Source organism: Euleptes europaea, chromosome 1, assembly GCF_029931775.1.
Source record: "Euleptes europaea isolate rEulEur1 chromosome 1, rEulEur1.hap1, whole genome shotgun sequence".
Taxonomy (NCBI): Eukaryota; Metazoa; Chordata; class Lepidosauria; order Squamata; family Sphaerodactylidae; genus Euleptes; species Euleptes europaea.
The window spans coordinates 172,537,093-172,680,285 of NC_079312.1; the positions used below are offsets into that span (position 1 = coordinate 172,537,093).

Consider the following 143,193-nt stretch of genomic DNA (forward strand, 5'->3'; position numbering starts at 1 on the left):
GGAAATACCTGGAGATTTGGAGGGTGGGATTTGAGGAGGGGAGGGACTTCAGTGGGGTATAATGCCACCTTTCAAAGTGGCCATTTTCTCCAGGTGAACTGATTTCAGTCACCTGGAGGTTGGCAACCCTAGGTGTGAGTTCACTATTACTTAATAGTGTAATAGTGGGAGATCTCCAGCCAGCACTTTGAATCCTTACCCTGAGTGGGAGGAGGTTTGCTCTGTACCCTTTGAGGGACAATTGAAGTTACCTACATTATGTTAATGGAATATGTAGAAAGTTATGCAGGAGATTGAATGAAGGACTGAAGAAGAATTGCCTTATAAGCTAAGAATTTGAAACGGACGTATCCTCCACAAACTGTTGATCTCTAGCTTACCACCTGATATTTGCCTTCAATAAGAAGACTTTGTACTCACAATTGAGACAACTTTGTTAAATTTCTGTACATATGTATATATGGAATTTTGTGGGTTTTGTTGTACATTTTGTCTTGTATTGTTTTGAACTATATGTAGTAGCTTATAAAGAATTTTGCACTTTGTTTAAATTGGCTTCGCTCCTGTACTGATTTCCAAATCCCTTGATACTTGTACAGTGGTGTCTATTTTGTTCTCTCAGCACCTGGAGGTTGGCAACTCTAGGTGTGAGTTCAGATCTGCTACTTAACTTTCTGGGTGGTCTTGCTGCAATCAATCTCTCTCAGCTGTATCTACCTCACAAGGCTGATGTGAAAATAAAATGGAGGGGGGACCAACCACATACGGCAACCTGGGCTCCTTCAAGGAAGGGGTGGATTTAAAATGTGTTTGATTCCGTTTCTGCTAGTGAAAAAAGACAAACGCATCAGGAGCTCTGAATGGCTGCATCTAAGAAGCAAGTGTTCTATGGAGCATTTTATTGCACTGAGAGATCCTTCCATTTCTTTCTGTAGTATTTATTGTCGGCATGGATCAGTATTGGCTTGCCAGGGAATTAGCCCAAATGTCTCCCTTTCAGAGATTTAGAGATTGACGTTTTAATTGATGGTTTAGCGACTTGAACATTGTTCAAATCTAATTGCTCGCTTTGCTGCCCAGAGGTCGTTTGGTCCAGGCAGTTATGATGGAGCATAAGATCAGACTGTAATGCAATTTCGTTTCTTTTTGCACTGGATTTGGCATTGCGAGAAGTCTTGCCAGCTTTGATTAAGTTGGCACCAGAAACTAAATATTTAAACTGAAAACTAAAATTGCGCATTTAGTACTAAAGGGAATCATGCATGGAGTGTGTCTCTAGATATGAAAATGGATGCCAACCCTAGTCTAGAACCATTTTTGTCAAGGATGGTACACCATAAATGGCATGATAAGGCCCAAGGACTTGTAGCTGCCTTCTCCAATTGTGGCACAAATTCACATTTGCACATATCACAGTACTATAGCTATTGGGGGCACATGGGAGCAATGCTCATCCAGAAATCTGTCGTGCCCCTCCTCTGAATTCCCAGCTTGCTTGCTTTTTTTCTTTTTTAAAGTCTCTAGCCCTTTTTGTTGTGGAGACACAAGGGGGAAAGTGCAGTTTTTGTTTCCCTGTGAAGGGAAGCAGATAAAACAGCTGGAGCTTAGCCAGTTTACCCTCTCTTTCCTGACCACATTAATTCTCTTCTGTTCCCTCACCTTTTTTTTTCCTTTTTTTCTTTTTGCTCCTGGGCCCTTTCTTGTTGGTTTCTGTCCTCTGTATTGCCGGTGCTGATTAGTGAGAACACTGAGCAGAAAACTGGAGAGAGATGCATACTGTTCTGGGGTTGGCTTCTCTATTTGCATTGGGAAATTTGCCTCTGGAGCACGTGAGACCATGGTATCAGCCAAAAAATGAACACAGTTTCACACGGCCTAGTATCTGGCTTTAATCACCAACTGCAAGTCATCTTGCTGCAATTTACCTGTGTAAAAGGATGCATGCTTCTGAGCAGGTGCTGAATGCTTTTACTCATCAAGGAATAGGTACAGTTTACTTTCCAACGCAGCCATATTCTCCAGGTGAATTGCTCTCTTTTGCCTGGAGATCAGTTGTAATAGTGGGAGGCCTAGGGTTGCCAGGTCCCTCTTCGCTACCGGTGGGAGGTTTTGGGGGCAGAGCCTTAGGAGGGTGGGGTTTAGGGAGGGAAGGAATTCAATGCCATAGAATGAAATCGCCAAGGCGGCCACTTTCTCCAGGTGAACTGCTCTCTATCGGCTGGAGATCATTTGTAATAGCAGGAGATCTCCAGCTAGTGCCTGGAGGTTGGCAACCCTACTGATCACGGCGTACGCTGCCTCTAGCAATCTGTTGTAAACCATGCACACACACACCTCTCCAAGAGACTGGTCCTCATGTTTTTAATTCTCACGATGCCACCCAGCGCGTTTTCCACAAGTACCCGGGGGTTTTAATAATCAGGCCGGCGACTAAATGCATTTCATTCCTCTCGAATGATGACGTTTCTCAAGGAAATCTCGGCCTCCATTCTGGAGGGGCTTGGATGTCCGCCTTTTCTTTTCAACAAGCAGCCGTCGTCTCTGATGCAATGTTTTCCATTTGAAGGCGGCAGGTGCAGTGGGCCAAGTGGAAACTTATAAGGAGAGGCGCTAATTGGCTTAGCGGAAAGCAAAAACAGCCAGGGTTTCAGCGCTGGGCCCCATCATTCTTATCAATTTGCCAGAGCTGACAGCAAAGGATGATTTGAGGCACGGACGGCTATTAATCACGACTCAGGCTGCTTTCAACAAACCCAGCAAGGGTCTGCGGAAAGGATCCGCGGGAAGCTGAGAAACATGATGACTTACTTAGCTGGAAATGAAGGAAGAAACCTCCTTGCCCAAATTCCGGGGAAGGGGGAGAGGGGAATTAAGGGTAGGGTTGCCAACCTCCAGGTAGTAGCTGGAGATCTCCTGCTACTACAACTGATCTCCAGCCAATAGAGATCAGTTCCCCTGGAGAAAATGGCCGCTTTGGCAATTGGACTCTATGGCATTGAAGTCCCTCCCCTCCTCCCTTAGGCTCTGCCCCAAAAACCTCCCACCAGTGGCGAAGAGGCACCTGGCAACCCTAATTATAGGGCCAGATTAGGGTGGCCAATCTCCAAGGGTTGCCTGCTCCAGGTTGGGAAACACCTAGAGATTTTGGGGGTGGAGCCTGGTGAGTTGGATTGACAGGTCCCTCTTTGCCACTGGCGGGAGATTTTTTGGGGCAGAGCCTGATGAGGGCAGGGTTTGGGGAGGGACTTCAATGCCATAGAATCCAATGGCCCAAGCGGCCATTTTCTCCAAGTGAACTGATCTCTATTGGCTGGAGATCAGTTGTAATAGCAGATCTCCAGCTAGTACCTGGAGGTCGGCAACCCTACTGGTGAGCTCAGGGTTTGGGGAGGGGAGGGACTTCAATGGGGTATAATTAGAGTTGCCAACCTCCCAGTGGTGGTTGGAGATCTCCCCCTATTACAACTGATCTCCAGGTGGTAGAAATCAGTTCCCCTGGAGAAAATGGCCGCTTTGGCAATTGAATTCTATGGCATTGAAGTCCCTCCCTTCTCCAAACCCTACCCTCCTCAGACTCCACCCCCAAAATTTCCAGGGATTTCCCAACCCGGCAACCCTAGGTATAATGTCACAGAGTCCACTTTCCAAAGCAGACATTTTCTCCAGCGGAAGTGATCTCCATCGCAAGGAGATCAGCTGTATTAGTGGGAGATCTCCAGCCAGCACTTTGAATCCTTACCCTGAGTGGGAGGAGGTTTGCTCTATACCCTTTGAGGGACAATTGAAGTTATCTACGTTATGTTAATGGAATATGTAGAAAGTTATGCAGGAGATTGAATGAAGGACTGAAGAAGAATTGCCTTATAAGCTAAGAATTTGAAACGGAGGTTATGAACGAAAACAACAACACCAGGCAAAAGAATAGAACAATATATATAATGAAATAGACAAGACACTACAATGTATAGCAATCTATATAGTGTCTAAGCATACATGTAGACAAACAGAGTCCAACCTCACATGGGGGTATATAAGAGAGAAATCCAATAAGACAGGAAGAATATTGATGGTCAGGTAAGTGTGGATGCTGAACAATGATCCAAAATGAATCAAAAGGGTCCAAAAGAGATCAAAGAAGGAGGCGGTCGTTCCGGATACAAATTAGGACTCCGTTTCTGCCAAAGGCTTCATCAGTCATTCGATCTCAGAAGAGTCTGTGCATAGTATTCAATTCTTTCATTGGACATTCAAGCCTCTTGCCATATTAGATTCAAATCATCGTGTTTGGCTAAGTTCTCCACTTGGAGGTTGGCAAGCCTGCCAGCAGGTCAAAGACTGCAAAGCAAATTCTCACAGCTGAAATGTTCGATCCTGTCTTTCCATTTATACAAATGCCAAGGTTCTAGATAAAAGGACGAGGGTTTTTTTTCTTTTTCTTTCGGGGAGCAGAGGCCGCTACAGAAGCCTGGCAAAATGGTGGCTAGATCCTGCCAAGCTAGGGGTGCCAGGTCCCTCTTCACCACCAGCGGGAGGTTTTGGGGGCGGATCCTGAGGAGGACGGGGTTTGGGGAGGGGAGGGACTTGCCATAGAGTCCAGAGAGCCACTTAGGACCCTCGAAAGAAGTTGGAAAATGAAAACGCCGTTCACGCATTGAAAAAGACGAGCCGGCCCCTCTGCTCGAAAAATAGCCTTAAATCAACAAAATCCACCTGTAGTGTTTGCACAATTCATTTTGCTTTGGCAGGCTTCTAAATACGTTTGTTCAGCATTCATTATCCCCTCTCTATTTCCAATCCTATTACTAATGGATTTTTTTCCCCATCCGTTTGCGTGTGTGGAAATCGACGTTTACTGATCAAAAATCTAATTATCAAACATGACAGCTTAGCTTTATGCCAGGGAAGGTGTTGAATTAATTGGATAAAGCCCTTTACTTTCTTGGAGGATCTTTGCAGCAGTAAGGGAGACGTAGTACACGGAAGGGACTACTTGAACAACATGGACATCTCCTGCTGTTACATCTCCAGGCGACAGAGATCAGCTTACCTGGGCAAAATGGCCGCTTTGGCAATTGGACTCTATGGCATTGAAGTCCCAGCACGGTGTAGTGGTTAAGAGCAGCGGTTTGGAGCAGTGGGCGCCGATCTGGAGAACCGGGTTCGATTCCCCGCTCCTCCACATGAGCGGCGAGGCTAATCTGGTGAGCTGGGAGGCTTATCGCACCCAGTCCAGGGAACGTTTCTGAACCCTTTATAACATGGAGCATTCCTTCCCCCCCACACCACATTTTCCCATATTGATCATGAAACCGTTTTGGAGGCATATAATGCCCACAGTATCCCAAAACAGTTTAATGACGATTTAAAAACTTCCCCGTTCCCATAACGTTCTCTCCTTGGGTGCGATAACTCCCTAGGTTGGTTTCCCCGCTCCTACACATAAGGCCAGCTGGGTGACCTTGGGCAAGTCACCATTCTATTAAGAGTTCTCAGCCCCACCTACCTCCCAGGGTGTCTGTTGTGGGGAGGGGAAGGGAAGGTGATTGTAAGCCAGTTTGGGTCTGCCTTAAGTGGAAGAGAAAGTCGGCATATAAAAACCAACTCCTCCTCCTCCTCCTCCTCCTCCTCCACCTCCTCCTCCTTTTTCTTCTTCTTCTTCTTCTTCTTCTTCTTCTTCTTCTTCTTCTTCTTCTTCTTCTCCTCCTCCTCCTCCTCCTCCTCCCCACCCTCCTCAGGATCTATCCCCAAAATCTCCAGGTATTTCCCAACCCAGAGCTGGCAACCCTATCTATGGCATTATACTACACCAAGGTTCCTGTCCTTTACAAACCCTGCCTTCCCCAGTCTCCAGGAATTTTCCAGCCTGCAGTTGGCAACCCTACAAGGGTGATGAAGTGGAATGCTTTTGGGACATGAAATATTGAATACGGGGCAGAGCAGTTTTAGGAACAAAAACAACTCTTTGTCATTCTTATCAATGGCTGGTTGTCTTCAGGATGAAAAGTTTTAGAAAAAGCTGGTCCCTCAGCAATGGGATGAACTTGCCTCCTCCCAGCTTCACAACTGAAATGATAGATGTGCATACAAATAAACCGGCTCATCCATCAGTCTTGCCTTTCCCCTACGCTTTAGGGAGGCTGGTCATTTTTAAAATGACTGCATATTCATTTATCATCCATTTCTTCACGGTTGTGCTGACTTTTTTCAAGCAGGAAACTTTTTTTTCTGAGCACCAAATTGCTTCTTGGATGTGAGGGAGGGAGATCTGTCGGTACTATCCCGGGCACAAGCCAATCAGCCCTGTGCGCAACCAGATTTGGACTGAACATACCCAAATAGGGTTGCCAACCTCCTGGTACTAGCTGAAGATCTCCAGTTCACCTAGAGAAAATGGCCATTGGTGGCAAAGAGGGACCTGGCAACCGATTTGGCATGGTGTAGTGGTTAAGAGCAGCAGACTCTAATCTGGAGAAACAGGTTCAATTCCCCACCCCAACACATGAAGCCAGCTGGGTGACCTTGGACCAGTCACAGTTCTCTCAGAACTCTCTCAGCCATACCTACCTCACAAGGTGTCTGTTTAGGGTTGCCAACCTCCAGGTGGCGGCTGGAAATCTCCCGCTATTACAAATGATCTCCAGGCGACAGAGATCAGTTCCCCTGGAGAAAATAGTCGCTTTGGCAAATGGCACTGAAGTCCCTCCCCTCCCCAAACCCCTCCCTCCTCAGGCTCCACCCCCAAAATCTACAGGTATTTCCCAACCTGGGACTGGCAATCCTATGTCTGTTGTGGGGAGAGGAAGGGAAAGTGATTATAAACTGGCTTGAGGCTCCTTAAAGGTAGAGAAAATTGGGGTATAGAAACTAACTCTTCTTCCTCTTCTTCATTTTAGGTTGGGTAAATGTTGCCAGGAGGGGGTATAAGTACCCTCTCACTATGCACATGTCTGCAAGCAGAATGGCCCAAGAATTGTGTAATATGTAGTTGGGCCTTCACTCAAGTGGCTCGGGAGTGTCATCCAGCCCTTGCCGACCCCCAGACAGCATGTTGGGGAGAGAATCTCCTCGAATAGCATCTCATCTAAGCCTTTCCAACTGTAGACTTGATTCTCCTGGTAATTAAAACACCCACGCTCACCTGCTCACTCATAATTCATCCGCACAGCTGTCAAGTGGCTGCCGCGTGCATGGCACGAATGAAACCGGGGCACCTTTGAGTCAGCTGGCACCAGCCTGCTGGCTTTTGAAGTAGACATGGGAGAAGGTTAGCCTGAAGGGTTTAGAAATGAGCAGTCTAAGCAGGGGTGATCCCAGGAAAGAAGAAGAAGAAGAGTTGGTTTTTATATGCCGACTTTCTCTACCACTTAAGGGAGAATCAAACTGGCTTACAATCACCTTCCCTTCCCCTCCCCACATCAGACACCCTGGGAGGTAGGTGGGGCTGAGAGAGCACTTAATAGAATGGCAACTTGCCCAAGGTCACCAAGTTTGGGTTGCCACAGCAACCCCAAACGCCAACTGATATGGCACATGTTCGCTCCCACAATATATGCTTGTTAACATCAGTTATGACAGTTATTTCCTTCATGTGTGCAGATGTCATGAAAAGAAATAGCGTTCAGAAATCATTTAGGGTCAAGAACTTAAGAAAAGCCCTGCTGGATCAGACCCAGGCCCATCAAGTCCAGCAGTCTGTCCACACAGTGGCCAACCAGGTGCCTCTAGGAAGCCCCCAAACAAGACGACTGCAGCAGCACCGTCCTGCCTGTGTTCCACAGCACCTTAAATAATAGTCATGCTCCTCTGATCCTGGAGAGAACAGGGCCGTAGCAGCTCGAAATGGCAGCTGATGTTGAGTCAGTGGTGGTGGCAACCAGCACCATGAGGAAGAGGAAGTGAAAGGAAGTGAGTAATGGAGTAGGATGTACTGGGGGGGGTGCAGGAGCAGGGAGGCAGCCGGGGGAGAAAGAAAACCATCCGCAGGAGAAAAGGGGGGCTGGTCGAGGGAAGAGAGTCTCCCTTTCAGCAGAAGTTCTTGTGGGGGCCCACTTTTCGTTTCCTAATATTGTACAGTCAGTCAGGATTCGAGGGCTGGGTGTGATCCCAGGGAGAGGAAGTGCTTCGGAGAGTTCCCCTCTCTACTCAGCAGAGAGCCAACGTGGTGTAGTGGTTAAGAGCGGTGGTCTATAATCTGGAGAACCAGGTTTGATTCCCCACTCCTCCGCATGAAGCCAGCTGGGTAGGGTGGCCAGGTCCCTCTTTGCCACCAGCAGGAGGTTTTTGGGGCGGAGCCAGAGGAAGGCGGGGTTTGGGGAGGGGAAGGACTTCAGTGCCATAGAGTCCAATTGCCAAAGTGGCCATTTTCTCCAGGAGAACTGATCTCTATCGGCTGGAGATCGGTTGTAATAGCAGGAGAACTCCACCTAGTACCTGGAGGTTGGCAACCCTACTCTAATCTGGAGAGCCGGGTTTGATTCCCCACTCCTCCACACGAGCAGCGGATGCTAATCTGGTGAACCGGGTTGGTTTCTCCACTCCTCCACATGAAGCCAGCTGGGTGACCTTGGGCTAGACACAGTTCTCTCTGAAGTCTCTGAGTCCCACCTCCCTCACAAGGTGTCTCTTGTGGGGAGAGGAAGGGAAGGCAATTGTAAGCCGGTTTGATTCTCCTTAAAAGGTAGAGAAAGTCGGCATATAAAAATCAACTCTCCTTTTCCTCCTCCTTCTACGTCTTGACTGTTCCCTCGAATCCTAGTGCATTCTTACTCTCCTTCTCCACTTGTACATTGGCAAAGAAACTGGGGGTCTTTCAATGCCGCACATGGCCTCTTGAGAGGGACGGAGCGCTGAATAATCCAATATGCTGTATTAGTTTTTCAACACACAGTTTGGGAGTCAGTATCTTAACTGAATAACAAGTTTGTATTGTGGTAGGAAATGTGATTTGCTTCTAAATGAGAAAAAAACAACCATTTCAACACAGGAAGACGTCTTACGCCATCACACCATGGCTTCATCTAGCCAAGTATCGCCTACTCTGGTTGCGGCTTTAAAGGGGTTTCCAAGAAAAGACTTTACCCACGATCCTTTCACATGAGAGGCCCAGGATTGAAAATCCCAATGTTGCCAACCTCCAGGTGGGATTGCCAACCTCCAGGTGGGGGCTGGAGATCTCCCAAAATTACAACTGATCTCTAGACTATGGAGATCAGTTCCCCTGGAGAAAGCAGCTGCTTTGAAGGGTGGACTTAAGGGCATTATACCCTGCTGAGGTCCCTACCCAAACCCTGCCCTCCACATGCTCCACTCCCAAAATCTCTAGGAATTTTCCATCCTGGAGGTGGCAACCCTAACCACAGTCTTGCACCTTGGCTTGGACAAAGAAACAGACTCGCGTTTCCCATGCATTTTCAGGGTGCTGTGTTACCCCGAGTTTAAAGCCTGCCTCGATCCCAAACTGAAAGCCGGTCTTGTGCATGCTTGTCGCTTCGGGTTTTTCTCCCCATGCCCATTCTCGCGTCTCCCTTCCTTGTGTCTGTCCCCCTCATCCAGCCCCTCCCCTCGAAACCGTTTGTGAGTGCACTACCGAGAAAATAATGCTGGGATACCATGAGGCTGCTTATTTGGTCAGTTTCACAGTGAACGTGGGTCAGTTTCAGATCGAACAGTTGAGAGGATGCTGAAATAATCACAAACAACCTATGTGGTGCCTTTTTTGGGTCAGTTTCACAGCAAGTGTGGGTCAGTTTCAGTTCTTGGCAGGATGGAACAGAGCCAGGCTGATTTGCCACCCTCCCCTTATACGTGTCCTCTTATAGGCATGAAAGCCTTTTGTTTGTTTGTGAGTGCGAGACTACCGATGGAACTATGAATGTCACAAATGTATTTTTATGTTCTTATGACCCCTGCATTAAGTTACACAGAAACAAATTGGTTGGGGGGGGGGGCGTTTACAGTTTTGGCTGTAAAATGGCCACTCGGTTCAGATCACATGAAATAATCCTGCTTCTGAGCTGGCAGGGGATGGTGACATATTAAAAAAAAAAAAAACACCACAGCCAATTACAAAGCAGCATTTTCAGTGGGGAGGGACTCACACATGGTTCAGAAGCTCCACATTTTTGCTGGGGGTGTATAGTTGATCACAAGGTACTCCTGGTATTTATTCAAGCCCCAACAAAGAGCGACCAATGATTTGTATCCTCTAGATTCGCTGACCTTAGCAAGCAAAATAGAGAGAAACACCCCAGGAGAATAATGTCCGAGTCTGTGCAGGAGAGAAAAGGGACAGCCAGAGACACTGCTGCGCCCGGTAGGAAAAAGAGAAGTATATAAATAAAACAAACTATCTGCCCCTGCTAGTGAGAAAAGCAATATGATCCCACAGACACAACATATTAGCGGCACGTCTATTCCCACTGCTGATGTAGCCTCTGCCCTGATCAATGTGCTGAATGAAATGCAGCATTGGTCAGTAAAACGTACTTGACGGGGGGGGTCTGTCGGAGGGAAGGAGGGAGGCGGAGGTGGAGAAGGTGACCTTGAATCTCTATTGCAGAGATGCGACTTGTGCATAGTTCAGGAGAGCCAGCATGGTGTAGTGGTTAAGAGCGGTGGTTTGGAGCGGTGGACTCTGATCTGGAGAACCGGGTTTGATTCCCCACTCCTCCACATGAGCGGCGGAGGCTAATCTGGTGAACTGGATTTGTTTCCCCACTCCTACACACCAAGCCTTGGGCTAGTCACACTCTTTTAGTCCCACCTACCTCGCAGGGTGTCTGTTGTGGGGAGGGGAAGGGAAGGTGATTGTAAGCCACTCTGATTCTTCCTTAAGTGGTAGAGAAAGTCGGCATATAAAAACCAACTCTTCTTCTTCGTGCCAGCCTAATCGATTGGTTACCATTCCAAACTGCAAGGGAGAAGTCAGTTTGGGGGGGGGGTTGTTTTTTGGTATATTCCCTTCCCCCCAACACAAATATTCATAATAGTTCTTTATTCAGGGCAGTTCCTTCTTGCTGAACAGCCAGGAGGCATATGGCCCACTCCCATTTCTATTTACTCAGAAGTAAGCGCCCCTAATTTCTATGCAATGTATCCAAAAGTAAATTATGCTGAGGATTGCAGGCTAAACGGCTGTTCTTCTAGCTCAGCTGTTGCCAAACGGCACACTGGGGCACACTAATGCACCATCAGGGAACTGTTAGTGTGCCATTAGCAATAAATTGGCTAATTAAAGGCTCCTGTGAGCCCCAGTCATTTAGAGGAGGCTGCCTGCTGTGTCTCAGTATGATTTACTGCTATGATCTAACCTCTTTCCCATCAGGCTCAACAAATAGCCGCTGCCACAATCGTAGCTCCTTGTTAAGTGTGAAATTCATTTCTTGCATTTACACTTTACTGTTTGCACACACATTGGATAAATCCTGGCCCTGTGCTTTTAAAATACAAGCTACTACCACTCTTATTGGTTGGCAACGATGGCTAAGTCGCGCTTGGAATTCCCCTCTATCTACAAAACTGCAATAATGGCCTGCTTCTTAAAGTTGTTGGGTGGAGATTTGAATCTGGAAAGGAATCTGGAAAGGAATGCAATATCTGTGAGAGACTGAATTCCCCACCACACCCCACCTCTGCCTGGCATTACATTTTGCCTCTGGGTGAAGCTACATGGGCAGGATTTCCAGTACTTAAGTAATACTTTCCCTCTTGGTCAAAACTCGGACGCCCACTTCACTTAGAGTTTAACTACATCTGAAGTAGGATTGCTAGACTCCAGGTGGTGGCTGGAGATCTCCCACTATTACAACTGATCTCCAGATAACAGAGATCAGTTCCCCTGGAGAAAATGGCCGCTTTGGAGGGTGGACTCTAGGGCCATTTTCTCCTCATTCTCGCTTCTCCCTCCCATGTGGGGAATTGATTTCTCCAGGAGAGCCGTTGTCATAGCGGGAGATCTCCAGCCACCACCTGGAGGTGGTGCAATTTTAAAATACAGGAAGGACTGAAGAAGGATTCTACACTATTGTGAATTTGAAACGGACGTATCCTATTGAAGATTGTGGCTTCTTATTCATCTGAAAATTGAACTTGAACTTATACATACTTGGTACTCTGCTGAGACCTTTGAAAGATTTTTTGCTCCTTTATTGTATATTTTGTACATACTATGTGTTGGTTATAGTGTGGTTACTTGTATTTGTACATTGTATGTTTATAGGAATCTCAGCAGCTTAGATAAAAATTGCACCTTGTTTGTCAATGTTTTTCGCTCCTATACGGTTTTCCTAACCTTTGGTATTAGTATAGAGGTGCCTGTTTCTCCCCCACCACCTGGAGGTTGACAACCCTACATTATACCCCATGGAAGTCCCCGAACCCTGCCCTCCCCAGGCTCCCAGAGCTGGCGACCCTACCTTAATGGCTGACAAAGTATTTGAACCCGAGTCTCTCCAGGACTAGACCAAGAGCCTCGAACCCATTCGTCAGCCTCCCTCTCAACAGGAGGGTTCCTCCAAACAAATCGGAGTGGATTGAAAAAATGATGGAATTAGTAGAAATGGCAAAACGTATGGCGTCGGTAAATCAAAAGGATGATAATGAATTTGCAAAAGAATGGGAGGCATGGATTAATTATTGTAGAGATGAACTTAAATGTGATATTAACAAATGTATTTTGATCTAATTCAGAACGGATGCATTGGGTATTGACGGTTTTGTTATAATTGAATTAGAAAAACAATACAAAGAGGGGAAAAAAGTTAATTAAAGGATCAGAGGAGGGGGGAGGGGAAGTCAAAGAATTAGTTTTTTTACAATGTGTAATGAAATGTATAATGATTGTATGGGAAAATAAACAATTATTAAAAAACAAAACAAAACAGGAGGGTTCCTCCATCCACCTTCCGACCTCGCCACCTGCCCCAACAGCACCCCGTTTGAAGAGGACTTCATGACTGCAGCTCTTTTCTGTCTCCTTTGCTTCCTGCTGCTGTTTCCTCCTAGAAGCATCAGCGGATGAGGTCAGGGGGTTGCTTAGCAACCATTATGTGCTCATCTCTCTGCCTCGCAAGTGGTCCATCAGGCAGGGAAGGCCTTGGCAACCGTAACCGGGGAGAGATGAAGAGTCTTTCTCAAGTCCTCTCCCTCTAAGGCCGGGTTGCCAGAGCCCTCTTTGCCTCTGGTGGGAGGTTTGTGGGGTGGGGCCTGAGGAGGGCGGCGTTATAGCAAAATTTAAGAGCTGGATTTTAGAGTTCAAGACCCAAAGACCCCAGAGCACTTTTCTCGGGAAAAACAAGATTTATTTAGCAATTGCTAGTCCCAGATTTACTCTTGTGAGTAATAAAAAGAAAGCTCGGCCCTGAACAAAGGTGTGCAAGACCTTTTATAATTTTTGGTTAGTTCATTATACATTCTTTAAAACATGTCACCTGTACATTATACTACTGATTGGTTTACAACTTTTCTGTTAACTTGTTGGTTGATTAATATGTAATCCATTTGTTAATTGGCTTATCCAGACAGACATTTCATTGGTAAATCATAAGACAGAAATTACTTGGTCAGATTTACTTGTGTATAGAGTCCATTGTTTTAACACACTGGTTCCCAACTGGGGGTCCATGGACCCCCAGGGGTCCGCGAGAACTAAATTAAGGTCCGCAAAACAAAGTTATAAACCCATAATAAATTAATATTTTCAATTAAAAGTTCTCTATTATAAAAATATATATTCAAATATTATTCTAAGTTTAATGTTTAACAGTTATGATTAAAGTTTATTTTCAGTTGTAATAGCGGGAGATCTCCAGCCACCGCCTGGAGGCTGGCCACCCGAGACAAGGAGTACAGCCCCGTAATTAGTATGTCTTTATCAAATATTACAAATATTGTTGATGTTATTAAAATATAAAATTATTTGGCGTTATCTGAAACGAGATGGGTGAGTTTTACCTTGGGAGGAGGGAGGAAGCATCAAATTGCTTTGCAAGGAGGTTCCCCAAAATGAAGCAGTCAGAGTTCGAGCGGGCTTACAATACCAACATCCCTGCCACTGGCTTGTCCTTCCCTGCACCCTTCTCCTCCCTTCTCCCTGGGCCTTGCACAATTTGTAGGTAGGGTTGCCAACCTCCAGGTACCAGCTGGAGATCTCCCGCTATTACAACTGATCTCCAGCCGATAGAGATCAGTTCACCTGGAGAAAAGGGCCGCTTTGGCCATTGGACTCTCTGGCACTGAGGTCCCTCCCCTCCCCAAACCCCACCCCTCCTCAGGCTCCACCCCCAAAACCTCCCACCAGTAGCGAAGAGGGACCTGGCAACCCTTTTTATAGGGCAGGTGGATCCTGCCACAGGTCCACCTTGGGAAATTCCTAGCGATTTAACGCTGGTGCCTACAGAGGGCAGAATTTGGGGAGGGAAGGGAGCTCAGCGGAGATGTGATGCCACTCTAGGAATTTTTTCTCCCGTAGCCTCTATGGTTTATCACAGAGTCCACATTCCAAAACTGCTATTTCCTCCAGGGGAAATGATCTCTGTAGCCTGGAGTTGAGTTGTAATTCCTGGAGAACTCCAGGAACAAGAGCTTGCTCCCCACCACCGCCACCATTGCTATCAGAGCAGAGATTTGAATGCAGATCTCCTGGCCAGTGCTAAATACAAAAATGCATTCCCTGGAGGCACGAATGTGGCTTTTGTGTTTGGCTCCTGGTTTATTCTTCTGAGTCCCATGCCCTCCCGCCTCTCTCCAGCACTCCCACCCCTCCCTCTGTAAACAGCAGCTGCTGCCTCCCTCCGTGAAGAAGGTTTTCTGAGCCAGGGTGAAGAAAACGGGGGGGGGGAGCAGATAAAAAATAATTAGGAGCCAAGCTCATTACAAATGAGCCGGGCGGTCCGCCGTCCAGCTGGCTGATCGAGGCACACACCTTAATGAACCACACAGGGAAAAGCCAGCTTGGTAAATTAGACCCGGCTGATGATCCAATTAAGATTGTGTTGGCTGAACCCACCAGCAGTCCCTGCAGGGGCAGAGGTCCAAACTAAGGTAAGGCTAAGAACGAGCATCTTTGTGCTTTGTATTCAGCAGAAGAACAAGGTGCCGGTCTACCTTCAGTTGCAGAGGTCTGCGAAAGCATTATTTTGCTTTCCAGACATGATGTGCACAGTCCATCTTGGACAATTTCTACTCTGCCATGCATCATAAGAACATAAGAAAAGCCCTGCTGGATCAGACCAAGGCCCATCAAGTCCAGCAGTCTGTTCACACAGTGGCCAAACAGGTGCCTCTAGGAATCCCCAAACAAGACGACTACAGCAGCATTATCCTGCCTGTGTCCACAGCATCTAATATAATAGGCGTGCTCCTCTGATCCTGGAGAGAATAGGTATGCATCATGGATAGTAGTCATCTTGACTAATAGCCATGGATAGCCCTCTTCTCCATGAACATGTCCACTCCCCTCTTCAAGCCTTCCAAGTTGGCGGCCATCACCATATCCTGGGGCAGCGAGTTCCACAATTTAACTCTGTGTTGTGTGAAGAACTACTTCCTTTTATCTGTTTTGAATCTCTCACCCTCCAGCTTCAGCAGATGACCCCATGTTCTGGTATTATGAGAGAGGGAGAATTCCCTCAATCCCCTGGGTGGTATTTGGAGTGGGGCTTGGACCTGAAGCCGGGCTTCTGTTCATGCTACACCCTTTTCTGTTGCAAAAATTGCCGGGTAATGCATTCCTCTGGTGCTACATACTCCCTTGCATGCATGAGCAGCACTTTTCAAGTGGATTGAAAGCAGGAGGACATGTTGCACAGTTAGGGACCACCATCACAATGGACCAAAAAGGATACAAACAGAAAAAAACAACTTAGGATCCAAGCCAGAGGGGTTTTGGCTCAGTGCTTTTCGTATAGAAAAGTTCCTGGCATTTCCAGTGATGAGAGAAGGTGATGTGTTAATCCCGTTTGAGTCCCTGCTCATCAGTGCAGACAATATTGACCTTAATGGACCAATGATTCTCCCTTCTCACTGTAGACCCCCCCCCTTTCTTCACCCCCACACTATTCCTATGTACCTCTATGTCTTGCTTTCACTGGATACTACTGAGCTCCTTTTCTCCAAAGCAGGGGTCAATATTGGAGTGATTCTTGGTGGTGGGAAGTTCCGTCAAGTCACAGCTGGCTTATGGCGTCCCTGTAGGGTTTTCATATGAACACATGAAGCTGCCTTACACTGAATCAGACCCTCAGTCCATCAAAGTCAGTGTTGTCTACTCAGACAGGCTGCGGCTCTCCAGGGTCTCAGGCGGAGGTCTTTCACATCACCTACTTGCCTGCTCCCTTTAACAGGAGATGCCGGGGATTGAACCTGGGACCTTCTGCATGCCAAGCAGATGCTCGACCATTGAGCCACAGCCCCTCTCAAGGCCCTTTCAAGGCAAGTGACATCCAGAGGTGGCTTGCCATTGCCTGCCTCTGCATGGCCTGAGAGAGTTCTGAGAGAACTCTCCAACCTTATATATCTCGTCTCTTATTCATATTAAAGAATCCATATCCAAGAATCCTTCATAAGGTTCCTTCCCAGGATACCAACAACTTTATTTCTTAACAGTCTTCCAACAGGTTCCTTCTCAGGCTGAATAAGAGATGAGATATATAAGGTTGGTGAAGTGGAACTGATGGAGAACTGAAACGGCCGTCTTCCTCTTCACTTTTGATCCCCTGCTTTGGGACTGAGGAACACTTACCTGGAATCCACGCCTGAAAGAAGAAAACCTTGAATTGGTACCTGTTGGACTTTTTGTCTGTCTTTAGGATAGTGAGTTTTGGAAACCTTGGAATATTGTGACTTTGTGTCTTTATGCTTAAGATATAGGACTTTTTGTATGGGCTTGTCAATGTTATTGTATAATACAGTCTGTTGTTTAGCTATACTTTGTAGGGTTGATCTGTGTTAGATTTGGAGTAGCCACCTGGAGGTTGGCAACCCTATTTCTGACTCAGGGCGGCCCTGTGAATTAATAACCTCCCAAACATTCCATCATTAACAGCCTTGCTCAGGTCGGCCGTGGTTTCTTTTATTGAGTCAATCCATCTGACGCTGGGCCTTCGTCTTTTCCTACTGCCTGCAACTTTCCCTAGCGTTACTCCCAGCTGGCTAGGCGAAATGTCAACGCTGTGGCAGGATGAAATGTGAATACGCAGATATAATAGGTGGTTCCTGGGGTAACCAACTCTAGGTTTAGCTGAAGTGATTAATTTAGGTAAGGGATGGGGTATGTAAGATATTGGCACCTATAGCGAATGAGGAAGCCTGGGGAGGGAGGACGACGTCTTAAATTGGTTGATGAATCTAATGCCGCAATTTCAAATGCAGTTCCTCATTGAAGTTTCTTTGCAACTTTTAGACCAGCAACAGAATGTGCTTGAAGATTAAAATGGTCCCCCGCTGGTTTCGGAACGCGGCATTTTTAATGTCAGATTTATATCCATTTATTCTTTTACATAAGGGCTGACCTTTTGCTCTAAGACTCCTGGTGAATCAGCTCCAGCAGCCAGGAATTAGTATCACTCGAGTGTTGTTAGAAAAAGCCAATGGGTAAGTTAGCTTTGGCATGGGACTTTCCAGGTGTCCAGGAATTGATAAACGCAAATGGGGCAGGGGGAAACAAATACCTTGCTATCAAGGCAGAGATAGGGTTATCAACTGCTTGAAGGAAAATGTCCTATCCCTTTAATAGAAGCTCAGTGGGTTGTTATAGAAGCTCAGCGTGGTGTAGTGGTTAGGAGCGGTGGACTCTAATCTGGAGAACCGGGTTTGATTCCCCAGTTCTACACATGAAGCCAGCTGGATGACCTTGGGCTAGTTACCCTTCTCTGTGAACTCTCTCAGCCTCACCTACCTTACAAGGTGTCTGTTGGGGGGAGTGGAAGGGAAGGAGATTGTAAGTCGGTTTGATTCTCCATAAAAGGTAGAGAAAGTTGGCATATAAAAACCTACTCTTCTTCATTCATAAGTCCTGCCACATCCTGGAGGAAGAGAAACTCTTACAATCCTTGGCCCAATTAGAAAAAAACAGCCCTTCTATTATGTTAATTATAGTGCCCCTATCTTTTCCCCTATTCTCCTTCTACCCTTTTACCTGTTTTTTCATGTAAACATCTGGGAACTTCCCAGAGTCCCAAAGGAAGAGTACATTTGGCACAGCATTTTCACACTCGAAATTGGAATCCTCACTGCACCATGCATAGGGTTGCCAGGTGCGAATTGGGAAATTCCTAAAGACTTTGGGGGTTGGAACCTGAGAGGGATGGGGTATGGGGAGGGGAGGGACTTCAATGCCATAGAATCCAATTGCCAAAGCAGCCATTTTCTCCAGGTGAACTGAGCTCTATCGGCTCGAGATCAGTTGTAATAGAGGGAGATCTCCAGCCACCACCTGGAGGATAGCAACCCTACGCAGGCCAGAGTTGTCTCGTCCAGCTCATGGAGGGCTAGATGGACCTATATTGTCAGCTTCTTCACTGTTCTGGGAAGAAGAGGAAGAGGAAGGAGGAGGAGGAGGTTTTTATATGCCGGCTTTCTCTACCACTTAAGGCAGAATCAAACCAGTTCACAATCACCTTCCCTTCCCCTGCCCACAACAGACACCCTGAGAGGTAGGTGGGGCTGACAGAGCTCTATCAGAGCTGTGACTAGCTCAAGGTCACCCAGCTAGCTTCATGTGTAGGAGTGGGGAAACCAACCCGGTTCACCAGATTAGCATCCACCGCTCATGTGGAGGAGTGGGGAATCAAACCCGGTTCTCCAGCTCAGAGTCCACCACTCCAAATCACCGCTCTTCACCACTACACCACGCTGGTCCCCGTACCGAGGAAGCTCTTCCATTCCCAGCACATCCCAGACTCTTTTAATCGCCCTTCTCGACATCGACTTCCAGCATCCCCAACTGAAGCACGGATACTGTGCGTTGAAGCGAAACCGTCTCGCAGCGAAGATGCCGTGTTTTCAGATTTTTCCTGGCCTGTTGGCAGTCTCTGAAAAGCTTCCTGGGAGCTTTGGAGGGAAGAAAGGCAGGCGAGGGGAGCGGAGCGCCTGCACTGTGGTGTACAAAGCTGTTTGCACGGACGCTGCAGAGGTTGACTCAACCTGGTGTTTATCCCCTCGGGAGTCCCATTAGCTTGCAACAGCGATATTCCACCTGCTGCGATGACTCAGGCCCTGGGACCTCCCTGCGGTGTCTGGCAAGCCGGCGTCCTCCCCCAGGAGGATGCGGCGGGGATGAAAGAGCTTTGTTTTATTATGATGCCCTGCAATTACTTCCTGCGACCGTAGCATGGCTCGGAGGATGGATGGTCCCCTGCTTGCTGCGATATAGCCCTCCTCTAGGAAACAACCGCTTGGCTATCGAGAAGGCAAACAGCAGGCAAACAGGAGGGCTGTCAATCTCGGGTTGGGAAATTCCTGGAGATTTGAGGCTGCAGCCAGTGGAGGGTGGGATTTGGGTAGGTTTGCCAGCTCCAGGTTGGGAAATAAGGGGAGATTGCGTAGGGTTGCCAACCTTTAGGTACTACACCACAAGAAATAAAGGCTCAGTGCTTTGGAGCAACCCAAGACATAATTGGAGCAACCCAAGACAGCACTATAACAATATAATGCAAATAAGTGAATTTTATAAAGTGCTAAAGTGAATAAATATATACAACATGTACAAATAGGAGTACAACCAGATACAAAATTTTACAAAAAGCAATCCAATAAATTTGACTGTCCAAAGGATATCACGGATCCTAATTCAACAGGTAAGTCCAAGTGTATGACCAATTAGGATATAATTTGATGGAAAAGTCTTTGATTCTTTCAAATTATTTTTAGGTTTCAGTTATTGGAGCAAAGCCCCAGGAAAAAGATGTCAGACGTATCGTCCAGATCGGGACCACGTTTCGCATATGGCTTCTTCGGTGACCTGTATCAATAATAAATATATATATATGTGCCTCAGTAGGTGTCGTCTCATAGGGACCACAAAGGTTTGTATCAAGGTCTCCAAAAGCTAGGTACTAGCTGGAGATCTCCTGCTATTAAAACTGATCTCCAGCTGATAGAGATGAGTTCCCCTGGAGAAAATGGCTGCTTTGGCAATTGGACTCTATGGCATTGAAGTCCCTCCCCTCCCCAAACCTCCACCCAAAAAACCTCCCACCGGTGGCAAAGAGGGACCTGCCTCCCAGGGTGTCTGTTGTGTCTGTTTCTCTACCACTTAAGGGAGGCTCAAACCGGCTACAGTCATCTTCCCTTCCTCTCCCTACAACAGACACCCTGTGAAGTAGGTGGGGCTGAAAGAGTGTGACTTGCCCAAGGTCATCCAGCTGGCTTCGTGTGTAGGAGTGGGGAAACAAATCCAGTTCACCACATTAGCCTCCGCTGCTCATGTGGGGGAGTGGGGAATCAAACCCTGTTCTCCAGATCAGACTCCACCGCTCCAAACCACTGCTCTTAACCACTATACCACACTGGCTCTAGCATACTAAAATTGCTACTATACATACAGCGACACTCGCATGCTTGACTAATTACCTAACCACCACCATCTGTGCGATCTTTGATAAATCCAGGTTGCAACCTTACATATATTTTTTGAAGAGACAGCACGCTAAATATATAATCCTTTACATTTCTATATTTAACTCTTTCTATATTTAACTCTTTCCAACCCATTATATTCAGTGTCTCACTGGTAATTGTGATAGCAGTTTTGGAAACAGGCCTAATCTGAAACAACACTCGCCAGAGAGTCTTAAAACAATGCTTTAGGCCTTGTCGGTTCTGATAAATTTGTACTCCCAGCAGAACAGCAAAGAACTGAAGCAGGGCTCTTTGAATGGAAGCACAGCTGTCCGCCATGACCTTTTACATACACTAAGGCCTGTGTGACTTCACTTCCTCTTGGCTGATCCTTGGGTCACTTCCTGAAGTCATAGACAAGCTACGGGGGGCCACTGAAGAGCAGAGATCACAGGCCAGTGCCGGATCTCAGAAATCCCTGAATTTTAGTTGTTGACAGCAAGAGTAACGCTTTCTGACCCCATCACAACTCCAGCCTTCACTTCTCCGAATGGATCATTTACACGATTTCTTCTAGTTTTTAGCCAAGCCCTTGGGGAACAGACTGTCGCATCCTTAGAGATCAATCGTTGGATGCAGCTGGTCATATGCCTCTGAAATGGGGGGAAACCTCTCTTGATAAATAAAGAGCCAGACTTTGGCTCACATATGCACATCATGTGAGTTTAGGTTCCAGAAATGTGGACTAGGGTTGTGTAGATCGATAAACCCAAACTGAAAATAAACCCAAAATTAGCTGTTTCGGTAAATTTCAGGCTTTGGGGTTATTGAATGCAAAAACCTGGGGATAAAGCTGAAGCCGAATAGCCCATTTCCAAAAAAAAGCCGAATAGTTATTCGGCTTTTCGGGTTCAGCTGTTCGCCTTTGCTCAGAGGCATGGCTCTGTGCTTTCTCCCCTTTTTCTTTCTTTTTTTAACTGGTTTTGTTAGGGCCCCTTAAAAAAAAAAAACTTGCATGGAGAAACAAATGAAACTGTGCAATGGTGAACACAGATGCATTTCCTGCCCTCCCCCTTACCTCAGCAACTCTTTGCGACTTTCAAAAAGCTGGTGCTGGGACATTGTAGATGAAAGGCCCTGCGACCCAGAAACAAAGGCAGCCCCCAGACTTTGAGGCGCCAGCCTGGAATCGACTCTTTCTGCCAGTTCTCAGCAACGCTGAACTTTTGAACCTAAACTGATGGACAGCTTGGCTCGCAAATGCCTGGAGGATGGGGGACACCATCCATAAAATTGGACCCCCCATCCCAAAGTTCACCAAACTTTGGTGACCATCGAAGGAGAGTCCCTTGGAGCCACGCTGCAAATTTGGGGACTCTACTGCCACAAATGCCCCCCCCCCAGGAGCTTCAAAAAATTCCCATTGGCTATAATAGGCCTGAATTTTTCAGAAAACCCAAAAATAAGTTGAATACTGAAATTCACCAGTATAGGTATTCGGCTCATTTTAGGTATACTGGAAAAAACTGGGCCAAAAAACCCTGAAATTTACCCAAACGTTTTTTTGCACAACCCTAATGTGGACACTGGGACTTACTGGTACAACTAGAACCATACTAACCATACAGCTAGAACCATTCTAGTACAGCTAGGAGGAGGAGGGGGAGGAAGAGGAAGAAGACAAAGACGAAGAAGAAGAAGGATTTTCCCTCAGCAGGATTTGTTTCTTTATTTGCTTAATAATTCTATATTTCTACAAATTTACCTGGAATGCATGTTAGGCTAATCAGCCTGTAATTTCAATGATATAGAAAAAGACTTCCAACATACAATTGGCTGTCTGCGTTTTCACATTTTAACAAACCATTTCTGTAGGTTTCTATTCATCAAGCTTACGGATAAAAACTAAAAAGATACGGATATATTCTACATATTGGGAATTCAATTAGAGTTAGTTAGGATTTATCGTAGTCTAAGAATATTACTTCCAGGGCTGTGTCCATATTCAATTGCAAAATCCAAACGGGAAAACCTGAACATGCAAAAATCAATGAAGTCTGACAAAGATAGTGTGCAGCATGTACAAAATATCATGTGGTAATTTATGCATGGCTGTTTCACTTGTGGTCACCCCGCTACTACTTCGGGGCTTTGCTTTGATTATGCTTGCATTTTCCTACCGTCAGAGGTCACCTTACCCTCCCTGCGAGTTTCCGTGCATTTTGCCCATGTTTTCTGGATTTGTGTTTAGCCAGAATCCAGAAAACTTGGGGAAATCACGCGAGAACACGCAGGGAGAACGAGGTGACCTCTGACGGTCAGAAAATGCAAGCATAATCAAAGCAAATCCCCGAAAGCAGTTTGTGGGGTGACCATAAGGAAACAGTTGAGCCATGCATAAATGGCCTATGTATGTTAAGTGTTGACAAGTCGCATCCAACTTATGGCAACCCTCTTGTGCAGGGGTGTCGAACTCATTTTTTACGAAGACGGATATGACATAAATGTCACTTGGTGAGGGCCGAGCCATGCCTCACCAGCCCAGATTGAGAGTGGAGGGGGTGGATGTCTTGGTTGGCTTGTGGGCTGGATAAGAGCTCTCAAGCAGCCAGATACAGCCCTTGGGCCTTATGTTTGACTCCCCTGCTCTAGGGTTTTCAAGGAAAGAGACGAATAGAAGTGGTTTGCCAATGCCTTCTTCTGCATAGCAACCATGGGCTTTCTTGGTGGTCTCCCATCCAAGTATCCAGGTGCCCCTTGAAGCACTTTGCAGCCCTTGTCCTGCTGATACATGCACATGTGAAAGTCATTCATTATAATTTATTGCGGTCCTTGACCAGTATTACAAAGTTAAAACATCATTAAAACAACAATAGTTCAGTACAACAACAACAACAAAATAGCTGCATGAACATTTGAGCTCGTCAAATGGGTTTAAAATTCTGCATCAGCTTTAATATCGTTTCCCCGTGTCTTATATATCCCTAGACAGAATTTGGCTACTTGTCTGGATACCCAGTGGTTTCTATCAGACAACAGATATTCCAGTTTAGCCACACCAGATTCATCAAGAAGCCCAACTAACAATGGCTGGAGATATTTTGATCTGGCCTCCTTGTAATATGGACATCTCAGAAGCAGGTGCTCTGTAGTTTCCACCTCCCCCCACTGAGGATAAACATAATATTTTGGAGTAAGGGATCTTTTTGAATCTCCCTACCAGCATGGCAGAAAGACATGCCGTGCACCTTTCCCAGGTAAATGCTCTTCTGCTGTTGTTAAATTCTAGTTTAGTTAAATAGGCTGCTGGGGCAACCACATATTGTGAAAGTCAATTTCTAAATGTTCCCCAACCAGATTACCAAATCAATTCAGGGCCCTGTGGGTAGGTTAGTGGACAGTCTTAACTTCCCCGAGCTTTGCAATATATGTGGGATTCCAGTTGCAGCTACGAAATAAGAACTGTTTAGCTGCTTGTGACGGTTTCTAAAAAGCACGGGAGGCTCCATCGAGCCATTCAGCCTTGCCGTTGGCTGGACTGAGATGTCTCCCGATACTTCGGCAGCCCCGATCGCTCAACCAGAGGAGAGTCCATTAACCTAGTTTGAAAAATGGCTGAATCAGGAGCAACTGCACACCCTAACCGAGCAAACCTCGAATCAGACTCACAAGGACGTTGGGTTGCCAGGTCCTTCTTTGCAACCAGCGGGAGGTTTTAGGGCCGGAGCCTGAGGCTGGAAATCCTACAAAGATGGGAGTGGTCAAGGGCTGTTCCATGGCAATAGCTATTTATTTTGTAATGGTGTTGTTATGGAGAAGGGGAATTCTTTTCCCCAAATTCATTTTTTTTCAATAGATAGAGACATTTATTTATCTTATTCTCTTTCCCCCTCCTCTTTCAAAAGAGGAATTTCTCTTTCATTTCTCTTTGTAGAGAAACCAATGAACCTTTTTGTAACTTCAGCCGTTGATGCCGTTTATGAAAATTGGGCAAAAACCTACAAAATGAATTTCAACAGAGATGATGAAGAAGAAGAGTTGGTTTTCATACTCCACGTTTCTCTACCTTTTAAGGAGTCTCAAAGCGGCTCACAATCATCTTCCCTTCCTCCCCCCACAACAGACACCTCGTGAGATAGGTGGAGCCGAGAGACTTCAGAGAGAGCTGAGACTAGCCCAAGTTCACACAGCTGGCTTCATGTGGAGGAGTGGGGAGTCAAACATGGTTCTCCAGATGAGAGTCCACTGCTCTTAACCACTATGCCACGCTGGCTCTCTGGAGTTACTGGAAGAGACTGGAAAAGACAATAATGCTAGGAAAAGCTGAAGGCAGCAGGAAAAGAAGACCCAACATGAGATAGATTGACTATAAAGGAAGCCATGACCCTCAGTTTGCAAGACCTGAGCAAAGATGTTAAAGGTAAGATGTTTTGGAGCATATTAATTCATAGGGTCGCCATGAGTCGAAAGCGACTTCACAGCATTTAACACACACACACACACACACACACACACACACACACACCATATTTTAATTTCTTCTATTCATGCAGCCCCTTAGAGGCCTGTTGTCAGACAGAAACGCTGACCACGGATACATCAAATAAATGAGTAAACAGAACACAACTGCTGTAGTGATGGCTACCATCGCCATCTTCTAGATGCTCAATGTGTTCTCTAGATTTCCCACTTTGCAGATAAAGACTTTCACCTAATTTCACCTAAATGTCTCAGTTTCCTCATTTAATAGGCACTGAATCAATATCATCAACATCATCATCATTGTTATATTATTATTATTATCATGATAGTTGTTGTTATTGCTAGTTTTATTAAAAACGTTTCAGTTCTGCCCATCCAATATGCCTCCCCCCTGGCACTTCATGTTTAATCAATATGGGTAAAAGGTAAAGGTCCCCAGTGCAAGCACTGGGTCATTCCTGACCCATGGGGTGACGTCACATCCCGGCGTTCCCAAGGCAGACTTTGTTTACGGGGTTGTTTGCCAGTGCCTTCCCCAGTCATCTTTCCTTTACCCCCAGGAAGCTGGGTCCTCATTTTACCGACCTCGGAAGGATGGAAGGTTGAGTCAACATTGAGCTGACTACCTGAAACCAACTTCCGTCGGGATCAAACTCTGGTCGTGAGCAGAGCTTGGACTGCAGTACTGCAGCTTACCAAGCTGCGCCACGGGGCCCTTTTAAGCAATATGGGAGGGGGCTACATTTAGCTAAGACTGACCAGGGCAAGGTACAAAAAGGAAGGGAGAAGTAAATGTGAAGGTACGGGGTTGGATCCTATGGATCTGTTGTACAATTGGTGGCCCCTTCCTTTGAGAGAAGGAAGCTTGTAATGCAAAATTAATGTTGTTTTTTATTTGTATCCTGCCCTCCCCCTAGGGTTGCCAACCTCCAGGTAGTAGCTGAAGATCTCCTGCTATTACCTCTGGTCTCCAGCCAGTAGAGATCAGTTCACCTAGAGAAAAAGGCCACTTTGGCAATTGGACTCTATGGCATTGAACTCCCTCCCCAATCCCCGCCCTCCTCCGGCTCTGCCCCAAAAACCTCCCGCAGGTGAAGGGGGACCTGGCAACCCTACCTCCCCTGGAAGAACCAGGCTCAGAGCAGCTATCATAATTAAAATGCATACAGCTAATAATACAGTCAATAAAATACAATTAAAACAATGATAAATTATACCCTTTTATGAAGATGGCGCCATAACCCTGCATCACTACAGGAAGAGATTGTTCTGCCGGCAGCCATGGTATGCGTGCACGTGTGTGTGTGTGTGTGTGTGTGTGTGTGTGTGTGTGTGTGTAAAGTGCCGTCAAGTCGCAGCTGACTTATGGCTTAGTCACCTAAAATTCAAGAGCTCAAGAGGAGAACATAAGAACATATGTTCTTATATGAAGAGAAGCTAACAGAGCAGAAGAGTAATGCAAAATTAATGTTGTTTTTTATTTGTATCCTGCCCTCCCCCTAGGGTTGCCAACCTCCAGGTAGTAGCTGGAGATCTCCTGCTATTACCTCTGGTCTCCAGCCGGTAGAGATCAGTTCACCTAGAGAAAAAGGCCGCTTTGGCAATTGGAAGAGATTGTTCTGCCGACAGCCATGGTGTGCGCACAGGTGTGTGTGTGTGTGTGTGTGTGTGTAGTGCCATCAAGTTGCAGCTGACTTATGGCTTAGTCACCTAAAATTCAAGAGCTCAAGAGGAGAACATAAGAACATATGTTCTTATGTGAAGAGAAGCTAACAGAACAGAAGAGCCTCTTGAAGAAAGAGAAGGCACTGCCCTCCAGCCACTCATTAGAAGTGGGCAAAAGCTTTGGTTCTTACTCTTCATAGATGCCAAAAAGCACAGAGACACATGCACCTGGTATTCAGATTCCAGACGTCTCACTGGGTCATCCTTAGGTTGCCAGCTCCGGGTTGGGAAACTCCTGGAGATTTTGAGGGTGGAGGGGTTTGGAGAGGGGAGAGAGGGAGGGGAGAGAGCCAGCGGGATGCAGTGGTTAAGAGCAGTGGTGTGGAGCAGTGGACTCTGATCTGGAGAACCGGGGTTGATTCCCCACTCCTGGATTTGTTTCCCCCACTCGAAGCCAGCTGGGTGACCTTGGGCAAGTTGCAGTTCTGTTAGAACTCTCTCAGCCCCACCTACCTCACAGGGTGTCTGTTGTGGGGAGGGGAAGGGAAGATGATTGTAAGCCGGGTTGAGTCTCCCTTAAGTGGTAGAGAAAGTCTGCATAAACCACAGCATACTTTTTCTTCCCCGGATTTAAAACTGGAAGCATGCTTTTCTCTTACAACCCCAAAGTATTACAAGTCAAGCTGTATTAAGGTAAAAATAAGAATGATCTCCTATAGAGCCCCTGCTTACCTTTCTGCACAAGGTACAGGCCTCTTCTGACTCATGCAGAGGCACAACAGCCGGCCTCCTCAGACGGTGAGAAATTCCACGGCGTCTCTGCCTCGGGAACGATTGATCTGATCACACCTGATGCACAATTACCCACTCTCGTTGTAGCTGATTTGAAAGAAACAAGGCCACAAGCGATGACTCATGCAGAGGCACAGCAGGCAGCATCTGCTATTTGGCACTTCGAGTTTCATTATTTAAAAGTATACCAATGGCTCTTCCCCGGCCTACAGCTTGGAATTTACTGCCTCAGGCTGCGTCCTGACCTATTTGTGGGGAAGAAACAATGCAAAATTGTACGATTTCTGTAAAGCTATTCTTTCCTTTAGTTAAAGGTGGCTCTCCAGGAGTTCGCTTGACTTAGGAGCACATTTTTCATCTATGTTTAATTATTTCTCGTCCAGCTAGCTACTTCCAATTTGTTTCTTTTAGCCTAGTGAATACGCAGGTTGTATGAATGGCTTTAATATGGAACTGGAATGCTGACTTGGGTGATTCTAAGGTACACATGAAGCTGCCTGATACTTAATCTGATCCTTGGTCCATCAAAGTCAGGATTGTCTACTCATACCGGCAGCAGCTCTCCAGGGTCTCAGGCAGAGGTCCTTCACATCACCTCCTTGCCCAGTCCCTTTAACTGGAGATGCCGGGGATTTAACCTTGGACCTTCTGCATGCCGAGTAGATGCTCTGCCACTGAGCCACAGCCCAGCTAACTCCCGATTGGGAAATACCTGGAAATTTTAGGGGCGGAGCCTGAGGAAGTTGGGGATTGGGGAGGGACCTCAGTGCCATAGAGTCCAATTGCTAAAGCGGCCCTTTTCTCCAGGTGAACTGATCTCTATCGGCTGGAGATCAGTTGTAATAGCAGGAGATTTCCTGCTACTACCTGGAGGTTTGGAAATCAAACAAAAACGGCTAGTGCCCCAAAAATGGGAATTACAACAACAAACAGGCACTTATGGCAAAGAAGCACGAAAGTACTGCAGCTTAATGCAAGAAAACCGTTTTTCTCCGGAACATATGTTCTAAGGAACTGTGATTTGTCATCGTGGGATTGCAAGAATCAAAAAACCTTCTGCGAAATAGGACACCCTACTGGAAACCTATCTTCCTTGCTTTGGCATTCTTGGACTCTATTGACCGACACGGTCTTTTCATATATAATTGGAGTCACCTACTCGGGACTGTATACATGTATCTTGCCTTTTATTCTTGTTATTTATAACAATACAAGGTTTTCTTGCATTAAGCTGCAGTACTTTCGTGCTTCTTTGCCATAAGTGCCTGTTTGTTGTTGTAACTACCTGGAGGTTGGCAACCCTATTCTAAGAATATCTGTATACAGGGCTTCAGATCATCTCCTCCGAGGGTTGTCAGCTCTGGGATGGGAAATACCTGGGGATTTGGGAGGTCGAGCCTGGGGAGGGCAGTTTAGGAAGTGAAGGTAACTCAGCAGGGTATAATACCATTGAGTTCACCCTCCAAGGCTACCATTTTCTCCAGAGGAACAGATCACCGTCACCTGGAGATCAATTGGAATACAAGGCGATCTCCAGGTAGGGTTGCCAACCTCCAGGTACTGTAGCAATTAATAGTACTCGGCTCTCAAAAATTATGCAAAGGTGTAACATATATTATATACAAAATGCAAATAGCCAACAGTAACACAATTACAATATATACATACAAATGACAAGAATAGAACAGAAAGTGTAGCTAACATGCTACCACTAGAGATGGTAAGTTTCAATAAGGTATAAATTCAAAAGGTAGGTACAATGTCCTTATTTTTTATGTCCTTTAGGGATCAACGGATGAAGCGTGAACTGGATAGAAGAGAGATGGAAGCGCCTTCTGGATGATTTGATGCTTTCACTGTCAGCTTCTTCAGCCAACGGCTTCATATATGTTGCTTTTCCTATGAGTCATAATAAAATTATACTTAAACCCATCTATCAAAATCTTATTCTAATTGTTCATATAACTAAACAGGAACAGCTTCCTGCCTAAGTAGGGTTGCCATCTCTGGGTTGGGAAATACCTGGAGATTTTTGGGGCAGAGCTTGAGGAGAGGGGAGGGACTTCAGTGCCATAGAGTCCAATTGCCAAAGCAGCCATTTTCTCCAGGTGAATTGAACTATATCGGCTGGAGATCAGTTGTAATAGCAGGAGTTCTCCAGCTAGTACCTGGAGGTTGGTAACCCGACCTCTAAGTGACAGCCCTTCACATACTTAAAGAGAGCAATCATGTCCCCTCTCAACGTCCTCTTCTCCAGACTGAACATTCCCAACTCCCTCAGCCTTTCTTCATAGGGCTTGGCCTCCAGATTTATGGAGGAAAGATCCATCAAAGGCTACCAGCCAAGATGACTGAAGGTAACCACATCCACAGATAATTCACCTCTGAATACCAGTGCTAGGAGGCAACATCAGGGAACTCCTTGGCCTCTATGCCATTGGCCATCCCTCCAGGGTGACTGTTTGGCCACTGTGTGAAACAGGATGATGGACAGGGTTGCCAGGTCCCTCTCTGCCACCGGTGGGAGGTTTTGGGGTGGAGCCTGAGGAGGGCGGAGTTTGGGTGGGGAGGGACTTCAATGCCTAGAGTCCAGTGGCCAAAGTGGCCATTTTCTCCGGGGAACTGATCTCTATCAGCAGGAGATCAGTTGTAACAGCAGGAGATCTCCCGCTACTACCTGGAGGTTGGCCACCTAATGCTGGAGTACATGGACCATTGGTCAGACCCAGCAGGCTCTTCTGAGGTTCTTATGCCACTGCTCAAGAAAACCAGCCTGCGAAGATAGGAAAAGGACGAGAAGTAGGGTTGCCAACCTCCAGGTACTATTTCGCAGCAGCTTCTTCAATAAAGGCAAATCTATGATAATATTTCATGGAACATTTGTTCCACACTCAGGTGTATAACCTCCTATATCAGTGGATGGCTTGCTGAGTCACCTCAAGCCATCCACTGATATAGGAGGTTATACACCAGTGGAACAAATGTTCCATGAAATATCATAGATTTGCCTTTATTGAAGAAGCTGCTGCGAAATGGGACAACTTACCGGATACCCATAATATTGGCAACTATGGACTATGCATTGATTTGATATCAAAAAGAAACAGAAATATATGATGTACTTAATTGACATCAACATGATATGAACTTTACCTGTTGTTAAAGAACTTGCACCTTGCACTTTTGTAACTACTGCTGGAATGCTTTGTGGTTATAAGTATTGTATATTTTTGTGATAATTGTTGTCACAATTCTTGGAATATAGTCACTTACCATAACATTTATGTGCCCTTTTTCTTGCCAGTAGTGCTTCTTTGATTGTCTTAACTACTTACTTAGCACTCAACTTTTGTTTGATTGCTTAACCTCCAGGTACTAGCTGGAGCTCTCCCGCTATTACAACTGATCTCCAGCCGATAGAGATCAGTTCCCCTGGAGAAAATGGCCGCAAGGGCCATTGGACTCTATGGCATTGAAGTCCCTTCTCAAACCCTGCCCTCCTCAGGCTCAGCCCCAAAAACCTCCTTTTAGGGACGTGGCAACCCTATCTTCAGGCCCCACCTGGGGGTTGGCAACCCTACCTCCTCCCCTCCGGAATCAAATGCTCTGAAGCCAGAATTGCATTTGGCCATCTGAAACCTCCCCGTTGGGGCTGCCAATTTCTTCACTGGCCTCTGGTCTTGAGCTTCTAAGGGCAGCTGGTCATGCAGACGCAAGAAAGCGACTGTGCTTGTTTCCATGCTGCGAAAAGCTTCCCCTACTGATTTCTGGAAATCAAACTTCCCTTGAAGGAATGACACCAAGCCAGCTTTTTCTACTCAGTTCCCAGCTGTTTTCTATATAGGCTTGTGTGGTTTCCCTGTCGCTGATGTGGCTGCTGATAAGAGTACAACAGAGAAGGGGCTTCTGTGTTTTCCCTGCTCGTCTTCTGTGGCAGCTTTTCCCCCCTTGATGCCAAAGAGTGTCTTTCTTTTCTTCCCTGTTTTTAAAGAAGCCACTGGCATACTGTGTATTATAACCATCTCTCTATCAGGTTCTCTGAATTCCCAGCTTTCATTTCTTTAAAAAAGTATCTAGCCTCTTTCTTTGTGGAGCAATACCTTTCCCCTTATATCTCCACAACACAAAAGCTAGATATTTTTTTAAAAAAAAGAATTCAGAGAATGAAATACTTGGTTGTGAAGTTGTAACATTAATGATATGTTAACTGCTGATTTAAAACACACACAAATGCCTTCTGATGATGGGTGGGAAATGGCTGCCACGGGGGACAGGAAAATGGGGCCAGTCGTTCCCATCCATATTGGTGCTGCCCTGGCTTTGCTGCGATCCTTGCCAGAACACTGCACCATAGCTGGTTTGGGAAAGATAGCAAGACAGTTGTGGAAAACCCTGGAGGTGTGCAGAAACACTATAATGTTATGAGAAAGGAAGGAAGGTGGTGGTGGAACGCTAGATGAAGATGTCAACCCAGTGTGTGGCTGCTGTGAGAAAGGCAAATTCCTTGCTGGCCATAATTAGACGAGGAATAAAGAATAAAACTGCTGCTATCATATTGCCCTTGTACAAATCTATGGTGAGACCACACTTGGAATACTGTGTCCAGTTCTGGTCACCACACCTAAAGAAGGATATTGCAGAGCTTGAGAAGGTGCAGAAAAGAGCAACCAAAATGATCAGGGGGGCTAGAGCAACTGCCCTATAAGGAGCGGTTAAAATGCTCAGGGCTGTTTAGCTTGGAAAGAAGGCGGTTAAGCGGAGACATGATAGAGGTCAATAAAAGTATGCATGGTATGGAGAGAGTGGACAGGGAGAAGCTTTTCTCCCTCTCTCATAATACTAGAATGTGGGGACATCTGCTGCAGCTAGAGGATGAGAGATTCAAAACAGATAAAAGGAAGTATTTCTTCACCCAACGCATAGTTAAATTGTGGAACTCCCTGCCCCGGGCTGTGGTGATGGCTGCCAACTTGGAAGGCTTGAAGAGGGGAGTGGGCATGTTCATGGAGGAGAGGGGTATCCATGGCTACTAGTCAAAATGAGTACTAGTCATGATGCATACCTATTCTCTCCAGGATCAGAGGAAAATGCCTATTATATTAGGTGCTGTCGAACATGGGCAGAATAATGCTGCTGCGGTCATCTTGTTTGGGGGCTTCCTAGAGGCACCTGGTGGGCCACTTTGTGAACAGACTGCTGGACTTGATGGACCTCGGTCTGGTCCAGCATGACTTTTCTTATGTTCTGAAATCTCATATCCCAATAGCGTCCAAGTCAGGGCAAACAACCCAGATGTAAGTGGCCTAAGAAAATTAGCTGTAATGTCCAAGAGCTGCACCTACAGCATCCATGTATACAATGCCCCAGCTCCCATGGTTCACTCCACATTCCTCCTCCCAAAGCCTGAACGGAATTGGAAATATTTCATTACATCTGAAGCACGATACCAGGTGTTTGTTGGGGGCATCTCATTCCCCTTACTTGAACATACCAGTCTCTTGGAGTATGAGCTTTTAAACATGGGGCGAAGGATGATGGAAGTCCCAACAGTAATCAATCAATCTTAATTCCGTGGCTGGAGGTTGCCCTCCTTTAACAACTCCCAGCTGGCAGCCCGATTTCCAGCCTCGATCGGCGCGGATTCAGTGACATGTGATGGATAACCCTTTGGATGGAAATGGCCTAGAAAATAATTGCGCAGGAAGCTATACGGCTTCCCCGCTCTGCGATTCTGCTTGAAACGCAGAAATTGTCCCGCTGGTCCATTCCTCTCGATGTCTGCCAGATGATGAAATGCGAAATTGCCCTCTGTTAATTTCACATACATCCCTGACTTTGTACACCCGGGCACCCACCAATAAGGTTGAATAGACCAGGAGGGCAACATAGACGCCATAATTCCAGTGGAGCATACAGCGAGGTGTAGTAGGAGCAGGATTTGCTTTCTTACAAACTTCAGTTTTCATTCAAAAAGCGAAAAAGTTTCAGCCTTTGTGGTTCCAATACCTGCTGAAATACCTGCTAGAACAGGGGCGGGGAACCTTTTCTCCGCCAAGGGCCATTTGGACATTTATAACATCATTCACGGGCCATACAAAATTATCAACTTAAAAATTAGCCGACCAAGCCCCAAGCAGGCAGGCATCCAACCGGTGGCGCACTCACTCACCTGGTGGCACAGGATGGTCTATTGCACCAACTGGGCGTAGCCGTCCAGCCGTATGCCGGAGTTGCTCCTGCTCCGCGTGGTCAGGGCCGGATTCTATAGCCGGCTCCTGCTACCTCCGCCTGCAGGGATGAAATGAGGACACACTGGCTAAGAACTCCCCCCCCTGCACATTCTGGCCCTGCCCCCTTTAACCCCTCCATTGTTGCCACTTCCGCCCCCAGCCCTCTTGTAGTACAGAGGGAATATGTTTCTCCACAGCCCGGGTGGGAAAGGGTTAACACAGTTTCTTGGGCGGTCCTAACAGCTCCATAGCTAACGACTCTTCTGCAAGGGGGAAAAAAGGTTCCTTTTCTCGGCAAAACAAACTCACATCCTCCTTGAACAGAGGCTATTCCTGTCCACAGGAGGGGGTGGATTGCCAGTCTTAGATCCTTCTGAGCTAGAGATCTGCCCACGAAGGGCCAGACCAAATGATTTTGCAGGCCTTAAACGGCCCCCGGGCCTGACGTTCCCCACCCCTGTCCTAGAACATGGAGTGATGGATGAATTCAGACTTTCAACCAATGATGTCATTCCCATAAGTGGCCAACCCAGAATAAACTATGTAGAATTGAAGAATACATTGTGCAACATAGGAGACTATGCAAATTTGGTCCACTTGTACCGGGGAGGGGGGGCAGTGGCGCTGTGGCTTAGTGGAAGAGCCTCTGCTTGGCATACAGATGGTCCCAGGTTCAATTCCCAGAAACTCCAGTTGAGCACATCTTGCGGTCTGATGGAAAGTGCCATCAAGTTGCTGCTGACTTATGGTTTGACATTGCCTGCCTCTGTGTCCCGGCCCTGGACTTCCTTAGAGGTTTCCCATCCAAATACTAGCCAGGGCTTAGCTTCCAAGATCTGACGAGACTGGGCTAGCCAGGGCACTTTGCAGGAGGAAAAGTGAAAGACCACTGCCTGAGTCCCTGGGGAGACAACACTAACCTTACTGGAGGAGGAGGAAGAGGAAGAAGAGGAGGAGGAAGAAGGAGAAGAAGAATGGAGGAGGAGGATGAAGAAGAAGAGTTGGTTTTTATATGCCCATTTTCTCTACCTTTTAAGAAGAATCAAACTGGCTTACAGTCTCCTTCCCTTCCTCTCCCCACAACAGACACCTTGTGAGGTAGGCAGGGCTGAGAGAGTTCTGAGAGAGCTGTGACTAGCCCAAGGTCACCCAGCAGGCTTCATGTGGAGGAGTGGGGAATTGAACCCAGTTCACCAGATTAGAGTCCGCTGTTCAAGTGGAGGAGTGGGGAATCAAACCTGGTTCTCCAGATTAGAGTCCAATGCTCTTAACCACCGCTCTTAACCACTACACCACGCTGGCTCTCCCTAATAGACAATACTAATCTTAATGGACCAATGGTCTGATTCAGTATAGAGAGCAAGCGTGGTGTAGTGGTTAAGAGCGGTGGATGCCAATCTGGAGAACCGGGATGGTTTCCCCACTCCTACACATGAAGCCAACTGGGTAATCTTGGGCTAGTCACAGCTCTCTTAGAGCTCTCTCAGCCCCACCTGCCTCACAGTTGTGCAGAGGGGAAAGGAAGGTGATTGTTAGCCGGTTTGATTCTTCCTTAAGTGGTAGAGAAAGTCAGCATATAAAAACCAACTCTTCTTCTATAGGGTAGTTTTGTGTGTGTTTGTTTAGGCAGGTCTTGGTTGCAATATAACCGTGTGTGTGTGTCAAATAGTTTATCAGGGCTGTGCAAATTTCTTCCTAAACCACCTTTTCAGCTTGCATGGCTGATACAATCCTCTGTAAGCCTGCTGCTTCTGCCACCACCGGGACTAGATATGCCTTTGAAGTGACATTAAAAACACGAGATCCACAGATTCCTGAATCCTGTACCAGCAGTCCAAATTCAAGGGGAACGGGGAATTGGATTCATGACATCGTATTCCCTATTACTATGTATGGGTGTGAAAGCCGGATCATGAAGAAAGCTGATAGGAAGAAAGAAGATGTGGTGTGGGAGGAGAGTGTTACAGATACCGTGAACTGCCAAAAAAAAAAAAAAATCAGTGGGTTACAGATCAAATCAAGCCTGAACTGACCCTAGACGCTAAAATGACTGAACATAGGCTATCGTACTTTGGTCACATTATGAGAACAAGAGTCACTGGAAAAGTTAATCATGCTACGAAAAGTTGACAGCAGCAGGAAAAGAGGAAGACCCAACAAGAGATGGATCATCTCTATAAAGGAAGCCACAGCCCTCAGTTTGCAAGACCTGAGCAAGGCTGTTAAGGATAGGACATTTTGGAGGGCATTGACTCATAGGGTCACCATGAATAGGAAGCGACTTGACGGCACTTAACACACACACACAGAGGAAATTGAACAAGATAAATTAGTCCCCAACGGCTTTCTCTTTCCCACATACCAGTTCCTTGTGACTAGCAAAAGGCATTGAAAATGATATTGTAGAAAGCTTGATTTCATTCTGGAGTTTTCAAATGAATGCCTAATTGGATCTCTGTTAGGGACTTCAATATTTTTTTAGCAACACGGGAGTCTGGACTAGCTGCCCGCAGACCTGAAAGCCAGGAACATTCCCTTCTGTTCCGTGAAGCATGACCTGTGGAGAAGCGAGACAGAAGTTTCCCAAGGGACCTTCAAGAAGCTGACTGCGCCGGGAAGAAATAGCAGAAGCACTCTAAAATGGAAGAAAAGGGGGGGGGGAACCCAAAGCCTTTGTCTGTCCTGCAGCTAAAATTAGTCCCGATTCCCACTCCAAAGGCTGCAGCTGACTGCAGCCTCAGCACGGCATGGCATACGGACAGCCGAAAACCCCGTGGGTAGGTATGTCAACCTCCAGGTGGTTGCTGGAGATCTCCTGCTATTTCAACTGATCTCCAGGCAACAGAGAGCCGTTCCCACAGCACCTAAGATAATAGGCATGCTCCTCTGATCCTGGAGAGAATACTTATGCATCATGACTAGTATCCATTTTGACTAGTAGCCATGAGTAGCCCTCTCCTCCACGAACATGTCCACTCCCCTCTTCAAGCCTTCCAAGTTGGCAGCCATCACCGCATCCCAGGGCAGGGAGTTCCACAATTTAACTATGTGTTGGGTGAAGAACTATTTCCTTTTATCTGTTTTGAATCTCTCACCCTTCAGCTTCAGCAGATGACCCAGCGTTCTAGTATTATGAGAGGGAGAAAAGCTTCTCCCTGTCCGCTCTCTCCATACCATGCATAATTTTATAGACCTCTGTCTTGTCTCCCCTTAACCGCCTTCTTTCAAGCTGGCTGTTTTTCAGTAGTGGTGGACAGTAAATTCCTACTGTAAGGTGTGAGTGTGGTCTGCCAAGATGAATGGGCTTTCCGTTGGATTCATTCATTCATTCATTCATTCATTCATTCATTCTTAGAGGCACCTGGTTGGCCACTGTGTGAACAAACATCTGGACTTGATGGACCTTGGTCTGATCCAGTATGGCCTTTCTTATATTCTTATGCCTCTACTTAATGAGACCGTGTTTCTATTTCCCTCTTCCCTCTTTTCCTCCTTTTTCGCCTCGCCCCGCACAGTTATTCGCGATAATTTCCCTTTTTCCCGGGTTTCCCCTGCGTGTCCCTCTGTAGCCGGATTTATATGAAAAAATAAAGTGATCAGTGTGTTGCCATGGAGACATCCTTCCACCCAACGCGCCTGCCTCTTCTATCCCCAGCACGCTTGGCCCATGGGAGATTGTACTGTGGCGAACACCAGCCGTGGCCCCTTTACTATGGAAGACCAATCCCTTGGATAGTTCAATTTCTGCTCTTCAAATGCCTCCTGCTCCCGAAAACAATACCAGAGAGCCAGTTTGAGGCAGGGAATAGAGAAATGGATGCAAGAGCCCTAGACGGAAGTATGCCCTCAAACTCATTGCACACCCTCCGGCAGGCTCTTGTAGAACAGGAGGATCATTTTTAGGTCACCTACAACACGATTCCCTAACATTAGGGGTCACCAGGTCCCTCTTTGCCACCGGTGGGAGGTTTCTGGGGCTGAGCCTGAGGAGAGAGGGGTTTGGATAGGGGAGGGACTTCAATGCCACAGAGTCCAATTGCCAAAGCGGCCATTTACTCGAGGCGAACTGATCTCTATCGGCTGGCGATCGGTTGTAATAGCTGGAGATCTCCAGCTAGTACCTTTACAATACAAGAATCTTTGTCGCCGTCGGGAATGGAACCTTTTCATTGTCCCATTAATCACCCCTGAAGAAGAATCTCGAAACCGGCAAGCTTTCCTGTTGGCTGAGAGAGCTATCAGCATACAGCAACCAAAATAATGCTAGATTTGAGTCCAGCAGCACCTTAAGAAGAAGAGTTGGGTTTTATATATTCAGATGGAAAGTGCCACCCTTTTGTGAGTTTCACAGACACTTGTTGATTGGAGAGTGGCAGTTGTGGATTCACTGGGAAGATTTCTTCGGTCTGTTACGGCACCAGACGGGCAGCTTTTCCAGCCTCGCAAGTGACTGTTTTAATCGCGACAACGGACTTTCCTCCTTTCTTTGGGAGATCTCACGGGACGACATTGATACGTTGTTCTCATCAAATGTATTTCTGTTTCATAGTTAATACCATAGAGTTGCATTTGTAGATTTTGTAGATACTAGGTCATGTATAGATTGATTTGTTGTAATACATTATAATTATTTGGTCTATCGTGTTGTGTGTTTGGGATTCGGTACCGGAAGATTGGCAACCCTAGCTAACAGGGTGCCCGACGGTGGTGCCTGCTGAGCTTTTCAGAAAGTGGGTGGGGCCACTGTAAAGTAGGCCTTGTTATTGGGTGTGTGTGTGTGTTAAGTGCCGTCAAGTCGCTTCCGACTCATGGCGACCCTATGAATGAAAGTCCTCCAAAATGCCCTATCTTTGACAGCCCTGCTCAGATCCTGCAAATTGAAGGCCGTGGCTTCCTTTATTGAGTCCATCCATCTCTTGTTGGGTCTTCCTCTTTTGCTATTGGCTGCCCTTATTCAAAGATAAGGGTTTCCCACGGGACTGGAATGCCAGTAGGCTTTCCTTAGGCAGTGTGTGGTTCCGTTTCCCTTTCAGGCTTTCCTTCTCCCCCGGAGGTGTGAGGAGGGAAGTATCCATTTGGCTCCGCCTCCTGTGGGAGCCATTTTGGGGGCGGAGCTCGCCACCCCCTTTCAAAAATCCAAATGTGCCTGCCGGCTCAAGAAGGTTGGGGACCCCTGACCTACGGAGTCTTGCGCGCGGTTTCTGGAGGCCTCGCTTCCAAAAGGATGCGGCAGATAAGTAACCGTGCCTTGGGCTTCATAAACCTGCCAGAGAGTAAGAGGGAGTTGCCAGGTATCTAGGGGGCCAAGGACGCAGGTGGGTTTCATACCGTTCTGCAGTGCAGGGCTGACGTACAAACACGGAGAAGAGCAAAACCGGAAGGTGCCGCTCTGGTATACCCCCAAAGGACATTGCGTTCTGCTGATAACAACCAGTCGCCAGTCCCCGGCCCTAGGAACGTGCGGCTGTCATAAGAACATAAGAAAGGCCCTGCTGGATCAGACCCATGCCCATCAAGTCCAGCAGTCTGTCCACACAGTGGCCAACCAGGTGCCTCTAGGAAGCCCACAAGCAAGACGGCTGCAGCAGCACCATCCTGCCTGTGTACCACAGCATCTCAGATAATATAATAGGCATGCGCCTCTGATCCGGGAGAGAATCCTGGAGAGACACGATTGCTCTCTTTGAGTATTTGAAGGGCTGTCACTTAGAGGAGGGCAGGGAGCTGTTCCTGTTGGCAGCAGAGGATAGGACTCGCAATAATAGGTTTAAATTGCAGGCGGAAAGGTACCGGCTGGATATTAGAAAAAAAAATGTTTACAGTAAGAGTTGATTCACAGCTTTATTTAATAACTGATCTACTGGTGTTGCATCACTGAAGAAATATCCACGGCATATGGAAGAACGAACTCAAAGGATCGCAACAGGACTCTTGAGTCTATGCCAATAGAATTATTGTGGATTGTAACCTTGGAGATATTTTAGTCGGTATTTATAGGAAGTCATAATGTTTGTACATGATAAATTATATTTATGAGTATATGTCCCTCGGCCACATACTTTTGTATTTTGAGGTTTAATTACAGTGGTGGTGTAGCATAGCTACTATTTTCTCTAGTTTTTTATTAATATTATTATTATTACCATTGTGGCTTTCCTTATGAAGCTTCTTAGGAATATGACTTTTAAGCTGTTCCTATCCTCCCTTTCTTTTAGTAAAGAGCAATCATCCCAGAAACACCCCTACTGTTTCCCCTGATCTTTTCTTTCCTTCTCTCAAACCCACTTGGCATGGAGGTACACAACCATTTCCTTAATATACTTGGAACATTTGCCTGCAAGACATACAGCAACCAAAATAATGCTAGATTTGAGTCCAGCAGCATCTTAAGAAGAAGAGTTGGGTTTTATATGTCGACATTCTCTACCACTTAAGGCAGAATCAAACTGGCTTACAATCACCTTCCCTTCCCTTCCCCTTAACAGACACCCTGTGAGGTAGGTGAGACTGAGAGCGTGACTTGCCCAAGGTGACCCAGCTGGCTTCATGTGTAGGAGTGGAGGAAACAAATCCAGTTCACCAGATTAGCCTCAGCCGCTCATGTGGAGGAGTGGGGGAATCAAGCCCAGTTCTCCAGATCAGACTCCACCGCTCCAAACCACTTAACCACTACACCACGCTGGCTCTCTTAAGAGACCAAGATTTTGCGGGGTATAAGCTTTTGAGAGTCAACGCTCCCTTCATCAGATTTCGATAAAATCAATTTGCCAAGGCAAACTTGCTGAGCCTAGTTTTGGCTGAGGAAGGCAGGCTAGAAAGTAATAAAATAAAACTTCATCCATCCCTTAAACGTAGCCCCTTCCATGGCTACAGGAGGCATATGAGCCTCTCCTACAAACTGCAGATTAATTTTTTTGTTGAAGGGAGAAGGGACATGTAAAATTGATTCCTGTTCCAGGGAGTTCATGATCAAAAAGAATGATGCATAAATTGCAAATGTTAAATCTCATCGAATTCAAGCTGCTTGAAAAATCTGAAATTAGCCTTCGAGGCCTGATTCGCCTCCTGTATTTGGGGTCTCTGGTGACAGGCATCTGTCCGCTGGATGATGGGAACGGGGAGGCGGGGGGTGAAGTGTCACTGAGGCACAGACCTGGATTTGATAACTTCCTGATTTTATATACCACCAACAATCCCAAGTGTTGTACCCTTTGCTTCTCCTGCTTAGTTTCCCGCACCTGCCTGCACAACTTCTCACTCGCCAAGGCGAATGCAGATAAGTAACCGTGCCTTGGGCTTCATAAACCTGCCAGAGAGTAAGAGGAGGGTTGCCAGGTATCTAGGTTGCCAGGTATCTAGGGGGCCAAGGTGGGCTTCATGCCGTTCTGCGGTGCAGGGCTAACATACAAACACGGAGAAGAGCAAAACCGGAAGGTGACGCTCTGGTATACCCCCAAAGGACATTGCGTTCTGCTGATAACAACCTGTCGCCAGTCCCCGGCCCTAGGAACGTGCGGCTGTCATAAGAACATAAGAAAGGCCCTGCTGGATCAGACCAAGGCCCATCAAGTCCAGCAGTCTGTTCGCACAGTGGCCAACCAGGAGCCTCTAGGAAGCCCACAAAGATGACTGCAGCAGCATTATCCTGCCTGCGTTCCCCAGCACCTAATATAATAGGCATGCTCCTTTGATCCTGGAGAGAATAGGTATGCCGCATGACTAGTATCCATTTTAACTAATAGTCATGAATACCCCTTTCCTCCATGAATATATCCACTCCCCTCTTAGTCTTCCAAGTTGGCAGCCATCACCACATCCTGGGGCAGGGAGTTCCACAATTTAACTAATCGTTGTGTGAAAAAAATACTTCCTTTTATCTGTTTTGAATCTCTCACCCTCCAGCTTCAACAGATGACCCCGTGTTCTAGTATTATGGGAGAGGGAGAAAAATTTCTCCCTGTCCACTCTCTCCATACCATGCATAATTTTATAGACCTCTATCATGTCTCCCCTTAGCCACCTTCTTTCCAAGCTAAACAGCCTAAGCGTCTTAACTGCTCCCCATAGGACAGTTGCTCTAGTCCCCTAATCATTTTGGTTGCTCTTTTCTACACCTTCTCAAGCTCTGTAATATCCTTTTTTTGGGGGGGGGGGGTTACCAGAACTGGACACAGTATTCCAAGTGTGGTCTCACCATAGATTTGTACAAGGGCAGTATGATATCAGCAGCTTTCTCTATTCCTCATCTAATTATGGCCAGCATGGAATTTGCAGAGGCAGGGCCTTTTTGGCCCTGGCCCCGGTGGAATGCTCTGCTTAGTTCCGCAGGGCTTGTAACACAGAGCTATTCCGTCAGGCCTACAATTGAGGACAGTCACAGGCAATATCAGTGCTGGCCTCTTTATTCCCCACCGCCACTTTTACCACTGATGCTATGGGGGGTGGGCTGCCGACTTGGTTTCGACATTTTTTACTGCAGCAGGCACTATATTAAATGGCGACCATGTGTTTTAATAATTCAGGAGACTGTATTTATGGTTTTAGATGTGTTATTATTATGGATATTTGTGGTTTTAATGTTGTTACCTGCCCTGCACCCATCCTTGGCCGGGAAGGGCAGGTTAGAAATTTGACAAAATAAAAATAAAATAAAATCGGCAACTGCTCGTGCACATGCGTTCTATGCGGCGGCTCCCACTATGGAAAACAGTGTTGCGCTTACCTGTTAACTGTTCTTCATCGAGAGGCCCTCCGTGCAGGCATACATGGGAACTGTGCATGCACAGGCCAGCCATGGACTCCTACTGGAAAGCTTCTTGATGAATCTAGCCTAGCGGCTACAAATGCTTCCCCCTCCCCCCTGTCGCGCACCAAGACGGAGGAGTGGGGGAGCATCCTTCCCTCAGTTCTGGTGCAGTGGTTAAGAGCAGTGGTTTGGAGGAGTGGAGAACTGGGTTTGATTCCCCACTCCTCCATGAGCAGCGGATGCTAATTTAGTGAACTGGGTTGGTTTCCCCACTCCTACACATGAAGCCAGCTGGTAGAGAAAGTGGTAAAGTCAACATATAAAAACAAACTCTTCTTCTCTTTCTGACGCCACGGTTAGGGGACACTGGTCAGCTTCATGTGTTCTCTGGTGTTTTTGTGAGTCTCTTCTGCCTGGGGCCATTAGGAAGACGACCACGCTTCTATCCTTTCACCAAATGGAGGGCATTCTTGTGGAGCTGGGGTGTAATGGATCAACTTGCGAGAAGATCTATTATGGATCCTGTGTTTTTTTCTCCTTCCAGTCCTTCAACTCCAGCCCCGCTGAATTGTAGTTTTACTAGGAATCATTGTAATTAGACTCCAATTAATCATTTTTGTAATCCGCTTGAATAACCGAATAGCTTTATTTGACTAAACATCTTTGTGGTTAGATTCAATTATTGTTATCGTTCAAACGTTCTCATATTTTGTAACTGGTTTATTAACTGACTGAATGCTTCTATCGTACCCGTAATCCACCTTGTGTCCCACTGAGAAAGGTGGACTACAAATGAAAATAAATAAGAAGAGTTGGGTTGTTGTTTTTATATGCTGACTTTCTCTACCACTTAAGGAAGAATCAAACCGGCTTACAATCACCTTCCCCTCCCCACAACAGATACCCTGTGAGGGCTGAGAGAGCTCGAAGAGAGCTGTGACTAGCCCAAGGTCACCCAGCTGGCTTCATGTGGAGGAGTAGGGAATCGAACCCAGTTCTCCAGATCAGAATCCACCGCTCCAAACCACCGCTCTTAACCGCTACACCATGCTGGCTCTTATTTATACCCAAGGAGTTCCATTTTGCCTTGGAGGCCAAATAATACATAAAAGAGCAACATATGTACAGTCTTGCAGTAAGTCAGAATGGGGAACATAAGGAAAGCCCTGCTGAATCAGACCAAGGCCCATCAAGTCTGTTCACACAGTGCCAACCAGGTGCCTCTAGGAAGCCCACAAACAAGCCACAAATCAATCTCATAACACTGGTGATGTTTAATTGGCGAGGGTTTTTATTTGTCTTGCATAAGAGAACTGGAACACTCTCTCTATACATATATATACACAAAGCTTGCTTGCAGACCAAAGAGAAGAACTTGGTGGGGAATCTTATTGATTTTACTAAACAGAAAGCAATGCAGCGTAACTGGAAAACAAAAAAAACCAGTGACTTTACAATGCTTTTCTTTTTTCAAACCACGCATGGATCATGACCTGCCTCTTCTTCAAAAACAAAAAAAAACCAAACAAACCTACAGCTAACAGCCGTCCCTCAGGAGGGCGCTTGAACAACAAGAACCACGCACAGGAATGGTTAAATGCACAATTCATCCTAAGGTAATTTTTACAGTGGTAAAAATTTCGTTATACCCTTGGGGGGGCGGAGGGGAGGAACCTGCACGAGAGAGGATACAGACGGTTGCCTCTTTCGCTCATCTTCAAAAGGCATTGACGGATTCCTAGTCGACGAAAAGCCAACGCCTGGCAGATGAAAGAAAAAAAACTCCGTTTGGACGCACTCTGGCGCACATACCGGAATCCTGCGCATGCAGGCTTCCCCATTCAATGGAGGGGCAGCCCCCCCCCCCCCGCTGGTATCCCTCACCTGTACAAATGGGAAAGCCTTTGTGGGCAGCCAGTTCTCTATGTACAGAGCCATGGCTCCATTGGGGTTCAGAAAAAAAAAATTAGGTACTTATTCTGAAGGGAATTCGCTGGAATTCGCTGGGCTGCGCTGCAGAAGAATTGCTCTTGTTAAAGCATCCAAGAGCGATTTATCAACGATCAGCCAGTTGGAAAAGCAAATGCGGCTGAATCCCCGGGGAGGTGAGCAAGTTGTGGGGGGCTTTATTACTTTTTTAAAAACCAAAACGAGGAGGGGGAGCTGGAGGGAGGCGATTTTCATTCTGTCTAAAACACCAAGAGCTAACTTTTGCCACTATCAGTGGAGCCCCGCAATAAATAACTCTATTGTAAGCTGGATGCGGGGGCGAAAGCATTGAAGTATGACCTGGTAGCACAGACGTCTCTCCTGAATGGGAAGAACCGTCAATATCAAACTCAAGCGGCCGTGGATTTATTTTTTCCTTAAAAACATCTTCCTCACTGGGCCTGTGGAAGATGCTACCATCTCTTCGTTTTGATTGTGTGTTTTTTGTCCTCAGCTAACCATGCATCTCTACGGGGGAGGGGGGGGACATTGCATTGAGGTGCAAAGGAAGGTATTGACATACGGGGGAGGGGGAGCTAGATATGAAGTTTGTTCGGGGGATAGAGAGCGCGTAGAGGGTTGGAACCAAGGTTCTCTTGCTCTGGTATTTTTTCCCCACCACCCTTTCTTTTCCAAGCGGGTCGCCAAGGCACTTTCACTCCGTACGTAGGATGATATGGATCCCTGAATCTGTGAATACTGGTCCGCTCATCTCGCCGGTCCTCAGTGCGAACGAGGCGTCTTCAAAAGGTTTTTGCATCTGACCTGCCAGACGAAAGAAAGACAGCCGTTAAGCACAGTGGTGTGGCAAAGAACAGCGCGTTCTGGGCTCCCTGGTTCCCTTGAGACGCCCAGTGAGGATTATGGAGGCAGGGGACACAGCGAGCTATGGAAGTGCTCGTCGGAAAGCTGGTTGGACACTAGAACAAGTAGCCAAGAGTTTGCGTGACACATGTGTGTATAAAGTGCCGTTGGGTCACAGCCGACTTACGGTGACCCCAGCAAGGGCCTTTCAAGGCAAGCGAGAAGCAGGGGTGGTTTGCCATTGCCTTCCTCTGCAGAGTCTCCCTCGGTGGCCTCCCTTCCGAGTACCAACCCTGCTTAGCTTCCGAGATCTGACGAGACTGGGCTATACCATGCTGCCTTCCCTCCCATTGTGCGACACAGGGGTTGTGAAGCTGTTCTTTTTGTGTGTGGTCATCCTGATGCAAAGTTCAAAGTATTCCCAAGGGTGTGACTATCCATGAAAACCAGCTGGGTGACCTGGGAGAACAGCCAATTATTCATTCTCTCTCAGCACTGGGCAAACATTCTATTGGTACCCCCATACAACATTTTCTGATCAACCGCTAACACATTAAAATTTTTCTAAAGAATGTTCAGATCACTGGGGACTGGGAGGACGGCCTGTTTTGCAGAGAGCACGCCCACCCTATGTTTCCCTGCCTGAAATACCCTCCAGTACTTGGGGGGACAGGGATGATGACGTGGTAACAAACATTCCCATCTAAGCACAAACATTTGTGAGACACCAAACTATTGGTAAAGCCCGGACAGGGTGAGTGTTTTAGCACCCAGGCTTCTAAATCCCACGTTCTTTAATTCTATGGGATCACAGATAAGAACATAAGAAAAGCCATGCTGGATCAGACCAAGGCCCATAAAGTCCAGCAGTCTGTTCACACAGTGGCCAACCAGGTGTCTCTAGAAAGGCCACAAACAAGACGACTGCAGCAGCATTGTCCGGCCTGTGTTCCACAGCACCTCATATAACAGGCATACTCCTCTGATACTAGAGAGAACAGGTATGCATCATGACTAGTATATATTTTGATTAGTAGCCATGGATAGTCCTATCCTCCATGGACATGTCCACTCCCCCCTTCAAACCTTCCACGTTGGCAGCCATCACCACATCCTGGGGCGGGGAGTTCCACATTTAACTATGCCCGAATAACTCTCCCACCAGCTAACTTGTGCCTTCTCTTTGCCGCAAAACTCGTCTGCGTAATCCAATGGGTAAACTGGGTCTAATACAGGGGTGTCAAACATACGGCCCGTGGACCGGCCCCGGCCCCTTGAGCACTCTTATCTGGCCCGCGAGCCAGCCACCCCCTCCAATTCCAATCTGAGCTGGCAAGGCATGGCCCGGCCTAATCAAATGACATGTCATATCCGGCCCTTGTAACAATGGAGTTCGACACCCCTGGTCCAATACATCGCAGCACAACGAGCAGGTGGAATAAGATGCACCCCTCCGAACTGCATGTAGTTTCTACTTTGGGATGCTCTACTTTGGAATATCCCTACGAGCAAAAAGCCAGTACATCCAGGACGGCAGTTCCAACCCAGCCGTCCACCCACTGTGCTAGCTTTCTACCTTCGGGAAGCCCTTTTACATAAGCATTCAAAAAGGTAACCTTGACGCCACTCTACCACCTCTACGTGCAGCACAGTGAATGTGCAGTTCTTGTCCTCTCCATGCAGCTGCTTGCTCTGCCGAACATTGCCAAAAAATCGCCCAGGCAGAGGAAATGCCATTTCAGTGCTAGCTCACGACAGTAAACCGCAGTAGTGATCGACAACTTCAGGATGGGCTCCCCCGTTGGATAAGAGGGGCTTTTGACCCTGGATGGGGAAACCACGGCGACCGGCTCCCCCGGGCAGACAAACAACTCCGTCTTTAATGTTTTTTCTTATTCTTCTTCTTACGCTGAATCAGACCCCCTCGGTTCATCAAAGTCAGTGTCGCCCATTCAGACTGGCGGCAGCTTGCCAGGGTCTCAGGTGGAGGTCTTTCACATCACCTACGACTGGATCCACTTAACTGGAGAGGCCGGGGATTGAACCTGGGACCTTCTGCATGCCAAGTGGCTGCTCTACCATTTAGCCATGGCCCTTCCCCAAATTAGTATCTAATCAGTACTTTAAGAATGTAAGAAAAGCCATGCTGGATTAGACCAAGGCCCATCAAGTCCAGAAGTCTGTTCACTCAGTGGCCAACCAGGTACCTTAAGGAGGAGGAGGAGCAGCAGCAGCAGGAGAAGAAGACTTGGTTTTTATATGCCGACTTTCTCTACCACTTAAGGGAGAATCAAACCGGCTTACAATCACCTTCCCTTCCCCACCTTCCCTTTTCTTCTCCTACTCCTGTGAGGTAGGTGGGGCTGAGAGTGCTCTTAATAGAACTGTGACTAGCCCAAGGTCACCCAGCTGGCTTCGTGTGTGGGAGTGAGGAAACCAAACCGATTCACCAGATTAGCATCCACCGCTCATGTAGAGGACTGGGGAGTCGAACCTGGTTCTCCAGATCAGAGTCCACCGCTTCAAACGGCTGCTCTTAACCACACCACCATGCTGGCTCTCAACTACACAAACGAGATGACTGCAGCAGCATTATCCTGCCTGTGTTCCTCAGCACCTAATGTTATAAGCATGCTCCTCTGATCCTGGAGATAATAGGTATGCATCATGACTAGTATTCATTTTGACTAGCAGCCATGAATACTCTCTCTTCCACGAACATGTCCACTCCCCTTTCCAAGTTGGCAGTCATCACCACATCCTGTGGCAGGGAGTTCCACAACTGATCTATGTATTGTGTGAAGAAATACTTCCTTTTATCTGTTTTGATTCTCTCACTCTCCAGCTTAAGCAGATGACCCCACGTTCTGGTGTTATGAAGAAGAAAAGCTTCTCTCTGTCCACTCTCTCTATACCATGCATAATTTTAGACCTCTATCACGTTTCCCTTTAACCACCTTCTTTCTAAGCTAAACAGCCCCTGGGCGTTTCAACCGCTCCTCATAGGGCAGTTGCTCTAGTCCCCTGATCATTTTGGTTGCTCTTTTCTACACCTTCTCAAGCTCTGTAATATCCTTTTTTGGGGGGGTTACCAGAACTGGACACAGTATTCCAAGTGTGGTCCTTGTGTATCTATTAAAGGGCAATTGTTCTACCAGGATAATATATGTTTCTGTAATATATTTTCTTTAAAAAAAAAAAAATCTATTACAGAAATCAGAAGGAGATTGAGACTCGGAAGGGCAGCCATGAAGGAGCTAGAAAATATTCCTAAGAGTAAGGATGTGTCACTGGCAACCAAGATCAAGTTTATTCTTGCCATCGTATTCCCTATTACTATGTATGGGTGTGAAAGCTGGACCATGAAAAAAGCTGATAGCTAGAAAGTAGATTCCTTTGAAATGTGGTGTTGGTGGAGAGTGTTACAGATACCGTGGACTGCCAAAAACAACAACAGTGGGTTATAAATCAAATCAAGCCTGAACTGACCCTATTAGCTAAAATGACTAAACTGAGGCTGTTGTACTTTGGTCACATTACGAGAAGACAAGAGTCACTGGAAAAGACAACCATGCTAGGAAATGGCGAAGGGGGCAGGAAAAGAGGAAGAGCCAACAAGAGATGCATTGACTCTATAAAGGAAGCCACGACCCTCAGTTTGCAAGACCTGAGCAAGGCTGTTAAGGATAGGACGTTTTGGAGGACAATGATTCATAGGGTCGCCATGATTTGGAAGCGACTTGATGGCACTTAACACACACAATAGATTTTAGTCGTTCCTCTACCATTTTCCTTCTGAAATTCTCTTGCATGCTCCAGTAACCAACGTAAATCTGCAATATGATCTCTAGTGCCTCTTCCTTTTCTGAATCCAGCTTGAACATCAGGCATTTCTCGTTCCATATATGGTAACATGACAGCACATAACACACACTACCATTTCTGGTTTACTGCCAGAGACAACTCTCATTCCCAAGTACCTCCCTGCCTTTGACAGTTTGCTTTTTCTTGCCTTCTTCCAAACTACAGACTTGCTCTAGAGTCATCCATGCTTAAGCCTATTCCCACACCTCTTTTCTGGACCCAGCTTCAGACAACAGATCAAGGCCCTGCTCCGTAGAGGCCGCAGACGGCCGCCGAGAACACAGACCGAAAGCTGGGGGCACGGAAACTCCCGAGCAAAGAACAAATGGTGCTTGCTTTCAAACGAGAGAGATTTCAAGAGCCTGCAGCTCCCAGCTCGAAATAATGAGGCTCTTGACTATGGCGGAAGGGGATCCTCTCCCGCGGGAGCCTCAAGCGCCAAGAGCCGAAAGGACTCAAGAGGAACAGAACCAACAGGGAGGGCAGTTAGGCCTCCAGAACTCAGCACCGGCTGTCTCTGCAAGCCCCAGGCGGCCTGAAAGTGCAGCATGGATCAGGTGCAGAAGACCCAAGTAAATCTCGTGTAAGTTTATGACCCTTGTCTGAGAATGGCGAGCCACCGCTGTAAGGGGACGAGAACAGAAAGCTCGGAAATAGGAACAGAAACTCGCAAACTGCGTGACGGATGAATCTCTGGCAGGATTTTTTTCCCCCTCCCTTTTAAAAAGGAGGATGTTTGGGTGATATACTCATCTTTTTGAGGGCTCTGCACGAACCCTGCACCGCAGATGTATCACGAGCCTGAGAAGGCCGGGCAGAATTTATGCGTTTTACTGGCGGCTTTAAATCCATCCGTGCCTCTTCCCCTGGCTGCGGCTCCAAACTTCCTCTTCCAAGATTAGTCACTGTGGCTTTGGCCTCCCCCCTCCCTCCCCGACAAGCCTTATTCGCAAGAGGACTTGAGAGAAAGGGACATTCATCCTAAGGCTTTAAAAATCTCAAGAATATGGTTGCTCAGGTGACTAAAAACTGCACCCAAGAATAAGATTCCTGCTTGGGCTTAGAGGAAAGTCAGCACCCGCATACGTGAAATGGTTTCTTCAGAAAATGATACCGGTATTTTTTTATTTACAGTCTGCCTTTCTGACAGGGACTCAAGGCCAATTACACATAGCGAGTCAGCACTACCAGCAAAATGGGACATTCGATGAACCATTCAAAACAGAGGAAAGGAAGTATTTCTTCACACAACGCATAGTTAAATTGCGGAACTCCCTGCCCCAAGATGTGGTCATGGCTGCCAACTTGGAAGGCTTGAAGAGGGGAGTGGGCATGTTCATGGAGGAGAGGGGTATTCGTGGCTATTAGTTAAAATGGATACTAGTCATGCTGCATACCTATTCTCTCTAGTATCAGAGGAGCATGCCTATTATATTAGGTGCTGTGGAACACAGGCAGGATGGTGCTGCTGCAGTCGTCTTGTTTGTGGCTTCCTAGAGGCACCTGGTTAGCCACTGTGTGAACAGACTGCTGGATTTGATGGACCTTGGTCTGATCCAGCACGGCCATTCTTGCGTTCTTATATAATGTATTAGGGTTATAGAGCGGTTCCTCAGTGGAACAGGCATCCTCAGGAGGTGGGAAGTGCTCCTTCCCTGGAGGTTCTTAAGCAGAGGCTCGATGGCCATCTGTCAGAAATGCCGATTCTATGAACTTAGGCAGTTTATGAGAGGGAGGGCATCTTGGCCATATTCTGGGCACTGGGGGTGGGTGGGTGGGAGGTAGTTGTGATTTTCCTGCATTGTGCAGGGGGTTGGACTAGATGACCCCAGTGGTCCCTTCCAACTCTATGATTCTAAGTCTGGAACCACCTGAAAGAACTGAAGTATAGCATAAGTGTTCACATGACACATCAAGTGGTACAGAAATTACATAACAGGATCCTACTTGCAATAAGCTATACGCAGCAGTATAGACCCCAGTCCTTAATCCTCTATCCAAGCGAGTTTGTGAACTATTTTGTACTGTCCAGCCTTATTACCTGTGCAGAAAAGCCCTCTTTGCAGAAGGCCAGGAGAGTGGGGACTTTGGGTCCCCACTGGATGAAAGGTGGGGTACAAACGATTTTTAAACTATAAATGAAGTGTAAGGTCCTTGAGTTGGAGACAAAACAGGACAAGGAAAGGGGGCAGTGGAACTGGAAAGGAGGAGGAGGAAGAAGAAGAGGAAGAGGAGGAGAAAGAGGAAGAAGAGTTGGTTTTTATATGCTGACTTTCTCTACCACTTAAGGAAGAATCAAACCAGCTTACAATTACCTTACCTTCCCCACAAAAGATAGGTTGTCCCCACAACAGGTAGGTGGGGATGAGTGTGACTATCCCAAGGTCACCCAGCTGGCTTCAGGTGTAGGAGTAGGGAAACAAATCCAGTTCACCAGATCAGCGTCCTCTGCTCATGTGGAAGAGTGGGGAATCAAACCCAGTTCTCCAGATCAGAGTCCACCACTCCAAACCACCGCTCTTAACCACTACACCACGTTGACTAGGAGACATAGCATTCCTGTAGGAGTTGAGCAGGGTGAAACCAAAGGGTAAAGGATGCGAGTTCTAGCAGGCTACCTCTTACCAGATATTTAGGGTGGTATGCACAGAGATGCATGTCAAATGGCGATTTGAGACACCCTACCTCGATCTCGAGAACATGTCCCTCCGGCCCCTCTCGCTTTTTCTAAATTGGTTCTCTCTTTTTCAAAAGTCAGTTTTTAACGCTCAAACCAAGATATCTTTATTCCAGGCTGACAGAAAAACAACTTTTGTCTCCCCTGCCTGGACTTCAAAAAAGCCAGAAAAAGGAAACGTCAACTTCCTGCAAATTTCTGAAAAAGATAAATTGGAACGCTCGAGCCATTTCACCTCTTAAAGTAACCGGGATCCATAGTTATTAATGGTTTGCAGATACCCCCCCCCCAAAAAAAAACCCAGAGAAGGGACATAAAGACGGAGACTGAAGCCAGCCTCTTTGAACAGTGAAGCGGCTGCTGTGCTGCTAGTGCCACCTAGTTGCAAGAGGGACTCCAGCGGCTCAAACAGAGCCGACAGATTGTAAATGAGACCAAACTACCAGGCCCTGGCTGTGCAGGATTAATGGCCGTTTCATTACTTCCCGATCCATAAAGTGCCAATACTAGCAACCATCCTTTTTCTTTTCTTTTTTTTTTCTTTTTCAAGGAAATATCTGACTGACCGAGGACGGAACGGATGACAAGACAGAGCGATGCGTAGAAATAACGGCAAATTAAAAACAAAAACAAAAAAAAACAGCACCTCTGCGCAAATCGAGATCTGAATTCTTCAGGGCCAAAAGTTGGAATTAAATAAAGTTAGCGGTGCCTTGGCAAAGTGGGCTGCGCACGGCCGTCACCACTCGGGGGAAGCAACAGTTTCAATTTCTTCAAGCCAGGCTCGTGGCGTGGGGAGATGCTGACAAGCTATCTATGAACACACACACATGAAGGTGCCTTCTACTGAATCAGACCCTTGGCCCATCAAAGTCAGTACTGTCTACTCAGACTGGCAGCAGCTCTCCAGGGTCTCAGGCTGAAGTCTTTCACATCACCTACTTGCCTAGTCCCTTTAACTGGAGATGCCAGGGACTGAACCTGGGACCTTCTGCATGCCAAGCAGATGCTCTACCACTGAGCCACGGCCCCTCCTGATTGGGCCCGAAGAGCAGTAGGCTCTGAACTTATGAATTTCTAACCAGCAGAAATAGTCTGGCAAGGAGAAAGTTCTGGTGAAGGATATCTGGAAGAAGCAAGGTTTTTTTAAACAACTTTAACATGGCAGCGTCCTCATGGCGGCCAAGAGGGCGTCATCACTTCTTGTCGAGTCCTAACTCGAAGTTTGCAAAACTTTCGGTGTCGAAATAATCTCTCTTCAGATTACTTTGACATACATTCCTGCAGGACACCACTTGACATGCATCTCTGTGCATACCACCCTAAATATCTGGCAAAGGGTAGCTCACGTGTGAGACGGCAGCGTGAAGTTGCTGTCCCCTACGAACAGGAGTTATGTATTCGAGCGCTGGTCCACAATTCATTCCCAAAAAAACAAAAACAAAGAAACACCAGCCCTGCAGGAATGTATGTTGAAGTAAGCTGAAGAGAGATTATTTCGACACGAAAAGTTTTGCAAACTTCGAGTTAGGGCTCGATGAGAAGCGGTGACGTCCTCTTGGCCGCCACAAGGACACTGCCATTTTAAAGTCGTTTTAAAAACATCGCTTCTTCCAGATACCCTTTAACAGAACTTCCTCCTTGCCAGACTATTTCTGATGGTTAGAAATTCGTAAGTTCAGATGAGCTTTCTTATTGGCGAGATTTAACGCCCTAGACTCAGCCAAGACGCAAGGGCCACACAATAAAATTATTGCAGAAGAACGAAAATGCCCATTTTGTCCGGATAAAATGGACTCCCTAGCCCACACTGTTTTAGCATGTCCACAAAATAATATTGCACAAAATAAATATATCACCCCTTGGGTAAAACTGCTAAAGACATTTTCTGAGAAGCAGATACCGTGTTACCTGCTGTCAAATAGCTCAGTCAATTGCATGAGAGATGTGGCAACTTTTCTCTTTATAGAGTCAAGACAAAAATTAATTTCATTTCCCCTTTTTAAAGTGTGAAGTGGTTGATGGATAACCAGTGGCAGTTAAATCTAGGGAAAGGAAGGAAAAATGCCGCAAAGGCCTGATCACGATCAGGGCCATAGCATGGTGCCCTTGTCCCCCCCCCCCCAGCTTTTCAAGTGCCGAAACAGCCCCATGATGGCAGGGTGGGGGGTGACTGTTTTGGCACGTGATAAGGCGCGGGAGAGGGGCAATAGAACCTCAGCCCACTGCTCTGCAGGCCCAATCAGGATCAGGCCCTTGCTGCCTTTTAAATGGTGGCAGTCTCCTGGTGGTAGCCACGAAGACGTCACCACGTCGATGACTTTGCCCCATGGATGGAACTGCTGCTGAGCAAAGGTTTAAATCCCCAACTGCAAGGTCACCGAGGCTCATTTAGCAGGCTGGTTTGGCAAAAGAAAAGGGCCTGTTTATGTGTGAAGCTTAGGAGGATTAAATGTTGAAATGAACCCTTTTGGTTATTGTAGAGATAATGAAGCCGTTCGACACTTAGATGCCACCCATAGCAACTTGTACTCTGACATTTTTCGGGACAGATAACATCAATCGTTTGAAGACCATTTTGTGACCACATCATAAGCTAGAGCAGGGGTGTCAAGCATTAAGGCTTGCGGGCCAGATCTGGCCCCATGAGAGCTCTCATCCGGCCCGCGAGCCAGCCGAGGCAGCCACCCCACACACACACACTCTTGATCCGGGCGAGGCATGGCCCAGCCCAACCAAGTGACATTTATGTCATATCCGACCCTCGTAACAATTGAGTTCAACACACCTGAGCTAGAGCCTTGTTAGTAACCAATCAACTGGTGACTGGCAATTACTCCTATTATAGTAAACTACGTTGTGTGCAACCTGCTGTATATGTATCATGCATTGTGGCTGATTCATTTTAATTCTCACATATACCGATCCAGTTCTTATGTACCCTGTGGTCCCTATTATTTCTGCTTTTTATACTTTGCACTGGGGATGTGCCCCTTGTCGGTTTGGGAAGTCGTTTGCTACAAAACACACAGCGGAAACCAACAGCAGAGGAAGCTGTGTCTCAGCTGGTGTGAGGCGGTAGAAAGAAAGCTTAATCTCTTGGAACGAAGGGAAGATAGACCTTAAGCCATAACATACGGCGGAGATCGTTCACGTCCCCCGTTATCTTTCTGGGAGCCGACATATTGATGGCCGCAGCGTACAGCCTACTGTTCCCTGGCACACGAGAAACTTGGCGGTCGCTTTATTCCACAGCAAAGCCCCCAGATGGCCTGGACTTCATTCACCTCAGAAAAGCTCCCCTTCTGACGCTCCTCCCGTTTTAAAAAATGGACGGCAGGAGCAGTGACCGGAGAGCAGCTCTTTGAGCAGAATGCACGTCGTAACAGTGCCTTCTTGGAACCCAGTGACTCGCTCTTGGGTTTGGTTGCTGCCAGTTGATACACAGCCAAGAACGGAAGAGAACAAGGCCCCAAACTGGGAATGACTGAGGCGTTCAAGCCTTGACTCTTCCCCTGACATAACAGGGGAGGGGTGTGGCTCAGCGGTAGAGCATCTGCTCGGCATGCAGAAGGTCCCCGGTTCAATCCCTGGCATCTCCAGTTAAAGGGATTAGGCAGGCAGATGATGTGAAAGACCCCTGCCTGAGACCCGGGAGAGCCGCTGCCGGTCTGAGTAGACGATACTGACTTTGATGGACCAAGGGTCTGATTCACTATAAGACAGCTTCACGTGACTTCCGACAGGGAAGCTTAATGGTCCAAGTCTGAGGAAATCCTGCCGCTAACAACTTTCGGGACATCTGAGCCAATAGTAAATATCCCCCTAGGTGTTGCCCACAAATCAGCATTCGCTGCCTGACAAAATGCACTGTCTTGAAATGATATCCCAAGATACACTGCTTCTACATGCCCCAGCTCTTGTAAAAAGGGCAAAGAGTAGGTGGATGGTGACCACATTGGGGCACTCATTGGAGAAAGAAGAAGATGGCTTCATGTGTACGAGTGGGGAAACCAACCCGGTTCACCAGATTAGAATGTGCCACTCATGTGGAGGCAATAAAATTATCTCCCTGCCGATCTGCCATTTTGTTTTGGCGGGAAGAGATCCTTTTAATTAAACTACCCCTTCTATACCTCCTAAAGGACAGAAAACTAGAAAGAGTAGTATCAGATAAGAATAGTTATTAAGGTAGTTAAAGAAGAGTAAAAGTAAGGCTTTTCTAATCCTATGTAGCTGAGAGCTGCGAAAGGCTGCTCTCCCGATCAAGGCAGGAAATAGAACTGGCAATAGGGGGTGTTTACCCTCAGAAGCCAGGAAAAAAATTAAATATTAAATCCTGCCTCCCGAGCTAAGAGGAAAAGGAAACACCCATCTTGAAGATGCCCTTTGTCCCTCTGAGCCAAGAAAGAAGATGGCTTCATGTGTACGAGTGGGGAAACCAACCCGGTTCACCAGATTAGAATGTGCCGCTCATGTGGAGTGGAGAATCAAACCCAGTTCTCCAGATTAGAGTCCACCACTCTTTACTACTACACCACGCTGGCTCTGATCCAAAAGATCCAAAATGCAGACCACTTCTGGTCCCAAGTGGTCCAGATAAGGGATACTCAACCTGCATAAGGCAGCTTCATGTGTTCATTTCGTCTTCACAACCCCCTGCCCACGTAGGTGACGCCGAGGGTGAATGGCTATCCCAGATCAATTGGCAAGGTTCGTGGAGGAATGGCAATTTGTGTGGGGGTCTCTCCACTCCTAGCCTAAGCACACTAATAACTATGGCCCGGTGGCTTTTCTCTGTGAGGTGAGGAGGTCCCTGCCATAGGGTGAAGGGGTGTCACAGCATCCCAAAACTGTCACCAGACCTGAGCTGTCTGAAGTCGATGAAGGGGGACACCTCCATGACAGAAAATCTTTTACAATAAACAGTGCAAATTATTTTTAAGCGTATTACGTGGGGTTTTCCCCCAGTATCTTAATACTGGCTTTGTGTTTCTCCAAATTATGTTGTATGATTAATTGCCTAAAAGTGTACTGTCACCTAGTAAGCAACCTGAGTAAAAACTTTTAATAATGATCAATTTGGGGAACTGGTTCCAAGCTTCTAAAAGGACAGAATTAGAAATGCTTAAATATATATACTATACATACTGCATTGATATATACTGCACTGATAAATAAAAAAGACAATGTACAATTCATGGGTGAACGGGAGGCATGGAGGGTTCACTGTGAAACTGAACTTCAACTGGGGGAATTTAAAGGTTACTCATTGATCTAATCCATTTTTCAAAGATATTGTTGAAGAAATGTGATACATTAATTTGTTTTTAATTTTAAATAATTTCTTTATTACTGTATTGACTAAAGAAACTATATTTAGTTATAAAAGACAATATTAGGATTAGAATTTTCAATACAAAAGAGCAAATAGATTTATAACAAGATGGAGGAAGATGAAGGGGAAGTTTTTTTATATCTACTTAATAACAAAAGATATATTTTCAACAATAATGTTAATTTTTTCTTTTTTTCCTACTGACAAATTGTATATATTGTTGAAATGTTTTTTTTTAAATGTTATGGAAAAAAATAATAAAAACTGTTTAAATATATATATATATGTGTGCGTGTGTGTGTGTGTATACACTATACAGTGTATGAGAATATTCTCTATTTAAACACTGTGCTAAAATTGTGCCTTTTTACAATTCTTTGTTTCAAAATTCATGAGCAGCAACTCAGAAAAAAAAATCACACTCTCCCTTGCAAGGTATAACTTAGCCCTGGTGTGCCAGGTTGCCTTCTCCAGTAACTTTAACGGCAACGCTGTTAAGGCTGCAACTGTGTATTTTGTCTGTAGCGATGACTTCAAAGAGTGCTGATAAACTAGCAGCTGATCTTGCTATTGTATGCGGCCAAAGGAAATGCCATCCTTATAGCTCTGTATGGATTTTTAAACATGGTTTTGTTACCCTTCCAGTGACGGTAACAATACTGTTACATATGTGTACAATTCTGAACTCTTATGTATTTAAGATGACAATTGTGGCTTGACTTCTGTTTTGATTTTTAATTCCTTTCCCCATACATCCACATCTCCATTTATCTCTGGCACCATGTGATTGTTTTTGATTTCTTACTATACACACAGTGGCTACTTAAGGTATGATGAGACCGCAAAAGAAACCACTGGGCAGCAATGAGGTACACCTACATAACAAGAATAAATATTCCACTGTAGCAAAAAGGGAAGGGAAGGAAAAAAGAGCGGGTACCTTCCTCCTAGGTCAGTGTCAACAGGACATTAAATGCATCAGGTGTGTGTTTTGTACATTTGGTGGGGGTGGGATGCGTTTCCACAATGAACCATCTGCCTGGCATCATCCGGTAATGCCTCCACTAAGCACACGGCGCTGGTTGAGCCTCAGCCCAGAGCTGTTTTTGAGAATCCTCCACTTCTTCAAAGCCTCCGTACTTTTCTGCAAGCGCCCCAAAACACCGTCGCTAATTCAGTTTGGAAACCTCTCCGCAACACAGCTGCTACGGAAGCCCCAGTCTTTCCCTTTGCTCGGCTCTCCTGATAAAAGTGTTGGGGGAGGGGGAGATAAGCAAGTCGTGCAACATCCCCCCCTCCTCTGAATCATCTACAACAGTTTACTTTTCTCGACGTGTTTCCTTCCTAGAAGGCATCCATGCAAAAGCAAATTCCAGGCAGGAAGGAGAAAGCACGACGTCGCTTTTCCCTACATCCCACACCCCTCCAACACACACACACACACACACGCACACAGTTGTGGAGCACGATGGGTAGCCATGTTTGTCTGTAGCAGCAGAAAAGAGCAAGAGTCCAGTAGCACCTTAAAAGACTAAATTGTGCCCCAGGATGTGGTGATGGCTGCCAATTTGGAAACCTTTAAGAGGGGAGTGGACACGTTCATGGAGGACAGGGCTATCCATGGCTACTAGTCAAAATGAATACTAGTCATAATGCATACCTATTCTCTCCAGTATCAAAGGAACATGCATATTATATCAGGTGCTGAGGAACACAGGCAGGACAATGCTGCTGCAGTCATCTTGTTTGTGGGCTTCCTAGAAGCACCTGGTTGGCCTCTGGGTGAACAGACTGCTGGACTTGATGGGCCTTGCTCTGATCCAGCAGGGCTTTTCTTATGTTCTTATGTAACAACATTTCTGGTAGGGTAGGAACTTTCATGACTCACAGCTCATGAAGAAGAAGAAGAGTTGGTTTGTATATGCCGACTTTCTCTACCACTTAAGGAAGAATAAAACCGGCTTACAATCGCCTTCCCTTCCCCTCCCCACAAGACACCCTGTGAGGTAGGTGAGGCCGAGAGAGCTCTAAGAGAGCTGTGACTAGCCCAAGGTCACTCAGCTGGCTTCGTGTGTAGTAGTGGAGAAACATATCCAGTTCACCCAATTGGCCTCCGCCGCTCATGTGGAGGAGTGGGGGAATCAAACCCGGTTCTCCAGATCAGACTCCACCGCTCCGAACCACCGTTCTTAACCACTATACCACGCTGGCACAAAGTGAGTTGTGACTCATGAAAGCTCCAACCCTACCAGAAATTTTGGTACTCTTTCAGGTGCTGCTGGACTCTTGCTCTTTTCTACTTGTGCGACAGTAAGGCTTCGGCCTTGTCGAACTGTCGCTGTGCTTACCCCTTCCGAAAGCACCCAGGTCTCCTCCTGCCTTAGCTGAGCTGCAGTCGCTGAACTGCGACGCGAGGGATTCGAAGTCTTCCCCAGATTTGATCTTCTGGATGTAGCCTGTTGGCGAGACGAAAAACAATGTAAGGTTACTGCCAGGAAGCTTAGAGGACAACCCTTCTTCATGACTCACATCTGATGATGATGAAGAAGAGTTGGTTTTGATATGCCGACTTTCTCTACCACTTAAGGAAGAATCAAACTGGCTTACAATCACCTTCCCTTCCTCTCCCCACAATAGACACCTTTTGGGGTAGGTGGGACTGAGAGAGTGTGAATAGCCCAAGGTCATCCAGCTGGCTTCGTGTGTAGGAGTGGGGAAACAAATCCAGTTCACCAGATTAGCCTCCGCCGCTCATGTGGAGGAGCGGGGAACCAAGCCCAGTTCTCCAGATCAGAGTCCGCCACTCCAAACCACTGCACCATGCTGAATATAAGGGAAACCCATTGAGAGGTGTCACTCCCCCCACCTCCACTAATGTTGCTTTCTACCTAATGGGGTGTTTTACCAAAATGAATCTTAACCACTGAAGAAATCTGGTGTGGAGGGAGACTTCTGTAGTCCCCCCCCCCACCACAAATCCCATTCGTTCACTACCCTTTAATTTACCCACAGAGGCTATGCCAGGCACACTTTCCACAACAATCTGGACTCTGGACCAGCTGGCTCCCATATTACCAGACCAAACCACCCATGTTTGAAATGGGACGGCTCAGGGGTAACAGCTTGGATCCCAACCTGCTTGGCCTCCCACACTCTATCCTGGCAAGTCCGGGATTCAGTCCTCCAGGCCCAAGATGATTCCACCAAGTGCTGGACGGGGCACTGTCATGATGCAGAGGCAGGCAATGACAAACCACTTCTGAACGTCTCTTCCCTTAAAAACCCCACCGGGAGTCACCCTAAGTCAGATGTGACGACCACAAAAAAGGGGACACATGACTGGTAAATACAACCTTGCAAATAGAAGGCCAGAACAACTAGTCCACACACACTTTAAAAAGGTTCCCTACCTGATCACCTGCAGCAGATTCTTAGATGCCACAGGAGACCAGGCTATGGACAAACCAGTATAAGAACATAAGAAAAATCCTGCTGGATCAGACCAAGGCCCATCAAGTCCAACAGTCTGTTCACAAATTAGCCAACCAGGGGCCTCCAGGAAGCCCACAAACAAGACGACTGCAGGAGCATTATCCTGCCTGTGTTCCACAGCACCTAATATAACAGGCATGCTCCTCTGATCCTGGAGAGAAGAGTAATGCATCATGACTAGTATCCATTTTGACTAGTAGCCATGGATAGCCCTGTCCTCCATGAACATGTCCACTCCCCTCTTCAAGCCTTCCAAGTTGGCAGCCATCGCCACACCCTGGGGCAGGGAGTTCCACAATTTAACTATGCGTTGTGCGAAGAAATATTTCCTTTTGTCTGTTTTGAACCTCTCACCCTCCAGCTTCAGATGACCCCGCGTTCTACTATTAGAACTATACTATCTATTTTCTCCCTCTCCACTCTCTCCATACCATGCATAATTCTATAGATCTCTATCCTGTCTCCCTTTAACCGCCCTCTTTCCCAGCTAAACAGCCCTAAGCGTTTAAACCGCTCCTCATGGGGCAGTTGCTCTAGTCCCCTGATCATTTCGGTTGCTCTTTTCCGCACCAGTTGTAATTCAGATAAACAGCACAAAAAAGCCAAGACACGCTCACAAGCCTCTCGACAACTCCCTGCACCCACAATGGAGTTTTGTTGAATGCAGCAACACCAGGAGTTTGAATTCTCCAAACAAAAATATGAAAGGCAATGATGATACGCCTGTCAGAATGATGCTTCCCAAGAGATCCATTTAAACAATTCCGGGCTATAATTATGTTCATCAGGTACAGCACGTCTGTTCAAAGAAATTCAATGAGGCTCAACTGTTTGATTGGGGCTAACGTGGGCACTCATACAACACATCCTTTAGTGGTGGTGGGGTTTTGTACGGGGGGCTCACGGTTTATAATTTCACCTGTTCATTTTTAGGAGGATAACAACCGACTGCCCTCGCCGAGTCAACAGTATCAATCTCTCTTCATGCCCCGATCGAGCCAACACGCACACTGCCAATTTTAAATAATTATATGCAAGCGCCTATGACCTTTACGGCAAATGATGTTTATCAAGGACAGATGGAGGTGTTGACAGAAAATAGATTTCCCCCCCCTCTTCTGATCGTAGCATTTCATACTTGGGAGAATCAAAACAAAAAAATACAATGATAATAAAAGTGACGAATGAACGAATTCCTAACAGGCTTTATCAACCTCGCAGCAGGATCGTTAGATCAAATAAGTTTTAATCACATCTTTCCCTCTGTCCTTAAGGTGACACAAAAGATTAATCTAACCAAAAAAAATTATCTGATAGCAGAAGGACTGTCGTCTCCGGGTCTATCAAACCGGCACTTCAATACATTCCAAACATCGCTTGGATATAAGAATTACATCTGGATCTCATACGGAACAAGATTAAAATGTCTCTCTCCATAACCTTATCAGATGATGGAGGCTTTCTATTTGCGGCTCCTCACGACAACTTTTCATTTATTTGGACTTCTACCTGAAAAAAAGATAGCACGCAGAGAAAAGCCGGCATAGGAACTTCTAATTGAAGATGAGGTTCTGGGACGTCAGTTGGCAGATAAGAACCCGTGTGCTCTGAATTCACATTAAACTTTTAATGACGGCAAGATAACCAAGTTCGCACAATAGAAAGGAAAGAGTCAATGTTCTGATACGGCTTATGATAGCACGCCATCACTCCATGCTGGCAGACTTTAAGAAAAAGAAGAGTTGGTTTTTATATGCCGACTTTCTCTACCTTTTAAGGAGAATCAAACCAGTTTAGTCTCCTTTTCCTCTCCTCTCCCCACAACAGACACCTTGTGGGGTAGGTGGGGCTGAGAGAGTTGTGACTAGCTCAGGGCCCCATCTGGCTTCATGTGTGGGAGTGGGGAAACCAACCCAGTTCACCAGATTAGAGTCCACAGCTCACATGGATGAGTGGGGGATCAAATCTGGTTCTCCAGATTAGGAGGAGGAGGAGGAGAAAAGTTGGTTTTTATATGCCGACTTTCTCTACCACTTAAGGGAGACTCAAACCGGCTTACAATCACCTTCCCTTCGCCTCCCCACAACAGATATCCTGCGAGGTAGGTGGGGTTGGGAGAGCTCTGACAGAGCTGTAACTTGCCCAAGGTCACCCAGCTGGCTTCGTGTGTAGGAGTGGGGAAACAAATCCAGTCCACCAGATTGGAGTCTGCTACTCATGTGGAGTAGGGAATCAAATCCAGTTCTCCAGATTAGAGTCCACCGCTGCAAACCACTACACCACGCTGGCTCAATACATCCAGTTTTGTATCCCTTAAATACATCCATTTGGAACAATGCTTGGCTGCTTGTATCGAGGTCATGCCAACTTTGGGTAAGCTTTAAAAAAAAACAACTAAGTATTGCTATATTTGGCCACAATGGGTAGCCGTGTTAGTCTGTCTGCAGTAGCAGAAAAGAGCAAGAGTCCAGTAGCACCTTAAAGACTAACAAAAATATTTTCTGGCAGGGTATGAGCTTTCGTGAGCCACAGCTCACTTCTTCAGCTGTGGCTCACGAAAGCTCATACCCTGCCAGAAAATATTTTTGTTAGTCTTTAAGGTGCTACTGGACTCTTGCTCTTTTCTATATTTGGCCAGTTTGACATGACTATCATCTTAAAAAGACAATTCCAAATTCCTCCTGTCCAAAGGAATATAACTATTTGTCTCCTGCCTAGCAATCTAGTGAGCCCTGTGGCGCAGAGTGGTAAAGCTGCAGTACTGCAGTCCAAGCTCTGCTCACGACGGAAGTTCGATCCCGATGGAAGTCGGTTTCAGGTAGGCGGCTCAAGGTTGACTCAGCCTTCCGTCCTTCCGAGGTGGGTAAAATGAGTACCCAGCTTGCTGGGGGTAAAGTGTAGACAGCTGGGGAAGGCACTGGCAAGCTACCCTGTAAACATAGTCTGCCTAGTAAACTCCGAGTTGTGACACCACCCCATGGCTCAGTAATGACCCGGTGCTTTCACAGATGACTACCTTCACCATTTTACCTAGAAATCTAAACTCAACCTTTTTATCATGTTCTCCAGCATTACCCTGCTGGCTGGCCAAACAAATCCAGAGGTGAAAATTAGATATCCTGCTCTTTTAAGACTCATGAATTGGTCAACATCCAGAGTGCTTCACATAAATCTGGCTCAGTGAGCAGTGAAAAGAACCCCATCCTCAAATAAGGTTCTCACCCTGACTGCTCAAAAATCCCACCTCTGGCTGTAGCAGGAAAGAGAAAGAGTCCAGTAGCGCCTTAAAGACTAACAAAATTTCTGGCATGTTATAAGCTTTTATAAGCATAAAAGAGCGAGAGTCCAGTAGCGCCTTAAAGACTAACAAAATTTCTGGCATGGTATAAGCTTTCGTGAGTCACAGTCCACTCCTCGTGAGCTGTAACTCACAAACGCTCATACCCTGCTAGAAATTTCGTTAGTCTTTAAGGTGCTACTGGACTCTTGTTCTTTTCTACTGCTACAGACAGATTAACACGGCTACCCATTGTGATCTAGCCACCTCTTGATGTCACTAAGATTTGCAAGGCATTAAAGCAGCCACATTGCAAGGGATAGACAGTCACCAGTTCCAAGTGGTTGAAGGTTTTTCCTTACTGAAAATATATATATTTTTAATATACAAGACTCTTCTGCAGCAGAGCAGATTCTAGTATTTCTTTTTTCGCTGGGACATGCTTATGGACATTGCAAACTTGTTTCTCATTTGGAAACAGACTTTGGGGGAAAATCAGACGTTTTGTTAGGAACCCATAATTGGATCCACCAAGGTTTATTTCAGTCTTAAAAAGCAGCTACCGGAAGAGAGCACAGTCAGTTCTGGAGAAGAGTTCTGGAGAAGAGGAAGGTAGCTCTTTCTTCTTGGGCCATTCCTATGATCTCCTCCTCCTTCATGGGTACTGTCTCTTTGATAGTCTTCCCTTATTGGTGGGAGGGGGCATCTCACTGGAGAAATTACACTGGGGAAAGAACTGCAGCAGAGCTTTGCCATTCATAGATGAGAGACTCATGGTTTCACTTACTGGCAGTCCTCGGCCAACCACAATGTGACCACCGCTGAACACGTGTCCCTCCCATGAGTTGGGAGATGGAGAGTTGGCGTGAGCACACTGGCCCTGCCCCCTGCCTCTGCACAACCTCTGGCTTCTTAGGACTATGCCTACATACGGAAGAAGCGTGCACAGTGGCCACCAGGCCTGGCTGGGTAACTCACATGCTAAAACCCAGCTGCCACACCGCAAGGGGGGTGGTTGCCTCGTATGGTTCGCGGGTCAGATAAGAGCTCTCAAGGGGCTGCATCTGGCTCCCGGGGCGTATGTTTGACATCCCTGAGCTAAAGCCTGTGGGGATAGGGTTGCCAACCTCCAGTTAGTAGCTGGAGATCTCCTGGGATTACAGCTGATCTCCAGCTGACAAAGATCAGTTCACATGGAGAAAATGTCCACTTTCGAAGGTGGACTCTACGGCACTCTTTCCCACTGAAGTCCCTCCTCTCCTCAAACCCGTCCCTCCTCAGGCCCACCCCCAAAATCTCCAGGTATTTACCAACCCAGAGCTGGTAACCCTATGTGGGGATGTGTTGGCTATTTGGATATCAGAAGTAGCACTCAAATGCTGCTTTTCAACGCGAGCCTTTAATAGAATGCGTACAGATTTCTCCATGCAATTTGCTGCAACCAGAAAACGTGCAGAAAACATAAATGCTGAAGTTGGGGAGGACGATGCGTCATTCTCTGCGCTACAGGGCTCACTCAGCCGCATAATGGCTGCCGTAATAATTTCTAGATTCACTCTATCCCCACCAACACTGTCACAATATGTACATTTTACTCTTCTGTGAAGCGGCAAGTCTATAGTTGTAAGGAAAGCTGAGAGATGAGGTCTATATATTGTTCTGTCGCCTTGACAAATGAGTGCTCTGGCAACAGCAAAAACCCTCCACAATGTTCAGCACTATCACAGGGGAATTCTGCTCCCGCCTGCCATCGTGTGAAAATACTGATAAACTGCAACATTTCCTAGGGATTCGAAAAGCAAGGCTACATATTAGGCAGCATGCAACTAAATGCACTCTTCATCCAGAAGGCAATTAGAGGACAGTTTTTTAAATGAATTTCCTTCAACGTGACACTGCATAAAACATCAAAATTAGAAACTGTGGGAAGGACTTCTATCAGCAGGGCTGTGCGTGTTTCACAAAATGGCTGGAATGCAGAACACACGCCAGACTCGGCTTCTTGGGAGGGGCTGTGGCTAAGTGGTAGAGCCTCTGCTTGGCATGCAGAAGGTCCCAGGTTCAATCCCTGGCATCTCCAGTTAAAGGGACTAGGCAAGGAGGTGATGTGAAAGACCTCTGCCTGTGACCCTGGAGAGCCGCTGCCGGTCTGAGTAGACAATACTGACTTTGATGGACCAAGGGTCTGATTCAGTAGAAGGTAGCGTCATGTGTTCATCTTTAAAAATTCAAGTTAGTAGCCCTTATGATTGCAAAGGTATGACTGAAAACAAGGGTAATGTCCAGTTAAATCTCTGAAGATGCTAGATGCTCTTGCTAGATGTTCAGCAGACACTTTCCCATGGCCAGAAGTTACAAAATTATGCAAATAAGAACCCACGCCAGAGGTTTGTAACCAGAAGTTACAAAATTATGCAAATAAGAGGCTTCTGACAATCTGCATAATTTATGGAGATTTCGGCTTTTCTTTTCCTAGCGTCTGATTACCTCGGTGCAAAGTTTCTCCCTTTTTAGCACAGGGAACACACGATCCTGCCTATGAAATTCCACAGGAGACGCAAGCTTCGTCTGAGAGAGACCTCGCAGCATTGACAAACGTCCGCTGATAGCAGAATGCACAGTCACGCTTCCCTGTTTGCCAAGCTCCTTGTGACATTTGAAGGGGAACATGCGCACGCTGTATCTCCATCTACAGCTGGTGCATTGCCCCTGCGCAAGGGCTGCTAGAAGCAAAAAATCGATGGTTCTCCTCGAGGATTTAAGATTGATTTAAATCCCACGACTTAATTCAAGGTTTTTTTTGTGTTTTTTTGCTTTGCCATTCAAATCCTTCCTGAACGTGCATACTAACTGCTGCTATAACAATTAAAACATATTAGTTTGCAATTAAATAGAGCCTTTCCCAGAAGCCCAGCCCTCCAAAGTTCAGCGGGACCTCCTTCCAGATAAATTTGTACTGAATTACAACCCTAGGAGCAGAATTCTAGACCTCTGATCGAGTTGTGCGAGTGCTTTATGGGCTACAGAATTGTGAGCTATGAGAAAATTATGACATTAATGGATTTTTGTTTGGCTCTCATCATTCAATACCAAGCGAGATCACTTATTTAAAGTTAAATGGTCTGAACTTTCCAGAAGAAAAGGTTGGCATTCCTTCACATGGTCAAATGAAGCTGCCTTAAACTGAATCAGACCCTCGGTCCATCTAAGTCAGTATTGTCTACTCAGACTGGCAGTGGCTCTCCAGGGTCTCAGGCAGGGGTCTTTCACATCACCTACGTGCCTGGTCTCTTTAACTGGAGATGCCGGGGATTGAACCTGGGACCTTCTGCATGACAAGCAGATGTTCTACCACTGAGCACTGGCCCATCCCCACGAAGCATTTTCTATGCTGCTGGGTTGCCCAAGTCAGAAATATTCACCGTTTGATATATAGCTAGCTAGAGCACATAAAAAAAAGATACAAGCTCACACAGTGGATGAATCTGTGACATACAGGTCGAATCACTTACAACCTATTTACAGGGCTTGAAGCAGAGGTGTGGGGTACTTAATTTCCCCCTACATAGAACGGAACCTTGGATACTCACCATGAAGATTCCCTCTGCTCTAAGGAGAGCATTAAAATTCCATAACATTAACACTTAATGGTTGTCATTGCCAATATAATATTAGGCAAGTTTGCCAGTTTCAAAGTTGAAATTAATGTTTTTCATGGAACCATTCCTTGGAATTGCGTAGGAGTATGCACATTTTACTGATTTGAAAACCAGGGTGGGGTGGGAAGATAAAATCACAAATACAGATATCCAAATTTGTTTAAAAAAATCAAACTGTGAATTCATCTGAGCGACTATGCAGACAAACTTCTTATTTATATATCTCCTGTCTCACTTTGGAAGAGAGATAATAATCACTAGTCCAACATGGATCTTACAAATACCTCCATGACCTCTGTGGACAAGTTAAATTCTAATAAGAACATAAGAAAGGCTCTGCTGGATCAGACCAACGCCCATCAAGTCCAGCAGTCTGTTCACCCAGTGGCCAACTAGGTGCCTCTAGGAAGCAGGTGAGCAGATAACTACACCCCTTGACATATACACAGTTGTTATGGTGTGCTAAAACATGCGTGTCAACAGTTTTCAGTGTCTTTGGTTAAATTTAAAGAAAAGGAACTACATCCTCTATTGTCTAAAAATATTATTCCAGTAAAAATAATTTCCACATAAAGCTTTTAATTTGTTTGAGTAGAACATATAAACCATATCTGATTTGTTTTCCCCCCCTTAATTAAATATTTCCGTTCAAGTATTTGTTGCTATTAGGGCATACAATAGGCGTAAGATGTATTTCAAATTTATTTACTAAACACATCAAAACAAACATGCTAAATCAGAATGTTCTACATTTATTTAGGGCAGTAGATAACTTTCTGAAAAGTTACCTGATTCTAACTTCTGGAAAGTCCACATCACTGGCTTAAAGCCAAAAGGAACTTTAAACCAGGCTATTTAAAAGCAAACTAGTGACATTTTTAGAGGGATTTGATTTACATTTAAAAATCCTGCATTTGTTTATTTGAAACCATTTAATTTTATCCTTCCTGGCGACAAGCAGTACAGCCAGATGAATGTCGTTTCACATATGGCTGTCAGCGCTTCTGCAGCAATTATCCCAAACCAATTAAACTACAATTCCGTTCTTCCTTGCCAATGTGAGGGCCAACCCAAATGGGTAGTGGTTAAGAGTGGCGGACTCTAATCTGGAGAACCGGGTTTGATTCCCTGCTCCTCCACATGAGCGGCGGACTCTAATCTGGAGAACTGGGTTGGTTTTCCCACGCTTCCACATGAAGCCTGCTGGGTGACCTTGGGCCAGTTGAAAGGGAGAACACTCTAATAATATAAGGGAATCTTATGGATATGGTTTTAGTTGGCATGACCATTTCACCCAGCTCTTCCTTGGTTGCTACCCCCTCAAGCCTAGTAGTAGGAGAGCCAGTGTGGGGTAGTGGTTAAGAGTGAGTGACTCTAATCTGGAGAACCAGGTTGGTTCCCCCCCTTTCAACACATGAAGCCTGCTGGGTGACCTTGGGCCAGTCACAGTTCTTTCCGAACTCTCTCAGCTCCACCTACCTCACGAGGTGTCTGTTGTGGGGAGTGCAAGGGAAGGCGATTTTAAGCCAGTTTGAGTCTCCTTAAAAGGTAGGGAAAAAATGGGGTATAAAACCAACTCTTCTTCTTCGCAGAGAGAATTAAACCTCAGGGGAAAGAGGACTCAGTCAGGCTCTGTCCCAATCCACTGGTTTGGCATGTCCAGTGAATCCAGCCACTGTGATGCTCCCTGCTTGCAGTCTGAGACAGTATACAGCTCAAAACCAGTTTTACAACCTCATCTGCTGTTTGAAGAAGAGTTAGTTTTTATATGCCAACTTTCTCGACCACTTAAGGGAGAATCAAACCGGCTTACAATCATCTTTCCTTCCATCCCCCACAACAGACACCCTCTGAGGTAGGTGCGGCTGAGAGTCATCCAGCTGGCTTCATGTGAGGGAAACAAATCCAGTTCAACAGATTAGCCTCTGCCACTCATGCGGAGGTGTGGGGAATCGAACCCGGTTCTCCAGATCAGAGTCCATCGCTCCAAACCACCGCTCTTAACCACAACACCATGCTGGCTCTCAAAGATCTAAGATCTTGTATAAACAAGATCTTAGAACCCAGATTTTTAAAAAAAAAAAAATTCCCTAACTAGTACTCTCTCTAAAGCTACTAATGATTCAGACCAAAATAATTCAGTCATGCATCCACATACTGCAAGATCCCTGAAAATTATGCAAACAAGAAAAGCTGTGCATATGTATATCTTTTGCATAATCTCGGTTAACTCAACTTGACATCAGAGGGATCTGGGAACAGTGGGGAGTCTTGGCAAGGAGAGAGGAGGCGATTCTACATTGCTTGGACTGAAAAACATGAGCAGGCAGCTGTGAAGAAGCAACCGCCAGCCACAGAGGGCATGGAAAGGGAAGCCTGTAAGACATACTCTAGAATTAAAATTTTCTCCTATGTAGTAATACAATGTTATGCACTGCAGAAATGATGTCCTTGGCTGGAAGCAGATCAGTTTTAGAAGAGGATGGTCTGTTATGGACCATTGTTCGGTACTTTCATATTTAGCTGAGAAATATTCTTCCCCTCCCAACGGTGCTCTGTAGGCTGGTTTCATGGATCTTAAAAAGAGCCTTCGATACTATTCCTAGGGAAAGGCTTTGGAGGAAATTATCTAATTCCAGCATGGATACCAGATTCTTATGGCTCACAAAGCAACTGCATACGAATCTTACAGCTCAGGTTTGCCACGGTGACCAAAGGGAATTGACTGATCCTTTTTACTTGGCTGGGGTGGGGGGTAGATAAGGTTGCCTTCTGGCTACTTTATTGTTTAATTTATATTTGACTGATTTAGCAGCAAACTGTCAAGAGGTTTGTCACCCACCAAAGCTAGTAAACCATAGCATTCCAATCTTGTTTAACAGCGACGATGAAGTTGATCTGTGCTCTTGTACGAGACAAAACATTACAATTTTTTTCTGAGTATTGTTTTAGGGCTGGTCTTCCAATAAATCACCACAAATCAAAGATTATGACCTTCTCTAAAAAGAGAAAACTGCCCTCTTTCTGTTGGGTACTAGATGGGGAGGGGCTGTAGCACAGTGGTAGAGCATCTGCTTGGCATGCAGATGGTTCCAGGTACAATCCCTGGCATCTCCAGTTAAAGGGACCAGGCAAGTAGGTGATGTAAAAGACCCCTGCCTGAGACCCTGGAGAGCCGCTGCCGGTCTGAGTAGACAATCCTGACTTTGATGGAGCAAGGGTCTGATTCAGTATAAGGCAGCTTCATGTGTTCATGACATTGTTGTTGATCAGGTTAAGGAGTTTATCTTGGTAGTCTTTTTTCTTACAATCCGAGCTGGAACCTGTTATGGGGGGGGGGGGGTATTTTAAGCAACGGAAATACCAAAATCAAGGAGTAAGGCACCAAAAAACAAAACCCTGCTCACAACCTGAGTTCGATCTCAACGGAAGTCAGGTTCAGGTAGCTGGCTCAAGGTTGACTCAGCCTTCCATCCTTCTGAGGTTGGTAAAATGAGTACCCAGCTTTCTGGATGTAAAGTGTAGGTGATTGGGGAAGGCAATGGCAAACCACACCATAAACATAGTCTGCCTAGGAAATGTCAAGATGTGACATCACCCCATGGGTCAGGAATGACCCGGTGGTTGCACAGGGGACTACCTTTACCTTTTACCTAAGGCAACAAATCCCTTTTGTCTACAAACAGCTAAGCTCCACGAGAAAAAGGAAAGGAAGCCACAGCATAGAACGCTAGACTGTCTGGTCCAAAAAAGAGGGCTTCGTTGAGACCTTTCCCTCTTGCTACTACTTGCCATTAATTAGCTCCAGGGCCTCCTCCTTGGTCCGGGTGATCTTTTCCTCCCTCCAAGACGAGGGCCTCCTAGACTGGTTGTGTTTTACCAAGAGGTGTGAGCACCGCACCTTCGTGGGCTCCCCTTGCCCGTTCTTGCTGCAGGTGGGGCGCTCCCATTGGCTGGCATTGGTAATGTGGTTGAAATAATAGACACGCCCTGAAAGATAAGGAGAGAAAAGGTTTAGTTGCAGTTCGGAGCCAGGGTAGGAGGGCAACCTCTTCCCAAGATAAGGTCCTCCATGAGCACCGAAAACAACATGCAAGTTTGCCGCATACAGTCTCTCTCCGCCCTTCAAAACTATCGGACGGTATTCATTCTTAACCCTCACTCCAATGAAGTCAAAGGCAAGCACTTCCGAGATTCAGCTAGGCCAAGCCTACCCCAACACCACTGTATCTGACAAAGGGACCTTCGACTCCTGGAAGCTTATACTCTGAGCGCCTCGTTGGTCCCTAAGGTGCTACTGGACTAAAATCTAACTAATTACTTGTGATGCCACTAGCCATGCCAGGCGAGTATGGCTATGACACAACAACACAGCCCCTATTCGCCTGCTTTCTCTTTCCCCCTGTTTTTAGACAAAGGTCTTGAATAATAAAACCATAAAACTTAAATAAGACCCATCTCCAAAAACACCTCCCTTCGTCTCTTCTCTGCAGCCTCCAGAAAACGAGCAACAAAGTAAGTACACTGCAGGCCAGAGTCCTCTAAGAGGAACTGAACCTTCTGCTCCAAAGTTGCTTGAGAAGATGTGGACCATTTGTTAAAACATGGTATGATCCATTTTAGCCTAAGTTGGTATATGTAAGGACAGTGCAAAAGGATACGTACCACAGACTCCACTGACTGAAGCGGGCAGGGACACAGGTGGTCTGAAAAAGGGATCTTTAGCATACGGCCCAACAAAACCACTGAAAAAGGTCAATTAAATCTTGAATGCGTAAAGATTCTACATAACTTTGGACTAACCAGAGAATCCATATAGGAAGATATAGATAACAAGCCCAGGGCAAGTGGAAAACATGTCCTCCGACCTTTTCGCCTGCAGAGATAGCCCTGAGCTATTTTTCTGTGGGGTCACCAGGCCACATCCCACCACCAGGGGTTATGGCTAAGAGGCACAGTTTCAACAAAATGGTGAGGCCTTTCCCTTTTCCTAGAACAAACCCCTAACTGCATTCGTTTCTTAGGGCAGCACCACAAACAGATGTACAGCATTACCTGTGGAACTACCCAGCACTTGCAAATCCTGTTTTTCTTTACTATTCATACAATAAGAGGCTGCCCCAGCTGGGCTGTGTATTTTAAGGCCCTGCCAGGATTACAAAACCAGGAGAAAATTTCCGGTTTTGTTGTTCTTATTGTTTTTTTAAGGAGCAAGCATTATGCACTAGCTAAGTGTCTGTTAGGAGCCCCATGGCACAGAGTGGTAAGCTGCAGTACTGCGGTCCAAGCTCTGCTCACGACCTGAGTTCGATCCCAACGGAAGTTGATTTCAGGTAGCCGGCTCAAGGTTGACTCAACCTTCCATCCTTCCGAGGTTGGTAAAATGAGTACCCGCCTTGCTGGGGTAAAGGGAAGATGACTGGGGAAGGCACTGGCAAACCACCCCGTAAACACAGTCTGCCTAGTAAACGCCGGGATGTGACGTCACCCCATGGGTCAGGAATGACCCGGTGCTTGCACAGGGGATCTTTACCTTTTTAAAGTGTCTGTAAAGTCTTGGAGGGAAAATAGCAAGAGTCCAATAGCATCTTAAAGACTAACAACATTTCTGGCAGGGCATGAGCTTTCGTGAGTCATGGCTCACTTCTTCAGAAACAGCTAGAATGTAAGTCCATCTATCCTTAAGTAAAAAAAAAAGAGTGAATTCAGACACCCAATGGCAATAGCATGTAAATGTCAATAGCAGGTAAAAGACATTTGCAGGCGTGACTGGATCAGGTGTGATATGCAGAGGGGTGGTAGGCGTGGGGAAATCAGCGCTGGTAATGAAATAGGAACCCCAGGTCCCTATTCAATCCAGGAGAATGTAGTTTTGAGCTTCATTATTAGTTGTCATTCAGCAGCCTCTCTTTCTAATCTCCCTTTGAAATCCCTTTGTAAGAGAACTGCTAACCAGCAACAGAATGTCCTGGAAGGTTAAAATGCTCCCCCACCACTGGTTTTTGAATGTTCACATGAAGCTGCCTTTTACTGAATCAGACCCTTGGTCCATCAAAGTCACTATGGTCTACTCAGACCAGCAGTGGCTCTCCAGGGTCTCAGGCAGAGGTCTTTCACATCACCTACTTGCCTAGTCCCTTTAACTGAAGATGCCGGGGATTGAACCTGGGACCTTCTGTGTGTCAAGCAGATGCTCTACCACTGAGCCACAGCCGCTCCTTGTTGTGGTTTCTGATGTCCACTTAATCTTTGTCGCAGGGACTGGCCTGTTTTTCCAAAGTTGAGGGTGGAGGGACATTGCTGGCATATGAAATCCTCAAGAGGTCGCAGTACATTTTTGTTCTATGGGTAGAATGCCACATAGCAGTCTGGGTAGCGAAAGCACAATCAGGATCGGGGAATTGACTGGCTTGCTTGGGGGGGGGGGGGAATCTGAGTACTTCTTGGCTTCAGCGGCCCCAGGCATATTTATTGTCAACGATAAGCTCTCTGGCAGTTTTAGAGTGACTGTCAGCACACCATGAAGTCCCAGCCAACCCTTCCACTTCACACACTTGAACTAGAATCCCCTTGTTCCTCGCAAAACTGTCCGGGTGGATAAAAATCAACCCTTTAAAAATGGGCTTTAGTTTTCTTTTCTTGCACTTTTTCAATTACTATAATTGAATTCTTTGGCAAAACACACACACACACACACACACACAACCTAACTTTAATGTCTTTTTTAAAAAAATTGATTGTCTAAAAATACAGCCTGGTTTAAAATGAAATCTGAGGCCTAAATCTAGCAAATACATTAAATTCTACATTTCTTAAAACGGAACCCATGACTATTAAGAACACATGGAGCTGATGTTTTTCCTACATATAACAGCAAACCATAGAGGTAATTCATTCTGATATCAAACATTATATCTGCAAGTAAGCACACTTACAGAGAAGTCTCTTTCAAACTCTGAAGGCATCTCCTTCCAAATCACATGCACACGACTGCACTGCAAATCATTATTTTGCACTCAGCTACCTAGGGCAGTGGTGAGCTCCCCCTCGCTGGCAGTCTTTAAGCAGAGGCTGGACAAACACTTGTCAGGGAACCTCTAGGCTGATCCTGCATTGAGCAGGGGGTTGGACTAGATGGCCAGCATGGCCCCTTCCAACTCTATGATTCTATTGCGGTGAGTTTCCTACTAGGACAACACACTGAAAAAGCAACATGTTCTGATATTCTACCAGGATCACCTGTTGAGCCCTTGAGGATGACCTTATGCTAATAGCATACATTTTAAAATTTACACCTCACTTTCCCATAATTTTCAGCACTCAAAGCAGGTGGCAGCTAAACAAGCCTCAATTCACAAAAATAAAACAAAATAAAATCTAAGAGCTAAACAATCACAGCAAAAAAAGAGATTAAAGACTATTCACTTCCAAACTTTACCTACAGACCAAAGCTTGTCTAAAAAGAAAGGTTCGAGAGCTCTGCTGAAATGCCCAAGCAAACAGACCTGGGATACCATAGATGGAAAAAATTCCACTGGCAGGAAACGGCTATGGAAAATGCTTTGTTCTCCGTACATGCAAATTTCCTCTCTCTGACCATGGTGACAATCACAAAGACGATAACTAGATTGTATGTACAGGGAAGTACAGGTAGAGCATCCCTTATCCAGACAACCCATATCTAGACTGATCCAAAAACCAGACCCTTCAAGCCGGCATACAGGCAGATCCGTGCTGCCTGCTTTCAATGTTCCCTCTCGCCTAAAAAAATAAAATAGTGTACACAGCATCGTAGTGGGAGACTGAAAGCCTGCCGTTGTTAGTTTGTTGTTGCTCTTGTTTAACAGCTGACATAGGCATTCCGGTGAGATAGTTACATCTTTGCTTTCTGATGATTCAATGCACACAAAATTATTAAAAAATATGGTTTAGAATTACATTCAGGCTATGTGAATAAAGTGTACGTAAAACACAAATGAATTGGGGGCCCATCCCCAAGATATCTCATTATGCATATGCAAAAATTCCAAAATATTCCAATATACGGAAAGATGCGAAATATAGGCCACTTCTGTTCCCAAGCAGTCTGGATAAGGGATACTCAACCTGTACCTGGAGAAGTACTATCCTGAGGGGCCGTGGCTCAGTGGTAAAGCATCTGCTTGGCACGCAGAAGGTCCCAGGTTCAATCCCCGGCATCTCCAGTTAAAGGGAGTAGGCAAGTAGGTGATGTAAAAGACCTCTGCCTGAGACCCTGGACAGCTGCTGCCAGTCTGAGTAGACAATACTGACTTTGATGGACCAAGGGCCTGATTCAGTATAAGGCAGCTTCCTGTGTTCCTATAGTTTAGTACCAGAGTTTAAAGGGCTTGAAAGCTCAATCCCACCACCCCGAATAAGGAGCAGACTGGGGGGGGGGAGAGATGGGCAGCTACTGAACCCTTCATGGCATTGGAAAAATGCGGCAGGCAGTTTTCTTCTGATCCAGCTGAAGTTTCCAACAGTCTTCAAGCATGATATAGTATTTTATGTTTTCTGACTCCCTGAGCTTTGCAATGTGTTCAGTTTTCAACAAATATTAGTCACTACCAATCTAACAGATCTGAAGCAGCACCAGCAAAGACCACAGGGGACAGAGAAGCCAAAAAAAAAGTGAAATGAAAAGAAGAAACCTTTGAAAATATAAAAGACAACATTGGTTCTTGTAGGTTATCCGGGCTGTGTAACCGTGGTCTTGGAATTTTCTTTCCTGACGTTTCGCCAGCAGCTGTGGCAGGCATCTTCAGAGGAGTAACACTGAAGGACAGTGTCTCTCAGTGTCAAGTGACCTACAAGAACCAATGAACTCTGACCGTGAAAGCCTTCGACAATATTATAAAAGACGTTTAATCAAACATCTTCCCAGCACTAACCTGCAAATACAGGTCCCTGAAAGAGAGCTAAAGAAAGATGGCATCATGCCTATACAGGAATTTTCAGTTAAGGCAAGAGGACCCAAATTAGGTCTTGCCCAACAGTTGGGAGGACAAGCACCCCACACCTCCCCAAGTAACCAAAGCTGGATTTTATATTCCCAAAGGTAGAGTGGCCATTTTATTGGTGTGTTTCTCTGTCCCAGTAGTTTTCTGTGCATCCTAAAACAATTTTGCACCCAGCACCATGAAACCCAATTAAGGGCTTCCCCATCATGCCCTGAAAAGTATCCCCCCATTAATTATTTTCTTATCAGCCAGTTTGATAAGAGATCCAGGGAACTTGAAAAACAGTCCAATGTTCTGTGGTGCCTTTGCATCAGAGACAAACTGCCACACTGTTACTATTTTAGGGGATTTTTATGAGCCAACACAGCTACCTACAATCTATTTTATATTTGTAGCTTGACCTTGTTATGTGTTAAGTGCCGTCAAGTCGCTTCCGACTCATGGCGATTCATGAATCAAAGTCCTCCAAAATGTCCTATCTTTGACAGCCTTGCTCAGATCCTGCAAATCGAGAGCTGTGGCTTCCTTTATTGAGTCAGTCCATCTCCTGTTGTGTCTTCCTCTTTTCCTGCTGCCCTCAACTTTTCCTAGCATGACTGTCTTTCCCAGTGACTCTTGTCTTCTCATAATGTGACCAAAGTACGATTGCCTCAGTTTAGTCATTTTAGCTTCTAGGGTCAGTTCAGGCTTGATCTATGACCCACTGATTTTTTTTTTTTTTTTTTTTTGGGCAGTCCAGGGTATTTGTAACACTCTCCTCCAACACCACATTTCAAAGGAATCTATTTTCTTCCTATCAGCTTTCTTGTCCTTAAGTAGATATAACTCTATAGTCTCAAATATATTCAGGCTGCCACAGAAAACATTCAGAATTAAATTCTTAAACAGCGTAAAGATTTAGTGGCACAATACCTTTTATTGCAACCAATTTTTGCACATACGTGTTTGGGAAATACCCGAGTCGCAAAATGAAAACGAATGTGGTCTTATTCTGTCAACTTACCGTTCAAAATGTATGATCATTTGGCGCAACAGACTAATGGATTTCAAAGTGTGCTCCAGGAAAACTTTAACAGCTAGAGTCGAGTCCACGGAGTATTTTTATGAGAGAATTACCAATTACAAAGGAGCCCAGCATTTTTAATAATTGTATAAAACAGAACATTTCAGCAGATACAATTTTCCATATGCGTGCATGACACATCACATCTGATGAAATTTAACCTCACTGTGAAAGATACAGAACTCCTGTCCTTCTGGTTACCTAGAGATGAGGCAGAAAATAATTCCAACTGGGTCCCGCATCATATAGGATCAAAAGGATCTGGTCCTTGAAGACCCCAGGTTTAGGGTCCACTCAGTACACAAAAGGGCAGAGATGCCCGACAGCTTGTCCAGCACAACAGACAAACTGAACACACACCACAGAACAATCCCAGAATCCTTTGCAAGGCACAGGGATTCTGGTTCAGTAGTTCCTTGAAGGGAGAAACTAGAATTGTGGGTTCCTGCCTCTTCTCTGAGAGTGGACTGGTTAAACCAAAGCGAGTGCTTGTGAGAACACAGTTATACACCTTTGCAAAGTGTAACTACTGCGGATTATCATTACTAGATACTTAAAAAGATAGTTTCAGAACGTAGCCCTGTTGTCTGCAGTAGAAGAGATAGTCGGGAGTCCAGACAGCCAGCGTGGTGTAGCAGTTAAGAGCGGTGGTTTGGAGTGGCGGACTATCTGGAGAACTGGGTTTGATTCCCCACTCCTCCACATGAGCGGTGGAGGCTAATCTGGTGAACTGGATTTGTTTCCCCGCTCCTCCACATGAAGCCAGCTGGGTGACCTTGGGCTAGTCACAGCTCTCTTAGAGCTCTCTCAGCTCCACTTACCTCCCTGGGTGTCTGTTGTGGGGAGGGGAAGAGAAGGGGATTGTAAGCCGGTTTGATTCTCCCTTTAGAGAAAGTCGGCATATAAAAACCAAGTTGTCTTCTTTAGTGACCAACAAGATTTTTGAGGTACAGGTTGAGTATCCCTTACCCGAATGCTTGGGAAAAGAGGCGTTTCAGATTTCGGAACATTTCGGATTTTGGAATATTTGCTTCTAGCCTGTGCTTTTAAGGGGCAGGAAGACTCGCGGCTACAAGCAAACTAACGCGGCTGCTGCTGATCTGTTCCCTCTTTCCTCAATCTGCTGTGGCTTGGAAGGGGTGGGGTTTAAAGCCTGAGAGCTGATAGCCCATGGGAAGACTCAGCCACCAGCAAATGGCTACGAGGTGCAGGAGGCTTGGCGTGCCTCGGATTCTGGAGCAAACTTACGCGGGCTGCTGTAATGCCTATGTGGGCCAGCGTGGTGTGGTGGTTAGGAGTGATGGACTCTAATCTGGTGAACCGGGTTGGTTTCCCCACTCCTCCACATGAAGCCTGCTGGGTGACTTTGGGCTAGTCACAGTTCTCTCTGAGCTCTCTCAGTCTCACCTACCTCACAAGGTGTACATCACTTTATAGCAATACTACTGGATTGGGTAATGCTTAAAATGTCCATCCATGCTGTGTGTCTATTTTCACCAGTTCCCTTCTCCTCTGGCAGAGCTCTGATTCCCCTCCATGCTAGTCCTGGGGCGGGGGGGGGGGGGGTCCCCCCCATCCTCAGGAAAAGCATTTGGGAAAGCATTTCAAGGTGCAGCAGGAGATGAGGGATGTATAGCCAGAGTGGTATAGCAGTTAAGAACGGTGGATTCTAATCTGGAGAACCAGGTATGAGTCCCCACTCCCCCACATGAGCTGGGGGCTCTAATCTGGTGGACCAGGTTTGTTTCCCCACTCCTCCACATAAAGCCAGCTGGGTGACTTTGGGCTAGTCACAGTTCTCCCTGACCTCTCTCAGCCCCAGAAACCTCACAAGGTGTCTGTTGTGGGGAGAGGAAGGGAAGGTGATTGTAAGCCTTGTAAGGTTTGAAACTCCTTAAAGGTGTAGAAAATAGGGGTATAAAAACCAACTCTTCTTCCTGCCTATAGGTAAATTGTAATGCTGTAATTCCTGTGAATAATGCCTGTGAGGTATGGCTTCGTGTCGGCTCAAAAACATTTAGCTTTTGGAGCATTTCAGTTTTTGGATTTACGGATAAGGGATAATCTGTATACACTTTCGAGATCAAAGCATCTGAAGAAGGGAGCTCTGACTTTCGAAAGCTTATAGCCTGAAAATCTTGTTGTTCTCTAAGGTACTGCTGGACTCGCATCGAGAGAGCTAAATGCATCCTTCTGGCCTTTTGCTTACCCCAGCAGCTCTGCAAGAAGTTACATTTCTGCAAGCGGAAGAGGTTGTAATTGAGTGAAAACAGATCACCAGCTTACCCTGAGGAAATTGGAAGATGTTTATTCACTTCTTAAATGTACCCCATGGCACTGCAATATAGAGAACAGATGGGTTTTGCAATTTTTCCATTGATGTTATTGCTCCATCCAGTTACCAACTCGCTTGGTTGCTCTGAAGTATAGAGGTTAATTCTACGAATCCCTCTATCGGTATAGCGTTTTGTCACTACATCTTGGCTCTCTGTTTACAGAAATAGATCAGTGCATGGGATAATAAAAAGAGCCCCTGTTTATCATTAACAGTCTCCACATTTATTCTTTACTCAAATAAATTTTGCTTTTCCAAAAAAATGGTAACTTGTGCAAACTACCACTGCAAAAACTAAAAGTATATATAGAAAATAATCTTGCTAAAGCAGGGGTCCCTAAAGTGGTGCCCTGTGGGCACCATGATGCTCACCGACATCTTGTCTGGTGCCTGTCAAGTGCTTTTAGAAAGTGGGCAGGGCCAGGTGGGACTTTTGCTCAGCAAGGGCTTCTGACAGGCCACTGGAGAGTTTTACAAATGTTGCTTTGGCAGTAACTGCCACCACAGCACAAGGATTTTCACTATGTGACCAAAGGCAACCATTTTTTAACTGACTCCACCTCCTAGAGCAGCCATTTTATGACATTTTGCGGCTGCGGCCATTATGCTGCGTCAGGATTCCAAAGGTGCCCACAGGCTCAAAAAGGTTACGGGCTACTGCCCTAGAGTTTTACTTCTATACACACATGCACCACCCTTCACAACACACTCCATCAGAAATATCAGTGTATGGGTTCTCAGTAAAGAAAAAGCCTTCAACATAGGAGTGCATAAAAAATTAAGACGACGGTGAGTTGGCTTTTATACCCTGATTTTCTCTACCTTTAAGGAGTTTCAAACCACTTTACAATCGCCCCCCACAACAGGCACCTTATAAAGTAGGTGAGGCTGAGAGAGTTTGGAGAGAACTGTGACCAGCCCAAGGACACCCAGCTTGCTTCATGTGTAGGCGTGGGGAAACAAACCTAGTTCAACAGATTAGAGAAGAGTTGGTTTGTACATGCCGACTTTCTCTACCGCTTAAGGTAGAATCAAACCGGCTTACAATCACCTTCCCCTCCCCACAACAGGCACCCTATGAGGGAGGTGGGGCTGAGAGAGCTGTGACTAGCCCAAGGTCACCCAGCAGGCTTCATGTGTAGGCGCGGGGAGACCAACCCGGTTCACCAGATTAGCATCTGCCGCTCATGGGGAAGAGTGGGGAATCACACCCGGTTCTCCAGATTAGATTCTGCCGCTCATGTGGAGGAGTGGGGAATTGAACCCAGTTCTCCAGATTAGAGTCCACCACTGTTAATCACAAAACAAAGTACGCAGCTTATGAACCTTGCTAAGCATTGAAAGAGGAAACACGCCCCTTGCCTTGCAGATATGGGGAGAGTTGCAAGAGAGAGCCAAGCACGCATCTGCAGCCTCCTACTGTCATCTGACCACAGCCAGTCTTCTGAAAAACCCTAACCTCACAGAAAGACTATTTCAGATATGCAGGGAAGGTTACTGATCCTGGGGTTTCTGGCGACGAGGCAGAGACACAGCATTTCTCTCTAACCCGAGGAGATCTGTCACAAAGAAATCCATACAAAGGGAGAATGAAAAGCCTGGATGTTGCAGGCGTTGGTAGCACTTTTCAAACGCACTGCAGTCTACGTTTTTAGAAATAAATGCCTGAACAGGATAGGAAAAGCCAAAGCAAAGGGATAAGGCAATGCCTTGGAATCTGAAGTTTTTTAAAAACAAACTGCCAGCTAGGGGTTTTCATTTCACATCCCATTTTTGAAAACTTCAGGCGAAATGCTAAACCTCTCCCCTCCTCCTCTCCCCCCATGAGATCTGGCTCAATAGTCTGCACCATTCACCTATTCCATTCACATTTCACAGCCTACTGGAAAAGGTCCCAACTCGCCTCTTGTTAAGGTGAAATCTCCTACTATTTAAACCCTATCTGGCCTCCCCATCTGCCCTTCCCTCAACAATTCCTGCTCCTGAAGCATGTTACACGGAGCCAGCGTGGTGGTTAAGAGCGGTGGGTTGGAGGGGTGGACTCTGATCTGGAGAACCGGGTTTGATTCCCCACTCCTCCTCATGAGCGCTAATCTGGTGAACTGGATTTGTTTCCCCACTCTTACACATGAAGCCAACTGGGTGACCCTGGGCTAGTCACACTCTCTCAGCACCACCTACCTCACAGGGTTTCTGTTGTGGGCAGGGGAAGGGAAGGTGATTGTAAGCCGGTTTGAGTCTCCCTTAAGTGGTAGAGAAAGTCGGCATATAAAAACCAACTCTTCTTTTTCTTCCCTGATGAACTTCTTCCCAACCCAAATCCCTTTAACCTTACAAGCAAGTGGTATACCAAAGGGCCAAGTGCAAACTGAAGGGGAGGGGCCATGGCTCAGTGGTAGACCATCTGCTTGGCATGCAGAAGATCCCAGGTTCAATCCCCGGCATCTCCAGTTAAAGGGACTAGGCAAGTAGGTGATGTGAAAGACCTCTACCTGAGACCCTGGAGAGCCACTGCCAGTCTGAGTAGACAATACTGATTATATCTACATAACTTTACATGCCACTCTCTAGCACTCAAAGATCCAAAACTGTCCTGGAAGTTATCAGAACATGAACTCAAGATACTGTATTCCAAGTATGCCAGCAACTCCTATTCCCTTTATTTGGGATCAGAAGATCTTGATTCTCACAAATTCATCAGGAAGGATGGAGGTAACAGAAAAAAAATATAACTCTGGGACAGATGCATTTTTAGGATTTTGCTGTTTTCTGTAAGATGTCGGACATCAAAATATGGGTTTAAACATGTCGGAAATAATCCATAACCACAAAGAAATTAGTTAAGGAAAATTCAATTCCATATCATCCCCAACTGACTGCCTAATTATAATGCCATGTAACATCTCAGTGACCTTGCCTACCGGCAGGGCTCAGCCCCACACAAGCTCTTCCATTCATGCTGGATCAGACCATAAGGCCAAGCTGGATCAGACCAAGGTCCATCAAGTGCAGCAGTCTGTTCACACAGGGGCCAACCAGGTGCCTCCAGGAAGCCCACAAAAAAGACGACTGCAGCAGCACCTAATAGAATAGGCATGCTCCTCTGGTACTGGAGAGAATAGGTACACATCATGACTAGTATTCATTTTGACTAGCAGCCATGGAAAGCCCTCTCCTCCATGAACATGCCCACTCCCCTCTTAAAGCCTTTCAAGTTGGCAGCCATCACTACATCCTGGGGCAGGGGGTTCCACAATTTAACTGTGCATTGTGTGAAGAAATACTTCCTGTTATCTGTTTTGAATTTCTCACCATCCAGCTTCAGCAGATGACCCCGCGTTCTGGGATTATGAGAGAGGGAGAAAAGCTTCTCCCTGTCCACTCTCTCCATACCATACATAATTTTATAGATCTCTATCATATCTCCCCTTAACCGCCTTCTTTCTAAGCTAAACAGCCCTAAGTGTTTTAGCCACTCCTCATAGGGCAGTTGTTCTAGCCCCCTGATCATTTTTTGCACCTTCTCAAGCTCTGCAATATCCCTTTTTGGGTGCCGTGGCATTCCACAACTATCTTTCTGAAACCAGATCCTCTTAACTTAATAGGCTGTCTTAGGAACAGAGGGAGCTAGCCACAGTTTGCAAGGCAGCCCCCAAAAACAAAGCATACAGAATCTGCAAAATATGGTTATCCTTGGATTTAAAAAAAAAACCCTACAGAAGAAACAAGGAAATAGACGGTGGGGGTGGTGTTGTTCTTAACAGCAATGAACACCTCCACATAATTAGTCTGCATGGAAAAAGGCAATATAGTACTAGGGACATACTCCCCCCCCCCCAAAAAAAAAAGCTAACAGTGATCTTGAGATGGGAAAACCCCAGGAAAACAACCAAAGCAAAACATATTATAAGACTTCAAGAATCTTCACACTGTCTGTATAAACAAACATTTGGCTCTTGATACAGTGACAAGCTTTCTAGGGCCTTTTATGCATGGCTGTTTCTCTCGCAGTCACCCCTCCAACGACTTCGGGTCTTTGTGTTGGTTATGCATGCCGTTTCCAGCCATCAGACATCGCCTAGCTCTTCCCCTGCATTTCCCCACATTTTCACATTCGAGATAAAATAGGTCTCTGAAAACGTGGGGAAAACGCGGGGAAATGCAGGGGGAGAGTGAGGTGACCTCTGATGGTCGGGAACGGCGTACATAATCAAAACAAAGACCCAAGGTCGTTTGAGGGGTTTCCACGAGGGAAACAGCCATGCATAAAAGGCCCTAGAAAGCTTGTCTCTATACCAAAATCCAAATGTATGTTTAAACAGACAGTGTGGTATATGACACGATCAGCAGTGGACCACGAGGGAGATGGACCCTCAATTAAATCCTGAGTGATGCCCGATGTGAAGCAAGGCTGCAAGTGACACCAAACTGTTCAGGGACAGCGACCGCAATGCTATCAAATTCCGGCTGCCCAGGAAGGCCAGTGCAGTCGCATTTAATTACCAAATGCTTCAAAAATGAAAGGAACATTTACAAGGAAGCCAAAAGGCAGAAACGGAAAGGAGGGAGAAGAGTGTGTGTCATCTCTCTACAGTAGGCTTGGAGGTTATTTAAAAACACAGAAATAGAAAGCTCAGATAAAATTCGTACTGCAGATTAGGTAAGGCTGAAGAAAAGTTCAAAGATACCAGTGTCCTTAATGAGCAGTCAGAAAAGCTATAGAAGACAAGAAGACTTCCTTTACAAAGGGGAAGTCTTATCTAAACGGGGAGAGCAAAAAAGGGTAACCAACTCTAGCAAGGTCAGCAAAAAAAGAATTCTGAGGAACAAACTGGTAAAAACTACTAAATACTTCAGAGGCTGAAAAGCATCCAGGGAGGCAATTAAACTGTTAATTAAAGGACTATTGAAGCACAGAGATGGAAGAGAAACTATATGAATTATTTCAATAAGTCCAACGTGAGGAATGCTGGACAGATACCTATACCTGAATCACTCTTTCCTGGAATGGGCAGACTCATGTGTGTTTAAGGATTGGGGGGGAAGAGTCTGCAAGCAAATAAGCTAAACCGTGAAAAGGAGACAGATTGTTTTAAATAAATAAAAATAAACTCAACATATACAACGATGGAATCAACACTGGCTGACTATCCAGGAAAAACCTCTTGTAGTAGGGATGGACAGCCCAATGAGAATAGAAATTCAATATGCGGGGAAGAGAGCTGATGAGTGAATAAATGCTACATCTGGGTTTACTAAGAAAGGTACTAAAAATAAAATTGTTTCTCTTTGATGCATACGTACATGTATGTGTCTGCATATATACACACACAGTTGGTGCACAGATATACACACATATATATGTATACACACGAGAGAGAGAGAGAGAGAGAGAGAGAGAGAGAGAGAGAGAGAGAGAGAGAGAGAGAGAGAGAGAGAGAGAGAGAGCGCGCAACCTCATCAGTAATGCTATATAAAATTTTGGTTATCCCATGTTAAGCAGTGTATCTTAGGGGAAAAATATGGAGAAAAAGCTAACCAAAAACGATCAAAGGGTTGGGGCACCTTTCATATGAACGGTGATTTGGGGTTCAGAAACAGAGGGCCATGATAAAAATAGGATAAGAATAGAATGGAAAACACAGATGCTGCAAAAAAAAAAAGCAACCAGGAGCTTCTGTTTTTGACAATTCCAGAGTTTAGGGTTTGGGGAGGGACTTCAATGCCATAGAGTCCAATTGCCAAAGCGGCCATTTTCGCCAGGGAAAGTGATTTCTATCACCTGGAGATCAGTTATAATAGCAGGAGACCTGCAGCCACCACCTAGAGGTTCTCTCCCTATCTTCATCAGTATAAGCAAAACCACCTAGAGATTGGCAACCCTAGCAAGAACTAGCTTTAAGCTAGTTCAAGGAATCCATGAAACAGTAAAAAAAAATATTCCACTTTGATTTCATGCCTGTTATTTTGAAAAGTCTTTGTGACTCCAAGTCAAAGAGTCTTGGAGAATTCTAACTTCTTATTCAAGCCAAACATAAGCCTTCTCATTGAAATTTACTTGTGAGCCAAATTGGATTTATAAAAATAAATTGCATGTAAAATTTTGTGTGTATTTGTACTTTCCTGGAGAGGAGGTCCACAGCTTTCATCAAATTCTCAAAGGGGTCAATGACCCAAAAAAAGGTTAAGAGCCAATGTTATAGTGCGGTATGACTGTTTCCAAATGTCAACATACCACTATAGTTTAAAATCAGTAACTGGCATATCATTATAGCTCCACTGCTTTGCTTCTTGTGTATATGATACGGTTTTATTGCATTGTTCTCCAATCCAGTTCTATTGCATCATTTGCAATGTACTGTTTTAAGTGCACTCTTCGTTAACTTTGTAATCCGGTTTTAGTTGTCTGTTTTATACTGTTCTTATTGCATTGTTCCAGTTTTGTAATCCGCCTTGAGCCTCAGTGAGAAAAGGCAGATTATAAACAAACATTACTGTGCTAATACCATTTTTTTAAAAACCACCCTTGAGCCTTATTGGGATAGGAGGAAATGTTGTCTGTTGTCAAGAGAGCTCAGGGCTGTATAAATGGTTCTCCCCTTGTCCCCAGCATAATGTCCTGAATACAACCAGTCCAATGTTATCTAATGAAATTCATGGCCATATAGGAACACAGGGTCTTCTAAATCCTGGTTCAACATTCATTAGCAAAGATGGCAAAACTGTGTTTTTTATGTATGTCTATGTTTATGTATTGAAATAAAAATTCTAGCATTGAAAAATAAATAAATGAATCCTGGTTTGACATTCAATCTAGACACTATTTTCAGGCTATTCCCTCATATAAACACAAAAGATCTCAAGTCAGTCTCTCACCGAGGCATTTACACATAGACAGTTCAGGACTTTCAATCCACATCTTTACCTAGAACAGGGGTCGGCAAACTCATTAGTCAAAAGAGCCAAATATCAACAGTACAACGATTGAGATTTCTTTTGAGAGCCAAATTTCTTAAACTTAAACTATATAGGTAGGTACACTGTTTATTAACTTAATAAACTTTAATTAAACTTTTAAGTCTTAATTAAACTATAGGTACACTGAATAAAACTTGATATCATACTTAGTAGTGATCTTATTTATTGACAAAAATTAAATTGTAAGTCCCTGCCATTTCCCCCTCCCCATCTGGAGGCCTGGTCTACAGCCATAAAAGCCTATTGGTAGACCTAGCCTCCGGTTGAGTCCCATTGGGAGGCCAGGTCTACCCATTGGCTTTCTTGGCAGTAGACCTGGCCTCCGGAGGCCCATAGAAGCCAATTGGTAGACCTGGCCTCTGAAGGGGGACTTTTTCCCCTCCTCGGAGTCCAGGTCTACCGCCAAGAAAACCAGTGGGTAGACATGGCCTCCCAATGGGACTCAGCCGGAGACCAGGTCTACCAAAGGAAGCCCGCCCCGCCCAACAGCTGATAGGCGGCCGGGGGGGGGGGCGGAACCACTGAGCCACCCGCCCAGCAATCGCACGGCTAGAGGGGAAGCTTTAGCCTCCCAACCATTGAGGGCAAGGGAAAGGGGGACCTGGCCATTCTCCACAGCGGGGGCGGGGAGAGACAGCACGCCCGCTCGCTTGCTCTCTCGCGCTCGCTTGCTCTCTCTCTCAGGTGCGCCGGCTCCGCAGCCCGGCTGCCGGGGCGAGCGGGAGCAAGAGCAGGGGCTCCGAACCAAGTTCGGAGAGCCACACTCAACGGGCCAAAGAGCCGCATGTGGCTCGGGAGCCGCAGTTTTCAGACCCCTGACCTAGAACACATTTACAGACATGTACATTATTAATACGCAAAACTTTGCCTTATTGGATGGTCTATAGCAGTGGTTCCCATAGTGGGCAGAGCCGAGCTGCAAGCTTGGGGGAAGGGGGCCCCCTTCAACCAGTGTTCACTTATTTATGACTGACCAGGCCAGAGCCTAGAAGCTAAACACCTTCTTTGCTTCATCTTGAAAGTGGTACTGCTCGTTTTCAAAATTTCCTTTGCTCACATTTGTTTGTATTTACAATTCTGAGTTGTCCCAAGTGACAAGACAGCCAATTATTAGTAACGGCTATAGATTTTCTAATAATTTATTTACCGTACATCGGTGTTAAATGAAGGTTTGTGCATGTTTGGCAAGAAGTTATATATAAACAGCATATGCTACAAACTTCCTTCACACCTTATGTAAAGGAGGCAGTGGGATTATGGCAACATGCTGGCAAACACCACGTTTCTGCCTCTGCATAGTGCTGAAACCTGCTGGAAGCTGTCAGAATTTTTAATAAATAAGGCACCAGAACTCTAGTCAGACCAGCATTCCGTATAAAAGATGAAAGTTTGGCTCATGGGTTTTTATTTGCAAGGCCACGAAGAACAGATGCTAAAGGGGAATCAGTATTTCGTGTTGCTGAGCAGTTCTTCAAAGACGAGGAAATTCTGCTTACTAACATATTGCTCGTGCGACTGATGGAGCATCATTATCGCCAGACTACTACTGTGGGTGTGCTGTTTACTGGAAAACAAGCAGTGCCAAATGTCTTTGCCGTTCAATGTCATTCATCTCCAACAGCTGGCTACAAAACACCTCAGTGACTGCCTGCACAAGTCATTACGCACTGTCATTCCGGCAGTAAATGAAATTAAAGCCCATGCTCTCAATCATCTGCTATTCCACGAAAATGATTAAGATTTTGAACGTTTGCTGCTTCAACTTGAAGTTCGTTGACTGTCAAAAGGCAACTGTGTGAGACGCTTTTACAACCTTTTTGTGGGGGGTTTTTTGAAGACACAAATGCTTTGCTCAGAGATGAACTCAAAGAGATCAGAGGTGTGACACAGTTTACTTATCTGCAAAGTTCAATGAAATGAATTTGCAGTTGCAAAGAAATGAGGTCAATCTTGTTAAGGCCAAATCTGTCATCTCTGTTTATTTCAAACTTAACGCTATTCAAATGCAATATAGACAGAAGGGATACGATAACCATCTTCAAGTACTGGAAGGGCTGTCATATAGAGTTGTTTTCTGTTGCTCCAGAAGGCCGGACCAGAACCAACGGGTTGAAATTAAATCAAAAGAGTTTCCGTCTGGACATTAAGAAGAATTTTCTAACAGTTAGAGTGGTTCTTCAGTGGAACAGGCTTCCTCGGGAGGTGGTAAGCTCTCCTTCCCTGGAGGTTTTTAAGAAGAGGATAGATGGCCATTCGTCAACAATGGTGATTCTATGACCTTAGGCAGATCATGAGAGGGAGGGCACCTTGGCCATCTTCTGGGCATGGAGTATGGGTCACTGGGGGTGTGGGGGGGAGAGGTAGTTTGGAATTTCCTGCATTGTGCAGGAGGTTGGGCTAGATGACCCTGGTGGTCCCTTCCAACTCTATGATTCTAAGCTATAACAATTTCTGAGCCTGCCAGAGTTAGAAGAGAAAGGTGGGATACAAGGTGACAAATTGCAAGTTGACGATCTGCAAGATGACAATCTGCAAGTGACCATTTGGATACGTTGCATGAGGATATGTCTGAGCAATCTGAGGATCTTCTTTCGATGGAAGCTGGATGATAAATCCATTTTCAGATACTGAGAAAGCTGGGGTAGTAACTAACTGAGCTACAAAACTGGCATTGATATGAAGCTAAAGTTTAAGAAATTGTACTAAAAGCTTTGGTTACAGAATGAAATTTCTGATGGCTGCCCTGCAGTACAAGTAGTGGTTCAGAAGGTCCTTGTTGCATTTCCAACATCCTATTTGGCGGAATGTGGTTTTTGTGTGGTCATCCAACTTCTCTCCAAGCAAAGAAATAGTCTACAAATTACTAAACGTGATTTAAAAGACTCCTGCTTACTTTAAACCAGATATTGGGAAGTTGGTATCACTTCATAAAGCCTGTCCATCACATTAAGAATTTACTGAACAGCGAAGTAGTTACTAAATGTGGTATCTAAAATGACGATTAGATTGTGAAAAATTACTAAATGATGATTAGATTGTGAAAAATTGGTATCACTGGATCAAGTTCATTAGTTTTGTTGAATAAATTAATCTAAAAAGTTTTAATTGGATCTTGAATAAATGTGCAACTAATTGCTGCGGCTTTGAATTTCATTGTTATTATCTTCCTAAGTGGGTTGAGCAAACTGCTGTTCTGAATAATGCTTCTTTATAGGGGCCACTGAGGATTAGTTTATGGAAGGAAAGGTGTGGTGGACCAAAAACGTTTGGGAACCACTGGTCTATTGGAAGGAACATGTTTGGGGGAGATTTAAAGTATTTGGGCTACATGAGATTTGTACATATGAAAGATTCCAGTGCGACAAAGAATGTCAAGAACAGCATTTTATCCCACCAGTTCTGACCAGCACACACTGTTCTTCCCTCCTCCAAACAACCCTGTGAAGTGCATTAGGCTGAGAGAAAGTCAGAAATGCCCAGATGGCACTTTTTTTTTTTTTTTTTGCTGTGAAGTCACAGCTGACTTATAGCGACCCCATAGAGTTCTCAAGGCAAGAGACATTCAGAGGTGGTTTGCCATTGCCTGTCTTCCCTGGTATTCCTTGGAGGTCTCCCATCCAAGTACTAACCAGGGTCAACCCTGCTTAGCTTCTGAGATCTGAGGGGATCAGGCTAGCCTGGGCTATCCAGGTGAAGGCAATGGCACCTGAAAGACACACCAAATTTATTCCAGCATAAGCTTCCATGACTCAGAGCTCCCTTCGTCAGATGTACAAAATGCACATCCATTTGGTCCATAATGGTCCAAGGTCACCCACTCAGGCCATTTATGCATGGGAGATTTTGCCTTGGGTTTGCCGCTCTCTAGATGCACATTTTCCACATCCAAATTCTCAGAACTAAAAAAAAAAGCCCCGATGTAGAGTTTTGAGAATCTGGATGGGGAAATGAGCATCTAATGGCAAATCCAAGGCAAAACCTCCCATGCATAAATGGCCTCAGGTTTCCTGGCTGAGCAAGGATTGGAACCCAGGGTTCCCAAGTGCCTACCCTGAAACAACAATGTTCTTTTTTTGGGGGGGAAGGGAGTGGAGCTAAGACCTGGGGTTTTTTGAGCCTATTAAGGGACTAGAAAGGATAATATACGAAGGTGGGGGGCTTTAAAAACATCGAACTATGGCCTAGACAGGATGAGCCTGGTTTCGGCCAGGGAGGGTGGGCTAGAAATAGAAATAAATAATGCAAGGGGAAATGGGAATGGGGGGGGCTCTATGGGGATGCAGCATAGTTTCAGCCAGGGAGGTTGGGCTAGAAATATAAATAATGTGGGGGGGATGGGAAAGGGGGGTTTCTATGGGGTTGCAGCATCGTTTCGGCCAGGGAGGTCGGGCTAGAAATATAGATAAATAATGTGGTGGGGAGATGGGAAAGGGGGGTTTCTATGGGGTTGCAGCATAGTTTCGGCCAGAGAGGTCGGGCTAGAAATACAGATAAATAATGTGGTGGGGAGATGGGAAAGGGGGGTTTCTATGGGGTTGCAGCATAGTTTCGGCCAGAGAGGTCGGGCTAGAAATATATATATAAATAATGCGGAGGGATGGGAATGGGGGGTTTCTATGGGGTTGCAGCATCGTTTCGGCCAGGGAGGTTGGGCTAGAAATATAAATAATGTGGGGGGGATGGGAAAGGGGGGTTTCTATGGGGTTGCAGCATCGTTTCGGCCAGGGAGGTCGGGCTAGAAATATAGATAAATAATGTGGTGGGGAGATGGGAAAGGGGGGTTTCTATGGGGTTGCAGCATAGTTTCGGCCAGAGAGGTCGGGCTAGAAATATATATATAAATAATGCGGAGGGATGGGAATGGGGGGTTTCTATGGGGTTGCAGCATCGTTTCGGCCAGGGAGGTCGGGCTAGAAATATATATATAAATAATGCGGGGGGATGGGAATGGGGGGTTTCTATGGGGTTGCAGCATCGTTTCAGCCAGGGAGGTTGGGCTAGAAATATAAATAATGTGGGGGGGATGGGAAAGGGGGGTTTCTATGGGGTTGCAGCATCGTTTCGGCCAGGGAGGTCGGGCTAGAAATATAGATAAATAATGTGGTGGGGAGATGGGAAAGGGGGGTTTCTATGGGGTTGCAGCATAGTTTCGGCCAGAGAGGTCGGGCTAGAAATATATATATAAATAATGCGGAGGGATGGGAATGGGGGTTTCTATGGGGTTGCAGCATCGTTTCGGCCAGGGAGGTCGGGCTAGAAATATAGATAAATAATGTGGGGGGGATGGGAAAGGGGGGTTTCTATGGGGTTGCAGCATCGTTTCGGCCAGGGAGTTCGGGCTAGAAATATAGATAAATAATGTGGGGGGGAGATGGGAAAGGGGGGTTTCTATGGGGCTGCAGCATAGTTTCGGCCAGGGAGGTCGGGCTAGAAATCTATATATAAATAATGCGGGGGAGATGGGAATGGGGGGTTTCTATGGGGTTGCAGCATCGTTTCGGCCAGGGAGGTCGGGCTAGAAATATAGATAAATAATGTGGGGGGGAGATGGGAAAGGGGGGTTTCTATGGGGCTGCAGCATCGTTTCGGCCAGGGAGGTCGGGCTAGAAATATATATATAAATAATGCGGGGGAGATGGGAATGGGGGGTTTCTATGGGGTTGCAGCATCGTTTCGGCCAGGGAGGTCGGGCTAGAAATATAGATAAATAATGTGGGGGGGGGGAGATGGGAAAGGGGGGTTTCTATGGGGCTGCAGCATAGTTTCGGCCAGGGAGGTCGGGCTAGAAATATATATAAATAATGCGAGGGGGATAGGAAAGGGGGGTTTCTATGGGGTTGCAGCACCCGCTGCAGCTCCCCCGCCAGCCCCCAATAGAGGCCCCACCGCCCCGCCCCTCTCCTTCGGGCCCGACCCCACCCCCGAGGCCGTTTCCTCAGAGAGCTTCTCCCCCTCCCCCCCCAAAGGCCGCCGCTCCGTTAGGCTGAAAGGCCTGCTGAACCCCCCGCCCAAATTCCTCCCCCGCCCTATCCCCGGGGCCCCGATGGACCCACCCCCGTCTCCCCCCGCGGCGGTACCGGAGCTGCGGCTCATGCGCTTCTCCCAGCCCGCGGGGAGCTTCTCCTCCTCCGCCATCTTTCCGCCTCCTCACAGCGCGCCAGTGCGCCACGCCCACTTCTCCTGGCAACGCCGCCCCTCCCGCGCGCGCGCGCGCCGCGCTTCCGGCGCCCCTCTCGCTCCCTATTGGCCGCCCGGGCCGCAGGGACGGGCGCCGCGATTGGGTGGCTTTGACGAAAGGGGTGGAGCGGCGCGCCCTCGAGGGAGCGGCGGCCAATCCGCTTCGCGGGCCGAGCGTCGGCGGCGAGGGAAAGGGGCGGGGCTGGAGCCCATTGATGAGAAAGGCGCAGAGGCGGAGATCAAAGAGGATGTAGGATGCGCCGCAATTGCAGGACTGGGCAGAGGCGTGGGGCTCGCAGAGCAATGGCAACGTACCAGCCTCACTCCCGCACATCCATTCTTAGGGGGTTGTTTCTCAATCATGTAACATATGATTCTAGGAACATTTATAGATTCATGTAACATATGATTCTAGGAACGTATATAGATTCATATATAGATTCTAGGAACATCATCTCTGGACCCACCAATGTCAGCCATGCTATCTCAGGTTCATACTCCTATTCATCTTCTAATGTGATTTATGCCATCACATGCCAGCAATGCCCTTCCACAATCTACATTGGACAAACAGGTCGGTCTCTTAGACAAAGATTAAATGGACATAAGTCTGACAGCAGAAACCACACTATTCAAAAACCAGTGGGAGAACATTTCAACCTTCCAGGACATTCTGTTGCAGATTTAAGAGTAGCAGTTCTCTTACAAAGGAATTTCAAAGGGAGATTGGAAAGAGAAACAGCTGAATTACAGTTGATATTCAAACTAAAGGCAATCCATTTACCTGGGCTGGATAAAGGCCTTGCATTCATGGCTCATTACCAATGCTGATTTCTCCACACCCATCTCTCCCCTGGACATCACAGATTCTTCTGCATACCACACCTAATCCCATCAAGCCTGCTATTCACATTTTCATACTGTTAATATTTACATACTAATGCTTGTCTGAATTCACTCTCCTCTACTTAAAGACAGATGGATTCACATTCTAGCTGTATCTGAAGAAGTGAGCTGTGGCTCACGAAAGCTCATACCCTGCCAGAAAATATTTTTGTTAGTCTTTAAGGTGCTACTGGACCCTTGCTCTTTTCTACTACTACATGTAACATATGGTTAGGGTTGCCAACCTACAGGTACTAGCCGGAGATCGCCTGCTATTACAACTGATCTCCTGACAACAGAGATCAGTTCCCCTACAGTAAATGACCGCTTTGGCAATTGGACTCTATGGTGTTGAAGTCCCGCCTCTCCAAGCCCCGCCCTCCCCAGGTTCCACCCCCAAAATCTCCCACACTTTGCAAAGATGGACCTGGCAACCTACTTATGGTTGCCAATCTCCAGGTGGTGGCTGGAGTTCTCCCACTATGACAACTGATCTCTAGGAGTTCACCTGGAGAAAATGGTTGCTTTGGAAGCAGGACTCTATGGCATTAGACCCCAATGAAGTCCCTACCCACCCAGCCCTTCTCAAGCTCCACCACAAAGTCTCCAGGTATTTCCCAACCCAGAGCTGGCAACCCTACCAGGATCCACCCCCAAAATCTCCAGGTATTTCCCAACCTAGAGCTGGCAACCCTACCAAGATCCATCCCCAAAATCTCCAGGTATTTGCCAACTCAGAGCTGGGAACCCCTAGTAAAATGGAAGGGTTGATATATAGCGAATCAATCTCTGCTCTTGGAAAACCTGCATTGCTTGTACTGACTGGGAGATCCTCAAATGGTCTGGAGGAGAACCCTGACTGAAGGTGTTGGGGACCGAAGTGACGGCCTCAAGGCACATGCTTTGTTTTTTCCTTGTTTTGCTGCCAAGTCACATCTTGGGGTTTTCAAGGCAGGAGACTTTTGGAGGTGGTTTGCCATTGTCTTCTTACGCATCACGCCCCTGGTATTCCTTGGAGGACTCCCATCCAAATACTAGCCAGGGTCAAGGTTGAGAGTGTGTGATTGGCCCAAGGTCACCCAGAAAGCTTCCATGGCACGAGTGGTGGGTTTCCCAGATCCTAGTCTGACACCTTAACCCCTACACCACACTGCCTCTAAAGTATATGCATACACACATGCTGATCACATTACTTCTCCAGCCCCAGGTTTTCCAGGAAACCACGCACGCAGCCCCTAGGGACCCCCCTTTTCATACTGAAGTCCACTTTCAAGTTAGGCCTAGGGTCTGTGATTTATTTATGTCACTCATCGTCCACCTTTCTCACTTGGACTCGAAGTGGATTGCAGCGTGAGTCAGTACAACTGACAGGATCGGACATTTCGCAGTGGGATCCAAAACCCATTGTGTGTGCATAAAGTGCCGTCAAGCCGCAGCCGACTTGGGGAGACGCCTTATGGGGTTTTCAAGGCAAGAGACTAACAGGTGGTTTGCATTAGCCTTCCTCTGTATAGCAACCCTGGCATTCCTTGGCGGTCTCCCATCCAAATATTCACCAGGGCTGACCCTGCTTAGCTTCCGATATCTGACAAGATCAAACTAGCATGGGCCATCCAGGTCAGGACCCAAAAGCCATCACCTGCATGTAATCAACCACAACTCCTGTAAGTGCAAATTCCCAACTCTGAATTTCTCCCAGGCTGCCCCCAAGCAGCAAGGGAAGAATTGAGCAAGCATCCCCCCTCACCCCCTTGACATATACAATGGGAAGTTGCAACAGCACACGTGTCAATCTGGCCTGTAACCATAGCTTCAGGTATGCTTTCTAGGTTTACAACCCATCTAATGGACTACAGCAGGGTTGCAGATGTCATTCACCTGCTGCCTGGAGCTAAGAATCTTCTGCAAGTGATCATGAATCTCGAAGGGTTGTGTGGGTTCTCATAGACTTTCGATTGAACAATTAACAGTGCAGTTCTGCCTGGAGATACTCCAGTCTAAAGACACTGAAATCAACAGACTTACAGTGGACAGGACTACTCTGTAACAGTCTAATCCTCAAAAACACTTTCTTGAGATTAAATCCCATTGAATGGACTTTAGTAGGATTTTGAGTAGCCTTGTTTAAAAGAAGAGTTGGTTTTTATATGCTGACTTTTTCTACCACTTAAGTAAGAATCAAACCGGCTTACAATCACCTTCCTTTCTCCTCCCCACCACAGACACCCTGTGAGATAGGTGGGGCTGAGAGAGCTCTAAAGAGTTGTGACTAGCCCAAGGTCACCCAGCTGGCTTCACGTGTAAGACTGGGGAAACCCACCCAGTTCACCAGATTAGAGTCGGCAGCTCATGTGGAAAAGCGGGGAATCGAACCCGGTTCTCCAGATTAGAGTCCACCGCTCCAAACCACCGCTCTTAACCATTACACCATGCTGGTTAGGCAGGCTAATCAATTATTCTGTGGATTCATGTTTTGTGGGTGTAGATGCAAGGCTGAAAATAATAGCACTCTAGTTCGTGCACTTGAACATAAGGCACTGCCTTATATCAGGTCAGATCACTAGTCTACCAAGGTTAGTACTGTCTATTCTGACTGGCTCATAAGAACATAAGAAAAGCCCTGCTGGGTCAGACCAAGGCCCATCAAGTCCAGCAGTCTATTCACACAGTGGCCAACCAGCTGCCTCCAGGAAGCCCCCAAACAAGACGACTGCAGCAGCACCATCCTGCCTGTGTTCCACAGCACCTAAGATAATAGGCATGCTCCTCTGATCCTGGACAGAATAGGTATGCATCATGACTAGGTCTCAGGTATGCATCATGACAAGGTCTCAGGAAGAGATCCTTATGTCATCTATTATCCGGTCCAGGAAATGCCAGGGACTGACCCTGGGATCTTCTGAATGCAAAGCAAATGCTCAACCACTGAGTTGCAGCCTCTTTAACATGTGTAACAACTGTTGCCTGGAAAAACAAGCTGGACACAAGTTGTCAGGTCACATTTATTATAAACATCTGTATATACTGAAAAAACCACACAGAAAAAACAATTTTCTGGTTTGTTGTCATCAGAGCTAAAATACCGCTAACCAAACCTCGGGTCACTAAGCATCAATGATGATGAAGATAAATTAAAAACCAAAAAAAAGGCATAGAAAAGGTAGCATCTCTATTACAAAAGCTTCATTGCATGCTACTGATAATATAACTCCAGGTTCATGCCGTCATGAATTTCATCTGAAAGGAAGATGTTAAGGAGAATGCCCACTGGAAACATTCAAGTGTTGTCGCTATGTGTATGTGTTTGGGTCTTACAGCAATGGCAGAATGATAATCCTTTGGGCATCCAATTTAATATTTGCAAACCTGATGATTAGTTATTGTTTTAACCATGTTTGTATTTTCAGTAAAAAAGAAAGTAAAAAAATCATATCATGAATTGCCTTTGCCTGTGTCTTCTATAAAATTTGCATCTCTGGTACCTGGCATTAAATTTTATGATACACACGGCCCGACCAAGTGACATTTATGTCACATCCAGCCCTCGTGACGAATGGGTTCAACACCCCTGCTCTAGATCATTACTGTCCATTCCGGCAGCAGTTTTTTTTCTTTAATTTTATTAATAAAAATGGACAGTCAACAGTAAACATATACATAAGCTAAAAACAAATAGTCACATAATCACATAAAGCCACATAAAATACTTTACAACCCTGCTTCCATAGCCCCTTCTCGTTTAACCGAAACGGTATCTTATTATAAAATGGACATTTCCATTCTTTGTATGGTTCCTGTCCGTAACAGGTCGACACTAATACTATCATTTTTTTTTTGGTAAGCAGTTAGCTTCACTAAAATATACACCTCTTTTATTTTTGACACCCAATCGTGTATCTTAGGGGAGGTTTTCTGGTTCCACTGCCTAGCAAAGACCATTCTAGCTGCAGTCAACATATGCCGGCAGCAGTTTTCTAAGACCTCAGGCAGAGAAAAGTCTTTCCTAACCTTGGGCAGAGCTGCCACATTTCCTCCTCCCTTCTCTTCTTCTACAGCCCCATTTCAAATGACCGTCCCTTTCCTCTTCCCCAAGACCTCCCCATTTACTGCCAACCCTCAGGCGTATTTAAGGATACAGTCCGCCAGCGACACATGGTCCTTGAAAATTGTGTACCTACAACATCGTAAAAGCACGTTAGTCAACCATGACTTGGTATACAATTCAGTAAAAAGGTAACACAATGACAACTGTGTTAAAAGCACTTTGAACTATCTTGGTGGTCGCAGAAAAGGAAGGGAAGATGGATACTTAGGAATATCGGAAACCAGCAATGGAGCTTGTGCCATGGTTTATAATCATGCATGGCCACCCAACGAATGCCCACAACATGGAGGCAGCAGGATCCTGTGACAGTCAAAGTATTACCACACCATAAAACTATGAGAATGTATGGAACTGCCTTTGGGTTCCCCTTGCCATATAAAGAAGAAGAAGAGTTGGTTTTTATATGACAACTTTCCCTACCACTTAAGGAAGAATCAGACTGGCTTACAATCACCTTCCCTCCCCCTCCCCACAACAGACACCCTGGGAGGTAGGTGAGGCTGAGAGAGCTCTATCAGAGCTGTGACTAACCCAAGGTCACCCAGCTGGCTTCGTGTGTAGGAGTGGGGAAACCAACCCAATTCACCAGATTAGCCTCTGCCACTCACGTGGAGGAGTGGGGAATCTAACCCGGTTCTCCAGATCAGAGTCCACCGTGCCAAACCACCGCTCTTAACCACTACACCACGCTGGCTCTTCTTGAGCCATGTTTCAGGCCAGTCCTTCTCTCCCCTCTACTCACCATTTCTTTAACACGATCTTGTCCCACCGAGTGCCAGTCTGGGCGGCGATGAGTTTTTTCAGGTCCCGAATGGTGTCATCAGGGCTGAACAGTAATACCGGTTAAGGAAAAGCTCTGACTTTCTCCCCCTCCCGCTGCTCCCCAGCTGAACACCTGCCTTCCCAGCAAAGTCTCTTGCTTCACACCGCCATTCTCAAATTGTGGGTGGTGATTTAAGTTGCCAACCTCCAGGAGGTGGCTGGAGATCTCCCGCTATTACAACTGATCTCCAGGCGATAGGGATCAGTTCACTTGGAGAAAATGGCAGCTTGGGAAGGTGGACACTAGGGCAGTGGTCGGCAAACTCATTAGTCAACAGAGCCAAATATCAATAGTACAATGATTGAGATTTCTTTTGAGAGCCAAATTTCTTAAACTTAAACTACATAGGTAGGTACACTGTTTATATGTTCAACATAGAACACTGACCTCTTAGGGGAGGGGCCGTGGCTCAACAGTAGAGCATCTGCTTGGCATGCAGAAGGTCCCAGGTTCAATCCCAGGCATTCCCAGTTAAAGGGATTAGGCAAGTAGGTGATGCGAAAGACCTCAGCCTGAGATCCTGCCAGTCTGAGTAGACAATACTGACTTCCAATTCAGTAGAAGGCACCTTTATGTGTTCACGGATCGTTTCCGTTGTCACACCCAGCGACACTTTGACAAGTTATTCACCAAGTGCACGGGAGGTTTTGCCTTGGCTTTGCCGCTCTGTAGATGCACATCTTCCCCCATGCGCGTCCTCAAAATTAAGCCCCCCTGCAGAGTTTTGAGATTTTGGTTGGGGGGAAATGTGCATCTGTGTGTGTGTGCGCGCGTGCGTGTTAAGTGCCAGCCGGGCCGTGGCGAGGGAGACTCCAAAGCGGAGGGCAGGGCAGAAGGCAGCGCCCCCGGCCTGCTCTTCCCCGCGTTCGACTCCCCGCGGCCCCTTGCCCTCCGGGGGGCGTGCTTCCCCAGCCCTTCCTCCGGCCAGGGGGGAGCAGAGGCGAGGCGACAGCCGCCCACCTGCTCGCCGCCTCCACCTTCAGGGAGGAGCCACAGCGCGCCGCCTCCTCCTCCTCCACGAGAGCCATACTCAACTAGCCAAAGAGCCGCATGCGGCTCGGGAGCCGCGTTTTGCCGACCACTGCACTAGGGCATTATACCCCACTGAAGTCCTTCCTCTCCCCAAACCCCGCCCTCCTCAAGCTCCACCCTCAAAATCTCCAGGTATTATCCAACCTTCTCCCCACCTCAGAGGTGATGGGAACCACTGCAAAGCTGTACCTGTTTTCCCAATTAAAAAAAAAAAAAGCCAACCATAGGTGGTTCTTTGCTCCCACAAATGCTTAAGAAAAGGCATTACCAGTCGAGGACAGATGATAGCCTGTTCTTATTTAAGAGCACTTGCACTTCCCACGATATATCATGTCATCCTTGCAATCCTACCAGAGAGTCACATGAAGCTGCCTTATACTGAATCAGACCCTTGGTCCATCAAAGTCAATATTGTCTACTCAGACTGACAGTGGCTCTCCAGGGTCTCAGGCAGAGGTCTTTCACATCACTTTCTTGTCTAGTTCCTCTAACCGGAGATGCCGGGGATTGAACCGGGGACCTTCTGCATGTCAAACAGATGCTCTGCCACTGAGCCACAGCCCCTCCCCACAGGATCACAGGATACTTCCCCACATACACACAGAACAATAAGATGGATGCATCAACTCTATGAAGTATCCGCAACTGATTAAAAGAAGAGCTCCAGCGTTGCATGGTGATTTCTCCTGTACCAGTCATCTCTAAGATGGCAGTTCATTAAGAGATAACACCTAGGATGCTCAACGGGGAAAAATTGTGAATAGATGGGGAATGTTACATCCTGCCCCCTCAGAGGATGTATTCCTCAGATAGCAGAAAGACGGAACCAGGAAAAGCCATAAACACCATGTTGATAATGAGGGAGACTCCCTTCTGGCTCTGCTCTCATCCCAGATGAACATTTTTTTTGGGGGGGGGGGGTTTACCGTCAAGTCACAGTTGACTTATGGCGACCCAGTAGGGTTTTCAAGGCAAGAGACATTCAGAGACGGTTTGCCATTGCCTGCCTACAGACACTGACTTACATGGGAAGAAGAAGAAAAGTTGGTTTTTATATGCCAACTTTCTCTACCATTTAAGGCAGAATCAAACCAGCTTACAGTCCCCTTCCCTTCCCCACAACAGACACCCTGTGAGGTAGGTGGGGCTCAGAGAGTTCTATCGGAGTTGTGACTAGCCAAGGTCACCCACCTGGCTTCGATTGCAGGAGTGGGGAAAGAAATCCGGTTCACCAATTAGCCTCCGCCGTTCATGTGGAGGAGTGGGGAATCAAACCCGGTTCTCCAGATTAGACTCCACTGCTCCAAACCACCGCTCTTAACCACTACACTATGCTGGCTCTCCTATATGTGTCCTATAGAATTGCAATATTTGCCCTGGCTGCAAGAAAGATAAGAGCCAATGAGGCTTTACAGAGAATAACTGCTTAGGAATTTTTAGAGACGATAATTTTTAGCTTAAATGGATTTGCATTGTATGGTTATCCTGTTAATTGTTGTATTTTATCTTGTATTTAACTTTTGATTTTGATTTCACGGAATTCTGTATAACAATCAAGACACTTTGTAATGGCCTGTGGTTATACAAATAAACCTATTCATTTATTCATTGCCTGCCTTCACTGTATAGCCGAGGCTAGCCCAATCTCGTCACATCTCAGAAGCTAAGCAGGGTCGGCCCTGGAGAGTATCTGGATGGGAGAACTCCAAGGAATACCAGGGTCGTGAGGCAGAGAAGAGAAGGTTGGAGAAGGTTGAGGGGAGACATGATAGCCATGTTTAAATATCTGAAGGGATGTCATGTTGATGAGGGAACTAGCTTGTTCTCTGTTGCTTCTGAGACTAGGACACGGAGTAATGGATTTAACCTAATAGAAAAGCGATTCCACCTAAAATTAGGAAGAACTTTCTGACGGTGAGGGCTGTTCAACAGTGGAATGTGCTGCCTCGGAGGGTGGTCTTTAAGCAGAGGCTAGATGGCCATCTGTCGGGAGTGCTTTGATTGTGGGATCCTGCATGGCGGGGGGAGGGTTGGGGTCACTGAGGATGTGGGGGGAGGTAGTTGTTAATTTCCTGCATTGTGGAGGAGATTGGACTAGATGACCCTGGTGGTCCCTTCCAACTCTATGATTCTATGAGGCAGGTGAACAGTCCCCGTTGGACAGCCCTCCCTCTTTCTCAAGTGTCACCGGCCCCACCGATCTTACACAACTGCTGGCCATCAGGCAGGACAAAGACTCTATTAGAAGGACAGAAGCTGCATTCAAGCAGGGGAGGATACTTGCACTTCACGCGTACTTTCTTGCCCAGCCGATCGTTGCAAACGACTTCAATCATCCCGATCTAACGTCCGACACTGACTCAGACACAAGAGCCTGTTAGGAATGCGATCTCCGACCTCCCCCACGCTAGAGGTGCTGTTGGGAAAGAGAAGCAGGAAGAAAGAAATGTTTTTGTCACTCCAGGCCATGAGAAGGCTTGCGTCTGATGCTTCTGGAGCACCAGCAGGGATTCTACCTGTTTAAGAGAGCCAGCGGGGTGAGGTGGTTAAGAACAGCGGTTTGGAGTGGTGGATTCTGATCTGGAAAACCGGGTTCGATTCCCCACTCCTCCACATGAGCAGTGGACTCTAATATGGTGAACCAGGTTGGTTTCCCCACTCCTACACACGAAGCCAGCTGGGTGACCGTGGGCAATTAAGAACTGGGGAGGGGGGACAGGAAGCTAGAGTTGACAACCTCCAGTTGGCACCTGAGATCGCTCGCTATTACAGCTGATCTCCAGACGGCCAAGATCAGTTTCCCTGAAGAAAATAGCTGCTTTGGAAAAGAAGAGTTGGTTATTATATGCCGCTTTTCTCTACCTTTTAAGGAGAATCAAACTGGCTTACAATCTCTTTCCCTTCCTCTCCCCACAACAGACACCTTGTGAGGTAGGTGGGGCTGAGAGAGTTCGGAGAGAACTGCGACTAGCCCAAGGTTACCCAGCAGGCTTCATGTGGAGGAGTAGGGAAACAAGCCCGGTTCTTCAGATTGGAATCTGGAGCTCATGTGGAAGAGTGGGGGATGAAACTAGGTTCTCCAGATTAGAGTCCAGCGCTCATGTGGAGGAGTGGGGAATCGAACCCGGTTCTCCAGATTGGAGTTCCCAACTGCACCACACTGGAGGATGGGCACTTTCACACAGCCCCAAAAATCCGCTTTCACTGCACCTTAATGATGGTTTGCAAGTGTAGTAGTAGTACATTTATTGCGGCATTGCACCAATAAACATTAAGAACATAACAGCAATGTTACCACGGGTACATTGATATTATTTAAAAGATATGTCATATTAAATCATTTGCAAGTGGATTTTGCCAGTTCACGCAGTAAAATCCGCCTTCAAAGCGCATTGAAAGTGCATTATTTGGGCTGTGCGAAAGTGCCCTGTAGCATTATTCCCTGCTGAGGTCCCTCCCCAAACCCTCCCATTCCCAGGCTCCACTCCCCAAAACTCCAGGCATTAAAGCTGGCAACCCTACAGGGGAGGGGTTATGGCTCAGCGGTAGAGCATCTGCTTGACATGCAGAAGGTCCCAGGTTCAATCCCCGGCATCTCCAGTTAAAGGGAGCGAGACAAGCAGGTGATGTGTAAGACCTCTGCCTGAGACCTTGGAGAGGGGCTGTGGCACAGTGGTAGAGCCTCTGCTTGGTATGCAGAAGGTCCCAGGTTCAATCCCCAGCATCTCCAGTTAAAGGGACCAGGCAGGTAGGTGATGTTAAAGACCTCTGCCTGAGACCCTGGAGAACCATGGGGAGGGGTTGTGGCTCAGCAATACAGCATCTGATTGGCCTGCAGAAGGTCCCAGGTTCAATCCTCGGCATCTCCAGTTAAAGGGATGAGGCAAGTAGGTGATGTGAAAGGACCCGGGAGAGCCGCTGCCGGTCTGAGTAGACAAGACTGACTTGGACGGACCAAAGGCCTGATTCAATAGAAGGCAGCTTCACGTGTTCGCACATTGCGAAGCACCCTTGGAAGTTGCAAGGAAGCAAAACTCTACAGCGGGGATTAGACCAAAGCCATTTTCTGAGACTTTAGCTGCATCCCCTCCCTTACTACATTCTAAGTTTCCTATCACTTCCCAGATTCATAGCTGGGAGTTTCTACAGCTTCACATCTTCACATAGTAAGATCTAAAAATACAACGGCGGCGGCTTCTTCTTGCTAAAACAAAGAAGCAGCCCCCCAATATGCAAATACTTTTACAACTGTCCTGTTTAACCAATAGCTAGCTGGCACATACTGTAGGGCACATCACCATTTGATCCAGTCAGCTTGGTTACAAACAATTTAACCCTTGGTTCTTGTAGGTTATCTGGGCTGTGTGACCGTGATCTTGGTATTTTGTTTCCTGACGTTTCGCCAGCAGCTGTGGCAGGCATCTTCAGAGGAGTAACACTGAAGGACAGCGTCTCTCAGTGTCAAGGGTGTAGGAAGAGTAATATATAGTCAGAAAGGGGTTGGGTTTGAGCTGAGTCATTGTCTTGCAAAAAGTATCAAAGGTAAAGTGCAAATCATTGTCCTGTAAGTATCAAGATAATGTGCTAATGAGGGTGTGGTATGTTAGCACATTATCTGGATACTTACAGGACAATGATTTGCACATTACCTTTAATACTTTGCAAGACAATGACTCAGCTCAAACCCAACCCCCTTCTGACTATATATTAGTCTTCCTACACCCTTGACACTGAGAGACACTGTCCTTCGGTGTTACTCCTCTGAAGATGCCTGCCACAGCGGCTGGCGAAACGTCAGGAAAGAAAATACCAAGACCACGGCCACACAGCCCGGATCACCTACAAGAACCAATGAACTCTGACCGTGAAAGCCTTCGACAATAATTTAACCCTTGCTCTATGCCATTAAAGGTGAATGAATGAATGAATGAATGAATTTAACCCTTGACTGTCTGAAATGCAATGCAACTCGCTACCTAAGACCCAACACCCTCTCGTTATGCATCGCAAGCCTCCCTATGCCACAGTAGGAGTGGGGGGGAAAGCGGGACATCAAGGCCGCAAGCCAATCCACGCCCCCCGCTACTCCCGCGCGAAGAGGTCCCAGCAAACGGGGCGCCGGGGGAATCCGGCTGGGGCGAGAGGTCGGCGCATGCGCCCCGGCGGCCGCCGAGGAACCGAGACCCCCCCCCCAACCGGCCGCCGCCCCCCTTACCCCGACCGAGGGCTTCGCCTGGAGGGAGACAGCCCTTCGGCGCCCGCGCTTCCGCTCGGAGTCAGCCGCCGGGAGGGCAGGGGGGAAACTGCGCAGGAGCGGAAGTGACGCGCGACACGCGCACCGGAAGCGGAGCCGGAAGCGCGCCGGGGGCCGGAACAAACAACCCGGCGCCATTGGGTCGGTCTTTGAGTCCAACCGCGAGCTCTCTTCGCGGAGAGAGAGAGAGGGAGGGAGGACCGAGCGGGCGGCATGGCGGCGCAGACCCTCTCCGCGCTGCCGGACTCGCTCCTGCTCCAGATTTTGGAGCTGCTGCCGCCACGTGACCGGCTGGGCGGGGCTAGGTGGGTGCTCGGGCTCCGCCCCCAAGGCGTGTGTGTGTGTGTGTTAAGTGCCGTCAAGTCGCTTCCGACTCATGGCGACCCTATGAATGAAAGTCCTCCAAAATGTCCTGTCTTTGACAGTCTTGCTCAGATCGTGCAAATTGAGGGCTGTGGCTTCCTTTATTGAGTCAATCCATCTCTTGTTGGGTCTTCCTCTTTCCCTGCTGCCCTCCACTTTTCCTAGCATGATTGCCTTTTCCAGCGACTCTTGTCTTCTCATAATGACTCTTGTCAAAACTAAATTGTGTGTGTTAAGTGCCGTCAAGTCACTTCCGACTCATGGCGACCCTATGAATGAAAGTCCTCCAAAATGTCATGTCTTTGACGGCCTTGCTCAGATAGTAGACAATATCGACTCTGATGGACCAAGGGTCTCATCCAGTAAAAGGCAGCTTCATGTGTGTTCAAGGTCTTGCAAATTGAGGGCCGTGGCTTCCTTTACAGAGTCGATCCATCTCTTGTTGGGTCTTCCTCTTTTCCTGCTGCCCTCCACTTTTCCTAGCATGATTGTCTTTTCCGGTGACTCTTGTCTTCTCATAATGACTCTTGTCAAAACTAAATTGTGTGTGTGTTAAGTGCCGTCAAGTCGCTTCCGACTCATGGCGACCCTATGAATGAAAGTCCTCCAAAATGTCCTAACTTGGACAGCCTTGTTCAGATCTTGCAAATTGAGGGCCGTGGCTTCCTTTATTGAGTCCATCCATCTCTTGTTGGGTCTTGCTCTTTTCCTGCTGCCCTCCGCTTTTCCTAGCATGACTGTCTTTTCCAGTGACTCTTGCCTTCTCGTAATGACTCTTGTCAAAACTAAATTGCGTGTGTGTGTTCAGTGCCGTCACGTCGCTTCCGACTCACGGCGACCCTATGAATGAATGTCCTCCAAAACGTCCTGTCTTTGACGGCCCTGCTCAGATAGTAGACAATACGGACTTTGATGGACCAAGGGTCTCATCCAGTAAAAGGCAGCTTCATGTGTGTTCAAGGTCTTGCAAATGGAGGGCTGTGGCTTCCTTGATTGAGTCCGTCCATCTCTTGTTGGGTCTTCCTCTTTCCCTGCTGCCCTCCTCTTTTCCTAGCATGATTGTCTTTTCCGGTGACTCTTGTCTTCTCATAATGACTCTTGTCAAAACTAAATTGTGTGTGTGTTAAGTGCCGTCAAGTCGCTTCCGACTCATGGCGACCCTATGAATGAAAGTCCTCCAAAATGTCCTGTCTTTGACGGCCTTGCTCAGATAGTAGACAATATCGACTCTGATGGACCAAGGGTCTCATCCAGTAAAAGGCAGCTTCATGTGTGTTCAAGGTCTTGCAAATTCAGGGCCGTGGCTTCCTTTACAGAGTCGATCCATCTCTTGTTGGGTCTTCCTCTTTCCCTGCTGCCCTCCACTTTTCCTAGCATGATTGCCTTTTCCAGCGACTCTTGTCTTCTCATAATGACTCTTGTCAAAACTAAATTGTGTGTGTTAAGTGCCGTCAAGTCACTTCCGACTCATGGCGACCCTATGAATGAAAGTCCTCCAAAATGTCATGTCTTTGACGGCCTTGCTCAGATAGTAGACAATATCGACTCTGATGGACCAAGGGTCTCATCCAGTAAAAGGCAGCTTCATGTGTGTTCAAGGTCTTGCAAATTGAGGGCCGTGGCTTCCTTTACAGAGTCGATCCATCTCTTGTTGGGTCTTCCTCTTTTCCTGCTGCCCTCCACTTTTCCTAGCATGATTGTCTTTTCCGGTGACTCTTGTCTTCTCATAATGACTCTTGTCAAAACTAAATTGTGTGTGTGTTAAGTGCCGTCAAGTCGCTTCCGACTCATGGCGACCCTATGAATGAAAGTCCTCCAAAATGTCCTAACTTGGACAGCCTTGTTCAGATCTTGCAAATTGAGGGCCGTGGCTTCCTTTATTGAGTCCATCCATCTCTTGTTGGGTCTTGCTCTTTTCCTGCTGCCCTCCGCTTTTCCTAGCATGACTTTCTTTTCCAGTGACTCTTTCCTTCTCGTAATGACTCTTGTCAAAACTAAATTGCGTGTGTGTGTTCAGTGCCGTCACGTCGCTTCCGACTCACTGCGACCCTATGAATGAAAGTCCTCCAAAACGTCCTGTCTTTGACGGCCCTGCTCAGATAGTAGACAATACGGACTTTGATGGACCAAGGGTCTCATCCAGTAAAAGGCAGCTTCATGTGTGTTCAAGGTCTTGCAAATGGAGGGCTGTGGCTTCCTTGATTGAGTCCATCCATCTCTTGTTGGGTCTTCCTCTTTCCCTGCTGCCTTCCACTTTTCCTAGCATGATTGTCTTTTCTAGTGACTCTTGTCTTCTCATAATGTGACCAAAGTACGACAGCCTCAGTTTAGTCATTTTAGCTGCTGAATTACAGTTGATATTCAAACTAAAGTCAATGCATTTACCTGGGTTGAATAAAGACCTTGCATTCATGGCTCATTACCAATGCTGATTTCTCCACACCCATCTCTCCCCTGGACATCACAGACTCTTCTGCATACCACACCTAATCCCATCATGCCTGCTATTCACATTTACATACTGTTAACATTTACATACCAATGCTTGTCTGAATTCACTCTCCTCTACTTAAAGACAGATAGATTCACATTCTAGCTGTATCTGAAGAAGTGAGCTGTGGCTCATGAAAGCTCATACCCTGCCAGAAAATATTCTTGTTAGTCTTTAAGGTGCTACTGGACTCTTGCCCTTTTCTACTACTGCAGACAGACTAACACGGCTACCCACTGTGAATTAGCTTCTAGGATCAGTTCAGGCTTGATTTGATCTATGACCCACTGATTTGTTTTTTTTGGCAGTCCACAGAATCCGTAACACTCTCCTCCAACACCACCTTAAAGGAATCTATTTTCTTCCCATCAGCTTTCTTCACTGTCCAGCTTTCACACCCATACATAGTAATAGGGAATACGATGGCATGAATTAATCTAGCCCTGGGGGTGGGGGGACTTTATGCATCCTTTCTGGGGAATTGATAAATGTTTCTTTAGTTTGGCTGCTGCTGACAGGCAAGGGGTCAACAGGGGTAGCCTTGGGCTTGCCAGGGCCAAAGTTGCACCTGTTGGTCCTCAGACTGTTTGCTCCTCTTCAAGAAGAAGAGTTGGTTTTCATATGCCGACTTTCTCTGCCACTTAAGGCAGAATCAAAATCGGCTTACAACCACCTCCCCTTCCCCTCCCCACAACAGACACCCTGTGACGGAGGTGGGGCTGAGAGAGCTGTGACTAGCCAAGGTCGCCCAGCTGGCTTCGTGTGTAGGAGTGGGGAAACAAATCCCGTTCACCAGAAGAGCCTTCCGCCGCTCCTGTGGAGGAGTGGGGGAATCCAACCCGGTTCTCCAGATCAGAGTCCACCGCTCCAAACCACCGTTCACCTGTAGTGAATTGTGGCTTGTGCATGTTTTAAATAACAAACATATGACAGATAGGTTTATTGTTGTGACCACATGGCCGTTGCAAGCATAAAACCCAGAACGGAAACGTCAGCATGAAGTATCAATAAACCGTGGAACTATAAAATGTAAAATGCCAATAGGTGGTTATGCTCAGAACCATCCTAAAAACAACTGTCCATAAGTTGTTGGGGTTTTTTAAGTCTAGTTTTAACAGATAAGTGAAAATCGCCACCTGACAGCTGACATATGGTGTGGACAACTGCTTAGAAATGCAGTCTAACAGTGCTGTCCTGTTCAGTCTTTCAAAGTTATTTCCTGTTGATCCTCTCTTCCTGTCAAGCAGCTATCAACCCCTTCACGGGGGGGGGGGGGGGTGTCTTTAAGCAGAGGCTGGACAAACCCTTATCGGGGATGCTTGATTCTGCATTGAGCAGGGGGTTGGACAGGATGGCCTCTATGGCCCCTTCCAACTCTATGATTCTATGAACCCACATTCATTTCTATTTCATCCATCGAGCCCATTTCTGTGGTCTGTAGTTGCTTTCTCACGTGGTCGCTAGGTGTGCAGGTGGTATATTTGCTGTGGGAGCGGATAATGTGGAAGAATTAGAATCTTGCTTTGGTGACCCAATCTGAAGCACGTTTACTCAGAAGTAAACCCCCTGTGTGCGTAGGGGTTTCAGTCTTGGCCTACTCTATTCTAGAAATATTAATACTGGATTTGCAATGAATTTTTAAAAATATATATTTTACTAGACAAAGAAGTAGGACTTTAGAATGAATTTGTATTTTAATGCTGTTAAACTACCTCAGGAAGTCACATGAGTTAAATCTTTGCATATACATAGTTTAAATAATATTTATAGAAAACGCCCACATAAAACATACTAGATTGTCTAACTGGGCTGTCCTATATAGAGTTATTACATTCTAAGGCCACTGATTTCAGTGAGGTTACAGAAGAGTAACTCTACATGGGATTGTACTGCAAGTTTAATAAACTGGGTGTGTGGGTTCACTTCTGGGTTATATTTTTTCTTTTTGTGTGTGTGGCATTAAAAAGTCAAGCCTCCTAAATGTGGAGATCAAATTAATGTTGTCCGCACATAGATTTTCCAACTACCTGCAGAAAAAAATATTCTGTCCCTTCAATAGAGGCTTAACAGAGGGGAGCCATCATGTTGTAGTGGTTAAGAGCCATGGAGTCTGATCTGGTGAACCATATTGGTTTCCCCACTCCTCCACGTGAAGCCAGCTGGGTGATCTTGGGCTAGTCACACTCTCTCAGCCCCACCTACCTCACAAGATGTCTGTTGCGGGGAAGGGAAGGTGATTGTAAGCCGCTTTGATTCTTCCTTAAGTGGTGGAGAAAGTCGGCATATAAGAACCAACTCTTCTTCTTAATGGGATGTTATTTATTTTCATTCCATGAAAAGCTTCCGCTGCCATTTCTGAACTCTTGCTGTCGGGGACCAAAGATTCTACGTACTTTTCTTTCCAAGTTTATTTCTTCTATGGGATCTCAGCTCCACAGAATAATTCCTGTTTGCGACTTCCCCTTCTATCTGGGGGTAAAGTGTAGACAACTGGGGAAGGCAATGGCAAACCACCCCGTAAACATAGCCTGCCTAGGGAATGTTGGGATGTGACGTCACCCCATGGGTCAGTAATGACCTGGTGCTTGCACAGGGGACCTTTACCTTTACCTTCTGTCTCTCTGCCGGTCTTCTCCTTGCAGCTTCATGACCACGCAGCTTCATTCATCTTCCCTGCTGCAGCCCCCTCCCCTTTTTGGTCCCCTTTCTCAGTGGAGCATCAGCCACTGATAAGAACTGTCCCGATTCCGTTTTTTATCCAGGGTCTGCAGACGCTGGCGTCGGCTGGTGCGAGACAAGCTGCTTTGGAGGCACTTAGACCTGACGCCTTACAAGGTGAGAATACCCGCCCTCCCTCTTCCTGCTACCTTCCTGCAGGTCGGATCTGTACACAAACGCTAGCGGATGTGTTTAACCTCGAATCTGACACTCTCGTGGAAAGCAATCTGATGGATAGCCGTGATGCTTTCTGGCCACCTGTACGGAATGATGGAAACCAAAGATGCGAATATGCCGGCGTGGTGTTGTGGTTAGGAGCGGTGGATTCTAATCTGGAGTACTGGGTTTGAGTCCCCACTCCTCCACATGAGCGACGGACTCTAATCTGGTGAACCGGGTTGGTTTCCCCACTCCTCCACATGAAGCCAGCTGGGTGACCTTGGGCTAGTCGCAGCTCTCTTAGAGCTCTCTCAGTCCCACAGGGTGTCTGTTGTGGGGAGGGGAAGGGAAGACTATTGTAAGCTGATTTGGGATTAAAGGTAGAGAAAATTGGGGTATACAAACCAACTCTTCCTCTACATATATGCACTAACTGACAACGAACCTTGGAATTTGTAAATGGGACAGGATTTTCTATATAACACTTTCTATATAACTTTCTAGATAACTATATAGCACTAAACTACAATTCCCATGATTCCAAGGGGGAAGTGGCTACAATGAATACATGCATGTGTGTTATGTGGTAGAGAAAGTCAGCATATAAAAACCAACTCTTCTTCTTTCCTTGTGGCTCTTGTGGCTTTTGATTTGCACTTTTTACTTGTCAACTCCTGTTCCTTTATATCCAGATGTCCTCCAAGGTCCTGTGGCACCTCTTGCGGAACTATCTCCGGGGCAACCTGCGGACGCTGAAGGCGCGGGGCTCCCTCCACTCTGTCCGGAAGCAAAAGGTGTTCACCCCGGCACTGATGCAAGCCTTGGGCAAGCAGTGCCCCAACCTCCATCGCCTGTACCTGACCGAGACAGACCTCCGCTCGCTCTCGTACGACTGCATGCCCCCGTCTCTCGAGACTCTGGAGCTGAGCTGCTGTGAGATCCCTTCGGCGTGGTTCCAGGGGCCCGGCTCCTCCCAGACCCCCCAGGCCTTCCCCCGGATCCAGCACCTCATCATCCAGAACGTCCCCGCCTTCTCCAACCAGCATTTGGCAAATATCGCGCGCCAGGGCACGCTCAAGACTCTGATTCTGTCGGAGGCCTACCGGGTGACAGATGTGGGGATCCAGGTGGTGGCGCTGCATCTAGGAGAGCTGGAGTCTCTTGCCCTGCGACAGTGCAGCGTCAGCGATTCAGCAGCTCGTTTCATCGGGCGCCACATGAAGCGCCTGCGCCACTTGGACTTCAGCATCAGCTCTTCTCTGACGGACGCGGGCCTCCCTTTCTTCGGCGGCTTGGCGAGCTTAGAAGACCTCCAGCTCGAAGGCTCCGGCGGACTCTCCCCAGAGGCCGTCATGGCCGTTTGCCGGGCACTGCCTCGACTAAAGCGCCTCAACGTAAGCAGTGCGGGATTCGATGACCGGACCGCCCACCGGATCCGGGCAGCTTTGCCAAACTGTGTCGTGACATGCCCCGCCTCCGGCAGCGATGCTAAAGCAGAGGCTTAGCCGACGGAGAGGTTGCCTGTTGTTGAGGAGGTCTAAATGGGGAAGGGGCAAGGGGGGTTCTGGCCTTTCAGTAGCTCCCATCTTGAGCACCAGGGAGGTTTCCTGGCTGAGAAGTGCTTTCGGGGAAGGTTGATACCTTGACCAGAGAGCATCAGGCAACAAAGACACCAGGGCTGCTGCACTGTAGTGTGCCGATAGGTGGTTACGTAGTGTGCTGGTGCTGGGTCCCTGCTGTGTATAGTTTATTTAAGGCGCTATGTCAGGATAAAAATTATTGTAAAATATCATTAGAACAGCACAATGGCATATCCTAGGTTGGTATACTGTAACCACATGCCAGGCGCGTTTTGGCCTGCTTGGCCTTCCTCAGTGATCAATTGATACCCACATAAAACATATACACATATTTACACATATAAGAACATATACAGACAATTATAGACCAGACCAGGCATGTATGTCGGTTGTATGGTATATTTACAATTATAAAAACATCTGGTTGGATTGTCTACAAGTTGTTCTGCTGGGCTGTATATGTCTCCCGTTCAAAAAGTGTGTGCAGTTATCAACTAGGTAAAACGGTGTGTTTGTTTTACGTGGGTAAAACAATCAGTTGACCACTGAGGAAGGCTGAATAGGCCGAAACGCGTCTAGCATGTAGTTACAGTGTACCAACCTAGGAGATGCCATTGTGCTGTTTTAATGATATTTTAAAATGGAAGATCCTTTGAGGCCATGACAGAATGCGGCAGCGCACCCGGAAAATAAATACTTCCACGCCGGGTTTTGCTATCCATTCAGCACTCGCCCGGCTACTCGATTCTGCAGCCCGGGGGTCTTCGTTGCCACCTCCTGATGCTCTCTGGTCAAGGTATCAACCTTCCCAGAAAGCAGCACTCAGTGGCAGGGCCAGGAATCCTCCCCGGAGCTGACGACGGGAGCTACTGAAAGGCAGGAAGCCCCGCTATGATGTTAGGAGGATGGGTTCTCAGATCGCTTTTTCCTTTGTGCGCTGGTTTTCTGCATGCAGACGCTTGATTGTTTTCCATGGCGGAGCGTCGGATCCTGGGAACCCTCCCGGTTTGAAATGGCACTGCCCCAACGCAAACCTCTCCGCCTCCATGAGAACTTGACCAAAGCAAATGCTTCCTAATGCACTTTCCCCCCCCCTCCTGTGGGTCGGTCCTTTTAACCATGGCTGCGCGGACCGTACGACCAGTGTTGGTCCTCCAAATTGTCCCGATTCAGGGATGGCGATGCAGGGATGAGTGAAGGGCCGGCAGGGACTGAAATAACCAGAGTACGGCAGGAGCCAGACGTACATGCATTAGCTGTGCCTCTTCCAAACCCCGATCTAGATGTTGTTCTGAATTCCCAGACCTTCTTTTCAGAGCACCCCTGTTCCCGTGCCGCCAGCCACCTCCTAGGGCTAATCTTTTGAAAATCTCAGGGAATGTGTGTGTTTGGTTTTTTGTTTGGTTTTTTAAATAAAACAGTGATTGCACTTTTAAAAGGGTAAATGCCTGAATGGTAAGAATCTTGGCTGGGATCCAGCTGAGTGTTTCTCCATGGGCAAGAGGGTATGGTAGCCTCACCTCCCCAGTCTCGCAGCAAAATGCCCTCCAAAGGGCTGCTCCGAGGGGAAAGTCAGTCTCTTTGTACAAAAATCTTTCTGTACCCACAGAAACATTCTGCTTACCGGTAAGTCCGAGCCTTTATTTTTGAGCTATTTTTAAACACCTCCCTCTCCACCTGATGAGCCAGACCTCACAGTTAACACAGGCAGAATTTTACATTGTAATTAATTCTTTGTGCTGATATCGGTATTCTTTCTTGGAAAGTTTTTAACGTTTTGCATTGATTAGCTTCTCGATAATAATAAACAGAATGGCTGTGATTCCGAAGAATGTGTTTTCGCTTTCTCTTGAGACTCTGTTCCTAGATCATTGTTTCAGGCACTACCGGTCGTCCTTTAGATTTGGACAAAAGATCAGAAAGTCAGAGGGTATTTTCTCATAACATTTTAGGGTCCCGATCTCGATGGCTACAAATAACCATGTTTCTAGCTGGGTCAGCAGTCAATCTTATTTATTAAACTATGGGTTTAAATAGATCACAAAACAAAGAAACTAACAATTACAGAGCTTTTCTGCATGCCAGTGTGCTTCTCTTTCCACGAGTGTGCGTGCCGGAAAAGCAGAATTACCAGTGTTGGGAAGAGAGCCCTACAAGCAGCATTTGAAAATTCCATGCAGATATCTAAATGAATCTCTGTAGGTTTCCCTAGCATGGTCACACATTCACTCACTCCAGATACGTTGTCTAGACAGGGTCACTACCTCTGTATTTGCAGACTTTCTTGACTATCATCTTTATTTTATCTTTCAGTGTTCTGAAGAAATGAGCTGTGGCTCACCAAAGCTCACACCCTGCCAGAAATTTTGGTAGTCTTTAAGGTGCTACTGGACTCCTACTCTTTTCTACTGCTAACGTTCTACACAGTCCTTTAAAAAAAAAAAAGTAGTTTTCCAGTACATTTCAAAAACAAAGAAATAAAGAAAAAAAATCAAAAAGTTAAGAAAAATTCTGAAGCTTATTGCGTTACATTGAGGTCGCCAACATGATCACATGAAGCGGCCTTCTACTGAAACAAACCCTTGGTCCATCAAGGTCAGTATTGTCTACTCAGACCGGCAGCCGCTCTCCAGGGTCTCAGGTAGAGGTCTTTCACATCACCTACCTGCCTAGTACCTTTAACTGGAGATGCCGGGGATTGAACCTGGGACCTTCTGCATGGCAAGCAGATGCTCTACCACTGAGCCACAGCTTCTCACATGGTGCCCTTAGACGCCATGGCACCCGCCGACACCTTTTCTAGTGCCCGCCTACTGTTTTTAGAAAGTGGGTGGGGCCAGGTGAGGCTTTTCCCAGCAAGGCCTTCTGACTGACTACTGGAGATTTGGTTGGGTGGGAAGATTTTTAAAAACGTTGCTTTGGCAGCATCTGCCACCACAGCACAAGGATCTTCACAGTGTGTCGGAAGGCAAGCTGGGCAGCCGTTTTGTGGCTGCTCCCACCATGCTGTGTCAGTGAAGTGCTCCCAATAAAGGTGTTTTACCTGTGGCACTATAAACTGCCCCTGTGTACATAAACAGGCGCAGGAATCCTCCTTTTAGACGTGACACCCGTGTAGATAAACGTGTGTCAAGAACCGCCCCCCCTTCTTTTTTCATCTTCCTTTCACTTAGTCTGCGTAAGCACGCACACATTCCTCTAACTGCAACAAGTGACAGCTGCCGGCATTTAGCTTGTTATCTAGTTAAATGGACTGCGATGGTCCCGGCGAGGGGACTCTCTGTTAGGACCTAACGCATCTTAAGAGAGATCCCGCTTTTTGCTTGTTGGGTATACCACAAAAAGACTTGAATAAAGCTGACAGTCGTATGCCAATATAGTTTCGCAGCAGCAAGGATTGTTATTGCTAAAAAATGGAAGCAAACAAATAAACCTTCAATTAAAGAGTGGAGAGAAAAACTATGGATGTATATGCGGATGGCCAAGCTTACATTGTCTTTACAAGCTAAAGACATGGACGAATTTAAGAATACATGGTTAAAGGCCGCTGCATATTGGGATAAATTGGCAAAAACAGAATTTAAAAATATAGTTAACGAATTATAGTATATTATGATTTCAATTAAGATAAAATAAAGTGATTTTTTCTAATGACACGACACTCCATCGGAAGTTCATGGGTGATGGGCACGGTGGTGGGGGTTGTTTGAATTTGGGCGTAATATATATACTTATATGAATAATAATGTACCAGTAATTATGCCCTATAATTGTATGTATTATTATTATTTTTTCTTCTTTTTTATGTATTTTGTATTTTGTTTTTTGTTTTTGTTTTTTATTTCATTTTATTATTTCTTTTTTGTTGTTATGGAAAAAAAAACAATAAAAAATTAAAAAAAAAAAGGACCTAACGCATGCGCAATTAGATAATCGCTCGCTGCCAAAGTTGCTGAGTTGTTGATTTCAATAGCCAAGAATGACACCATGGGAAAATTAGAAATGTATCTTTATTGAAGACAATTGTTAGAAGTGTATAAAAGTTGATCAATGCTGAACTACAGTGTGATTCTTTCTGCAGTGTGATTCTCTTGGTTTCGGCTGGAGAAACGTGATCCCAGTTTGTACTGTTAAACTGGTACCATTAAATAGCATAAGGTGTAAAAGTAATTCCTGATCTCCAATGTGTTATCTTTGATCAGATCTACCTGGGGTAACGTTTGAAGCACAACATCAGAAGTTCAGAGGTGCCCACAGGCTCAAAAAGTTTGGGACCCCTCTTTAGGGGAGGGAGGGGAGGTGATTGCAAGCTGGTTTGATTCTTCCTTAAGTGGTAGAGAAAGTCGGCAATAAAAACCAACTCCTCTTCTTCTATATCTAGTAAACCACAGACTTCAGAAGTCTGTTTCTGATCAAGCTGAAATGCTGTGAGTCTAATTAAAACATACAAATCAGGAACTTTTTATTGCTATTCCTCTAGCCTCGGGCTTGTGGGTTTTTTCTTCAATAGCTGGTTAAAAAAAACAGGCACACTGCTGTTACTACATTAAGAATTATGGTCTGAAGCTCTGTTTGTAAACTTCGTGTCCATAAAAACTAGAAGCAAGCTTGGGGAAGGGGGGTGGTTTGTTTCTTTGTTTTCTGCACATTCCAAGCTTCACGAAGTCTGCACCTTAGAGGAGAAGAAGAATAGTTGGTTCTTATATGCCAACTTTCTCTACCACTTAAGGAAGAATCAAACCGGCTTATAATCACTTTCCCTTCCCCTCCCCACAACAGACACCCTGTGAGGTAGGTGGGGCTGAGAGAGCTGTAACTAGCCCAAGGTCACCCAGCTGGCTTCATGTGTAGGAGTGGGGAAACCAACCCAGTTCACCAGATTAGCGTCCACCGCTCACGTGGAGGAATAGGGAATCAAACCCGGTTCTCCAGATCAGAATCCACCACTCCAAATCACTGCTCTTAACTGCTTCACCACGCTGGCTACATCTCTGTAAGTTCCTGCAAATGCAGAATCCACCATCCTGGAAAACGCCTTTGCAACCGTTCCCTGGATTGTACCTTAATATTTACATGTGGTCTAAATCAACAAGAACTATTGATTTCTACTCAGTTCACCTTCTACAGTTAAGATTTTGTCTGCCAAAAGCCAGTAAACCAAAAGAGATAAATCTTTATTGGTTCTTGTAGGTTATCCGGGCTGTGTAACCGTGGTCTTGGAATTTTCTTTCCTGACGTTTCGCCAGCAACTGTGGCAGGCATCTTCAGAGTAGTAGTAACACAGAGTAGTAACACAGAGTAGCTATGGGAAGTCCACTCAGTCCAGTAATAGCAAACTTTTACATGGAATATTTTGAAAAGACAGCATTAGAATCAGCACCTTACAAACCTACAGTCTGGTTCAGGTTCGTAGATGATACATTTACCATTTGGAGCCATGGTGAAGAAAAATTAATGGACTTTCTAAACCATCTTAATAATATCCATCCAAACATTCAGTTTACCATGGAAAAGGAAATTGAGGGTAAACTCCCATTTCTTGATACCCTTGTCATCCGTAAATCAAACCTTCAGTTAGGTCACAAGGTCTACCGGAAACCAACTCACACAGATCGCTACTTACACAAAAACTCCAACCACCACCCCCGACAGAAAAGAGGAATAATCAAAACATTAATGGACCGTGCAAGACGGATCTGTGAACCACAGTTTCTCAAGGAAGAAACTAATCATCTAAATCACGCACTGCTAGCAAGCGGCTACTCCAAGAATGAAATCAGAAGGGCCATTAAACCAAACAAAAATCAGAAAACTCAAGAAAAACAGTCTCCCATAGGAAAGGTATTCTTGCCATTTATTAAAGGAGTCACTGATAGGATGGAGAAACTTTTGAAAAAACATAACCTACAAACAGTGTTTAAACCCACCAAGAAAATACAACAAATGCTACGATCAGCAAAAGACAAAAGAGACCCCCTCACCTCTGCAGGAGTATATCGTATACCTTGCAGCTGTGGAGAAGTTTACATCGGGACCACAAAACGCAGCAAACAAACAAGGATAAAAGAACATGAAAGATACTGCAGACTTGGCCAACCTGAGAAATCAGCAGTGGCTGAACATGGACTGACACAAACAGGACACAGGGTCTTATTCCAAGACACTGAAAGACTGGACAATTCTACCAACTATTTTGTCAGATTGCACAGAGAAGCCATTGAAATTCATAAACATCAGCACAACTTTAACAGAAAAGAGGAGAGTTTAAGAATGAATAAGGCTTGGCTTCCTGCCCTGAAAAACCTCCAGACAAAGACAACATTCAACAATAGCCATACAGATTAGCTTTGGATTACACACATTAACAGATCACTTCAGGATACAATGGTTCCATATTAACATACCATACCCTCATTAGCACATTATCTTGATACTTACAGGACAATACTTTTGCAGGACAATACTCAGCTCAAACCCAACCCCTTTCTGACTATATATTACTCTTCCTACACCCTTGACACTGAGAGACACTGTCCTTCAGTGTTACTACTCTGAAGATGCCTGCCACAGTTGCTGGCGAAACGTCAGGAAAGAAAATTCCAAGACCACGGTTACACAGCCCGGATAACCTACAAGAACCAATGAACTCTGACCGTGAAAGCCTTCGACAATATAAATCTTTATATTTCTACCCCCTCGTTTGGGAAACTGCACCCCCTGCCTGTTTTAAGAAAAAGACAGCTGAGAAATTTAAGGTGTTTGTTTTAATCATTGTAGTCATTTATGTGATAGTCAAAGGATTCATGTATACTTGATCACATGAAGCTGTCTTCTGCTAAACTCTTGGTCACACTAACACATGAAGCTGCCTTATACTGAATCAGACCCTTGGTCCATCAGAGTCAGTGTTGTCTACTCATACCAGCAGCGGCTCTTCAGGGTCTCCAGCAGAGGTCTTTCACATCACCTGCTTGCCTGGTCCCTTAACTGGAGATGCCGGGGATTGAACCTGGGATGCCAAGCAGATGCTCTACCACTAAGCCACAGCTATAAAGTGATGTACTAATGATTGATGGCCAATTGATGCTTGAACGGAGATGAAAGGGTCATTACTGAATGTCTCCAGCACTCTGGCTGACCCAGAGTCTCTTGCATGAACTATCAGAAGGGCCGTCATCCAAAAATAGGTGGCCTCATGGCAGAAAAATGAGGCTGTACTTTTGCAACCACAAGTTATAAATTAATCTTTCTGGTGGGACAGTCCTGGTCAACTGCAAAGTCCCCTGTTTAGGAAATCCACATTCACACAAAAAAGGACTGTTGCGGCTACCTTCTGACTTGGCCACTGTCTCCAAGATGGATGAAGAGAAGTTTCAGGATAACTTTCGGACTTACGCAGGTAAAGGTTTTCTCTTCCCAGCCCTATTTACCTGACCTCAGCAAGTGGGAGACAAAGTCTTGGTGGAAAATTGGAGGTTTCAGAGAGGAAGAAGAAGAGTTGGTTTGTATACCCTGCTTTTCTCTACCTTTAAGGATTCTCAAAGTGGCTTACAATCACCTTCCCTTCCTCTCCCCAAAACAGACACCTTTTGAGGTATGTGGGGCTGAGAGAGTCGTGAGAGAACTATGGCCAGCCCAAGGTCACCCAGCTGGCTTCACGTGTAGGAGAGGGAAAAACAAACCTGGCTCACCAGATTAGAGTCTGCCATTCATGTGGAGCAGCGGTGGTGAATCAAACCCAGTTCTCCAGATTAGAGTCCGCCGCTCTTAACCACTACACCACACTGGCACTTTCAAATAAATTGAGGTGGGACCCACATGAAGAAATGCTACTTAAGCTTCAAATTTAGATTTAAATGTCACACTGGTCTAGCAGCATGGTGGAACTGGTGCAGTTAGGCAAGGGTTAAGATGATGAACTGACTTGGGACATTCTTCATTTTGATCTTGACCCTTGAATCATTAACACACTGAGGATCCAGTATTTATGGTTCACTTATTTTGTTTGGAGGACTTTCATTCATAGGGTCGCCATGAGTCGGAAGCGACTTGACGGCACTTAACACACACACATTTTGTTTGTTGCTTCTAATTTCAGCCCACTTTTCAGACAGCGCTGAACGAATTTGCCCCTAGGACAGGTGGAAGCTGAGGCCAACAAAAATTTGTTAACCCTCAATAGGGTTGCCAGGTCCCTCTTCACCACTGGCGGGACGTTTTGGGGGCGAAGCCTGAGGAGGGCGGGGTTTGGGGAGGGGAGAAACTTCAATGCCATAGACTCCAATTGCCAAAGCGGCCATTTTCTCCAGGTGAACTGATCTCTGTCGGCTGGAGATCAGTTGTAATAGCAGGGGATCCCCAGCTAGTACCTGGAGGTTGGCAATGGCAACCCTAACCACAAGATGATAAAAAATAATAATAATGCCAAGGCTGATGGTGCAAGTAAAGTAAAAAATATATATATCATATGGCCATTTACGCCTGGGAGGTTTTGACTTGTATTTGCTGCTCTCTCTATGCACATTTTCCCCATCTGAATTCTCAAAACTCTGCATGGGGGCTTATTTTGGAGTTTTGAGCATTCGGATGGGGAAAATGTGCATAGAGAGAGCGGCAAATCCGAAGCAAAATCTCCCATGCATAAATGGCCATATGACACAGCTAAAAAGTTACTTTACTGCCTGGGGAACTTTTCGCTGGAGAATACAAGATTTTTTTTTTTTTACTTTACTTGCACGGACTTATTAGCTGAGTAATAAAATACCTATTTTTACTTGGCTTGTATCATCGGCCTTGGCTGTATTTTTTATCTCTCAGTGACTGGTTGCAGCCCTTTAGTTTTCTCCTGAACCCTTAAGGTTCCACAAAGCTCTTTGACATTTTTTCAGCCACCTTACACATGCTAATTGGGAAGCAACAGTCCAACAAAAGCAAAGTTACACCCTTCTAAGCACGTTTAGTTAAATGGGTTTAGAGGTGTAGCTCTGCTTAGGAGTCTTCTGTAATTCCAGGAATCAGCGGGACTTTCCTCTAAATAAATAAGAATAAGGTTGCAGCGAACTCTGGCATGGGGGCTGATGTGTCAGATTGTACCTCTGAGAAGCCAGTGTGGTGTAGTGGTTAAGAGCGGCAGACTCTAATCTTCAGAACCGGGTTTGGTTCCCCACTCTTCCACAAGAGCGGCGGACTCTAATCTGGTGAACTGGGTTTGATTCCTTGGGCTAGTCACAGTTCTCTCTGGACGCTCTCAGCCCCACCTACCTCACAAGGTGTCTGTTGTGGGGAGAGGAAGGGAAGGAGATTGTAAACCGGTTTGGGACTACTTAAAGGTAGAGAAAATCGGGGTATAAAAACCAACTCTTCTTCTTTCCTTCTAGTTGCACCCTGTGAACATATCCCTCCCTCCCCCAAAGTTGGAAAAATGATTGTGCATCAATTTGTACAAAACCCATCGATATATGACATCACAATATAAGACCCCAATAGGTTAAAGGTTTTATGTTTTGAAAACGGCAAGGAAAAAAGAGAGAGAACTGGGTTCACTAGCTAAGTGTAGCGCTGCTTCTGCAGATAGGATTGGGGTTACTAACTCCCTGGAGCAGGAAAAAAAATTGTCCTGTCCCTTCAACAGAGGCTTAGTGAGATGTTGTTTACCAGGTGATGCTATTGACCTCCCTGCCACAAAAAGATTCAGCTGCCCATTTCCAGACATTAAGCCTTTGATAAAGGGCCAGAGTTAATAATGAGCCCCGTGGCGCAGAGTGGTAAGCTGCAGTACTGCAGTCCAAGCTCTGCTCATGATCCCGACAGAAGTTGGCTTCAGGTAGCCGGCTCAAGGTTGACTCAGCCTTCCATCCTTCCGAGGTCGGACAAATGAGGACCCAGCTAGCTGGGGATAAAGGGGAAGGCAATGGCAAACCACCCCGCAAACAAAAGTCTGTCTAGGAAACGTAGTCAGGAATGACCCGGTGCTTGCACAGGGGACCTTTACCTTTACCTTTTTAAAGGGCCAGAGCATTTCTCTGCAAGATTGGATTGCCCCTGACAGGTTAGTGGGTTTTGAACCTGAGGCTACTGAGGGGGCGGGGGGACTATTGCCTAATGGGAATCTGAGCAGAGCCAGTAAAATGTTCTTTACTTGTATCGGCCAGGTTGGGAGCCAGCTCCATTGTCCCAGCCTCCAGCAAGGCTGTCAGTCAAGATCTTGATTTGCATGGGGCTGTAAGGGACAGGAGAAGGACAGGAATGAATGAATAAATTCAGCAAGACATCAGAGCACCAGTTCCCCCCCCCCCCGAAAAAAAAACTTATCAGGCAAAGGTTATTAACGGGAAACCATCCCGTAATTTTTACTTATCTGAAAGCACTTTTTCCCTAGTTGAAAAACTGAGAGTGAGTAGCATGATCCAGACTATTATGGGCATGGATTTCAGTAGAAGAATCATAGAATCATACAGTTGGAAGGGACCACCAGGGTCATCTAGTCCAACCCCCTGCACAATGCAGGAAATTAATAACTATCTTCCCCCCCCCCATCCCCAGTGACCCCAACCCTCCCCCTCCCATGCAGGATCCCACAATCAAAGCCCTCCCGACAGATGGCCATCTAGCCTCTGCTTAAAGACCTCCAAAGACGGGGACTCCACCCCCCTCCCGAGGCAACGCATTCCACCTTCGAACAGCCCTCACCATCAGAAAGTTCTTCCTAATGTTTAGGTGGAATCGCTTTTCTATTAAGGCCAGGGTCAGATCTCTCCCACCAACGGTCTCAAAATGCTTCCCGCTGACTGGCTGGGGCCCCAAATGCCATATTGCATGTTGTGGCCTCTCGATATTAGTATCATTGATATTAGTATCATTGACCCAAAAGGAAAGGTAATCAACTGCTCTGAGCCCGACCTTCGGGTTGGGGAGAGCGGGGTAGAAATGTAATAAATAAATAAACTCTGTGTGACCTGCAACCATTCCACTCTCCACTTTCATTGAAAGGAAGAAATACTGTTCAGAGGCCCTTATTCGTCATCTACATCTTGCTGGCTGTCTCGTACTTGCTGATTGTCATTGGTTTTGCCGTGACCCTCTCCAAAGGTAAGTTTCCTCTTTTCTGCTCCAAACTGCTGCATCTGTAAGACAGGGGATTTCTCAAACTGTGGTACCCACGAGGTTCACGGTTATTGATTCCACCTAGCCTATCACCCTGTCAATTACAGAGGGAATGATAACTAAACCCCCCTACAAGTAGGGTTGGCAGGTCCCTCTTTGCCACCGGAGGGAGGTTTTTGGGGCAGAGCATAAGGAGGCCGGGATTTAGGGAAGGGAGGGACTTCAATGCCGTAGAGTCCAATTGCCAAAGTGGCCATTTTCTCCAGGCGAACTGATCTCTATCGGCTGGAAGTCTGTTGTAATAGCAGGAGATCGTCAGCTCATACCTGGAGGTTAGCAACCCTACATACAAGTCAATCAACCTCTTGATCTCCAGCAGCTTCTACGTGGAGGTTTATCTCCGCTTTGGCTACCCAAACTGCAAAGTTGTGTTGTTGTTTCAGCACCACACAGCGCTGTGGTTGACTCATGCACCAACTATTCATTTCCCCAACCCGCCTTTCTGCGATCTTTTGGGGAAGAGCGCAGTTCTAGTTATCAGGCCGACTGGATGGGAAGTTGCAGGGTATCTCATAACTGAACAATTTCCCCACCCCGGCTGCCATTTTCCTCATTGTACCACCAGTGGAGAGCCAGTGTGGTGTAGTGATTAAGAGCGGTGGTTTGGCGCGGTGGACTCTGATCTGGAGAACTGGGTTTGATTCCCCACTCTTCCACATGAGCGGCTGAGGCTAATCTGGTGAACTGGATTTGTTTCCCCACTCCTACACATGAAGCCAGCTGAATGACCTTGGGCTAGTCACAGTTCTCTTAGAGCTCTCTCAGCCCCAACCACCTCTCAGGGTGTCTGTTGTGGGGAGGGGAAGAGATGCTGATTGTCAGCCGCTTTGATTCTGCCTTAAGTGGAGGAGAAAGTCGGCATATAAACACCAACTCTTTTTCTTCAGTGGTTTATTTCTGGACTTTGAAATATATATATATATATATATATATATATATATATATATATATATATATATATATATATATATATACACACACACACACACACACACACACACACACACACACACACACACACACAATTGGTAATTCACTATATGATGGGCCCAAATGGGGGCAGAACTACCAGCAAAATCCTTCTCTCTGTTCCTTTGGCTAGCCAGTCCAATCAGGGAAGCCAGCGCCCAGGTTCTACTACAGAATGAAAGAGTTCTTTAGGGAAGCGTGGGGTGTAAACTGGAAGGCAGCGCTGCCTAATGGCTACTAGGGTCTGCCGCCCAGTCTCCTTCACAAACCTTTCTCCCCTGTCCTTTACTGCTGCAGCCACAACATTGTCGTCGCAGTTGATCGAGACCCAGGGCAAGTTGAAGAAGTACCCCACCAGCCACGATTTCCGCTGTAAGTTTCTAGAGTTTGCTTTACAGGCATCCCTGGCTCTGCTGTGGACCCAGGCATGGGGGGGGGGGGGCGGGAGAGAATGGACTTATCTAGGGACGCCTGGAACAATTCAGGGGAGGGTGCATCTGTGTCTGCTTGGTGGGACCCAAGAAGTCACACTTGGCCCCTGCCTACAGGTGCAGTGGATCACAGGCAGAGCAATGCTGCTGCAGTCGTCTTGTTTGGGGGCTTCCTAGAGGCCCCTGGTTGGCCACTGTGTGAACAGACTGCTGGAGTTGATGGGCCTCGGTCTGATCCAGCAGGGCCTTTCTTATGTTCTTATGACCTGTCTGCTACCCACCCTGGTTGGAAATTAAGCTCTAAGGCAGTGGTTCCCCAAGTGGGCAGTACCACCCCCTGGGGGGTAGTGGGATTACCTAGGGGGGCACTAAGAGGCAAGGAGGGCAGCAGGGGGCGCTAGAGGCGGGCCCCTTCAACTGTGTTGTTCACTAATTTACAATAGATCAAGCTATGGCACCGGGCTGGCAAATTTGGTGGAAACGATCAGAATTATTTTCCAAACTTTGAAGAGCTGGTACCGCTGGATCAAGTTCATCCGTTTTGTTGAATCAATTTCAACTAAAAAAGTTTTAATTTGATTTGGAAGAGATGCGCAATTAATTGTTATTGCTTTGAACTTTTATTGTTATCATCTTCTTTCGTCATGCAAACCCCTATTTTGAATAATGCTTTTTTATAGGATAGAGTAGGGGGTGCTGGGGTTGAGTTTGTGGAGCCAAGGGGGTGGTGGCCCGAAAAATTTGGGAAACACTGCTCTAAGGCAAGGTGAAAGAGATTGTGCTGGCCTAGAAGAGAACGCAGGCTGTGTTGTCAATGCAGCAGACACTTACCAGGCTCCATCACCAGATTAGACTTCCCACAGCACAACAACAGTTCTCGGGCTATCTTAAAGTTGCAAGCCATGCGATCCAGTTGTAGCCTTCCACCTGAAGAGCCAGCATGGTGTAGTGGTTAAGAGCAGTGGACTCTAATCTGGAGAACCGGGTTTGATCCCCCACTCCTCCACATGAGCGGCAGACGCTAATCTGGTGAACTGGGTTGGTTTCCCCACTCCTACACACAAAGCCAGCTGGGTGACCTTGGTCTAGTCGCAGCTCTCTCTGAGCTCTCTCAGCCCCACCTCCCTCACAAGGTGCCTGTTGTGGGAGAGGGGAAGGGAAGGTGATTGTAAGCCGGTTTGATTCTCCTTAAAAGGAGGAGGAAGAAGAAGAGTTGGTGTTTATATGCCGACTTTCTCTACCACTTAAGGAAGAACCAAACCGGCTTACAATCACCTTCCCTTCCCCTCCCCACAACAGACACCCTCTGAGGTAGGAGGGGCTGAGGGAGCTCTAAGAGAACGGTGACTAGGCCAAGGTCACCCAGTGTCAGATTCAGGCGTTTGTCCCTAGCATCCCATAAACAAACTCGTCCAGGCAGGTAGTCCTGAAGCAGTAATACTTTATTAGGAGCAAAAAGACAGATTAAGAGCTGACTGCTTACACGCAGGTAAGGTTGGTAATGAGGAAACAGTGGCAGGTTACATGTTTAAAAAGCATTACAGGCTACAACAGTAAACACGGTGACGCATCCCCGAGATAAGCTATTCCCAGGACAGGCAGACTAAACTTCACGCAGCTGTGGGGGAAAGGAAGAGCGAAACTGTACACAGAGTTTACAGGCATGGGAACCAAGGACTTGGAGTGTAGCCAGAAGCTGGCCTGCTCATGTCAAGAGCCTTTACTCCTGCTAGTAGCCAAGGCCTGATACCCAGCTGGCTTTGTGTGTAGGAGTGGGGAAACAAACCCAGTTCACCAGATTAGCCTCCATGCTCATGTGGAGGAGCGGGGAATCAAACCCGGTTCTCCAGATCAGAGTCCACCGCTCCAAACCACCGCTCTCAACCACTACACCACCGACATATAAAAACCAACTCCTACTCCTACTCCTCTTTTCCTTTCCTTAGTGTTCCCCTGCGGCCCTGACACCAGACAGTGGGAGTACTTCAACGGGAAGTGTTACTACTTCTCCTTACAAGCCGTTCCCTGGCAACAGGCCAAGACCAAGTGTGAAGAGCAACATGCCAAGCTGGTCATCATCGATGGCTTCCCCAAGCAGGTAATGAGAAGGGGATCTGGCCATCCCCGGGGGAACAGGCCGACAGAGCCAGGCAGGAATGACGGAGGCCAACGTGCAATTTGTGCATGTGGTTAGGGTTGCCAGGTCCTTCTTCGCCACCGGCAGGAGGTTTTGGGGGGCGGAGCCTGAGGAGGGCGAGGTTTGGGGAGGGGAGGGACTTCAATGCCACAGAGTCCAATGGCCAAAGAAGCCATTTTCTCCTGGTGGACAGATCTCTATCAGCTGGAGATCAGTTGAAATAGCGGGAGATCTCCAGCTAGTACCTGGAGGTTGGCAACCCTACGTGTGGGTCAAGTTGCGTCAAGTCACAAAACTGTGAAATAGGCTGCCATCGCGTGACACAGAGGCAGGCAATGGCAAACTACCTAGGAACGCCTCTTACCTTGAATACCCTGTGGGATCTCCACAAGTTAGCTGCGGCTTGATGGCACCCCCCCACACCCAAAAAAAACCCAACAGACTTCATCGGAAATGGTACTTTGAAACATCTGTGCCACAGCAGAAAAGACCCCACATCAGGTCCCTGTCAATCTTACAAAATCTTACCAAAAGGAAGGGATGCCAATAGCCCTCCCAACCATCACCGAGTGAGATCTGGATAGTACGGGGATCCTTTGGCTTTTGAATGTTCTCTTGATTTTAGCTGCCTATGCCTTCTCCCTGCGGCAAGCAAGATATGACCCATTTTTTCAATATATCTTGATGACTGAGTACCCTGGAAGGAATATTTCTATAGGAGCCTAAGATTATAAAGGGAACTCTGGATGAAATATACATAAAACAAATTTTAGACTTTACAATATACAGATGTCAGTTTACTCAGTCTAAGGATTACAAATTTTCTTATACATTCATGCACTTTCACAATGTCATAGAATTGTATTATTCGGACCACTGAAGAAGGCTTCACAGCCGAAACTCGTATGGTCTGAGCTGGGTTATTGCTTGGGTATATTGTCATACTGTTGTAATTTTGTGTTTTTATGTTTATTTGGCATAGAATCATAGAATCATAGAGTTGGAAAGGACCACCAAGGTCATCTAGTCCAACCCCCTGCACAATGCAGGAACTACACAACTACCTCCCACACACACACCCAGAGACCCCCTACTCCATGCCCAGAAGATGGCCAAGATGCCCTCCCTCTCATGATCTGCCCAAGGTCCTAGAATCAACATTGCTGACAGATGGCCATCTAGCCTCTGCTTAAAAACCTCCAGGGAAGGAGAGCTTACCACCTCCCAAAGAAGCCTGTTCCACTGAGGAACCACTCTGTTATAAAATTCTTCCTAATGTCTAGACAGAAACTCTTTTGATTTAATTTCCACCCATTGGTTCTGGTCTGACCTTCTGTGGCAACAGAAAACAACTCCACACCATCCTCTCTATGACAGCCCTTCAAGTACCTGAAGATGGTTATCATGTTCAGCATAGATACATAGAGGCTAGAACAGGGCTACATCCAAGTCGTTTATGTTTACATTAATGTTGTGTTTTTGTATTAAATTTATGATATATTATTCACAAAATCGCTTGTATCAATATTAGCCCATGATTTCATGTTCATGTTTTACCTTTTGGGTACCTTATGCAAGTGAGATATTCCCCAGGGTTTCCGCTTTGACGGGGTAACGCAAGTCAGCTGACCCTCGGCCACACTTGAACACACACGTGGACACACACACGTGACGCTGCCTTATCCTGAACTAGACCCCTGGTCCATCGAAGTCAGTCTTGTCTACTCAGACTGGCAGTGGCTCTCCAGGCTCTCAGGCAGGGGTCTTTCACATCACCTACCTGCCTAGTCCTTTTAACTGGAGGTCCCGGGGGTTGAACCTGGGACCTTCTGCATTCCAAGCAGATGCTCTGCTACTGAGCCACGGCCCCTCCCCACTTGTCTGATCTCCCCTTGCAGAATTTCATACAGACACGAACTAGGAATGAGCGCTTTTGGATTGGACTTCATGAGCCGCAGACAGAAGAATGGACATGGTTGGATGGCAGCGACTACAGAACAGGTTTCAAGTAAGTCCTGATGTTACCCCTCCATTGGGATATTGTGGCGTGGCTAGGGTTGCCAGCTCCGGGTTGGAAAATACCTGGAGATTTTGGGGGTGGAGCCTGGGAAGGGTGGGGTTTGGGGAGGGGAGGGCTTTTGATGGGGTATGATGCCATAGAGTCCACTCACCAGAGTGGCCATTTTCTCTAGGTGAACAGATCTCTGGAGACCATTTGTAATTCCAGGAGATCTCCACCTACCACCTGGAGGTTGGCAACCTGACTTCATGGGACTTGACTATTGCGAAGGAATGCAAGCCGAGCATAGGTGGTGATTTTCTCCACCAAGATCAACTTCATTTGAAATCTATAACACCTAGTGTTACAACAGGGGATGCATATTAAAATGTGAATTTTTGCATTCATGACCACCTTGCTCCATGAATTAATTGGGTTGGCAAGTTGAAGAAGATTTTGAAACGCGTCCTTGGACCCGATGTTTGGATAATATATTGTTGTTATTCTTGCTACTCCTAGCTACTCTTCGTGATTGTAATTTATAGCCTTTTGTCTCTTTGCATTTACGCTCAGTTACAGCCTGAAAGGCTTTATATTTTGTTAAGCTGACTGGCTTCATTGAACTTGCCCTTATTGGCGTTGCCTAAAGCCCTGCGAGGCTATATTTCAGTTTGGTGGTTTTTCTTGTGTGTGATGTAACATGTTTTATTTCAGTTTTGAATTTTGTTGTGAATATATTGATTTTGAAAGATTCTTGTGTGTGATGTAACATGCTTTTACTTCAATTGTGAATACATTGAGCCACGTGCTGTTTCTCTATAGAGTTGCCACTATTTCAGCATAGGTTCTTTACCTTCTTAGTTAAACCACCTGGAGGTTGGCAACCCGACTTCATGGGACTTGCTCCTGGCTTCAGGGGGAGTCTTGCTCAGTCACAGCGAGAAGTTGGAATCATTTTTCACGACATGTTCAATGATCCTGACATGTTAAATGATCCCTGTAGATCCTATTCACTGAGAGCCAGCAAGGTATAGTGGTGAAGAGCGGCAGACTCTAATCTGGAGAACGGAGTTTGATTCCCCACTCCTCCACATGCAGCCTGCTGGGTGACCTTGGGCTAGTCACAGTTCTCTCAGAGAACTTCAAACAACACATAGTTAAATTGTGGAACTCCTTGCCCCAGGATATGGTGATGGCTGCCAACTTGGAAGGCTTGACATGGACATGTTCATGGAGGAGCTATTCATGGCTACTAGTAAAATGGATACTAGTCATGATGCATGCCTATTCTCTCCAGGATCAGAGGAGCATGCTGAATATATTAGGTGCTGTGGAACGCAGGCAGGATGGTGCTGCTGCAGTCACCTTGTTTATGGGCTTCCTAGAGGTGCCTGGTTGGCCACTGTGTGAACAGACTGCTGGACTTGATGGGCCTTGGTCTGATCCAGCAGGGCTTTCCTTATGTTCTTTAAATCAAACTTAGGGTTTCGTATCAAAGACGACAAACAAGTAATAAGGGATTTTAATATCTAGTCCATGAATGCAAAATGGTGAAAGGAAAAGATAATTTTAAAGAATTTATTAGTTGAATTTGCTCTTTTCTGGGTAACCCTAACAATAATCTCGATGGGTCCCTCTCTGTCTACATTCCTGGGGACATACCGGTACATCCCTCTTTTCTTTTAATTCCAAAAACAAAGAGCTTTCTATACTGCCAATTTTGGAGATGGCGTCTTAGGCTTCCTGGAAGGTACACTAATAAGTCTACTGGATTTTGGCTATTTGTTTGTTTGTTTACAAACACAGCTTTGCTTTGATCTCAGGTACTGGAAGCAGGGAGAACCCAACAATTACCTGCGGCGGGATGAGGACTGTGCCCAAGTCTGGATCAATGGGGAATGGAACGATTACATCTGCAGCTCCCCTTCTTATTACATCTGCGAGAAGCCCTTGCCGAGCACCCCTCCGGCATCATCCAAAGGAAAGTGAGCCCCTGCGGCCTTTTACCCTGAAGGAAGGAAGAGAAGGAAACAAAACATGGTGGCGCAGTTGGAAAAGACATTTTATTTCACTCGCGGGTCCCTACGTTATTCAGTGTTTCGCGAGCCGCTTAGTCAGAGGATCTGTAAGGCCGCCATCTCTTCACTTTCACCCACACAGAATCATGCCTTTTCATTCCACTTTCAATGTACTTTGCAGCGGGGAAAGACATTTTATTTCACTCGTGGGTATTCTGTTTGACAGTTTGGTAGTTTAATGGTCCCTATGGCCATTTTTGCATGGTAATTAGCTCGTTCCAGGCTGAATTGCCCCACATATTTTTTTGAATTTTGCACGCTGAACCATCATTCTGAAAGTGATTGCGAAGCCGGCACGTACCTGCTTCGCATTACAAAAGAGCCCATTTAACGCGACCTTTGGTGTTTGCCGCGAAGAATCTCCCTCAAGGAACAATGCAAAACAACAGAGGCGCGTTAGCTATGCATATGCTAATGACTATGAAAACAAGAACAAAGGAGCAGGCGAGTGGGGGGAGTGGAACTTCTCCTTTTGCATTGGGACCGTGAAAAGGCATTTTTAAAGTCACATTTTAAAAAAGAGCTTTGAGCGAGCATCAAAATTGACCATGCAAAAATGGCCTGCGTTATTCCTTTCACTCGCGGGTCCCCATGTGTTTTGCGAGCCACTTCTTCAGGGGACCTGTAAGGCCGCCGTCTCTTCACTTTCACCCACACAGAATCAAGCCTTTTCAAGCCACTTTCCACGCACTTTGACAATCCTTTGCAACTGGATTTTGCCATTTCACATGGGTGTTTTCTAGACAGTGTTAGCGATCCAGTTTCATTTTCCATTGTTACCAGTTCCCCCCCCTCATTTCCACACAGCTTCGTTAACATACTCTCAGCCCCACCTACCTCCCAAGGTGCCTGTTGTGGTGTTACCCAAATAAGATTGTCTCCCCTTTTGGTCGGGGAATTAACTGGGGAGACTATATTTTGCAAGAGGCAGAGTTAACAGGTTCTTTTATCTTTGTATACAGCGATTGAATCCCTGTAAAAAAACAAAGAACAAAAAACACCTTTTAATAAAGAGATTTGTTTTAAAAATTAAATTTGTTTTTATTGTAAAAGCAACTTTAAACACACACAGCAAAACACACAAAACCCAATACACTCAAGAGCTAGGAAATATCAGATAGGAGGGGGTGGAAATAAGGATATGAGGCTCCCAGGGGAAAGTATATTTACCTGTCAGAGGTGCGGTGTCCCAAATGGCAGCTGCAAGATGGGAAAGAGAAGGGGGCCCACAAGAAAGCTAGTGCGGATGCACATGGGGTTCAACACACACCTTGCCATTGTTAGAGGAGAGATATTTATACCCAAAATGTTTTCTGGGGCACTAGGGTGGCCAGGTCCCTCTTCGCCACCGGAGGAAAGTTTTTGGGGTGGAGCCTGAGGAGGGCAGGGTTTGGGGAGGGGAGGGACTTCAATGCCATAGAGTCCAGTTGCCAAAGTGGCCCTTTTTCTCCAGGGGAACTGATCTCTGTCACCTGGAGATCAGTTGTAACTGCAGGAGATCTCCAGCTAGTAACTGGAGGCTGGCAATGCTAGTTATGTAGCCCATAGGGTTGCCAACCTCCAGGTACTAGCTGGAGATCTCCTGCTATAACAACTGATCTCCAGCTGATAGATATCTGTTCACCTGGAGAAATTGGCCACTATGGCAATTGGACTCTATGCATAGAAGTTCCTCCCCTCCCCAAACCCTGCCCTCCTCAGGCTCCACCCCAAAAACCTCCCGACACAGCAGTGTGGGACTCAGGTGCCAGCGCTGCCACCTGGCAACATTCCAACAGTGCAATTCTCACCGGCATAGTTAACTTGTGGAACTCCCTGCCCCAAGATGTGGTGATGGCTGCCAACTTAGAAGTCTTGAAGAGGGGAGTGGACATGTTCATGGAGGAGAGGGCTATCTGTGGCTTCTAGTCAAGATGGATACTATCCATGATGCATACCTATTCTCTCCAGGATCAGAGGAGCATGCCTATTCTATTAGGTGCTGTGGAGCACAGGCAGGATAATACTGCTGCAGTCGTCTTGCTTGTGGGCTTCCTAGAGGCACCTGGTTGGCCACTGTGTGAACAGACTGCTGGACTTGATGGACCTTGGTCTGATCCAGCATGGCCTTTCTTATGTTCTTGTGTAACATCTGAAATAAAAAGTTTAATTTTGGTAGTACAATCATTTTTATTGTAGAAATTCTTCCTAGCCATGACATTTTTTAGTTTAGACCAGTCATGTCCAAAGTCCGGCCCGGGGGCCAATTGCGGCCCCTGGGCCGGTTTAATACGGCCCCCCCAGCCTGTTTTGCAGAGAGAGAAAAGGGGGTGCGTGGGGGCTGCGCCTGTGCTTTGCATCCCCGACCGAGGGGGCAATGCTTGGGCGGAGGGTCGCCTCGATTGGCTGTCTCAGCCCCACCTCCCGGAATGAAGGCCAGCAAGTCTGAAACCCTAGAGAGGCCACTTCCTTCTTACCCAGACTCCACCGCTCCAAACCACCGCTCTTAACCATTACACCATGCTGGCTCTCATGGGGAGAAAAACTCCACATTCCTCCCTGCACGGGAGATGTCAGAGTGTTTGAATCTTGGACTCCATGAGAATGAAAACCAGTTTATTTCCTGGCTCAGATGAGGGGAGGACAGAATACCCCCAGCATGGTTGAAGGGAGAGAGTCGACAGTCCCAGAGAGGCACATGGGGGGGGGGAGGAAGAGTTCCTGCTCCCTCTCTACAGAAGGCAGGTTGGAGATTTAGAAGCTGGGGGGGGGGGGGGTCCGGTGAGCTGAAAGGGGCTTTGGGGAAAGGAAGGAATGTAGCCATGGTTTTTGTGGTGCAGTCTGTGGTTATGGGCATAATAAGCATGCCGTTTGCAATAAACTTTGCACAAAATAGTTAATTTGCATTTAATTAATTTAGTTAAGAATTAAGGCCAAATGGTTGGCCCTCGCGCATGTTCACTTCATCAAATCTGGCTCTCTTTGAAAAAAGTTTGGACACCCCTGGTTTAGACCATCTTTGCCGATCCTCTTGTATCTTCACCCACTTTATTTTATAATTGGCTTTAAATAGTGTGTCGCTTTGTCCATTCAGGTTTATTCCTAAATATTGAACTGAACTTTAAGTTACACCTAAGTAAATTGTGATGGATGCAGAACATTCATTGTCCAGGAAACTGCACCTTCTGGACTGTACCATCCCAACTAATATTTACATGTAGTCTAAACCAACAAAAACTATTGATTTCTACTTGCTTCACTTTCCGGTGTTGTGATAGTTTTTGGCCTATCAGCGTTTGGAAATCCAAAAGGAAAGCCTACTTAGCTCCTCCTCCCGTTCTTGAAGGCTCCACCCCCTGCCCATTTCCTGGCCTTCCAGAAGCATGACTCATAAGAAAGGGACAGCCCAGAATTAGGGATGCCAATGCCAACCACCAGGTACTAGCTGGCGATCTCTTGCTATTACAACTGATCTCCAGAGATCAGTTCCCCTGGAGAAAATGGCCACTCTGGCAATTGGACTCTATGGCATTTAAGTCCCTCCACTCTCCAAAACCCTGCTGTCCTCAGACTCTGCCCCCAAAATCTCCAGGTATTTCCCAACCCAGAACTGACAACCCTATCCTTTGCTTTGGTGCCAAATGCTATACGTAGTTGCTTTGGTGTCAGATGCTGTACCTAGACTTGCCAACACCAACCTCCAGGTGGGGCCTGGATATCCCCCAGAATTACAACTGATCTCCAGACTACAGAGATCAGTTCCCCAGAAGAAAATTCCTGTTTTGGAGGGTGGACTCTATGGCATTGTACTAGGGTTGCCAACCTCCAGGTACTAGCTGCAGATCTCCTGCTATTACAACTACTCTCCAGCCAATAGGGATCAGTTCCCCCATAAAAAATGGTCCCTTTGGCCATTGGACTCTATGGCATTGAAGTCCCTCCCCTCCACAAACTCCACCCTCCTCTGGCTACAGCCCCCAAAATCTCCCTCCAGTTTGTGAGTTGCCTAAGAACCCTCTGTGGTCCAGAGTTCACTGTAGTGGCCATCATCCAAAACTCGGTGGCCTGAGGACAGAAGAGAGGGACTGTGCCCTGCCCCTTCGCAACAGGTTAAAAATTAAACGTTCTTGTGGAATAGCCCTGGCCGTCTGCGAAGTCTGTACTTTAAAAACTTCAGATCTGTACAGAAGACCTCTCGGGCCACCTCCCACCCTCTTTCCCACCAACCCATGGATGAAGACAAGGCTGAAGATGACATCCGGACCTACACAGGTAATGATTTTCTTCCTCTGGAAAACGGTGGGTTGAATAGCAGGATACCCTCTGACCTGGATGGCTCAAGCTAGCTGGATCTCCTCAGATCTCAGAAGCTAAGCAGGGTCTACCCTGGTTAGTACTTGGATGGGAGACCACCAAGGAAGACCAAAGCCTTAAGGGGATGTTATTTACTGTGGAGGGGTTGCCAGTTGGACATCTCCCACTCAGTACCCATAGGCCCCCACTGTTGTTTCATGGAGCAGTGGGAGCAAAATGAGGGGGGGTTGGCATCATGCCAATAGAGTTTTGGGTGAATCCTAGAGGGTCACCCCAATGCAATGATGTCATTTCCGGGACTGCACTGGAAGTGACATTGTGGCATTGGCGCAACACTGATTATTTTGTTCTGCCCCCCAGGGGAGGGGCTGTGGCTCAGTGGTAGAGCACCTGCTCGGCGTAGGTTCAATTCCCAGCATCTCCACTTAAAAGATCTGGCAGCGGGTGATGTGCAAGACCTCTGCCTGAGACACCGGAGAGCTGCTCCCTGTCTGACTAGAGAATACTGACCTTGATGGACCAGGGGTCTGATTCAGCTTTGTGCGTTCAGACACTTTTGCCGGTTGCCAGCACTTGGCTGGCAACCCTGTTACCAGGTGATGTTGTTGTTTTTTTAAAATTTTATTAATTTTTATAACATAAAACAAAAAACAAACAAATACAATAAAAATAATACAAAAATATAACAAAAGATAATACAAAAGAGTATCTGTATATACTTATTAATACATTCGTAATTACAAAGTTATTAAAACCAAAAAGATACCCCTTCAACCCTCCACCCACCTTAAAAATGTGACCCATCACCCGACTTTCGAAGAAGTGTCCTAACAGTTTTAAAAATATCTATCAACAGTAAAATATAAAGATATTAAGACTAGTTTCTATAACTCACTAATTAAAGTAGTAAAATCCATTTTTGCCAGTTTAGCCAGGTGATGTTGTTGACCTCCGTGCCATGAAAAGCTTCAGCTGCCCATTTCCCAGGAATAAGATTGAGGGGGGCATCTCGGGCTGCAGCAGGAGTGGGGAGACAGGTGGAAGGATTTCCATCCTTGTGGGTGGGATCCAGGGGAAGCTGCTGTGTGTAAATTGAGTACCAAAAGTCAGGGGCCATTTATGCACGGCTGTTTCCTCCTGGTCACCTCGTCGACTACTTTGGGGCTTTGCTGGGATTACGCTTGCCTTTTCCGGCTGTCAGAGGTCGCCTCGCTCTCCCCGTGTGTTTCTATGCATTTTTGCCCACATTTTCTGGATTTGTGTTTAGCCAGCATCCACATGGTGGGGGGGGGACACATGGAAACATGCGGGGAGAGCGGGGTTGCCAAATTCCAGGTGGTGGCTGGAGATCTCCCGCTATTACATTTGATCTCCAGGAGACAGATCAGTTCACCTGGAGAAAATAGCCGCTCGGGAAGGTGTGCTCTCTGGCATTGAAGCCCCTCCTTTCCCCAAACAGCTCCCTCTTTAGGGTCCACCCCCAAAATCTCCAGCTATTTCCCAACCTAGAGATAATAATTCACTGATACATGGTTGCACAGACAATTTCAACCAGTTACAACGTTCCCAAACAGGATACAATCAGTAGCAATCAACCTTGGATTGAAAGTCACTGTATATGTTTTTGTACATTATGTAACATACATGAATTACACTTTTGTCACTTTGTTATAGCATTGCCTGTGTTCTGTACTTTCTTCCTAATCTCAGATATTAGTACAGAGGTATTAATTTTTGGTTGCTCAACCTCCAGGTAGTAGCTGGAGATCTCCTGCTATTACAACTGATCTCCAGTTGATAGAGATCAGTTCCCTTGGAGAAAGTGGCTGCTTGGGCCATTGGACTCTAGGGCAGTGATGGTGAACCTTTTAGAGACCGAGTGCCCAAACTGCAACCGAAAACCCACATATTTATCGCCGAGTGCCAATGCGGCAATTTAACCTGAATACCACCCCCAGAGGGGGCCCAGAGGGAGAGGCTAGGGTTGCCAAGTTCCTCTTCGCCATGAGTGGGAGGTTTTTGGGGTGGTGCCTGAGGAGGGCGGGGTTTGGGAAAGGACTTCAGTGCCATAGAGTCCAATTGCCAAAGTGGCAATTTTTTCCAGGGGAACTGATCTCTATTGGTTGGAGATCACCCGGGGCGGGGCAGAGCCGGAAAGGCCAGCGGCTTGGAGGAACCGCGCGTGCCGGCAGAGAGGGCTACACGTGCCGGAAGTGGCACGCGTGCCATAGGTTCGCCAACACGGCTCTAGGGCATTGAAGTCCCTCCCCTCCCCAAACCCGCCCTCCTCAGGCTCCACCCCCAAAAACCTCCCGCCGTTGGCAAAGAGGGACCTGGCAACCCTATCTCTGGCCTCAGCCTTCTCATCTGTAACATAGGGATGATAATGCAGGTAGGGTTGCCAACCTCCAGATACTAGCCGGAGATCTGCTATTACAACTGATCTCCAGCCGACAGAGATCAATTCACCTGAAGAAAATGGCCACTTTGGCAATTGGACTCTATGGCATTGAAGTCCCTCCCCTCCCCAAACCCCACCCTCCTCAGGCGCTGCCCCCAAAATCTCCAGGTATTTCCCAACCTGGAGCTGGCAACCCTAAATGCAACCTTAAATACAATTTACAGTGTTTGTTTTAAGCATTGCTGAGTCTCCCTAAATTTGAACGCAGTTGTGAATGACTGACTTGCTGAACGTAGCCCAAAATCTTTATTGCTGTGGTTGTTGGTTTTTATACCCTGCTTATCTCAAAGCGGCTTACAATCGCCCCTCCCCACAACAGACACCTTGTGAGGTAGGTGAGGCTGAGAGAGCTCAAAGAGAATTGTGACTAGCCCAAGGTCACCCGGCTGGCTTCATGTGTAGGAGTGGAGAAACCAGTCCGGTTCTCCAGATTAGAGTCCTCCGCTCTTAACCACATCCTCTCACAGGATCTAACAGGATCTGAGCTCTCATTTTATTTGTTTTTTCATTTTTTCCCCCACTCTGCTCTTCGGACAGCTCAGGCTGTTCCCATTTCTGCTGTTAAAAATAATATCAACATTTTGATAATGCTCGCAGAGCATTCGGTGCCCTCGACAGACATTGATTTTGTATTCTTAGGAACAATCCTGTGGTGTAGGTCATGATTATTATCACTGAGTTTGAAATGGGGTGGCGGAATCTGAATGGCTCCAGCTTGTCCTTATGATCCTGCAGCATACAAAACGAACCATTGCCAATCTGGCCAAAATAACAAAATCAGAGTAAGGTGACCAGGTCCCCCCTGGCTACTGGTGCAGGATGCGGGAGTAGCGTTGCCAGATCCAGGTTGGGAAACTCCTCGGGATTTAGGGATGGCGTCTGGGGAGGAGAGGGACCTCAGTGGGGCACAATACCATATAATCCATCCTCTAAAGTATCCATTTTCTCCAGGGGAACTGATCTCTGTAGTCTTGAGATGAGCTGTAATTCCAGGGGATCCTCGGGTCCTACCCGGAGGCATCCCTACCTCAGAGCCAATAGAAAGCCATGAGAGACTTTTTCAAAGATCATAATAAATGCTTACAAACTCCTTCAGTTCCAAATTCAGGGGATTACCGCACTTTGTATTCCCACTTTGTATTAAGAGTTTGAAAATGTTATTAAAAAACATCGCTTTAAAAGGGTTTTTGGATACTACGGCTTATAAATGGTTGGAAAACGTCTTCGTAAGAACATAAGCAAGGCCCTGCTGGATCAGACCCAGGCCCATCAAGTCCAGCAGTCTGTTCACACAGGGGCCGACCAGGTGCCTCCAGGAAGCCACAAACAAGACGACTGCAGCAGCACCGACAAGACGACTGCAGCAGCTAAAGGGGCCAAACAAAGTGCGAACAGTATTTTTTATAACGTTTTCAAACTCTTAATACATCGGTGGGAATACATAGAAAGTGCGGACAGTATTTTTAAAAACGTTTTCAAACTCTTAATACATCGCTGGGAATACAAGTGCGGTAACCCCCTCAGTGCGGATGCTTATTACACCAATATGTTAGGTTGTATCAATGGCTCGTCTCCAACCATCCATGGAGTTTTCTCATGTTCCAGTCCATTCCAGCAGCCCCTTCTGACCCTAGTAAAGATTATTCCAGGAACATTCTGTGACATCACGGCAGCTCAGCCAATTGGTGTCTCTCACCATGGCAAGTGCAATTTAGAAATATACACTGGATAACTTTTGTCAAAGAGCATAGGGGTCAGTACAGTGCTTGCATGACTCCCTGTGAGAATTCTCGCTATTTCTTTCTCCTCTTTCAAAGAAAGAAACTGGCATTGGTTCAACTCAAAGCCCTACTTCCACGTTTATGTGCTCCTGGCCATCTCTTACCTGCTGATTCTCATTTTCTTCGTCGTTGGACTTTCCAGAGGTACTTGGCTATTTCTCCCCTCGCCTTTATTCAAAATGTTGCATATGTAAAGGGATACTTTTGTTTGAGAAGCAGATTGTTATCAACTTTATTGTCATCAACTTTATCGAAACCAAATACTAAGAAAATTATAAAGATTATTTATTTTGTTTATTCTGTTTGATTTATAAGCCGCTCACTTCCCGGCCAAGACCGGGCTCAGAGCGGCTAACATCTTTGGTCAAGCCAGCATTATTACCTGACATTTCAATAAAACATAATACAGTTAAAACTGATATAATTTAGCAATAAAGCCCATGGAACCCATTGGCGCGCATTATGATCCGGTAAATGTTTTTAAGCCCTGAACTGGATGACCCAGGCTAGCCCAATCTCATCAGATGTCGGAAGCTAATCAGGGCCAACCCTGGTTAGTACTTGGACGGGAGACCACCAAGGAAGTCCAAGGTCACCCCACAGAGGCAGGCAATGGCCAACCACCCTCTGAGCGCCTCTTGCCTTGGAAACCCAGGGGGTTGCCTTAAGTCAGCTGCAAGGCGACGGCGCTTTCCAACACCTACTGTTTTGAAATCACAAAACAATCCAAGATAGACCTCTCAAATCACCTTTCTCTAGTGTAGTGGTTCCCAAAGTGGGCAGTACCACCCCCTGGGGGTGGGTGGGATTACCTAGGGGAGCACTAAGAGGCAAGGGGGCAGCAGGGGCGCTAGAGGCGGGCCCCTTCAACTGTGTTGTTCACTAATTTACAATAGATCAAGCTATGGCCCCATGCTGGCAAATGTGGTGGAAACGATCGGAATTTTTTCCCCAGACTAAGAGCTGGTACCACTGGATCAAGTCGATCAGTTTTGTTGGATATATTTCAGCTAAAAAAGTTCTAAATTTGATTTTAATAAAAGTGCAATTATTTGTTACTGTTTTGAAATTTTATTGCGATAATCTTCTTTAGTGCGTCATGCAAACCCCTAGTTTGAATAATGCTTTTTATAGGGTAGGGGACGCTGGGGCTGAGTTTGTAGAACCAAGGGGGCAGTGGCCCGAAAGGTTTGGGAACCACTGCTCTAGTCCTTGAGGACTTGGGGTAAGGGCCATTTGGACGTTGCAGTCACGATGACTGGTGAGCTAGGAAGTTGTGTTGCTCGGACTCCTGAAGCTCATGCCCTGGGATGTAAACCCCAGGAGCAAATAGATGTCAGAGTTCTGTGACCTAAACAGTGACTGCAGGGCAGCCTAGTATGGATTGGGCGCACAGCGCAAGTTAAGGTGGCTAACTAGGGCTGCCAACCTCCAGGTGGTTATCAAAACCAATATAATCGTGCTGCAATGTGTTGCTAACCATCAAAAGCAAACAGCAACTATGGCTCTAATCAAAGGTAAATATTTCTAAAAGAACAATACTTTAATTAGCTACGTTTTTTAACGCTTCATAAAAAATCCATCATACAATTCACATTCACAAAGGGTGTTAGTAACTTATCTTGGCTCTTTAAGAACAGTAATAGCAGGAGATCTCCAGCTAGTACCTAGAGGTTGGGAACCCTATCAATATCACATGTGGTTTGGCCCTTACTAGTAGTGGTGCAAGGAGCCCTGTGGCGCAGATTGGTCAGCTGCAGTACTGCAGTCCAAAGCTCTGCTCACGACCTGAGTTCGATCCCGACGGAAGTCGGTTTCAGGTAGCCGGCTCAAGGTTGACTCAGCCTTCCATCCTTCCGAGGTCGGTCAAATGAGGACCCAGCTTGCTGGGGGTAAAGGGAAGATGACTGGGGAAGGTGATGGCAAACCACCCCGTAAAACAAAAGTCTGCCTAGAAAATGTCGGGATGTGACGTCACCCCATGGGTCAAGAATGACCTGGTGCTTGCACAGGGGACCTTTACCTTTACCTTAGTAGTGTTGCAAAGTACTGGGGTTTGCCCTGAACTTTCGGGGTTTGGAGATTTCTTTCCAGCTGAAGTATCCTGACTCCCTACTCTTTCTTTCCGTTTGCCAGTAACATCACTTTCGTCAAAACTGAGTGAAGTTGACTCGGAGATTCCAGAGCTACCTGCTGGACTCAACGATCAATGTAAGCCTCTGTATATTCATCCTCAGGGTCTCCTGAGGTTAGGGTTGCCAGCTCCGGGTTGGGAAATACCTGGAGATTTTGGGGGTGGAGCCTGAAGAGGGCAAGGTTTGGGGAGGGGAGGGACTTCAATGCCATGGAGTCCAATTGCCAAAGTGGCCATTTTCTCCAGGAGAACGGAGATCAGTTCGGAGATCAGTTGTAAAAGTGGGAGATCTCCAGCCACCACCTGCAGGTTGGCAACCCTACCTGAGGTGCAGGCTCCCATGCTTGGGGGTGGGGGTGGAGCAGAAGGAAGACCTTCCAAGTGTACATCACATGAAGTTGCCTTATACTGAATCGGACCCTTGGTCCATCAAAGTCAGTATTGTCTACTCAGAGCGGCAGCAGCTCTCCAGGGTCTCAGGGAGAGGTCTTTCACATCACCTACTTGCCTAGTCCCTTTAACTGAAGATGCCAGGGATTGCACCTGGGACCTTCTGCATGCCAAGCACATGAGCGACAGCCCCTCCCCTAATAGAGCTGTCTCCTAACTGATCTCCAGAGAAGGCCTATGGGCTATGTGTTTTCCAAATATATTTGTTGTCCCTGTGTTGGTGTTCATCTTAACCTGGACAGCTCAGGCTAGCCTGATTTCATCAGATCTCAGAAGCTTAGCTGGTTCAGGCCTGGTTAGTACTTGGATGGGAGACCGCCAAGGGAGTCCAGGGTCGCCACACAGAGGCAGGCAATGGCAAAGTACCTCTGAACATCTCCTGCCTTGAAAACTCGATGGGGTCGCCCTAAATCAGCTGAGACTTCATGACACTTTCCATAGGGCTGCCAACTCCCAGGTACCAGCTGGAGATCTCCTGCTATTACAACTGATCTCCAGCCGACAGAGATCAGTTCACCTGGAGAAAATGGCCGCTTTGGCAATTGGACTCAACAGCATTGAAGCCCCTCCCCATCCCAAACCCAACCTTCCTCAGGCTCCGCCCCAAAAACCTCCCGCCGGTGCAACCCTTAATTCCCACCATCACCACCATGTTGGCGTTCACCTCTGAGTCACTCTGCCCTACATTAAAAACAAATTTTAATAGGATAAATTTTAATGACAGGACACTAAACAATCCTTTCTGGCAGGAAAAAGAAACCTCCTGCCATCTCTTATGACTT

General features: G+C 46.5%; 5 protein-coding genes and 1 non-coding gene across 6 annotated transcripts in view; 3 read left to right on the forward strand and 3 right to left on the reverse strand.

Moving 5' to 3' along the window:
* Nucleotides 1-45,049: 45,049 nt before the first annotated feature.
* Nucleotides 45,050-93,079, reverse strand: PIN1 (peptidylprolyl cis/trans isomerase, NIMA-interacting 1). The gene is made up of 4 exons (XM_056859534.1): nucleotides 93,006-93,079; nucleotides 71,364-71,561; nucleotides 59,492-59,599; nucleotides 45,050-45,225 (listed from the first exon to the last, which is right to left on the reverse strand). The coding sequence occupies exons 1-4, from the start codon at nucleotides 93,061-93,063 to the stop codon at nucleotides 45,116-45,118; spliced, it is 474 nt and encodes a 157-aa protein (XP_056715512.1). The 5' UTR covers nucleotides 93,064-93,079; the 3' UTR covers nucleotides 45,050-45,115.
* Nucleotides 93,080-97,134: 4,055 nt separating this feature from the next.
* Nucleotides 97,135-102,334, reverse strand: UBL5 (ubiquitin like 5). Its single transcript, XM_056855091.1, has 4 exons — nucleotides 102,231-102,334; nucleotides 98,838-98,921; nucleotides 98,127-98,164; nucleotides 97,135-97,227 (listed from the first exon to the last, which is right to left on the reverse strand). Exons 1-4 carry the CDS (start codon nucleotides 102,284-102,286, stop codon nucleotides 97,184-97,186), a joined length of 222 nt encoding a protein of 73 aa, XP_056711069.1. The 5' UTR covers nucleotides 102,287-102,334; the 3' UTR covers nucleotides 97,135-97,183.
* A 3,083-nt stretch (nucleotides 102,335-105,417) lies between these two features.
* On the forward strand, nucleotides 105,418-112,440 carry FBXL12 (F-box and leucine rich repeat protein 12). The gene is made up of 3 exons (XM_056849562.1): nucleotides 105,418-105,509; nucleotides 110,821-110,893; nucleotides 111,628-112,440. Exons 1-3 carry the CDS (start codon nucleotides 105,418-105,420, stop codon nucleotides 112,438-112,440), a joined length of 978 nt encoding a protein of 325 aa, XP_056705540.1.
* Nucleotides 112,441-115,198: 2,758 nt separating this feature from the next.
* Nucleotides 115,199-115,267, reverse strand: TRNAG-GCC (transfer RNA glycine (anticodon GCC)). The gene has a single exon. It is a non-coding gene; the product is annotated as a tRNA-Gly (tRNA).
* A 4,604-nt stretch (nucleotides 115,268-119,871) lies between these two features.
* Nucleotides 119,872-131,203, forward strand: LOC130477565 (hepatic lectin-like). Its single transcript, XM_056849573.1, has 6 exons — nucleotides 119,872-119,914; nucleotides 123,505-123,603; nucleotides 124,945-125,019; nucleotides 127,025-127,176; nucleotides 129,114-129,223; nucleotides 131,038-131,203. The coding sequence occupies exons 1-6, from the start codon at nucleotides 119,872-119,874 to the stop codon at nucleotides 131,201-131,203; spliced, it is 645 nt and encodes a 214-aa protein (XP_056705551.1).
* Nucleotides 131,204-135,500: 4,297 nt separating this feature from the next.
* Nucleotides 135,501-143,193, forward strand: part of LOC130477575 (hepatic lectin-like) — an 11,644-nt gene continuing 3,951 nt past the window's right edge. Inside the window, exons 1-3 of the mRNA XM_056849585.1 lie at nucleotides 135,501-135,543; nucleotides 139,864-139,971; nucleotides 141,964-142,038. Of these exons, the coding sequence (XP_056705563.1) occupies nucleotides 135,501-135,543; nucleotides 139,864-139,971; nucleotides 141,964-142,038 (226 nt within the window). The remainder of the gene's footprint in view (nucleotides 135,544-139,863; nucleotides 139,972-141,963; nucleotides 142,039-143,193) is intronic.

Bases quoted from the DNA above. Each gene is read 5' to 3' on its own strand.
- PIN1 (XM_056859534.1), bottom strand. From the start codon at position 93,063: ATGGCGGAGGAGGAGAAGCTCCCCGCGGGCTGGGAGAAGCGCATGAGC. The intron at 71,562-93,005 runs GTACCGCCGCGG...CTTATCTTTCAG, and splicing joins GCGCATGAGCCGCAGCTCCG to GGCGTGTCTATTATTTCAAC. The intron at 45,226-59,491 runs GTAAGCACAGCG...TTCGTCTGGCAG, and splicing joins CCTGGGTGCTTTCGGAAGGG to GTCAGATGCAAAAACCTTTT.
- UBL5 (XM_056855091.1), bottom strand. From the start codon at position 102,286: ATGATTGAAGTCGTTTGCAACGATCGGCTGGGCAAGAAAGTACGCGTG. The intron at 98,922-102,230 runs GTATCCTCCCCT...ATTACTGTTCAG, and splicing joins AAAGTACGCGTGAAGTGCAA to CCCTGATGACACCATTCGGG. The intron at 98,165-98,837 runs GTGAGTAGAGGG...ACGATGTTGTAG, and splicing joins AAGATCGTGTTAAAGAAATG to GTACACAATTTTCAAGGACC.
- FBXL12 (XM_056849562.1), top strand. From the start codon at position 105,418: ATGGCGGCGCAGACCCTCTCCGCGCTGCCGGACTCGCTCCTGCTCCAG. The intron at 105,510-110,820 runs GTGGGTGCTCGG...TTTTTTATCCAG, and splicing joins GACCGGCTGGGCGGGGCTAG to GGTCTGCAGACGCTGGCGTC. The intron at 110,894-111,627 runs GTGAGAATACCC...CTTTATATCCAG, and splicing joins TAGACCTGACGCCTTACAAG to ATGTCCTCCAAGGTCCTGTG.
- LOC130477565 (XM_056849573.1), top strand. From the start codon at position 119,872: ATGGATGAAGAGAAGTTTCAGGATAACTTTCGGACTTACGCAG. The intron at 127,177-129,113 runs GTAATGAGAAGG...CTCCCCTTGCAG, and splicing joins TCGATGGCTTCCCCAAGCAG to AATTTCATACAGACACGAAC. The intron at 129,224-131,037 runs GTAAGTCCTGAT...CTTTGATCTCAG, and splicing joins GACTACAGAACAGGTTTCAA to GTACTGGAAGCAGGGAGAAC.